Raw genomic sequence first — 123,864 nt, 5'->3', positions numbered from 1 at the left:
TTTCCATTTGTCCCCTTGTGACCCGCCCAGCAGCATTGAGCCATTTACAATGGGAGAACAGATCACACAGTTCTTTATGACCTGAGAACCCCTCGTTTGATGGGAGACAAAACAGAACTGTGTTGACCTGTCATAGTTTGCTCATTAATTGCTAAAAGAACATTTCTCTCCATGTGGTGCCTGTTCTCCTCGGCTGACATTTTACAGTGAGAGTACTGACGTACAGCACCACCGGTCAGTTTCCTTTGCTCTTGCCATGTCAAACAAGCAGTAGTTTCTTTTTGCCCCTGATTTGCTTTAAACAAACTGACCAGGTAGCTGGCTCTGCATGTTTCCACCTAGACTCCACATCTGCTGCATCCTGCTGATCTGTGCAACAGCAAAGTCTGCAGAGTCATTCCTCATGTCCCAGGGATTTCATATTTTTGTAACAGAAAAAAGTTGCGTCATCTTTTACCCCGGGCTTGTGGGAGTGGTTTCGAGTGTTTCATAAATTATCATGAGTTCAGTTCAAGCTTGAATGTAAAGGTTTTGTTTAGACTCACTGAGGATTAATGTTCCCTGCGTGTCTCTTTCTTTTGTCTCTCTTTCAGGTCACAGGTGCTCCACAGCTGCTGTGGAAGAAAGCATCTGGAGCCCAGGAGGATGCTGGAGGAGATACAGAGGGCAGGGCACATCCATCCTCTGCCCCGGCTGTGGTGGGGAGGGTTCCTGGCACGGTGATTTGATGCACAAAGAGAAACAAAAATCACATTGCCAGGGATTTCCACTCCTTCACAGCTCAGCAGATGACCCGGTCGCCTCATTATGTTTCCACTGTGGGATACTTCCTTGTAGTCTTCGTCACTCCTCTGTTTCTTCAGTTATCTGACACAGGATGTTGCTATGGAGTCAAAGGCACAAATATTGGGGAGCTTAGACGGATATTGTGCTCATCTCTCTCTGTGGACTTCAAGAAGTTAACTTGTGGAATCAGTTTGACACGCGTAAAACTGTCGTCCTTAAGAAGGGCCTAAATGTATTTCAGGCTGCAGTTAAATGTACAGCTGTTAACGTGTGCATGTGTACAGCTGTGTAGCTGTATGAGGACCAGCTTCACAATTTTTTTGCAGGCAGGGTACATTTCAGCTCTTGGATTCTAGATTTGCAAACAAGAGGACAGTTTTGATGTATAGAAGTAACGCTTATGTCCTCCATTGGCAGCACATTGAAACACAATATGATTTAGCCCTGTTAAAGGTGAAGCAAAGTGTGGCAGACTTTGAAACCAGCAAAACCACTGCATAGTCATGTAAAGGTCTGCGTGAGTCTCTGTTCCCTCTGAAGCCAGCCACCCACTTGCTTAAGGCACAGAGCTTAGCTAATTGGTGAGCATTGATCCCTGCTATGTGTTGTTCACAGTGGCTAAGTTCAGTGCCTGAGGTGAAATAGTTGATTCGACGGCGGGGATTTGTTTCAGTGAAAGGAAAGAACACGATGATCTCGGATATGAAGAGAAGAGAAGAGGAGGGAGGGACTTGGTAGAAAAAGAAGGAGGGAGGTGGGACGACAGAAACTGTCCTGACTAAAAGTGTCTCTGTGGACCAATTGCAGTTCTTAATTTTGCTATATGGTCCCGACATGAGACGAGCTGTGCGTCGCTTTACTGTGTTTGCCTTAAGGAATGACTGTCTTATCTTACCTTATACATCTGGCAAGAATGACTATGCGTGCCGAATGTATTTGAAAGTATTTCACTGAGACAGTCTGAGCAAGGTTCGATGTGGACCTGAAAATGCCCAGAGTTTTACTGAGATTTTAGGAATGTGGTCCTGAATGTCAAGCCCGTCTGGGCATGCCCTGATGCATCAGCTCAGGACCAGTGTGCCGGTGTTTCGGTGCCACATGTCTTCCTGGAATTACTGTATGTATTGAAGGTCTGGTTGCTAGGTTAACGTTAGCAGCTCCGTCTCGCTCATCACCTGCACAGCCACGTAAGCAGAGTATTGTTTCCACCTCTGCCTGTGTCTGTCTGTGTGATGGATTTTCACCAAATGAAGTGGAAATATTACTGTTGGATCAAAGGTCAAAGTCAACAAAAACATGGTCCAAACAACTCATTTCCAAGATATCTCAGTGAATATTTTTATATATATATATATATATATATATATATATATATATATATATATATATATATATATATATATATATATATATATATATATATTAAGGCTAGAGAGACAATCTGGCAGCGGTAACAAAAAGGGCATCATGAGTTAAGAGTCCATTTACCCCAAATGAGATTGTTTCTGTGTTGGTTACTGTTTTTACACTGCATGTTGCTACTCTTTTTTTGTTGGAGTAAAAGGTGCCCAGCAGCCTTCAGCCCACATTGTCAAATGATGTCTGGGCTGTGTCCTCCCGTGCCTACTGAACTGGTATCAGTGTTTAACCTGAAAACTGGCTCAGTTCAGCAGGAACAGGAGTGGAGCCCTTGTACTAGCAATCTCTGTCACGTGCCACCTCACCAGCTCACAGCGAGCGAGACAGCGAGACAGCGAGACAGCCGAGCCCAGATTTGACATTTCGGCTGCCGTGTTCAATTGACCACACCCAGAGCAGCGTGGGATGTTGGCTTCCAGCCACTGGCCGTGTTGAAAGTCAAACGCCGACCCCTTGCAACCTGTCAGACGACAGCAGTGAACCTCGAAGTGTATGCAAAGCGGAGCAGCTCGAGCCTGATCGCTGCCCCTGTCTTTGATCAAATATGAATGTTTCATAAGCAGATTTACCATTTTTTGGTGTTATAGCGAGGCCCTGACGTCCCGAGCCGCTGAATACTGTTACATACTGATGCGGTCGATCTTGTTGTTCTGCTCAGCCTTCATGTTTATTTTAGCATTCCTCCATGGACAAAGGCTGCAAACACGTCTCCTGCTCTCTCACGCTCGTGTCTCTCTCTCTCTGACTCCTTCTCTCTCTCTTTTTTTTTTGTCTGTCTGTGCTGTCAAAGGCCGGACCGAGACTGGAGTTCATTGTGAGGTAATCCCAGTGAAATGTGCCTGTGTAATTGATGTCACCCAGTAGTCTCCATTATCAGTGATTGGGAATATGTGCAATGCTGCTTCCTCCCCTCTCTCCAGATAATTTGCAGCCACCATGGGAAAAGTGCTTCATCCTGAAGATATTCATACCCACAGGACAATGGAGGCTCGTTAGCAAACGTGATGAATCTGCTCTTACTCAGCGACTCTGCTGATCCTGGTTGGCACCTTAAAAATTATTTTTCTGTCTCGAGATTACCCACACAATAGTTAGAAAGTTGTTTTTTCATCGTGTCAGTGGTGTGATATTGTCTTCGGGGCATTGTTCAGCCAGGTGCTACAAGTGAGCAATGAGTTGTGTAAGCATTTAATCTAACCGAATACAGGGGACAATGTTGCGTGAACTTCATTATTCTAAATGTCAGCAAGTTTCTAACTATTATCCATCATTAGGAGCATAATTTATTTTCATGTTACAGGTGCAAGCGATGTTTCATTTAATTACTAATCTAGCCAGGATTTAATTGAATAAAGTTTGAATGAGTCTGATAAAGAATTCTAGCTTTGTTTTTGTTCAGTATCATAAAATGACATGATTTAATCCCCTGGGAGGCAGACATGTTGCACCAGGAAAGACACAAGTGGGAGACATTACAGGTAATTAAAAATGTGACAAGACCCCTGTTGTTCTCAGAAATTATGAAAAGATGGGTTCAATAGCACAGGATTGAAATATTGTCATGTCTTTAATAGTCAACACTGTTGAGGAGACCTGTGTCACAATTAATTGTTCCTTTGATAATGAAATGCTGTTAAATGAGTTTACTGTTTAAAACAGTTGTATGTGGGGGTAAAAGCCCTTAAAACTAGACTTTTTGGAGTTTAACAAATGTTGACATTGGGTGATACATAGTTTTTCATTTTTCATTTCATTTCATAATAATTTATTTCGCCCATTTCAGTGTTACCCAAAACTATTTTACAAAACCAAACAATACATCTATATACAGTACATGTTCCATGAACGAAAAAGGAGCAGGAAGAAGAATCTGAATTTTCACGGTGGAAAATAAACTTTACAGACAATGCAACTGACTAGTTAACTGAATAGGATTAAGATTTATTTATTTTTAAATAGAAAAATATATAATTTTAAAATAACGTTTCCTGGGTAAGTTGGAACTTAGTGTAACTTATTGTCAGAATTGAACAAATGAATTTGAGTAAACTGCAAAAGGTCAAAAGTTTAAATTTGGGTTGTTATATCCAGCTGCAGGCTGCTGTTTCATACAATGAAGTCAATAAAATGACAATACACAGACTCTGGTTTTCATGAAAACACACCAACACATCCACCAAACAGAGGCGGGCACCCAGGCCAAAGCCTCCAGTTCTCCTCTTAGTCTCCATAGCGATGTCAATATCCCTTTCATCTTCAGGCCTCAAAGGCTGACCAGATTTCATGATGTGGCTGCTTTATTGAGCCTGATCTGCTTTTGTTGCCCCCTCTGCCATTCAATCAGCATCCGCGCAGTTCTGGCCCATGGCTGTGAGCTTGCCTGCGTAATTTGGTTTAGAGCTGAGCAGGAACATCTGTTCTACAAAGCTTCAGCTCCATCCGTTCCTCAGACCTCATGGAAAAATACCGAGGCCGGCGGTGAAGCCTCTGCGGCAAACACAGGCCCTCAATAACCTGCGAGTCACGACCTTGGACCCAAAACCTCTACAAAAATAATCTCAGCAGTGACAGAAGACGAGTGACAACTCTTTGAAATGCAGGGTTCGAATGTTTAAAAATGTGCCTTATTGACTTCATATGCACAGTAGGGGGTTTTAAACATGGAGACAGTACTATTTCATTCAGTCAGCCCACTCACATGGAACAGATTTATGATGGGAGATGGGAAGATAGTAAATATTCTTCATGTTCTAAAAGTTTTACATAAACTGAAACACACACACACACAGACACACACAGCATTTAGCATTTAGCTTAGAGCATCTCAGTCCAGCCTCACGGAGCTGCTAGCATCGTCCCCCGCAGAGCCCCTCTTCAAGAAACCCTGCTTCTTCACTTTGGAAACGTTTGAAAACGAAAAGGCGAATCATCACCCTTGGAAGATCTTTTGCGACACAATGATTTAAGTGGTCACGTTGCTCAGCCAAAGCACAGCAAGACAGAGAGAGGGGATTAAGAAAAGAGAGAAAACATACAGCACATTCCCAAGGTTGAGAGCTAAGTCACTGCAGATGGCCGACATCCATCCCTCAGGAGAAAGCTTGTGTTGTCTCTGATAATCGTCAGGAATTAATTCATTTATTCATGTTTTTCCGAATGGGCAATAACAGAATTTATGTTGACGGTGTGTCTGCCTCCATTATTTTTATATCTCATAAACCATGGCCTGTTCCTTTCTATCTGCTGTCCCATTATCTGGAATCTGATAAAGAGGAAACAGCTGGGCCCAGAGATGGTGTAGATTTTAGGGGGCCAGCCTCACAGCCCCACATGTACCCACATTGGCATTGGAGCAAATGTCTCCAGAACAGGCTCATTTTTGTTCCTCTCAGCTATTGTTCTGGTAAGATACAAAGAAAAAAAAGCACAAAATGCAGATGACGTGCAATGCTTTCTCCTTTAATAATGAATAATAACCCAGACAGAATTCAACTTGCCCTGTTCTTTTTTTTCATTTTTCCAGTGAGTATCAGGTTACAGTCATGTTTGACAAAATAAAACCATACAATTTAAACAGATACTACTACTACTACTACTACTACTAATAATAATAATAATAATAATAATAATAATAATAAACCTTATTTTCATAGAAATAGCAGCTCAAATTGCTTTATAATTGAGAATGCACAAGTGCTTCACCTGAGGATAGAATGTAATCGCTAAAAGCTAAAGTGAAGAGATACGTTTTTAATATTGAATGACTTCACTTCTCTGGTATTTGCAGGTAGGGTGCGCCATAGCTTTGGGAGGTAATTCACAAAGGCTACATCCCTGATTTTTCTTTCAACTGCGGCTGGGAACCTCCAATAAACCATGCAGCAGATGATTGCCATGTTCTGGAAGGCAAATATGTTATGATTAGTGAAAGGGCTAAACTCATAGTCCCATAGTGAATTTGCTGTACCATACAGGGCGGGTCCACATTGCAGGTGTGCAAAGGGATCCAGAAGGTTTTCAGCGAGCCCAGTGAGGATTGCGACTGAGGAGCTGGCTGAGCGGGAAAGATGATATCAGGCTCAAACTACACTTTTTTCAAAGTCGTCATCAGTGCTTCCTCTAGATATGTAGCCTGCTAGAAAACTTCAACTCACAGTCTGAGAGAACAACTAACTTTTGGTCAAATGTTTATGAGAACGAGAGCTGAGACCTTGTTTTCATCAGAGGTCAGTGCTGTGGTTTGTTCTAAAGCCTGACTGAAATTCCCCCAGGATATCTGATATGTGTTTATCCACAACTATAAAGACAAACAAAACTTTAAACAGAGAACATAAATACTAACTAACATCCAATGAAAGATTTCCTCAGCCAGGTGCAGGTGGGTCTTGTATGCAAATATTTGATTTGTTCTTGTGGACATGTAGTGAGTACACCCTTCCAGTTCTTTTTGTTCTCCATGTTGACAAGAGCATGGAAAATGTCCAACACACTGATTGATTGGGTATAACTGCAACCACTGCCAGTGATGGCTGTTTGCTCAGCCATCACTGATGTCTGAATGTAGAATGGGGACACCGTAAGGATAGCCATGTGAAAGTAGTATTCCATTGGGGAGGTCTTACCAGGGAGCAAGGCTGTTTTAAATAGAGAAGGAGTTGCCGGATGTGGCCATTGGATGGAATCGTCCTCTGTGTGAATGAGAAAGACCAGATAGCGACTGACTGCCCCAACTCACACCTGGTGGTTAGTGCCTATGATGTTGTAGCACTTTTACTCTACATCCATCGATGTGTTCAGCTGCATAAATACATGCACACTCAAAATACATACAGTATAACGACCAGTGGACATTCTGTTAGGTTGTCCACAGATTATCAGTAATTCCTCTAGATATTTTGACTTATGAGAAATTAGGTTTTGGCCTCTGCCCTGAAAGAGCAAGTTACTAACTTTTATAACCACCACTCAAGTCTACAGGGGGAGTGTTTGATACTCACAAGGTTTGGCATTTTCACCACAATGAAGCAAATCAAATGTTGTCATTATTTTTAACTGATTGGAATGATGGAGACAAATAAAATAAAAATGAGATTCCGTTTTTATTGTTTAATAAAAATAATCAGATTTTCCATTTAATAAGCAAAATTCAACAGTTTAGGATAAAAAATCTCCCACATCCATGAAGTTTTTAAGATTTCCTCCTGTTTCCAGGCTTTTATGTTGCATTGAATACTTGTAGCACACGTGTCATTGGGTTGCCGCAGTGCTGATGGCAACGTATTTCACTCTCTGCACCTCACCCGTTGCCTTCCCCTTCCCTCAGACAGTACATCATTAACTGTCTGCTGAACACCTGGAGGCAAAACCAGCGAGGTAATTATTGAGGGCACAGCCACGTCTGCACGCAACCATCATTAACCCAGCGTACCTCATTTAGAGCAGAGAAAAGACCTTGTTGTTGTAAGGGGAGAAGGAGAGAGAGAGCAACGTGGATCTGTGATCCGCCACTGACATGTCAAATATCATACAACACATGTCTCTGAGCCTTGAGCTAATAAAGCCTGGAATTTGCTGTTTTCATCAGGCACCGGACCTGGAGATGTGCCAGGGCCAAGGATGAGGGAGGCTTATCCCCTACTCTTAACCGTAAAGGTGCAGGAATTCATGCGAAGGGAAACTTGCGCGCACACACACACACACACACACACACAAACAACTACTTGTTTGTTCCCCAGCCACTAAAAAACAGGAAAAGATTTTGAGGTGAGCCAGCCCCAGAAAACCTTTAGAAAACTCATAAACGACTGCAGAGACCAGTTTTGTGTGTGTGTGTGTGTGTGTGTGTGTGTGGGGGCGGCTGCTGCTTCAGGTTAAAGTATGAAAGCAAAGTTCTTCGTTTCTCACCTCAACGCCCCATTTCCTTCTCCCAGTCACCACTGACGAGCCCGTGCAGCTCACGCGTGTCATGAACAGGAATGCCAATGTGACAAACTGCCAAGATAGAGGAACATCGCAAAAGTCATTATTGATAAGCAAGTGAATTGTTTTTTCGAGTCAAGATGATTTTGCAATTCCCAAATTTGTTTGGGGCATGATATCGGGTTTGTTACGAAGACTCATTTTGTGTTATATGATACGGGCTTTTTTAAAAATCTCTCCCTAAAATGAAGAGGTGATAAAAATTGCAATACACTAGCTGCGGTAAATACAGTAAATACCCATGAGACCTCCAGGGGAAGCTAATGGACATATAAGAGAGGATGAAGCTTCAGTATTCTGGTTCTCAGGGACCGTGTTCATGCTTTTAGAACAATATTCTTCCCACTGTGTCTAAAGCAAAGGATTAAGGATAGTCTTGCCATCGCTCGAACTTGCTTAATCTCTTTTACTGTGAGCATGGGATTTGAACATGACTCATTCACACACACTCTTATCTGGGCATCAAATCTGTCAACTGTAATTTTTAATAATCATTAATTTCACCCATATGCATCAATTATGATCATATCACAAGCATCACTCATTGTCAGAATGACTCGAGTACACGTTCGTTCCACAGATGTGAGAAATAAAACAAAGGAGGATTTTAATGGTTGCTCATGTAAAAGCAAACAGACTGGTGAGTTCTTCTTGGTCAAATTACTCAATCAGCTTCTTATCCTCAGTTAAATGGTGCTAAATTAACACAAATGTGAATTTTCAGAAAATATTTTACATATGCGATTTCCGTTTTTTTTTGCCTGTGATTTTATTGCTGGTCTGATGGGCGGGTTTAGGTGGAAAAAGGTGATGTCATGCACTTCTTCGCACCAATCAACATTTGAATCTGAACGTGGTGACGGTTGGTGGGTTGTTTGTTCACGCTATCAGGCTGTCAGTCAAATCTGATCACACCACCCTGCAGGATTCTTAAAAAGCTTCATAAATAACAAAACAGATCATTACTAAATAAAGCCTAATAGATTATAACTATGGATGCTTTTCTTCTTAGTTTGTTGGCTATTTAGTCACTAATATTTAATGTCATAGAGAAATACTTCAGGTTCTTTAAAGTGTAAGTGTGAATGGTGTGAGAACTGGGCCACTGCCTCAGAGTCAGCATAGATACTTAAGAAAGTAAAGCAAGAACTCAATTCTGAAAGCAGGAAATTTCAAATTCTCAATCTTTAAATAGCATATAGTATTGAGTTCTCGCAGCAGGCATCACTGCATCTTGTAGATGAGCTATCACAGTGACTGTTTCATGAAATGCATAGTGAAACTGCCAGAGATGAACACTTTGCATACTCTGCCTTTGCAGAATATTTTGTCTTAGCAGTGACTGAAATAAATAATTATAATGTGGTGGAATATGTGGAATATGTGGAATATGTATATATATATTCCATATATTATCTCAATATGGTAAATTATGAAGTATTTGTATTTGAGGTTACTGCTATATTTTTCAGTTTTGGGATATTTTAAAGGATCTGAATCATCTGATCTGATCCCGGTAAGGCTCCAGTGACATGTCTCCCTCCAGAGGGAAGCTAAGGTACTATACTTAATGAAAACTCCATTCACTCATAAATAAAGCACATTTATTCATATATTCATCACTTACATGTATACAGTGAAACATCAGGCTCAATATAAAATGTTGAAATACAATGCAATACACATATATACATATTTCCCCCTTTGCACATTATACATTTTCATGTTAACTATTGATATATATCATGTAAATAATCCTTTTAATCCTGCGATAAAATAGATGAAAATATCTACACATAAATCTTGGTATAAAATTGTTTAAAAATAGAAGAAAATCAGAAGAATACCATAAATGTGTCAAATGCATAGAGAAAATAAATGTCTTGAGATGCAAAAAAATCCTGCTTTTTGTCATACTATTGCAAACCTAAAGCTAAATTCATATTTTATTGAGTTTTCAGTTCATAACACCACAGCAAGTACCTGTTGGCCGAGCAGTGAACATTCAAACCAAAACCAAAAAGGAAACGATCTGTGTCAGCGCACACAGGCCTTGTTTGCTTGGGAGGGGAGCACATTGTGGTTTAACCACTTGAAACTGACAGGCAGCTGGTGGTGGAGCTCAGTCTGTATTTTTTGGGTGCCCTGCGAGGCTTGCTTGGTGTTGACGGCGGAGAGGCCACGCTCAGATTTCTGACCTTGTTAAAGCTGTTCCTCAGACTGTCCCGCCTGCTCCCAGAGGTGCTGCTCGTCTCCTTGGATGTGAATGTGTCCGGGTGACAGAGGCCAGCCTTCAGGCAGCAGCAGCACAGCAGCTCAGCAATCGCCTTCCTCATCTCGCTGCTGCCCAGGGCGTAGATGATAGGGTTCAGGCCAGAGTTCAGTACAGCCAGGGAGATGAAATAGTCAGCACTGGACAGCAGTGCACATTGACGGGAGGCACAGAAGAAATCCACCAGTAGCAGCAGGAAGAGAGGCCCCCAGCAGAGCATAAAGACCCCGACGATGCTGATCACTGTTTTAAGCAGAGCTAAGGAGCGATTGCGACTGCGATGGGGGCCCACCTGTGCACTCTTGTGCACATGGCAGTAGATGGCACCATAGAGCACACCGATTGCCAGGAGGATAAAGAAGAAGATGAAGAGAGAGAAAAAGATGTAGCTCTTGGAATAGAGTGGGAGGAGGGTGGAGCATTTGTCCAGGCTGCACACACAGTTCCAGCCAAGCAAGGGGAGGAAGCCAATCACTAGTGCCAAAACCCAGCAGAGTGCCACCAAGCCGTAGATCCTACAGTAGGTCCTCCTGGCTGACTTTTGGGGCAGTGGCTTAATCATCGTTGTGTAACGCTCCACAGCTATCAGGAGCAAACTAAATATGGATGCTGCCAGGGCCACAAACAGCATCCCTTCCCTGAAGAGCCACAGAGCAGGAGTGAGGCGGAATGTCTGGCTGCCGGACATACAGATGTTGACCAGGTAGGCAGCACCTGTGAGGAGATCACTGAGTGTGATGTTGGCAATGCAGACGTAAACCCAGCGCCGGCTGTGGCGGATGCGAGACACGACGGCCACCAGCACCAGGAGATTCTCCAGGATGATGAAAACACTGAAGAAGAGGAAGAGGGCCATGGGGACACTGATGTGGTTTGGGTTGTTCGAGATGGTCCTGTTCTGCAGGCGGCCCGTGTGGTTGTAATGCAGCAGAATCACATGGCTGAGCCCACTGGCTGCGGTGGTGGCGTCTGATATGGTGCTGTTGGTGGGGTAACTGGGTGAGTGGTACAGGTGGGGGCAGGAGGAGGGGGAGGTGAGGGAGGAGATGACACTCATGGCAATGGCTGGGATGGTCAAGATCAAGGCCGCTGGTGGTGAACCCGAGCTGGTGCGAGCTGCGAGGGAATTAGTGTGACACTCCTGCGATCAAGCAGGCTATCATCACACTCTAACCACTGGAGCTCTACCTGTGCCCAACACACACCTGAATGAGACAAGGGAAATGAGAATAAGGAACCGTTTTATAGAAATAAGAAAAAAATTACAATGGCATCTATATGAAAATCAAAAGGTATCTAATAACATATCCCTTTCTCTTATAGCTGCACTGTGTGCATCATCATTACGGCACTTCCATCAATTTAAAAGGCATAATTTAAACGCCTCCCTCATGTGCTAGTTGTGGTTAACACAGAATGAGTGCACTGCTGGGGGCATTTAAATCACCACATGGAGGAAATGCACACATGACAAGAACACGGGGGAAATGGTTTCTTAAAATTCCAAGGCAGTAATGTTGACTGAATTACTGCACTATGATAAATAATTGCAAAAATAGCAAATATGCATGTTGTTTGTGTGTCTTCTTTTTCTCCTCAAACCCTCTTCAGTGAAATCAGTCTAAATCAATTAATGAAAAAAAGGGTTAAGAAATATGATATAAAGCTTTTTCCCAAGGTATATTGATTTTTAAACAAAAACTGCTCTAAGGCTGAAGAAATACATTAATTTTCCCACATGATGCACTGCATTTAATATTACAGGTGTTAAGTGGAAATTCTGAAATCTGTTCAAAATTGAATATTATCATTCTATATATTTTTTAATCTAATTCTGTTATTCTATTGTCAATACAATTCCAGGTAATTACCAAAAGCTGTAAAGTGAAGTGAATGCTGTGATGTGAAGAGTACTCACTCTGGCTGCTGGTAGTGATGCTGAGTGTTAGAAGATGTCAGCAGACTTGGAGCTAAATGCAGAATTTTGCAGCACATTTTTGAAGGGGAAGTAAGCCAGAAAAGGTAGTGACACACCCAAAACACACACACACACACACACACACTCACATACACACACACACACACACACACACACACACACACACACACACACACACACACACAGACACACACACAGATTGCCATCGCTGTGTTCCATCACCTTGTAGAAAGAAAATGCCATTTTGAGAATATCACAGTTCTCATACAAATTTATAATTTCACAGTCAGAGGTCAAATGTTGTTTGATGATGATTTACTAGTTATTCCACTAATTCTTATCTTATTCTAATTGAAAAATAAAACAATTTTCAGTCTTACATTTTTTTAGTGCACCAAGATCATCATGTTTCCTCAGGAAATCATGCAGACTACAGCACATTAAATGATATTTCTCAAGCTGCCCTATGATAACTCATACGGGAAAAGCTCTTTCAAAACACATGCCACACTAAGCCAGTTGTAAATGTTTTGTAAAAATAACATGGCTCAATATTTTTAAGGATATGTTGCAAGGATCTCACTTGTACTAACGAGACCATGGCACTATAGGCAAGGCTGTATTGCAAAAGCCTCCAATCAGAATTTATTTTTTTTCTCAATATTTCTCAGTATGTACAAGAGAAAAACAGGAACTCCCAATCAGATTGAAGGTGCCCCTCCCTGCAATGAGGGTTTCACTTGTCACACAGCTGTGGTTGGGGGTTTGGGTATAGGCAGGACACAACACAGGACATTAGCACTTTGCTTTTAGCAATGAAAAGTTCTCTCTAAATGAAATTTATTAAATATTATTATTACATCATACTCCGTGCTCTTATTTTAACTATGCATGGCACACTTGACTTGAACCATGCGCTGGCAGACCCTAACCACACGCCATAGAACAGGCAGTATTTCTAAATTTCCCCGAAAGAATGGAAACCTACATTGTGTGATTGTAATGAGGCGCAACATTCATGGGCCTCCCCCATGAAACCAAAGTAACTAATTTCTAACACAACTTCTCCTTTTGATTCTTGAGATATGCATGCATCATAACCCATGGAGTAAACATTTTGATTCAGGTTGGATGCTGGCCTATCAAAATCTAATTAGATGATGGTGAGGCTGGTTTTGCAAATTAGAAGGGGGGAAATACACAATAAAAATTAAAGCCACAAGCATGACAAGTCAGTTGTTACCATGGAGCGACATAGTACAGAACTTTCATGATTTTTGGATTCTGCATGAAGGAGCAGAATGTTCTCTTGTGTGAATGGATCATGTACATGTAGGTGGTGGACAGTGATTCTACTTTCTAAAATGGTAATGCATTGTAAATGGAGAACAAGATGTTACATTTCCACTGGAGTGACAACTGACAGGGAAGAAAAAGACAAAGACACTACTGAGTAACAAGTAACATTTTTAAAGAAAATTCGCAGGAAGTCTAAATTTCAGACTTCCTGTTGGATTTATGTGAAGGACCCAAGAGGCTGTTTTAAGGCTTGGCCTGATGCTTACCAAATTTCATAAATCTAGGTGTAGTGTACAGTGAGATGGATTTAGTTAAAATGTGCAGGGGGCGCTACCGAGGCATGTTGTTACACATGGGCCAAATCCATTGCATTGCACATTTTAGACCTTCTGATGTGTCAGCTAAATTTGGTAAGTTTTCAAGCATGCCAGGCCCCTCAAAAACAGGACTCTCATCAAATGTGTGAAATTTGGTTAATATCTGAATGCGTGGAGTCTAGTTACTGTAGCTAGCCTGCTACAAGGAGTAAAGACATTGACTGGAAAAATTAACACAAGCACTGTTTGGTTCTCGGGCCCTGAAAATACACAGCAAGCTCCTGCAACATGAGGTGTCAACAACACCCATAACTGTTGCCAACGCCCTTACTCTGAAAAAATTACTTCAAACAGATCTATGAACACAAAGTGCGTACGTTAAACCACAAGTGTGGGTGTTTCTGAGTGACGAGGAGAACCTGTAGGCTTTTTTACAGTAGTGGCTTTTTAACAAGATCGTGCAAGGTGCCTCAAATTAGTCCAGTGAAATAACTGTTTGTACAGTGACCCAATTTCTCTCAACACTATATTTTTCATTTGCATGCAAACTCCACTGATTAAATCCCCAGCACACCAGGTGGGATTTGAACCTTACGCCCATGAAAATGCATGAGGGGGTATGGAGATTAGATGAAACAAAAAAGAGGAAATTACTTGAAACTGAGCTACAAAAAACAAAGGGTGGACAAACATGTGCCATCTGCATGTTTCCATTTCAACCAAAGCTTCCAACAACTGATTAGCTCTCCTTTAAAGAAAAAAAGAAAGTGACCTATGCCACCACCCCTCTAACATTGCCTTATAAAGTTGCTATGGCTTACATTATTTCCTAACAAATATGACAAATATCATTACTGTGTAATTAAGGGATAAATCGGGCAGTTTAAATGGACTGTGTGAAAGTGTGATTGTAATGGTGGACAATGAGGCTGAGAGGATACTTGTCACAATATAGAACTCTTTATTATGGTGACACCATCTGGCCAAATTGTGCAAAACATATAGTGTTTGGTATTTTGATGGCAGCGTTACAGCCATTTCCAAGTCAAGGAGAAATCATGTAGCATCACAGTGAAGCTGCTGGAAGATGTTAAAAAGTTCACTGACATCATGAAATTTCACAAAATTGTTTTTACCTTTAGAAAATCATTGTAAATTGTAATTATTTCAGCTATGGCTATCGGACATATTTTGATGCAACTTTAGTCTCTTTTTTAAATGTAGAATGAATGTATACCATTAGCAGAAATCACACTGATTTGAATATTTATTATTGAAAATCACAAGATAATTAAATATCACCAACCATGCTATAAACAAGACTAAAACCACAGGTATTTCCTGAATTGGGTTAGTGTAGAAAAACTGGATTTACGAAAGGCTGAACCACATTATACTTCTAATGATGCCCCTCGGGCCAGGAAGAAACAAAAGCACAAAAGCACAAATACAGAGTAAAGTAATAGTAAAAAATAAATAAAAAACCTACAACATGTAGGCCTTCCAGTTAATGGCCCTCGTGTCAGGAAGAAACAAAAAGCAGTGGTGAAAAATCAGCAGAAAATGTATTATTGAAAAATAAATTGCTGTATCATCCATTGAGTAAAAGTAAGAAACACATGACCAGAGATGTTAAATAAATGTTGTGAAGTAGAAAGTACAATATATATGTATTCAAAGATAAAGTAGCACCAAATACAAAAAAACTCAAGTCAAGCACAAGAGTACATTTACATTCCACCACTAGTCAAAATGGCGGATGTCACGATGTGTACATGTAACCGCCATGGAACTCTGCCAGTAGTTGTTGCTACTGGCAACAGAATGTTCAATCAAATCCGTGTGCATCACCTGAGCTGTCGTATTTCCTCTTCCGGTCCCAGGTGACAGATTTGTGTCAGGGTGTTTTTTTGGCGCCTCCCTTGTAGTACCGCCGCTGTGACCCTGCAGGGGGCGCTCATCTGTAACAATTGCCCCCTCGAAGCAACAGGGCGCCGTCGTTGTATAGAATCTGGCTTGTGCTTCTTCCCCCCCCCTCAACTTTTTTTCTTTTTTTCCGCCGCTCGCTCGCACTGCTGCTGATATTCAGACCCAGAGAAAGGAAGTACGGACATGCTAGCCGGTTAGCCGCTCTGAGAGCAACACAGTCCGACAGGAGAGACTGTCGGGTCGAGCCGTCTCTTCTTCTTCTTCTTCTTCTTTTAATAATTAGCAGACACTGCTCTTCTATTTGATACACGCGCGAACGTAGACTGCGGTTTTATGTCTCCTTTTGTTTTCAAACCGTCAAACTGACTCGACCCTGAGCTTTGTCTGTTTTTGTGCCTTCGGCGTCGTTCGCCTGCTTTGATACAAGGTTTCATCAAAGGAGGAAAACACACACACACACACACACACCGACCGAAGAAAAGGCTGTGACGCGATTACCACTGATTTCTTCCCCATTTCGGTCTGAATCGCGGGGAATGCGTCCGAGGATTACGACGAGACAATGAGACAACCCGCCGGGAAAGGTACGTGGACGTGCCCCGAGCACCTCGCTTGTTCTCCGTTAAGAGGGAAAGTTGGCGATGTGACGCGGCTCGTCGCCGCCGCCGACGGGTCCGTGTTTGTCTCTGTGAAGGCGCCGCGGTCGCCGAGTGTCTGCGCCTCGACGGCCTCCGATCGAAGCAGCGTTGTTTGGTTCCGTTCGAAGACAAACGCGGTCCGACGGGGGAACAAGTCCCACCGCTCCCGTCCGACTGCAGCGGCGCGTCGTCGACCTGTCCGGGCAGAAGCCGCTCGGCAGCAGGCCGTAGTGGCGATGAGAATGTGGACCGACTTGTTGCAGTGGCCTGGCGCAGCGGACTGTGGAGAAACACATAGAAAGTTGTCCATTGAAGTCCCCAGTGTATCATGATTACCTCTTATCATGGGCCCCGTTGTACAGATGTGTTGATTCAGTACTGTCAGTGTGCTATAGGAAAAGCTCATATTCTTTGACTGTAATTCTAAAATATAATTGTCCTTTTCCCCCAGACTTAACAGCTGCTTTGCAAACAACTGTCAACTTTCTGAACTTTTTGTGTGTGTCTGTCTGTCTGTCTGTGTGTCTGGCTGAGTAATATCAGACTTCCTCTACCTCCTTTTCCTGTAATTGCACAGCAATAATTATCGCCCACCAACCTGGTGTAGGGTTGTTTTGATGTAGAACTTTAAACTATACCTACTACTACTTCTAAATCTCGACCTTTTTCTAATTTGATCACGATTTAGTATGTATATTCCTGTGTCGATTGCTATTACGACACGGCAAACGTATTCAGAATCCCGTGTGAAATAATCACAGTGATGTCAAAATCCTTCCTCCACTGGCTGCACCTTAACAAAGTCATCGCCACACAAGCTGCAGGGCCAAGCTCCTGCTACATGACTAATGTCTGGGTGGTGGAAACAAGCAATCATACGTTAACATCACACACATGCACTTCACTTGGAAGTTCCTCCACCTCTCTGTTTCCCCCCTCTTTCAATTTCTGTGATTTACAGTGAATGCAGTTGTGTCCTTGCATTGGCCTGACTAGCGAATGATTTCATCGCGCCGCAATAATATATTGACACTGTCATCTGACACACTGGCAATTCTGTCCGTCTGCCACATGTTCCATGTGATCCAGGCCTTCAGGGGTAGACGCTGTCAGGCTATAGAGTGAGAGATTATGAATATCAGCCACTGAATGGTTTAGGGATGTATAGGAAATATGTTGGCTGTTGTTGTTACCGGGTGACTCTGCACTACAGGGGTGGGTGGGGCATCGACGTGTAGTGGGCTGGAATCATTTTCAATTAAGTTCCATTATTTTTTTGAGCTGCTTACTGTTTTTCATTGGGTTCAGATTTTCACCTCTGCCAAGGTTATGTGTTCTCTCGTATTTGTTTGTTGGGACAGTTAATCTGTGAATTATGAAGCTGCCGCGTTCATTGTCCATTGAGTCTATCATTCATTTGAATTCATTGTAGTTTTTACAATATATTTGACCTTGCATGTTTATTATGAATATCTTTAGTTAAATAGATGATGATAAGAGATGGCAATAGAGCATCATTAAGTATAACTGTTGAAGCACTGTATTTAATGTAATGTAATCAATGATTGTTGATAATTTATATGAAAAAGTCGTAATCTTCATCTTCAGTCGTAATGAGTAAAGAGAGTGACAAAGGAGGCGTGTGGAGCTGTTGTGGCTGCATTTGCGTGCAGCATCTGTAAGCTTGGCTGTGTGGGGCCTGCCAATGACACTGGGCTGTGGATCAAGCATCAGCATATTCAATACGATCAAGTTCCCCAGCTGTCATATTCAAAATCGAATTAACATCCCAATCCCTCAGAGAAAGCTTAAAAGTCGAAATCTCCATATATTAAATGGCTTCCTGTCGCACAGTTTCAATCATACTAACTACTAAGGAATTTAAAGGGGAGGAGCCAGCAGGTGACTCATAACAGATGATATTCAGATATGAATAAATAATACTAGAAACTTGTATGAATGGCATTCAAACTGGCTGTAATATTAAGCAAAATGTGTTGGTGGTTTCTTCTCCCCCTCGAAAAGACCTGTTCCGATAATACCTCCAAATGATTGCAAACAGAAAACAGCTCAGATTATGTTGCGACACAGTCCATTTTACCCCATAGTTCCCTGAAGTGCTTATAAACACTCATGCAGTGCACAGACAGGCTCATTGCCATGTTGAAAGAAAAGGGCCATATGGCCCCTTGCTAATGGTTTGTACTCTGCAGGGCCCACTGCAGAGCTGACGGGTTGAGGACGAGTAGGGGGATGGGGAAGGAAGCACAATTACATCTTCAGCTCAGCCTTGGGTGGTGATTGGTTGGTATACACATCTTGGTGGATGCATTTGTGTGAAACTACAGATGAAAAGATAATTGCCTCAATCAGAGCTGTGCCAGTATTTTCTCAGAGGAGAGATTCAAGGGTTTCCTCAGACCAGCTTCATTGTGTTTATTTTCAGCCACTAAACATTACCTCACGTTTCATTATAATCCTCGCAGATAGCACAATACATCGTTTAGTGTTAACAGAAGTATTAAATATATTGTTTATATCTTATATTAAGTCTTAATTAAGCTAAACTCTTTTTTCCTTTCATTTGCACAAAGGTGTTTTAATAAATTTATGTCCGTTGCCATTTTGGAACATCAACCTGAACCACATTAGAGGAACTGCTGTTGTTTCCCTAATATGGTGCTTGTAGGGCAAGCTGTCCCTCAGCAGTGACACCATGATCGTAGCCAGCAAGATGGTTTATGAAATTGTAAAAAAAATTGCTGTCAGCTCTTTTTAGTGTTTATGTCAACTTATGTATTTTCAGGGTTGAATTTTGTTGAGGTTTTCTAAATTTATGTGGAAAAAAAATTGGTTTCTCAAAACAGTTTGACAGATTTTGATGAGGTAATTTAGGTCAAATTGTTGTATGTAAAATCTCGCGTTTCAAATGATTACGAAATCACAAAAGCATTTGCAAAACTTCCCTATTGTATTTCATCTGTTCGTTTTCTTTAAAGCCTGGAGATGTTGAGGTTGTGACCCTGTTCATGTGAGTCCAGTGCTCTTGGGTTACCCAGTGTGACAAAACAAAGACAGAGAGGAAAACAGGTTGAGTTATGGTTGGCTCCGGCAGCACAGTCCCTTAGCTGCATGTGTTCCCTCTGTGCAGCTGGTGAACTGGGCTGAGATGATGTAGGTTACCTGTGGAATGATGCAGACACCTGCAGTCCCGCGGCCCTGAAGAACAGCTTCCCCAGAGCTTTTTCCCGACACGAACTGGGTCCGGGCATTTTCCCGAGTTTGCCTTTTGACATATGACGAAGGCAGCAGGAGATTGTCCGAGTCAGATGTCATCATGACAATAAATCTGCTGTGGAAAGCAGTGTTTTTGTTTACAGTCATGAACACGCCCACTCACTCTTGACATTTTCTGGAATTTTTACTTGGGAAAAAAAGTTCCGGAAAATGAGCAACATTTGTGAACATTTGCATTCTCACATGCAGCCTCTCTCGAAAATTTAAAGGAAAATGCCCAGTGCATGTCTGAAATCCGGTAATGTCAGATGAACCAGCTAGATCAACTATCTGAATGCAAACACAATGTATTTCTCATTAATTAACTAAATATGTTTTCTTCAAGTGGAGGACAAACTTAAATTAATTCAACAGCTCGTTGTTTCATGTCAAAGTAAAAGAGAAAGAATCCATTGCAGAAGACACATTTTTTTTCACTATGCTACATTACTATTTAAAAAATGCGGTCCTGTAAATGTTGACCAAGTGTTGAGGTTGTTTGCTGTTACATGAGTAAATGGCTCATTGCCAATGGCCAAGCCCAAAAAAAGTCAGGCATGTAGAGCCTTGTGCTTCTTTTTACCTGTGGGCTCATCAGGGAAATGTCTGCATCAGTCTGATATTTACACTGCGGCTCAAGAACACCAGGATGGGCTGGGCTAGCTGTCGGTCTGCCTTTTGTTATCCTGTGGGCTGGTTTGGGTGATAGTAATCTAATTTCAGCACAGCAGAATCTCTCAGCTATTGAAGAGCTTGTGGGTAAAAACTGCACATTTCTCATCCATGTAACCTATTGAGTGTGTAAAGCAAGCTGGATAGGTGTGTGAACACAGACGAAGGCATGAATGGAAAGGAGGTCAGAGAGGAGAAATGGGACACCAGTGAGTGTGCATATGAGTGCGCTTTTTGTTTACATGCAGTGGGTCACTTCGTAGTCCAATAATGTGACAGGAATGCTTCAGGGTTTGCCTTTCTGTGGTGAAAGATGGAGAGAGAAAAAAGTAACCTTGCATTCTGCAGAAAGCTGCTAAATGAGCTTTGCCGGGTGGATTTGCAATGACCTGTATTTTGTAGAGAATGGACCAGATGGAGAGAGTCTGTGTTACTATGAAGAGAGGCAATGAGAGGGAGAGTGGTGGGGTTTAGAAGTCATCGATTCCACAAACTCCTTGGTAACTCTGTGTGGTGAGCAGAATTTATGGGCTTTATAAATAGATCCAGCCGTAATGATGGGGTTTAAGTGAAGAAAAGGCCGTCCCACTGTTATAGGATGGCCTACTTACAGTGCATTTGTTTGTTGGACCTTAGTCTTTACTCAGCCATCATTGCAATGTCCAAACACGCCGAGTCAAGATGATTTGGATCAAAGCTTGATTGGGATAATTATGATTATACCAAACCTGCCTGTTTAGATTCTGATTGTAAGCACAGTTATAAGCCAAGCAAAGCTTTGACCAAAATATACAACCAAAGAATTTTCCACAGTGAAATGAAAAGTGGTCTGTTGACGTCATGAAAGACAAATGTTCACTCACTTTCAGGCAGCTAAAGCACACTGATTTCATGTTTTTCGGCCTTTAGGGTAAAATCTACATGTTACATCTGTATTTTTACTCCTTGTTTTGGGAAGTAACCCTCTGCAGTGTTTACGTCATCTGGCTGTCATCACATTCAAATGTGTGGGCCGAAGTGTAAAGTGAGAGATGCCAACAATTGCCCAGTTTTACCAGATGTACTACATGCATCTCAGCAGCCCTGATTTTCAAAAGGATCACAGCTTTTTGACTCTTAAACCGTTTGTGTTGAAAGAACAGTTGTTGTTTTTTTACATGAAATGGCTTGAGTTACTCTACATTAGTGATGTTGCTGCTTGGGTGTTAACTCCGGCAGTGACACCGGTGGTTGGAGATCTCCATGTGAGAACCAACCTCACAGCCAAAAATGTCCACAGACATCTTTTTTTTCATGTTTCATCTGTTTGATTCTACTGCTTGACTAGTTGATGGCCATGGTGAGTGCTATAACCTCCCCCTCCATCCTCTCTGTGGTCACTGATCCTGTCCCTGGGCTCTGGATTATGGGCAGAGAGAAGACACACCCTGAGGCTCTGTTTGCTGTTGCTCTGTGCCATGGCTCAGCTGTGAGGGTGACAAAACTGCATGATGAAGTAGAGCTCTTCAGGGCCAGACAGATGCACTATTGTTGACTTTATCTATCATTATTATTTAACCAAACGTCCGGCATAATGACTATCCCTGTCAGATTCTCTTACAGTGGTAGGAAACATGGTTTAGCCCTGACCACTGAGGAAATGGTCAGGAACTGGCCATAAGAACATTTTGCAGCCTGTCTGTTGGCTACGTTTGACTTGCTTGTACTCTTGCGATATTTAAAACTCTGCATCTAACAAGCAGATTTGAAAGAACCCTCATCCTGTGTGCTTTGATTTATACACTATAGTTTAAACCAGAGATGTTCCTCAATCCCCTTGTTTAATTGACTGTGAATTCCTAAAATGGCAAAAGGTGTTGATGTCATATTATCGAAGCTTTGCAGTAGTCCAGTGCTGTCTGAAGAAGCATCAACTCCTGCTTTTATGACAGAGATGAATTTGCTCATAGCATGATGATTATTTAATGATTAGTGAAATTACAGTTATAGCTATGCTCTGGGTGTACTTATTCAAACACCCTTCATTTACATATCACATACATACAGAGGAGATGCAAACACTGAAGCAAAAACGGGGAAGTCACTATAAAGAGAATTTAACATTATCCCATGCAATACTATTCTCCACATTTTAAAGGCATCAGAATATTGACACAAATGGGACAAGTCTACGGAAATGGACTTCGGTGCAGAGTCCTTACTCACTGCTTTTGAAAGGGTGTGAGGAAAAAATGAATAATGCCAGTCGGGCAAGGTGGTTGAGTTGGCAAACCATTCCCAATGCATCTGCCAGGGCAGATGCAAGCCAGTGTGTAACAGAGAACACTGGATGGCACAGTGTTGGACTATTGAAATCAATCTTCATCGCTCCATTTGAAGAACATGATGCTTGTTTTGTAATTAATTGTAGGTGTATATTGAGGGCAGTTTAGTTAGTCAGTTAGTTAGTTATTCCCAAAAAAATCTAAAATACATTTAAACTTGAGAGAAAAATTGAAGTTCATACACCTGCATACAAACACAAAACAAAGTATTGTGTTTACATGTAAACATAGTTATTAACGTCATCCAAACTTTTATGATTTGCCACAAATTACTGACAAATCTGGGTTGTCCTTGATATACGTTTCCAGTCCAAATTGATCGATAAAAAAACTAACATGTTCCACACTGTGTTCAGGGCTGAGCTCTGTGTGTGGACTGTAGCTCAGTCTCATCACTGGATGCCTGAAAGGCTGTGGAGGGTGACAAGAGAAGTGAAATATCAAAGCACAGCACAGCACAGACGCGGGAGGCACACATGGGGAGAGAGGTGGAAAGAAAGAGACGAGCTGAGGGTAAAAGGAAAGAGATGGAGCAAGAACAGTAGATCTTGGCTCTGTGCTCGCCGTCGGCTCAGCTCTCCGCTGCTCTCTGTTTGTTTTTACTCTATTTTTATCGAGCAGTCTGACTCCAGTCAGTCAGTGACTCCATATGCAAGTTACATTTCATCTGGCAGAAATCATTCAGGATCAGGGGGCATCATGTGATCTGTACAGGATAAAAGAAAGGTTTTTTTGTATGGTATTAATATGACATTGCCCATCGTTTGTTTTGTTCTTTTCTCCTCTTACTGTACAGCCCACTTTAAAACAACGTAGATGGGTAGATTGAGAAAAAGGTGGTCCGAGATCTAGATGAACAAATTATACTAAGATGCTTATCATCCACACATTTGTGTGTGAATTTACCAGCACTGTGCTAGCTGCCCTACATGCTGCATAATCTACTGTATGTTAGATTATCCTTTTTTTCTTCACACATCTGTCATTACAAGCTTTTTATAGTTAACCCCCCTGCTGCTGTTTGTCCTGTTTTTAAGTTCAATCTGAGGACACAGCATGTATGAAATATAAAAGAGTAATAACAGTTTCTCAGTTGGTAGAACATGGTAAGCCACCCACAAAAAAACTTGGTCATACTCATAGTAGAAAAACAGAGGTATTTAGTCTGTGTAAGATAGTTTAAATCTTAGTTTTGTCCTGCTACCTGTGTTGTATGTCCAGCAGCAGGATTTTTAAGCTCAAGATGTTTTGAATTGCAACCAGCTGCCTGGACTTTTAACATTTTTTTGTCGGGAACAAAGAAAAAGTATGTGGCTGGGGTAAGACATTTTAAGTAAGTATGAACTTGGTGCAGTGCACAGACTATTCTGGTGCTACAATGGAGTCATGTGTTTGGGGAAGTGTTTGTGGAGTAGGGTAGTCCACATGAGTGAGTGTGTACAATAATCCCCTCTGTCTGCCTCCTTCCCCTGGCTTCCTTTTTCTCCTTCCTGATTTCTGCCTGCAGCTGCCCCACATGTCCAGATGGTGTACTGTATGTTGGTTTGTGTGTGTTTGTTTGTTCATGTAGTTTATCTCACCGAACGGGAAGGAAGTGTTTCCTAAACTGGAGACCATCCTTTAACCATCTTGATTTAAAAAGTGTTGCATATACAGTGAATGGACGCAACGTGAATGTCTGCTCAATGCAACCCAGTACAGTAACCGATGCCCCACAGAGAATTCAACCATTGTATGATATGCCAGAACCTACTTTTGCAGCAGCTCTGAAGAAGTTAAACAATAGCTGCCAATTTAAATGCAAAATAATCAAACATAGCTTGTTTGCCATATTATAATCCAGTCGTAAGCTCTAATGACTAAAACTACTTTATTTAATGGGGCTGTTTCTTTAACAGGCACAGTTCAGGCAGGGCTGCAAATAATCATTTTTAACAACAATTCATCTTCATCATCGGAGTAGTAGATCAACCATTCAGTCTGTAAGATGGGAGAATATTGTGAATAGTCTCCCTTATCCTGCTTATTTGTCAGACCAAAACTCCAAAACCCAACAATACTTAGTCTATACTATCAAAATACACTAAAGGTAAATTGATGACTTGACAAATCCTTCCTGGCAATATTGTTCCCTGTTATTGCTGGCTATTGTAAAAAAAAAAAGAAGAAAAAAAAATGCTGCGGATTAAATTATTATACAAGTAACAGTTTCTCTGAAACAATCTGACCAAGGATTGAAGAGTTTTATTAATATATATGTTATTGGAGCATTATATTATATCATTTGGTCCACCCCATAAATATCTCATATACCAAGGCTGAACATACCAGCCTCCTGCATGTTGTTCATTACAATGTATTTGTTCAACACTGGTCTAAACTAGTCTATTAATCCAACATGGTCGAGATGACTGGTCCGGAAAACTCTCCGGAATCCACTGTCACCACCAACCAGTGAGGAATCCCAAAACAACCAATCAGACTGAGCAGAGACTTCTGGGTTGCATTAAGTCAGACACACTATGGGCTCACTGGCCTGGTGTATTTCATGCGGACGCTGCTGCTCTGAATCTAGAGTTTCAGCTCATCACACTGATTAAAAACATACATTTTTCTGCACCCCCTTGGTGGCCATGCACAGTCTTATTCCGGCGTTAACTTCTAGATGAAAGAAGCTTGGGATTTGAATCTGTGCAAGGCAGAAGTTCAGGGTTGGGATGCCATTTGGGGAGAATTTGCATGTCCCGTTTTTGCATGTTTGCATCACTTTGCTGTGTTGCAGCACTCTGCAACAGATAGAGATGTGATGATATACAAAGCATTCATAATCATTTATGGTTCATTCACATCTCTTTTGTTGGCGTTCCTGCTTTGCTGTGCCCTCTGGTCTGACTGTGTGACTGTGTGTTTTAGTAAAATGACATTGTGCAAATCAAAAACACCACTACATCGTTTTTTTTTTTCCAGTAAGCAGACTTCCCTCATGTCTTAGCTTCTCCTCTACTCAGTGTGTCTTGGCATCTGGACTGTGTTAAAGCAGCAGTGACAAATGTTGGGCAGGGCGGAGCAGGGGGTGGGGGGTGACCAGCAGGGGGTTGAGGAGAGACATTGGAGGGTAGCATTGGGGGAGAGTCTGTGAAAGACAGTGGTATGACAGGAGAAATGGAGGGAAAGGGCCACGGTTAAGGAAGCAGTTAAAAGCAGTGTTAAAAGCAGAGGCAGACGGGGGGTGGTGAGACACGGGGGAGTAGTGTAAGGCCGTACCCAGGCCTCAATGATTACTGACCTGCAGTCAAATGTACATGAAGTAGGAGTTCATAAAGCTGCGGCTGAGCCAATGTCGGTTTGCCTCAAGCAACGGCAGAGCAGCCTAGCACGCGGGCGCCTCACAGGAGGTATACAGCCACGATTTCATGTTGATTTTAAATGTCTGTTGTCCCATGTGTTTGTAGCCAGCCCCGGCTGTTGAGGTTTACCCGGCCCGCTTGACTTTGAATGATCTGCGTGTGATTTGGGGTCACACATACCTCCAGGGGATGTCAAACGAGCAGCTATTTGCATCTTGTTTGTCAATACGCGAGTCAGACACATGATATTGGGAGTGGTGGATCAATGCAGTGCAATCAGATGACTGTGGTGTAATTGATTCCCACTGTCCCTCACAGTTTTGGTAATTTGTTGTGACTGATAGCTGGCTAGCTTTAGTGTAGTTTTTGGTTAGACAAAACTTAGCAGTCACAGTTAGGGCTGTGCTATATGACCATAATCTCTATATATTACCTATAGCCAGATATAGGTAATATCATATCATATGCTGATACGGATTCATATCACAATTTAGCAAATGTTCTGTAAATTAAATTCATGAATAACGGTCACATAAGTCGCAACAGCAGAAATGATCTCCTTCCGCCTTTTTTTGCTCTTTTATTTTCCATTTCCAGCAGGTTATTTGTAGCAGAGAAGAGGATTTTGACCATGAGCTTGGGCTCCATATTAAATAGAGTAATATCAACAAGTCAAAGACTGGATCCCTGTGACTCCTCCTTTATTCTCTTTTTAGATGGAGGCAGCAGATGCTCCTCAGCTCTGGTTTTATTGTTTGTGGTTGGCCAGCCTGGGAGCTGACTTAAAGACGTGGGGGAGGAGATGAGCTTTTAGTGCCCTTTTTTTCTCCCTTTCTTCTTTTTTCCTTCACTTTCTCCTCCACAGTTCTCTATCTGCGTTTGTCTCATTGAGCCCAGTTGGTGTGTGCTGGATGAGTTAATTCCCCGATTGAGGTTTTGGTCCCTGTAAACAAAAGCCTGCATCTTTCAATAGGCCACATGGCTCTAGTGGGGGGGGCTCTGATCCTTTCACACCCGTTTTGGGTGCATCTGCACTTCCTTTAGGGACTCAGCCCTGAGGCTGATTTACCACCACTCTGCAGCAACAGGAACAATCTCCCTCTCACACAAGTCCTGAGTGCATTTATGAATACCTAAGACATACACACCCAACACATGCATGTGCTGGAAGCCACAGGGGGATACACACCAACAGACAAACACACACACATGCGCACAGACACACACACACACACACACACACACACACACACACACAAACACACACACACACACACACACACACACACACACACACACACACACACACACACACACACACACACACACACACACACACACACACACACACAGTGAATCTGTACTTCCCTCTCCTCTGCCTTATTGTGCCCAGAGGACAATGTAGCCTGCTTTGGCAAAGAGCCAGCCCCTCTCATCTCCATTAGGTCATGCAGAGAGAGTTGTAGTGGTGATGATACTTCAGTGGCTGCAGCTCCACTCTCCTCAGGGAGAGAAGTGGAGCTGCAGCTACAGATTTGCAGCCATGCCCACAGATGTACCCCAGAGAGGGCGACCTAGGTATTTTTGAAAAGTTTAAAATTTAGCTTAATAAACTAAATGATTACATCTAACTTGAAAACAGATGTTCAAATGGTTAAACTCCACAGCCGCACAAAGCCTGTGGCTGGTCCATCATCACAAGCACATGTTGGAACAACTGTAGTCTTAGATTTGAATGACTCGTTTAAAAAAAAAAAAAAAAAGAAACCGCTTCATCAAAGTTCTGTACTGGACTACATAGGACACAATGATTGTGAATATTTTTCCAGACATGTGGAAAACATTACATCTAACGTTGAGGCTACTTAAAGAAAACGATTGCTGGTTACATTTGCACTGAAGTCCTTTTTGTGTTGGTACTACATTTCCCAATTACCTGTGTGTATGCTTACACCTAACATGCTCACTAGTGAGTCAGATTGAGATAAGTCTCATTTACAACATTCATGATGGGGTGTGTAGCCTCGCATTTACTCATCTATCGTCAGATCCACCACGGAACAGTTCGTCAGTTCCTGGGTGGATCCCTCAGAACAAACAGTAAAGAGAATCCAGTTGTATTTTTCAGTCATGGTTATATTTTAAATTTCATTTAAAGTGTGGAAGATGTTGCAATAACTCCTACAAGGTTTCAACTGTCTTTTGAAACCTTATGCAGTCTATTTATTTTGTTAATTTCTCAGTATGTTGTTTGTTTTAGAGTATGACTTGGTAATACACATAATCCTTTTTATAATACAGGGAGCCTACTGACATTTGTCATTGTTATTTAAGGTTGGCTAGGTTTTCAATCAATTGTTAATTATGTTATAAATAAATGTGGGTGTAAATGTCACATATCCATGAAAGTGTTTAAACTTCTTGTTTAGCTTTAGAGCTTTTGAAAAAAACCCCATAATGACTGACTTCGTAAGGGACTATAACAATCTTTCGGAACTGCTGTCATTGTCAGTTCAGCGACTAGTCCAAGAGCTGCTTGTTGCTCCGACTCATGAGATTTAGTCCTGTGATGAAGAGGCATGCTGGGAGTCACCTTTTCTTGGGTCTACACACACATGTCTGACATCATAACTTGCTGTGTGTGTGTGTGTGTGTGTGTGTGTGTGTGTGTGTGTGTGTGTGTGTGTGTGTGTGTGTGTGTGTGTGTGTGTGTGTGTGTGTGTGTGTGTGTGTGTGTGTGTGTGTGTGTGTGTGTGTGTGTGTGTGTGTGTGTGTGTGTGTGTGTGTGTTTGTGTGTGTGTGTGTTGGAGTGTGAAGACACTCGGTTGGGGAGAGACGGGAGGAGTGAGAGAGAGAGAGAGAGAAAGTGTTGACATTTGTGAAAAAACGGAGTGGATATTCCAGTTGAACTTTATTGACCCTGTATGTGTCACTGGGTCATTCACTTCCTGCCAGATCATAGTCAGCCGGTGAAATTTCAGCACTGACTGGCTGCTCTGTTTACACACTGTGTATGATATATGAGTGTGAGTATGTGCCAGTCTTGGGAGGTCCATTAGGAAGAAAATTTACTGTCTGTAGCACCGACTTCAGAGCATAACACTCAAAGCTTAGACACATGTCTAAGTGAGATCATAAACACTACAACAACTGGCCATATAAAGGCAAAATATTTCTTTTCTCTATCCACTAATTGGCACCGTAGAGTTTCTATTGCTCCTCCTCTTCCTCCTTCTCTGGGTGGAACTCTTAGCTATTTCTTTGACGGTGGGTGAGGGAGACGGAGTGGGAGCTGGGAGGCAGGAGAGAGTGAGTAAGACCTGGAACTCCCTCTCGTACTGTCATTTCAGCTTCGGTTATAATGATGTTACAAAAGTACTTGTTTTATACAATTCCTTTTTTTTCATCTTCCGAATTTGACAGTAGAGTATTTACTTTGTGTGCGTGTGCATCAACACACATTTATTCAGAGATTACATACACCATTGCTCTTTTAAAATTGTGCCCGTCAGACTTATAGCATATAAAAGGGCCATAACTTTCAGCGTTAACACCAGAGGTCAGTGAAATATTGACCCCTCACACAACAACAACATCAGTTCCCCTGCGGCAGTGGATTGAAAATCAGAGCTGCCGTCCTGACATGAGCATGTGTGGTCTAAGAGAAAAGTATCAACCTTATTTATCAATGACTGGTACCCGATTCAATGTCTGTTGTATTGATAAATCAGCTGAGTATTATTTCTACGCACAGGCCAATCTTACATCCACATTCCTGATGAATGTATGCTGGAATTAACTTGCTGAAAGCCTCTTCTCCATGATGAGGGGGTTAGTTGGGATGAGGTTAACAGGGATGAGTAGTACTTCCTTTTAAAAAATGGTTTAAGGAGCTTGTAAGTTGTTAATGCTTCCTCCTGCCTACAGGAGCTAAAGTCTACCCTCAGCTGCAGCCCTGTGCTCTATAGAGTCTTCCCATCCGCCCCCAGTAAGCAGCTAAAGTGCCAGGCTAAGCCTACGCCGAGCAGAAAACCCTGGCTCTTATCTGTGGAATGCCGGGCATCCTCACAGAGGATCTCCTCAGCACGCAGGAAGCTGTATTATCTCAAAGACTCCGTCTCCTTTGATTGTCCCCGGGGACCACTCTGTTTTTCTGTCTCTCTTTTAGTTGTTTACGTTTCTCCCTCTCTGCCTCTCCCTCGGTCTTCCTCTCTTTTTCTTTGTTAAATTTTCTCTCTGTCATGGTCTTTTTCCCACTCTGCACAGCCACATAAATTGAGATGAAATGCTTTGTATCATACACACAGATGGAGTAGCGTAATGTTTGTTCTTTTGAAACAAATTGAGGGAGCAGCTGAGGAGTTAAATGGAACAGATTTAAACCAGACAGAGCTCATGATGGAGGATAATGATGATGCTGTCTTTTGTGGTCTCTGCAGTTTTGCATGCCTTGGCATTTTACAGGCTTGCATGTTTTTGGGACTGTGGTCAGCTAGCCTGGCAAAGACACAAGCTCATGTGTCCCAAGTTGCTCTATTTTTCCTCTTATTCTCTACTGTGTCCTAAATGATTCCAGAGTTGGCTTTGTCAAGATATCCTTGTCATGCAGTTTTGTATTTGATCCATTTGTGTCATTTTTCCTGCTAAATATCAATTTCCTCTTAATGCTTTTTTATAAATGATTACAAACAGAAGCTAAGTAAGAATGTTGATGCTCATGCATCGTGTAGGCAAAAAGAAAATGGTATCTGAAACAGGCTTGCACAATGCAGTGGGGTTGATTATAGCAAGTTCAGATATATTGGGTGGCATGACGCAACCAGTTTCTAACTGGTTTGGTTTGATGTCTCTTGTTGGTTTATTCCTTTTAAAGGGGCCATATTATGCTCCAGGAACCTTTTCAGCCTGCCTCCATGTATATTTGGTTATCTGGGGTGTCTGCCAGCCCACGGAGAATGAAAAGAAAACAATGTGTCGTTGATTCGTGGTTTGGGTTGATCGTGCAGACGGTCTGTAAACGAGCCATTCACAGCCCGGGCGTCAAGTGACGTAAGTTGACTCCTGCTACTGGGGCGACCACGCCCCCAACCTGAGCAGCTCCTCCCCCCTTGAAGTGCGGAAAAACAGATCGCGTCTACGCCATAATTTTCTCGCGGCTGCCGGCGGACCTCGCGGCTCACGGCACGGCGGAGCTCGCGGCTCACGGCTGGCTTGCGTCTGCCCGCTCGCGGCTGCCGGCGGACCTCGCGGCTCGCGGCTGCAGGCGGAGCTAGCGGCTTGCGGCTGCCGGCGGCCTCGGCCAGCTGGGATGTCGTTAACGTACTATCGCCCAGCCCCTTGTGCTCTGTGTGTAATTATGGAGAACGTGTTTGCTGTGCCTCCTGGGTCTCCACGTCGTGTATGTGCCTTGTTACGTGCGACTGTTGTCATGGCAGCGCAACGCCGTAGTTGCGCAGCAGACTCAGGGAGGAGCGAGGCGGAGCTTTGCGGAACAGGAAGGGAGGGGGGCGAGATGTGAGCAGGAAAGCGCTGGAATCGACCATAGTCTCACAGGGCTGTTTATACAGAAAGAAGAGGGTGCTGTGTGGCTTGATCCTTGAGGTGTTTTGACATGGAATGGCAAAGACATGTAGTGCACACACCTGAAAACCAATGTAACTTGTGTAAAAGGGGGGATAATATGGGCCCTTTAAAAAAACAACTCTTGGTTGTGATTGTTTTGGATTATTCTGTAGAAATTGTAATGAAATGTGTTCTTGCTATCTGGACTGAATTGGGCTAATAAAAAGGGTACTTCTGACTCCACTGGACACGAGTTATATCAGCCATTGGAAAGTTTCAGAGTAAATAAACCCTGTAATGGAGAAATGGAGAACTTGGTTTCATAATGCATGCAAATGTCTGAAACACCCCCCTTTTTCTCGGCCTGCTTATTTTGGGCATATCTCAGAGTATAACATTTCAGATTTTTCAGTTTGAGAAAATAAACTGTCTCTGCTTGAATGATAAAAGTGATATACTGTAAGCTTGCGGGACCCGACCTTGGATCAGGTTACCAAAGCAATGCAGTCCGCCTGCCACACAGTGATTTAAACCAGGTTCCCGTTTCCCCACGGAGGGCTTACAGTTTACACAGCATGCATTGCTGATGCACAGCCACGCTACACGATCCATCATTAGACCAAACTTAACCCAGCTGCTGTCTGTGTGACTTACACACAACCGTGGATCACCTTTCTGCACCATTTTTTATTACACACAGCATTGACCCAGATCACATTCCTTTGTGTTGTTGTCCTGTTGGATGTTTGACTGAATCAGTTCAGAAATACCTCCGCACTACTCCAAAGAGTTGACTTTGAATCAATGCGAGGTGTAAGCAAGTGTAAACACACGGTGACGTCACCCATTGGTTTGCAAACTGCCGTTTTGCAACCTCAAGTTTAGCACTATGACCAGCACCATCTTGTTTTTTTTGGACCAGAGGTAGGAGTGGGGGGTGGGTCTGACTGAGAGCGCGGCCACCTACAACTGCAACCATGCACCTATTGGACTGTACTAACTGTCAATCATGCTGTATCCACGCTCCAATGCATACTGGGCTTTAATGTCTGTATGACTCTAAATTAGACCATGATTTACAAAAGGAACATCATGCTGTATTGAAGGAAACTTGAAACTAGGGATTGAGACCATAAACTCCTCAGGAAAATGTTTACTGACATTATAAATCAAGTGAGTAGTAGAGTCATTTTCTTATAGACTTCAACAGACATTGACTTAATTTTGCAACCGGTGGAGTTGCCCTCTGTTGGTCATTCCAGAGAATACAGGTTCCGCATTGGCTTCTTTTTTTCTGGACCTGGTGACCATATTGATTTTTATATACAGTCTATGGGTGTAGGCCAGGCTTTCTGTTTAACAGTGATGATGTTAGGCTGTCATCAGTCTGGCAAAATAACCACAGCATCTGACAAAGTCAGTAATTCCGGGGATGAACTTGCAGTTATATGAAGAAGTAGGGTTGTACAATTATTTGAGTGTAAATTACAGAGTAGTATTTACCCTACGTGGTTTTGTACTGACACTAACTACTGCACAGTGGACTGTGGTGTAGAAAGCTGCTGCACTGTCTGGAACCAACTGTTCTCTTTGCTCCTTGTGCAGGTTGCACAAAGCTATTTAGTTATACCCTACATCTTAGTTTTTAAAGTTTTGTTTTCTTTGGGATAAGAACATGAGACAATTTACAGCACAAACATGACATCAGTAGAACTTCAATACGCTGTGAAACCTTTAACTTAAACTGAAGAGCATGTAAAAGTTCTGACTGAAACTATACTATTTGATTAAAGCTTGTATAATTACTCCTTGTTCATGCTGGCGATAACTGTTTATCCCTTACACCCATAACATAACAGCAACATGTGGAGGGCTGGAAGTTTTCACACAACTCAGCTGATTTTACAGATTAATACACTGTGAGCCGAAAATGGATGTAGAGAGATTGGTTTGACTGACAACCTGAGAACTGGCAGCAAATTCATAGCACATTATTTCCCATCTCTTCCTTTTAAACAATGTTGTAGTTACAAAAAAGGAATTCTCAAAGAATTGGTACCCAACCGTGTTGACTCCACTAAGGTTTATGGCACAGATTGCAGTCTTGTGATTTATCCTGAAGTTATCCTCATAAAAGAGGTTGATACATCCTACATGGCAGCGTCACCACAGTGAGGAAATCGGTGATATCCGTAGTGAGGACTGAACAAATCTCTCCTGTGTTCTCAGTTAATGGTCTGCTTTGATGTTGTAAGACCTTTTGTGTTGGGCCTTTGCCAGGAGGGGAAATTAAGTTACCCGGGATCGAGAGATGGGTTGTTGTTGTTGTGAAGAGTTCTACGTCAGACATCGCTGTAGGTGCCATTACACCATTGTGGTTTACCCTAAGAGCTCTCTGTTTTTGTGTAGGTTGCTATCATTGAGCGGAAGGGTTCAATTTCTGTGCATCTGCAAGTGCGCCGTTAGTTTCAGTGGTAAAGGTTGTTGTGTTCATGTGATGTGATAACAGTGTGCTGCAGTGTTATTAAATGCAAGTCATTGCCACCACTGATGCACGTCTGAGTCTCTACCGAGGCTCTTATTCCCTAAAGTAATTGGAATAAAACTGTTAGTTTTTTATTTTGAAAAGTGTGTTTTAATGTCTCTTACCTAGTCTGATGACTATTTTTAGGTGTGAGGAAAACCACAAACTAGAAATGAGCTGCATGGATTCTATTTAACCATTGGCTTTCTTTCAGTCAAATATCAGTCTTAAGCAAAGTTTGTTTTTATCGTCAAAAAATGTTTTATTCTATATGTCAGATGATGTGGTGCTACCTTTCTATAACTTCTCGGCTTTTGTCCCTCTGTTTCGGCATCAGCTGAGAAAAGAGCTGTTTTAGAATGTCGGCATTCCCTGTGTGTACAACGAAAGATTAAAATGTTGAGATATTTATGGGTGAGGCAAGACTGACTGCAGACAGACAATTTAGGCCCTGTCTCGTGTATGTTGAGTGATTATAACAAGAAGGAGAATAATCATATTGTTTTATTGTTCTGTTTGATTTGTCAGCCACATGCATGGACAGCTCCTTCATCATAACCATTAAAACAAAATCAGCAGTGTACCAGGGGGTTGCAAACTTTAAGTTTATATGATATTCACTGAAACTACGTGTCGCACTAGCACCAGCATCTCGGACCTAGACAAATACTCCTCAGCAATACCTTCCTCCTCCCTTTGTGTTTTCTGCTAGGTGTTGTCTATGTAGTCTATGGGTGTTGCCAGGCCTAGTGAAAGTGGCCCCTAAACACACAACCAGAAAGACAACTGAATAATGTAACCCTATGTAAAGCTAGCTTCCGAGCAGACTGGTTAAATGGATATGTCGGGTCTCATCTGTGGTTTGGTGCGCCTGTCAGTGTCAGAGCTTCTGTGTGAGATGCTTTGGTTGGTAATTTAGTGTTTTTAAAATGTATTTTGTCGCTGAGCTCACTCTGAGCACTGTCCAACTGCCCTGCATATTGGCCAGCAGCTAGTTCACGTGGCTAGCAATGTTACCATAGCTGTGCGGTGCTGTTTGTAGCCCATATACTGTATAAAAATTGTGATGTGTTTTACAGTGTGTGTGCTCTGAAAGAGCCGGACCGGTTACCAAAATGAACAAAAGTTAGGATCTCAACTCACAAAGAAGAAGTGTGACTTCATTCTGTGATTAGGATGCCATTTATCCCTTACATCTTTACATAGAAAATAGTGTTTGGCTGCTACATTCATTTATTAAATCTTGTATGTATTAACTTAAAGCTACAGTGTGTAATATGTAGAAGAACCAATTTCACAGAAATTAAATATATATTGTCCATAACTATGTGTTGATACATGTATAATCACCTGCAACAAAGAACCAATGTTTTTTCGTCAACTTTGAATCTGTTAAATAGAGTTACATGAGGTGGACCCGACCTCTGTATAAGTCGCCATTTTTGCTATGTCGGGTTGAATACAGTTGCACAAAACTGTCCAGAATACTCCGCATTCACGTTGAATTTCCAGGGTTAGGGTTAAAGTGCTGTTTGCAGAGTTACGACTTTTTGATCATAAACAAAATGCAGCCACACCAGCAACTTCATTGACTCTGTGTCAATGAGTTTGGAGCTAATGTAAATGTTGATCTCAACTAATCGATCGAACTAATCAACCAGTGGAACAGGAGATTAGATCCCCAAAGCTTACATTTTTTAATATTCACACTTGTCTTTGCACAACATCAGGTGCTGTTAATGTGATTTGTCACCTCAAGGTCTGTGGCTTCTCACTCGATTACTCCTCTGATAGTTCTGAAATATTTCATTAGTGTAAATGTCTGATATTCAGACTCGGTTTTTGTTGGATTACATTGCTCAGTTTTAACATCTCTTTATGATAAACCACTAGTTACAAGGAAGGAGGCTTAGTACATACCTCGATAGGAAATTGACCTCACAGATGACCTGTTGCTTATTTATCAGACCTGTGTCCTATAACACTGTTACATGTATTTGGAAAGGCCTCTTTTTCTAGTGTAATAAGAGGCACATCTGTATTATGTGCAGAACCTAAAATCAATGGGTCAGCTTCCAAGGATGAGCTTCCCATTTTGTTTGCAACTTTGTTTAAAAGTCAGCTATTTTGTTAGCATTTTAAAATGGCCCCTCAGAGCTGTTATGACACATTGTTTAGACTCTTAGAAAGCTGTAATGCATTTTACTGGAAACGCGTCACTATGTAAGCTCGCACTGGGTTTCTACTGGCAATAGACCAGCACTGGGTCTTTAGTAGAATAGATAAATAGGTGACGTGTCAGTAGGTCTCCTCTCTGGCATCTGTAATTTTTTAACTATATAAACTGAAGTGGTAACTGACTGATAATAGTTGTCAGTGTGTGGGTAATAAAACTGAAACTAACTGTCATGGCTCTTTCAACCTGTCATTTACAGGTGCTGCGTGGTGAGAGGGAAACAGTGGGTGCGGCATGCTGAGGCCACTCCCCCTGGCTCAGGATGAGTGTCAGAGATGGCGCTGCCACTATGGCAACGATCGCAGGTGGAGAAGGAGGGGGAAGTGCGCCAGTTAACCCCAACGATAATGATGGCCGCTTATACCTGCTCCAGATCTACCCACGGCTTGTTGCCCAGCCCTCCACCTGCTGCAACCTCCGGTGAGTGCTCCACGACGTTACTGAGATGGATTGTTCATTTAAAACATTTGTATGTATATTTCTTACATTTTTACTGAGCCATTGATAGTAAGCATTGATCAGACTTTGTAAATACTTTTATCTATTCATCAGAGTGCAGAAGGATGCGACAGCCGCCTCTGTGATCTCAGATGCCGCCACGGCACTGGGGCTGGACCCTGGTCGTCTATACGTGTTAGCAGAGGTGAAGGAATGTGGCGGGGAAGAGTGGGTGCTGGAGGCCGGAGACCTGCCAGTACAGAGGTTTCTGCTGTGGCCTCGGAAAGCCCAGGAGCAACACACTCAGAGCCTTGGCTTCTACTTCTTACTACAGGTAGAGTTGACAGAACAAACTTCACTTTGCTCTCAGACAGTGGATGTGTACCACAAAAAAAAATCCCACTGCCTGACTTTTACACTTGCTTTTCTTTGTCTTTGTAGCCCTTTTTAGTGAAAAAAACGACAAGCAATTTGAAACAAGGTGTCAACCTAGGCAGCTGTCAGCAATAAACGCTAAACTTGTATTTTCTTTCTCTGATCAAGGAGAGGAACCATGATGGTTCTATACATTATGTCCACCTCCCACCTGTGTCCAAGGAGCAGCAGGCACAGCGGCTTGCCGCCCGGGGCTTCCTTCCACCTCCACAGGATGACTTTGCAGACCTCTGCAACCTCCCCGTCCTCAATGAGGACAGAATATTAAATAACCTGCGCACACGCTTTAACAAGAAAAAGATCTACACCTATGCAGGCAGTATCCTGATCGCCATCAACCCCTTCAAGTTTCTGCCCATCTACAACCCCAAGTACGTCAAGACGTATGAGAACCACCAGCTGGGCAAACTGGAGCCTCATATTTTTGCTATCGCAGACGTGGCCTACTATGCCATGCTGAGGAAGAGGGTCAACCAGTGCATTGTCATCTCTGGAGAAAGTGGCTCAGGCAAGACCCAGAGTACCAACTTCCTGATCCACTGTCTGACTGCGCTCAGCCAGAAGGGTTACGCCAGCGGGGTGGAGAGGACCATTCTGGGGGCTGGGCCTGTCTTGGAGGTAAGATTGAGATGAGAGATGGGCTAAAGTATAAAAGCTGGTGTCTGTCTTGTATCAGGGTAAAACAAAACAAAGAATGAAGGATATCGTGATGAATCGAGTAGCTCCCGAGACCTCTGAGGTCATTGATCACATGGAAATCATCTCATATCATATATTATAGCTATTTATGTTACAGCTACTTATGCTTAATGTCTTTTCTTCAATTCCTTCAGTCGGGTGTGAAATGTATCACTTTTTGATTAAGGCTTATCTTACAATGACAGCTCTTCACCAAGTGACTCAGTCTGTTGCCATGGCATGCAGAACCACACGCAAAAGTATTTTCAGGCTGTGACTCAAGTGCTCTTTCATACATGGGCTGAGCTAATGGGGCATAAGGTATTCTGTGTACAGTTCAATAGACTTGAACATAGACTACACTTTAGCCAGAAACAGAAAGAAGAAATGAAATAGAAGATGGGAAGTTGCACCATTTACTGTGGCCTCTTTGAAAAAGCAGTGGGAATCTACAAAAGACAGGGCTACTTGTTTGTTCTCGGTCTCCATGTACTTTTGAGCAAACTGGTGTTTATGAATACATATTTCCAATCAAAGTGCAAATCTTTGCGTCTTTGGCTAAATGATTGTGCAACACCACATTCTGGGTTCTGTGTTAGACCATTAGAATATGAACAACTTGAATTTAATTTGGAGGCTGTTGTTTCGCTGGTGTTTCTTGTTTGCCGTTTTGGTCAGGTGACTGTGCTTCTCTTCCTGCTTTCTCCTCTCTGAGAAAATAGCGATGCTTGTACTGACTTGTTCTCTGCACAGTACAGAACAAACCAAAGCTACAGCCGAGCTGAAACAGTGAACTCTGTGTAAGTTGCAGAGACGGTAGCTTGTGGGGAAATATCTATCAGTAAATTATGAAAAGTCACCGAGTAATTTTTCCATGATATCATGCGTATAAATCCAGCTGGTTGATGTGGACAGGCAGAGACCTACAGTCTGTTGATCTGAGTCATACACACTGTCGACAGTGAGCAACTGTGTCAATGGTGAACAGGAAATGGCAGTGACACCACCAGAATAAACATATTTTCTCACTCTGGGATTAACATCAAAAATACATATTGTCAGATTGTTTATGAGACAAATCAATTATTGTCGGGCTGCAACTACAGATTATTTTCAATGCCAATCAATCTGCCTATTGTTTTCTCAAATAAAAAGGATTGTTTTCTCTATAAAATGTCAAAACAAAAATGGTGAAAATACCAGTTATAATTTCCCACCGCTGAAGGAGATGTGTTCAAATTACATATTTTACGTTACCAGCAGTCTAAAAGTCAAAATGTTTTTATCTCTTGGATATCAACTCTTCACATTTCACAAGCTAGAACCAGTGAACTTGACAAAAAAAGATAATTAAACCGTAATCATTTGTCTGACATTTTACTAGAATTGGACTTTTTTGAGTCACCTATAATATATGTAATAATGGGAAGAACCCATTGAAAGTTTTGGTGTGGATGGTGTCAAAGGGGACGAGATTGTTGTTTTTTTAAATCACTTATCCTTAACATTTCATAATTTTCTCAGGAAATAATGTATGAATCTTAATGTAATCAGACATATTGATGGTGCAGTGATCTATGCGTTTGTACAGTTTGGTGCAGACTATTAGTCTTCTACACTTTTCCTTTTATTTTTCTATCTTAAGAGCTAGACAGGCATGTAGGACTGTTTGGCTTGGCTGGGAAGAGCTCTACTGACAGGAATTCTAGTTTAACAAGAATTGATTGCATCATGAAAGGTAAGTTATTACTCAGCATCACTGAGCAGCGTAGGAAAGAACAGAGTTGAATATGTTTTGTTTATTTTTTTGGCCCTGTGATGAGAAACATGGTCTCCTCCACTTTCACATATGGAAGAATTTACCTCTGGTCAGACCTCAAGCAGGGTTATTATTGTGAAGTCATTTTCAGCATTCAACAACCCCCCACTCTCTTAAAGGAACTGTCCATTGTGAGTGTTATTTCACAATGTACTTTTGTAATGCATATCTTCAACTCTGGACTATTAGACTGTCCTACAATCGTGGCGCCGCCAAATTGAGCATAATGTTTTGAATGTCGGTGGTGTCGTGTGTGGCATGAAACCGGTGACCCCAGGCTGAATACAGACAAAAAGCTGAAATCCATGTACTTAGTTTCAGTTTAAAAGCCTTCCTTGGAGAGGAGAACTAATTACTCACAGGCTGATCTGGAAGTAAATCTCCTCCACATATTCGTCTGTTTTATTTCACAGTAATGCGGCTAAAAATAGACATTTTAGCTAGAAAAGCTGTATGTGGAATGTGGTTTGTTCAAAGTACAAAATGCTGCTGAAAAGTGAAAATCGCCTGTTCTGCAAAGGTTCACTGGAACACTTAATACTATCGAACAGAAAAGACATTAAACAGAAGTTTGATTGGAGATCAGCAGTTGGCGTTTGAGTATGAATGAAAAGAATACAGCCATGGTGTATCACGTCCTTACCAAGACGTCCATGGTGTCTGACTCCAGACTACTGGAGCTCTCAATCACTGAACTGCTGCCCCTGCATGTGAATAAGCACCATCTGAAAGCATTGGTCCCTTGATGGGTGTCAGTCTGTCAGAGTCTTTGGTTCCGGATGGCTGATGCAGGGAAGAAGGGGGAGGTGATAGAGAGATTTTCCTCTCCATCAGCAGAGTTCTGGTCCCTTTGGCAGCCACACTGCCACTCTGTCTTTCACTCCAGAATTCAGTGTGTGTCAGCCCAGTCCAGAGCTGTGATTGCAGGGGCAAACAGGGAGACTTTGGTGGCCTTGTCGCTGGAGGAAGTGGAAACACGATTCCATGTCTGGCCCATCTGTCAATCATCCTGGCTATTGAACAGCTGTGCAATTCTCCTTTGAGCATTATATCATCCATTTTACTCAGAAAAATTTGAACATGAGCAAAAGCTGTTGCTGTTTCCACACTACTATGTGCTAAGAAACCTTCCTTGTTAGTTTGTGTGAAAAAGACTTTTCACATTTGACAACAAGCCCCAGCTTTTGCAGCACGCTCATAAGATGGCTGACATGAAACAAAAGTTGCTTTACAGAGGAAGCAATAACTCTTCTCAAATTATGGTCCCTGCAGTTTCTCTCCACTCAAACAGTCTACCTCTGCTGGTTCCTTCCTGAAAACCTCCAGTACAGACATTATATATTGAGTCTAGAATTCTATTTTTACAGGTTAACTAAATTTCAGTAATTTTACTTTTGTAAAGGGGTTTTATTTTTCTCTTGTTTTAGAAGCTGATCAGGTTACAGTGGTGGAAAATGCAAAGTGTGTGTGCATGCTTGTATCCTCAAGCTATAGGGGAGGTCTCCAGGCCCGGATGACATTTTGAGGAGATGAGATCATCGTTTGTGGTGCCGGACTCTGAATGTGGGCTGGGTTGCTGGCAGATTTAACCTGAAACCATCTGGGAAAGCCTCTGCCCTCCTTGAGTGCATTGCTGTAATTTCAATAAATTGGGCCTCTACCTGCAAAACAGCTCACTGGCCCTAAATGAGTATTTCCCTTGTGAACTGGTCCAACTGGTTCATCCTCTTATTACGTGGTTCTTTTGGTGTCTCTTGTTTTCTTTTACTAGGCTGTGGAGCCTATTTATTCTGTACTTCAGCAAGGCCCTACTCTGCTTGAGAGAGAGAGTTGACACATGGAGGGAAACATATTGGAGTTATATGTCAATAGTAGGGAAATTGGGATCAAGTTTTTCCTGTTCCAATGTACTTATAAGAAAACTGTTAAACTTCCTTGATGTATTTTTCAACTGTTGGTTTGAAATATACTAGATGCATGCCTACTCTTAAAAATCTAATTTGGAAAAGGGACAACTTTGAAATTGGTGGACCAAAGAATAGAGAATAAACAACAGCCTCACATGCCTGAAAACCTCGGAAAAAGCTCCTGTAGTCTTTGGAACGAATAACAGCAATCTTCAGAAGACCCGAGTGGCTTGACTCCAAGGTGCATGTCTTGTTTGTGAATGGCTCGTAGTTTGACCCACTTCTAACAGAGAAGGAAGCTGTTTTGGCCATACATTTCTGACTACACCTTAGATTATTGCTCATAGACATTTGATGTCAGTTATGATGTAAGTCATTACCATTTTTTCTCTCTCTCTGATGTTATTTGATCTAATTTGTGAGGAGAGAGTCATGTGCTGTCACAGGCAAAAATAGCAGCAGGTCGTATGCTTGCTTAAATCTAGGACTGTACATTAAAAGGGTTCATTAGTATTATAGTTAAGATAAGCCATCAATCTATTACATTAATTAAAATGATCATTGGTCCCAGGATTTTAAAAAGTTAGCTAGTTGTTGCACACTCATGTAAAACCTTTTGCCAAGTTCCCTGTCTGCCCCATACCACTCTGTCTCACAGCTTTAGACAGGAAGTTCCTATCATCCGGAACCCTCTTTAACAGGAAGGAGCTACGACACGGGAAGTAGCAGCAGAAGTTCTCGCTGCCACTAGCTCAGAGCCTTGAGGGGTGTGGATAGACCCAAGTATTGTATTGCTGTTGTTCAGGAAGTGCAGTGGAGTAGCTGGTCATTCTGTGTGCCGATCCATTGTTTATCTCTTAGTTATGGGTTGCACTTCTTTATTCCACAGCTATATTTGGTCAGGCTGGGTGGTATGGTGTACACGTCTGGGAAATGGGCTAGCATTACTGGGTTTAAGTTGCTGCATCATGTGCACGTGTCATTCACATCACACACAAACACAAACACACACACACACACACACACACACACACACACACACACACACACACACACACACACACACACACACACACACACACACACACACACACACACACACACACACAGAGTCCTGACTGTAATCATATCTTCCAGAATCATATTAAAGAGTCGCACATGCTGTTCTTCACAGGCGGAATACAGCTTACGTGTAGCAGCATGCTGCAGGGGTCTAATAATGGTACCGTGACCACACCACAAGCTGCAGTTTGATGTGGTGCCCATCTAGACATGGGTGGAGCAGCTTGAAATGGCTCCAATCTGGTAAAACACCAGACCACAAGAGGAGCAAAACTGGTGCCTGAAAACTTTAATCCAAACTATTTTGAGTTTTTTTTCTAACATGTCTTGTTCTACTTCTTGTAACTGCGATGAAGCTAATGTACTAATGTTAGCACATGGAAGTGTCTGATCTGATTTTCTGCCTTTGCTGATCATGCTGGTCATCTGTTTCAATCAACTGTTGCACACTGAATCAATTACAGTTTATTTTCTCCCCGCCAACGCTACCACCACTTTATTTCCACTATGCTGTCATCCAACACAAGTTAGTTTGTTTCCACAGGAAGATAGCTTTGCCCTCTTTTAATGTCCTCTATATGTAAGTGTGTAAAGTGTTTAGGTCTGCAGCAAACATTTGCTGTCATTGCCAGTGTCCCAATCTGAAACCCAAGTATGTTCAGTGTAATATGCTGTATAAAAATATATCTAAATCTAAATAATCTGCTGTTTGAAAGTGTCATTCAACACATCAACAGTCTTGCAGTGAACTCCAAGTCATTCCCCCTTGAAAATGATACTGCAGTGTCATTCTGTTGAAGGCAAAAATAGTTTAGAAATATTTCCTTCTGACCTTCATGCTTTAAAATCATGAAATTGTTCAGTGTAACGGCATTCATTGGAACATTCAACATTTTTTAATCTCAGCACCAGCCCGTCATAGCACTGTTGACGCCATTATTGTATCTCAAAGAATCAATTCTTTGTTAACAGTTCGGTTGAGTTAAGCTCAAGGGGTTTAAGTGTAGTTGGTGGGATATAGTGGTGGCTTGAGGCATGGCCGAGCATAGAAGCGGAACTGTGTAGAGACGTGGTTGCATTCAATCGCTGCCAACATCATGTGATCCCACCAAAGCATTTTTTGTTTCACATTCAGGACAACAACAAACAGTGATTATTTTGTCACCAAGTACCATTGGTGTTTTTGCTTCAACATCACAGCTACTGGTGATTATATAGCTCATTACACTGCTGCGTGGTTCACCAGTTTATCCTGTCATTAAAGAACATATCAATTTAAGTCAGGCTTACGGAACATGAATGATTTAGTTTTGGGTGTTTTTAAGTGTCTGCCACTGAACGAATGAGCATGTCCACCCAGAGGTTTGATGAATCTTGTGCTCCCGCCTCCTCTGTGAATGTGGGAACCTTTTTTTTGGCAGTTGGACCATTTCGAGTCCTTTTGTGAGCTGCAGTGAGGTGTCGGTGTCAGGGCCTTGGCAGAGCCTGTGGAAAAGTTGAACTGAAGCTCTTTTGAGCAGATCGACTTTAATGGATGCAGCAATGCCTCCATGTTATCGCCGTAAGACTGAGTACCCAAACACAAGCTGTAGGTTTTATCCGAAAAAAAAATGTGTCATTGTGTGCCGAGATCACACTACTTGACTTTTAGCCAGATTTTCAACTCGCTTTCTAATTTTGGAACTCTCCGACAAAAGCCCCAGATTGGAATCAAATCGGTTTGACCGGCAGGCATCAATCGCTATGTGTGAACTCTTCAAAGATGCAATTCGTGAGTCACGTCAGTGACATCTACAGCCAATCAGAGCACAGGACAACAGCTTAGTCTGGGGTTTCTCCTGGTGAAAGATCGTGTAGTGTGGGACCCCCTGTCGCCAGCCAGTCGCTTAGTGTATGTATGAACTCGCAACGATTCTCGATCACAAGACAGCGAGTCGTGTTGTGTGAACTGCACAGCATTCAAGTGTGACAATTCACAGGACAGAATTTATTTTTTCTGAGGAATCAATAGTAAATTTAAATTGTTATTCCTATGAACATGTCATCCTATGCACACCAGTTGCCATATACATATTTCTTTGTACATTTGTGCTTGTGCAAGTTTATTCTAGACCTTACATTTATGCTTTTTTTAAAGTATATAATTCATACTTTCTCAACTCTGCTTGTTGAGACAAATAACTCATAAACAGGGACACTCCCCTTGTTTGGTTTGCAAAAAAATTTTGTGTGTGTGTGGAGGATGGATGGGAATGTGAGGCTTCATTCTTGTAGGTCTGTTGAACCTGAAATGTAAAAAGGAGCAGGCTGCCAGAGGAGACAGCTCACCACTGAGAAGAATCGGTTAAAACAGCATTTGACGTCATGAGCTGGTCACTGGATATCCACCGCATGCTCACACTGCAAAATGCTTAACCATCCTGCCTTCTTTCTTGCTATTTGTCTCTCTCTCTCCTTCTGTACTTCTCACTGTCCCTTCCTTCTTTTTCTTTCATAAATTCCTTCAGTGCTGCCGCATTTCGTAACAGATTAGGCCACGTTTCTCCCTGGACATGGTTTGGCAAGCTGTCGCTCCACTTCCTCATACCTGCTGAGCCTTCCAGCCAATTAGATCACTCGCCAATGGGCATGTTTGAATATGAATGATGCTGTGACATGTTTAGCATTCCCTCCATGCTATAGCGGCCTGGGCTTTGCAGAGATTTCCCAGGGTGTTGTGCTCTTGGCTGCACCATTTGTCGAGTGGGGTTGATCACACTGGTAGTGGGCACAATGGACACTGTGGGCAGCATTGAGCAGTGAGACACTTTGGAGTATCAGCACCAAAACTCCCTTAACTGACCCTCAAACATGGAACAGTGATGGCTCTGAACACTTTAAGCACATATTAAATACATATATAAAGTTTACAATTTATACATTGTCATGCTTAACATACAATTAAACATACACATAGAATAATATGTGGAATATCCACACACACATGCAGAAACAAACTATAGGGGAGGCCCAGCCCAGAAAATGAGAGGGTGGGTTGGTGCCTTGTCTGAGCAAGTCCAAGTTGACAGAAAATTTGTATCTCTTTCATCAACAAGCAACAAGTCTTGCCTCAAACTTCCCCAAAGTCTCTAAACTATCTCAAATATCACTTTTTGGTTTGAAGGTTTTAGTGCACTCGAAAGATACAGGTTAGTGCAAATGGGTAAAAAAAAAACAAGAAAAAGTTTTAGTAGTATAAGAAAATAGCTAAAGACCTAATGAAAATAGGTCAACAGACCATCCAATGGTATATATCAGTCAGACCCTGTGCGTGCGTGCGTGCGTGTGTCCCCCTAACTCTAATCATCCCCAACACCACTGTATCAAATTCACCCTGCAACTGCTTTGGAAGACACAATGCGGCTCCTATTTAACATGCACTGAATCAACTTCCCCTGTGGTGGCCTTTTGTTCAGTGTTTCTGTGTGTATCTGTCCTTCTGTAACCATGGGAGCTTGTGCATCATGAAGGAGGTAAAAAAGAGCCGTTCTGTTACCGTATCAGTATAACTGGGCCCCTCAGCGAGGCCTGGTGCGTGGCTGGGCTCTGTGTGCCCCTGGCTGGGTGACCATGACCCTGGGGCCTGGAAAGAAACTCTGATGCTCTCGGTTTCTGTTTCTGGACTCACACTGCTATACAGACTGGTCCCAACCTCATTTATCATCGCTGACCTATGCTGTCGCTCTCTTTTTTTTTTTACCCGCTCGCTCACTCACTCACACAGACAGACACGTACACCGAACAACAATGTGAAGGGGAGAAGGTCTTAAAGGGGGGAAAAGGAGAGAATGAAAATAAAGATGGATGTGAAGAGAGTGAGAGGAGGGCAAGAGGGGACAACGAGTTGCAGATGCGTGCCGCCTCCTGAAACCCCCAACACACACACACACACACACACACACACACACACACACACACACACACACACTGTCCCACCCCCTCCTGTGGTCTCAGCTGCTGTTTAAAAACAAGATTTAACCCCTGGACTATCCAGTTTCTTTGTTTCCATGGTGATTTGTTGCTGTTGTTGACTCCAGTGACCGTGCTGATAGAGCTGCTGACTTGAAGGTGCAGCTCCATATAAGGTTTGAAACTCGGCACATTTCACAGTTTGGTTTCAAAACGTCAACAGTGTACAAGGCTCAAAAAACAGGCCTGATAGGATGCTCTGCATTCGTAAACAGCTTTCATTCTGTGTTCCTCAATGTGTCGTGTCTCCATCTAAATCAGTCTCCTCACTGACCTGGCAAAAAACCCCCCCAAAAAAAACATTAAGAAGAAGCACAGCTGTGGTGACAATCTGGAGAAGTTATGATTTGATAATGCACTGTATGTTTTTGACTTTATCCCTTTAAACTTACCAGGTGTTTCTCTCTCTGTTGTCTCATCCAGGCCTTTGGGAATGCCAAGACGGCACACAACAACAATTCCAGCCGCTTTGGTAAATTCATCCAGGTGAATTATCTGGAGAGTGGAGTGGTCAGAGGGTGAGTAATTAACTGTGTGTGTGTGCATGCAACAACAACATACAGAAACATATAATGTTACTTTTAATTTAATGAACTGAATTTCTGTGTTGTTTTCTGTTCCTGTTGCTTGTCATCCGGGTCTTCACCCTCTATAATTTCTTCCTCTTTGCTCTTTTTATGGCCGGTCATGTGGTTCCTGAAACTCTCCGCCACTAGCATATCCTTCCTTTTTCTCAGCAGTCGACCTTTGGTTAGGAGCTGCATCAAAGTCTGGTCAGCTGTGTCACTTCCCCTTTTCCTCATCAGAAGAGGGGAACAGTTGCTCAAGTATGCTTAAATTTGAGACGAGTCGAAAGATGACAGGCTACAGAAAACATTCAGTATGCTATGTGGACTTAAGGCTGACAGGAGGGAATTTTTTACATGTGCATATGCACAAGTGTCACGCTATAAATACAATTTGATTTGAAACCTGTAAGTGCCTGTGGCGACAGCTGCTAAGCTACACAGTAAGTGGGTATCCCCAACCTGATTATCCCCTGATGGCACAAGGTCTCATCATGTTCTATTGAATTTCCTACCCTGAGAACGGTTAGTAAACCAATCATGATAGTTGATTTTAGCTGGTTGGGGCTTTTCTGTGCTGCAGAATATGGCTGTCCTGACTAAAAGATGCTTGATTTTTTTATTTTTCCACATCTTGCTAGTGTAATTTGTAACTTTAGCCTGTCAAGCTGTCATGTGTCATTGTCCCAGTGTCATGTGACCCACAAAACTAATTTAAGGATCTTGTCTAAGAATAACTAATAATAATTATTGTTGACACATAATCCCTAATGTTGAATTTTTGTGGTGATACATATATGATAATAATGATAACAATAAAAATGATTATTGTTATTTGGACTGATTTGGACGTTGATAACCACGGCAATGGCCAAAGCTTTCAAGTTTTCAGGTCAAACCCTAATAATGAACTCACTTAGACCAGTGGTTCCCAAACTCAGTACCTTCGGGGGATTTTCAGATAGCAGAAACAATTTAAAAACAATTAAAAATAGCATGTTTAAGGCATAGTTGTTACTTAAGACAAAAAGAGTTGTTTCTTTTGAAATAAAAACGATGTAATTTGTCTTACAAATCGTTTTTGTCTCCACATGCGCCCTCAGTTTATGACTGATTAGTGACAGCAGCCAGTCAATTTACAGCACCACTGTTTTTTGCTAAATTAGCTTAAATCAACCCTTCGTATGCATCAACCACTTTTTGGGCTTGGGGGTTAAAAAAAAGAAAAGAATTATTAACTAAAAAATAAAACACCTCACTGAGTTACAAACAGCTTACATACCAGTAAAACCTTCTGCTTTACATCAGTAAAGTATTCAGAGGACCATGACAGCCCCGCTCTGTAGACTTTACAAAGGCTGCCTGTCTATCTCTCCATCTCCAGTGGCAGCCATTCAGACAGTCAATAGAAGAGATCAACAAAGGGAAGGCTGCTGTTCCACTCTGCTCTGCTCTCTGAGCGAACCCACTCACTGACAGACGGGATGTTTTTACGCTCCCTCTCTCTCTCACACTGCGCCTTAGTCTCTGTGCGACTTATCCTTCCTCACTGGGATCTGAAAATGCAGCAGGATCATGAAAAGCAACTCCCACCTTAGTGGAGATGTGAAAAGTACATCATGTGTGACCGACTGATGTCTGACAGCTAACATGTACTGTATGCATGTGTTACTGTTCTCAGATCAGCGTTTAGGTTACTATCACAGTCACATATTGTTCCCTGTGGTGACCCTTTGAACTCATTCATCAATCATCAGTCTTTTTGCTTGGAAAAATATCCACAGACACGTGTATACTGTTTATCATCATATAAATATAAAATCTTTTCATTGAGCAAAATGACCGCCACATATACAAAGATTTTCACAGCAGACACTAGTTAAAATGCCTTGTTTGGTTAACCTCTACCCCAGTTTTTCAAGAAGAGGCAACATCAAGCAATAAAAGTTCACATGGCTGATATTTCTGTGGCTTTTCATTGATCTTTCAAGAGCCTTTGACACAGCTTATGTCTACAACAGGGTCAGGAAGTTACTCAGGGTTTACCACAAGACTGTCTCCTGTCACACACCTCAAAAACATCTTTAAACGAATATATTGGACTTGCTAAGTAAATACTTCATATTTATTTTATGATCTTCATAACTGATTTTTTTTTGCGTAGAAGTTGCATTGCAGACTATTCTGAGAAAAAGAGAAACAACCAGTGTGCAGTCGAATTGCAGTATGTCTGCAGTTGAGGCATTCGTTTTAGCAGACGGACACCACAATGTTTCTCACAGCGCAGGTCTATTCTTAGTGTATCATGAAGACTGGCGTCAGGGTTGTATTTGCCTTGCTATAAAACCACAACAACTCTGACTTATAAAATCGGATTTAGACAACTTTATGACCTTGGCCTGGTGTAGTACGTAAACACCACCGCTGCAACATCAGATCTCATGACAGCAGTGGTCTGAAAGCATACCTCAGAGAGTGTGTGTGTGTGTGTGTGTGTGTGTGTGTGTGTGTGTGTGTGTGTGTGTGTGTGTGTGTGTGTGTGTGTGTGTGTGTGTGTGTGTGTGTGTGTGTGTGTGTGTGTGTGTGTGTGTGTGTGTGTGTGTGTGTGTGTGTGTGTGTGTGTGTGTGTGTGTGTGTGTGTGTTGCTACCCTATCTAAATACTTGTTCATGTTAACTCTCTGATTGTTCTGATCATCTTCCCTCATTTCCCCTCCTGCTCCTCCTCCTTTTTTATTATAAACCCACTTTCGTATATCACCCGGAAACACACACACACACACAAACACACAGGCATGCACAAAATACACATACACACTAAGACAGAGCTGCGTGACCATAGTGTTAAGTGATTCTTACTTATTTTTTTCTTCTTCATCTTTTTTCGTGTCCTTAGAGCCGTGGTGGAGAAGTATCTCCTGGAGAAGTCTCGTCTGGTCTCCAGAGAGAAGAACGAGAGGTGAGGAAGACAGGCAGGGTCTTGACCCCTTACCCCCTCTGACCTTCATGGGGCCCTCTGTACATACATGGGGAGTTTCCCCCCAGGAGCCTCTGATGGTTGGATATGAAGTTCAACTGAAGTTTTCAGTCTTTAGTCTTTGACTTTACATGTTCATCGAGCTAAACACTTGTACACCCAAATATAAGTACTTGCATATTGTGGCTGTTGTAAGGAAAAAGATCTTCTCTATCTCTATCTGTTTTTCATTAATCAGTTCTATCGGTCCCCCTTTACCTTTATGCGTTTTACAAATATTTAACCAATAACAAGTATTAACTGGAACTTGTTACTAAATCTTTGAAAATCCTGGTAGTTTTGTTTCGAATTCCTAAAAAAGGTTTTGGTATTGTATTGGGCTTCACCCCCTCAACAATATTTATACTCTTTACACTCGAGTACTCTCTACTCGAGTGTAAAGACATCTTGAGACATCTGTAAAATGTAATTCTTCTTGCATTACCTGTGCATCCATAGTGAACTAAATAACCAAACGTAAAGTAAAGTTTGTACCCTTAGTTTGTAATACAGTGTGGTTTGGCTTCATTTTAATGAGACGTCCAGTGATTCCAGTTTGTCTGAGTAAATAATTAACTGTTGCAACACAAACAGATGATAAAGCGGGGGGGGGGGGATCTCCCTTCATGACTCTTTTCTGAGAGAGTCTGCCTCTTTCATCATGTCGACACTCAGTCTTCAGTCACATCGCCCAAGCCATTGTTTCTCCCAGTGACATGCACTCGAATCACAGATAGACAATCTGTTGGGAGAGTGAGGAAACTCTGCACTGTCTGTTTTCATTTGCTGTGTGATATTATCACTGATGAATGAGTCAAAAGAAGAGACGGCTTTTCATTACCAGTAGTTTAAACCGTGACATCGGTGAAAACAACAAAAACACCCCCGTTCAACGTGGATACAGCCAACCCACAACCACAAGGTGTTAGTGATTTAACTGAAACAGAAATGCTTTTCCTAACCACAGAAGTAATGTTTTATCTTTTCCTGTTAAAATTCACTCAGATACAGATACACACAATTACTCATGGTGGTTGGCAAGTAAACCTGTCCAGATTTCCAGAGATAGTTTAGAACAATATAGTCATCCTTTCATTGACAAAACCTGCCTCCATAACATCCAGGCTACTACCAGTGTACTGTTGATAACAAGTTGCTGTTGATAGGTTCTCGCCTGTTGAGTCAGGGAATGAATCTACTCTGTGATGTCATAAATTCTTAGTAATAGGAGTGGAAAGTCATTGCAGTCATGGGCTGTCGCCTGTCTTCCTGCCCATCGATCACATCAGTGGAAAACTGATATGAATATCACTGAGCTCCAATCATTGTCTTCCTTCTATTTGCTTTTGTACAATGTGTAAACTCTGGGTTTATCACCAAAATTACCCCTTATTTGTGGCCCCAAAACATTAAGCTCATATCCACTGACACCAGATAATGAAACAAACAAGATGAGGGATGAATCGTTTAATCCACTGAAGCGTTTGACTTGTTGATTTATCCAGGAACTACCACGTGTTTTACTACCTGTTGTTGGGAGCCTCAGAGGAGGAGAGGAAGGAGTTTAAGTTGCTGCCGCCTGAAGAATACTTCTACCTCAAGCAGGTACTGTGCTGTGCTGCCCCATCACATCACATCCATTACATTACTTTCATCCAACAGTTTACATTCATTTCACAGTTTGGTTATACATTTGATGATTACTGTAAAAAAATATATTTAAAAAAATCACTGCTAGTAGACCTGGTATTCATAAAGAGTGTCGGGCTTCTGAATAAGCTTCTGTCTACATTCCCTGCTCACTGCGCACATGTGAACTGCATGTTAATCGAGCCGTCTTTGTTCTCTCACTTGTTTATATTCCTCTCTATCCTCACCCTTTTCTTTCATTCACCCCCGGTGTTCACCTGTTTATTTGTCATGCTTTCATTTTCTCATTTACACGGACTCCTACTAACTATTCCATCTTTCCTTGTAGCAAAACTTTAAGATTGAGGATGAGGAAGATCTGCGTCACGACTTTGAAAGGCTGCAGCAGGCGATGGAGATGGTTGGCTTCCTTCCCGCCACCAAGAAACAGTAAGTGAATCACTAAACATTTCCAGTTTTAATGTGTGTAATGTAGGAAAGAGCCTTACATTCTTTCAGACGTGGTGAGGGAATTTTTCCACTCTGCCCTTATTGAGTTATTTTGATTGGAGCATTGAATCATATTACCAAGAATATAGAAAACTACAAAGAGACTTTTTAGAGCCTCGGCAACACAATAGCTGCATCTAACGGACTAATGTAGAAGCTTATTTGAGACCGTGTGTAGAGATAAGGCCTCTATTCAGTTTGAACAGCATTGCATAGAATAGTCGCCACTTGTGTCATATGACTGTTGCTTTCAGTTTAAAATAATGTTTTTTATGACTGTGTTGCAGGATCTTTTCTGTCCTGTCGGCCATCTTGTATCTGGGCAACGTGACCTACAGGAGGAAGTCAACGGGCCGAGAAGAGGGGTTGGATGTGGGACCACCAGAGGTCCTGACTACCCTCTCTGACCTTCTAAAGGTAACATATTTGTGTGTGTGTGTGTGTCTTTATGACTTTATACTTCACTCTGTCTGTCAGTTGTCCATGACTGTCAGCATTAATTTGTCTCTCTCAGGTTAAAGAGGAGCTGCTGGTCGAGGCACTGACGAAGAGGAAAACGGTGACAGTCAACGACAAGTTGATCCTCCCTTACAGCCACTCCGAGGTGGGCACCAGTCTCTGCAATTTGTCATTACTATAATATCGTGTTAATGAATGTGTTCAACTGCACATTAAATGTGTACCACTCCTACTGTAGATGTCTTCCTGCAGTCAGGGTGTAATGTTCAACATTTTATTAACCTCTTTAATTTCATAACTTCATACACATTGGCCTACTTTTTTGTCTTGTAATATACTATTTTTCCAAAGCACACTGTCAAACTGCACCTGTGCTTCTCTTGTGTTATGTTCATTGAAGTTTTCACGACAGTGTTTATCATCCCCTCCTCTTCTCATCAGGCGATCACAGCCAGAGACTCCATGGCCAAATCTCTGTACAGCGCCTTGTTTGACTGGATCGTCCTACGCATCAACCACGCACTGCTCAACAAGAAAGACATGGAGGAGTCTGTCCCAGTGAGTGTCCCACAGACTTACAAAATACATCTATATGCATATTGCAAAAGCGCTACAGATATTATTTTCTTTGAGTTTATGACACATATGTTCGGTTAATGTTCATGGTTCTGTTTTCCAGTGCTTGTCCATCGGTGTCCTGGACATTTTTGGCTTTGAGGACTTTGAGACAAACAGCTTTGAGCAGTTCTGCATCAACTATGCAAACGAGCAGCTGCAGTATTATTTCAACCATCACATCTTCAATCTGGAACAGGTGAGCAGTGTTGTTTATGTCCCCCATCCCGAAATAATTCAATATTACTCTCTGAACGACATACTACCAGAAGACATGATTCCCTGTAATTACACAACAAACCACTATGTTTCCATTAGTGACTGCTGGAATGATGACTCATCTAAACAGAGAAAGTTAGATGTCAGCTCACACTAGTTGTCTTATCCCTCAGAGTTCAGCGTTACAATAGGAATATGAATGAAAGTTGAATTAAATATCATAATATTTAGTCAAACCGCACTTGAAAAACGGTATACTGCTCCATCTTTTTGGCTCACAGTAATGCTCTGTCCTGTCTCACGCAGGAGGAGTACCAAGCAGAGGGAATCACCTGGCACAACATTGACTACACAGACAACGTGGGCTGTATCCATCTCATCAGCAAGAAACCCACTGGTCTGCTTTACCTGCTGGACGAGGAGAGCAAGTAAGACACAGACACACATGATTCACCCTTCATTCATTCATATGAATTTGGGTAGGACATGAGTTTGTTTTGTTTCAGATGAAGCTCTCCATTTATCTGGATTTTGTTTTCCTTCTTTCCTTCTCTCTGTGCTCGTGCTCCAGCTTTCCTCATGCCACAGATGAAACATTACTAGCCAAATTCAAGCAGCAGCATCAGGGCAACAAATACTTTGTCTCCACACCAGTCATGGAACCTGCCTTCGTCATTCGCCACTTTGCTGGAAAAGTGAAATATCAAATCAAGGTAAGCAGGGAGAGAGACAGAGAATCCAAGAAAGACAAGATTTGGGATGTCACTTTTTTATGTTGTTTTTGACTTTTGTAATGCTCTTGATATGTTTGACCTCACCAGGATTTCCGGGAGAAGAACACGGACCACATGCGTCCTGACATTGTGGCGTTGTTGCGGAGCAGTGACCGCGCTTATGTGCGGCAGCTCATCGGCATGGACCCGGTTGCCATGTTTCGTTGGGGCATCCTGCGCGCCACCATCAGAGGCCTTGCTGCTTTCAATGAGGCTGGCCGTTCCTGGGCTGCCAAAACTTCAGGTATATCCTCAGTCATATCCGCCGCTCTCAGACCGTTATGGGTAAAATAATCATATAAACAAATTTTTACCAGTTTGTGTGCATGTTTAACCTATTGACAACATTCCGTCTGGAATACTCCCCCTTAATCAGTGAATAATTAATTTAGCTATGCAGCATTAAGTCTGTACATCAGTTTTGGTAATTTACTGTCAAGTAATGAAAACGTGTTGTGTCATAGCTGCCTCCTCAGGTCACTCGTGCAGTTTACACCACAATGTCTGACTACTGCAGTTTCTCTGCTTTGTGATAAGCCTTTCTGGTCAGCACCTAGAGGAATATGCAGTTCAGAAACGTGAGGCTTTAGGAGATTTTGAAATTTTCTCAACAATTCTCAATCCTCCAGACTATTTTTGTGCTCTCAGACATAGCCCATTGACGCAGGAGCCTTTTATGTGGATTAACAAGATTAAATTAAGACAAAAAATGAAAACAACAAAAACGGCTGTGGTCATGTGCCTCTGATCAACCTTTATGGTGCCAGAGAGCCTGATTGTGATAAATACACTGTTTCACTTGTTAATGATGTGTGTTGTGTGCTCATGTTTTAGGTGTTGTCCGTCCAATCTCCAGAACTCCTTTAGGAGAGCTTCAACGGTCCAATGCTCCAGTAGAAAGAATGTACAAGTAAGTGATGGACATAACTGATTATGAAACTTGTACCACTCTCCTGATCTTCTAGGTCTTGGATTTTTAACGCTCCTTTCTACTTCCTTTGGAGGAATCTGTCAGCTCTGATACGTGTGGAGGTGGAGCAGACTGTCGGTCCTTTTCATTTTGTGAAAATGTTCATCAATGTTCTTTAATACAATTCAATTTCATGAAACAGACTGATTTGCGGTTTGTTGGTCCTTTTTTGATGGTGTAGGAAATGTTTAAAATGGTTGGTGAACTGTGGACGTCCTCGTATCATGTAGCACTGGAGGAGATGAGGAAGAACAATGTCAGACGCCTACTACTGTTCACTACTGTGAACTGTTCCTCTGAATCTCTCTTTTGAACTGACGCCACACAAAAAACACAGCTTGTGACACCACCCTGACAGACAAAATCCTCCTTCACCTCATCTCAGTCACCAATATCCTCTCCACCCGTTGGTGACCCCAGTGTGTGCGGTTCTCTCCTCTCCCCTCCACAGACGAGCATCTATGCTCGATTTCTACTTTGATCACTCAGAGGAGCGCCCTCTAGAGGCCTTTGAAGACATCTTTGCTAGCTATGAGAGTAAGAAGTAAGTGAATTTGGTGAACAGCAGAAAGGAATGAAGACATGAGGCCAAGCAGGAAGGAAATGTGCTTTGTTTTGAGTAAACAAATTCCTGGTTCTTTCATTCTGAGTTTGCTCCCATAAAAAAAAAAAATTCTTTAGCTTTTGATTATAATTGAAATTTAGTACACTAGTATAATACAGAACAACAGACCTGCAGTTTACCTTGAATTCCCTCTCCTTCCTCACTGTAACCCTCATCTTTTTCTGTAGACGTCTCTCCTTCCTCACATTTATTATTCTTGTTATGGAGCACAGGAAGGTGTTTGCACTGGCCCACTCTGATTAGCCACTTACATCAACAGCGATTCGCTGGTAACACACGTGTATTCAGATGCGCACAGGGACCTTCAGTCAAATAGACAAAGAGAATTAAAAGAGCTTTCTCAGAAGGGAACAAAACCATGAAGAATAACTTTGGTTTGTTGGGACGGCTGAACCTCGACTTTCTACCTCCTGCTTTCAGATCTGAAATAGCTGGGTTGTGTTTTTTAAGACTGGATACCAAACAGGATTGTTTAACCTTAAAGCACATTGTTAACATCACTGAACCACCCAGTCCCTTCCAGATCTGCAAAAAAATGAGATGTGGAGGTCAGATTCACTGTGCCTCAGTTCCTGTATATGCTGCCCATTCCTTCACTGCCTTGCCTCCTCTGTTTTCATGGGTCATTTATGGTAAGTATGGAAAAGCATGGAAAAGTCCCCACATTAACCTCATTAGACTCAGTGACCAGTGTAACACCAGCTCCAATTAAAGGAAAGGGAATCCCAAAACCTTACCAGTAACAACACAACCAGTAACAGCCCCAGCATGGACACAGAAAGCCAACCACACTGAACGTCAACTAAGCTCTGCATGTTAACTACCACAGTGGCAGTGCTATGGGTGTGAATACAGCCCAACATGCCTCAGTGACTCTTTGAGTGTGTGTCTTTTTTTGTTTTTAAAAGGGATATGGCAGCATGGTTGGGTGGTCTTGTGGTTTCCATGAACAGTGGGATATTACATTTTGTGGGTTATTCTTCACGGATGAACAGAAAAAAAAATCCTCAAGTTTCTCTTGATATCAGACCCCCAACTATCCTGCAGTGTGTGTCTCTGCGGTGGTGTGTTTTCATCTCAGGTGTCCTAACAGTGATGTTCTATCACTCCCCCACTTTATGGTTTTTCTCTCCTTTCCTTCCTCCTTTTGTCCATTTTTCCAAACGTTCTCCTGTTTTTGCCCTCCCTCTCCCCCCCGCTCCCTCCCTCTCCTCACTGGGTGTGTGCTTGTGGTGTGGTCAGAGACATGCATGCAGAGATCATCAGCTCCATTAAGAACTTGCAGCTGGATGGTGAGGACCCTCGCAAGCTGCTGCAGTCCTGGGGTCGCCTCCGCTTCCCGCGACACGTCCTCCAGTGAGTCTGCAGACAGACCATCAGACAGGCATCCGCTCTTCTTCAGTCCAGTCCAGTCTAGACTAGTCGGCTGAGGCAGAACATCCTCCTGTGTCAACTATCCATGATGCATTTTGTTGTTAAGGATACGTTGAATCAGCTTAACGCACATGGATAGTTATAGCTGTCATATTTGTAACCACTTCTGAGTGGATCACCGACACCTCATGTGATCTTCACATCAAACACATTCCTGCTTCAGTAGCAAACATTACATGAGTAGCATCTAGTTTCCTTGAAGGCTACTGCTGAAACGCCTTGAATACTTGACTTCGCTAACTGCTGCATGCACATCATCAGAAGACTGTGCTGGCATGTGAGGACATTTGGAGCATCTTGTGAAACTATGCCCCAGTGGCCTTGCAGCATGTTAGAATTTACAGCAAGTTCTTGCCGTGTTGCACACAGCAACATAGGGAACATGAGCATAAATTCCCTAGCCCTGTATGTGTTAATGAAGGCAAGAGTGCATGACTGTCTGTATGGTGAGTATGGTGATTGTTTAGAGTTTACTTCCCATCTCCTTCAGCATACTCCCTCAGTCCCTTCTCCATCATCATTCTCCTTTCACTCATTCATGCCTTGCCTCTGTCCGTCATTCATTCCGTCTTCCAGGTGCCTCCCTGGATTCATCACTGACTGACAGAGCATGAAGAAGTCACGCCGTCCGTACTAACCCATAGCACTACATCCGCTATTCCATCCTCCTGCCTCAGCTTTTATCACGTCACTTCATCTAACTCACCCTGCAACTTTTTTTCTCCACTTTTCCACAGGAAAAGCAAGAGCAGCAAACAGAGGCAGGTCATCCCCAAGGTAACCCTCCGAGTTAGGGACAGGAAAAAAAATGAAATTCTGTTCTAGTCATATGAAGCAATCCGGTTAATTTTATTTCATTTTGTTAGAAGCATAATAATTGAATGCTCATGAGAGATTGATTCACTCATTTACTGCTGTGCAGAGTTTGCTGGATTCTCGGTCTCTGAAGTTCATTGTGAGTCTGACGCTGCACGATCGCACCACCAAGTCTCTGCTGCACCTGCACAAGAAGAAGAAGCCACCCAGCATCAGTGCCCAGTTCCAGGTACAATAGCCTAACCGGGTAGCAGTGTGGCATTATGTCAAACACACATTCCAAGCAGCTGTCCTGACCGTTCATGTTAACCCCTCTCTCTTTTGTTTCCTTTAGACTTCTCTGACCAAACTCCTCGAGACTCTGAACAGAGCAGAGCCTTTCTTCATTCGCTGTATCCGCTCCAATGCTGAGAAGGTGAGACTCACGTCAACTGTTCTTTAATGTCTTGTATGTCATGTATGTAGTGTAATTTCATACCTAAACAAATGTCTTTGAACTGTTGTCAAATTAAGCAAGGTTTTATTTTGAGTCATGGAATAACACAATAACACAATTCTCGAGCTTGCTGAAAATGAAATTTTTTTTAATGGGTCAATATGGGAATGAAAATGGTGAATTTATATAATGCAATGTGCTTCTTGTGTCCTCAAACATGAGCAGAAGGAGATGTATCTGGATGAGGCCTTGGTGGTTCAGCAGCTGCGATACACAGGAATGCTGGAAACCGTTCGTATTAGGAGGTCGGGCTATGGAGCCAAGTACACATTCCAGGTACCGCAGAGTTACTCCTCTTTTAGGAAAATCCATGTGATTAATCACAAAACATGTACAGTGTCACACCAGGCACCAAAGATACAGAGTTTTAATGGCAAATAGAAGTAGATACAATAGCCTGCTACAATGCTACACACTCCTACGAAAATAATTAAAATCTGCAAATCTGGAGATAAACATCTTGATGAAATGTGAGCTGTGGAATTTCTTTCTGTGTTGTAACGATTTGCTTGTCCTTGCAGGAGTTTATTGAGCAGTTCAGAGTTTTGCTGCCAAAGAACACGACTGCCTGTAAAGAGGACATCTCAGCGCTGCTTGAGAAGAAGATGGGCCTGGACCCCACCATGTATCAGATAGGAAAAACTAAGGTACACCACTAAACACCCTGGCACTGTTTATACTTTCCGTTCATCTTATTAACCCATGTCTACATTTGTTTCTCTACACTTCTGAATGTCATCATCTACATTCTGTGTGTTTTTCTCTCTATCCAGGTGTTCCTGAAGGAGATGGAGCGACAGCAGCTGCAGGACACGCTGCACAAAGACGTAATGCGCAAGATCATCTTCCTTCAGCGTTGGTTCAGAGCTCGTCTGCAGAGAAAAGAGTTTTTGGACATGAGACAGGCAGCCATATTGATCCAGGTAATCGCAGATGCAACATTTAATTTTACTAGGTATTTTCCTATTGTTTAGAGAGAATGAAAGTATAATCCTGATATTCCCTCTGCTCTCTCTTAGCATTCATGGCGTAGGTACTGCAAAGAGGAGCAAAGGCGACATGCAGCCACTTTGATCCAGGCTCTGTGGAGAGGACACAGGCTGAGATTAGATTTCCACCGCCAACGACAGGGCGCCACCAAGATACAAGCACTGGTCAGAGGCCATTCAGCTCGCAGGAGGTAACAAGACAAACACTCAGTGACCTGATGGGCATGATGTGGTGGCTGTCGTATTTATATTTTGTGTTTTTACAGGTGTCAGTCCATACGTCAGGAGAAACAAAGAAAGGAGGAGGAGGAAAAAGAAGCCCAGAAGAGGGCAGAAGAAGAGGAAAGGAGGAGGAGGGAGGAGGAGGAAGAGGCAAGGAGAAAAGCTGAGGAGGAGGAAGCAAGGAAGAGGATGGCAGAAGAAGAAGCGAGGAGAAAAGAAGAAGCGGAGGAAGTAAGGAGGAGAGCTGGGGAAGTAGAGGCAGCCCGGAAAGCACAGGAAGCACAGAAAAAGAGAGAGGAAGAGGAGAAAAGACGGGCACGCGAACCTCAAACAAGAGAGGATCCTGATATAGAGCTGGTCACAGAGGAGATGCTGGATGACAACCTCTCTTCCCAGGAGGACGAGAGAGGAGAGGAGGACCTGGAGGTCAAATCAAGCTCACATACAGAGGAGGAGGAACAGGACAAGGATGACGAAGAGCTGGAGGATGAGGATGAGGAATTACATATGGAGACCAATGGTACCCTGGCTGAGGCTGGACCCCAGCTGGATGAGGAAGAGGAGCAGGATTTGGAGAATCAAACACTAGGACAGACAGACTCAAAACCTGCTCTTCGCTCTGATGGGGCCGCCCCAAATGCACTTACACCCTCCTCTCCAGGTCAGGCGTCAGATACACAGGCTCACAGCACTACCTCCACACCTCCCAACGCTGAACAAGACAGAGTACGACCTCCACCTATCAACAGGGGCCAGTCATCCCGGAGCCAGGAGAAGAGAGAGCAGAGGAGACGGAGAGGGCTGGAACACAACCAGAGAGAGACTGATCGAGCCGCCTCTTCCACCTCCTCAACAATCAGCAAGGACCAAACGTCCCCGCCGAAGAGCAAAAGCCAGGAGACGTCGAAGCTAAAAGAGCGTTCAGATAGCAAGGAGCTGGACCAGTACACCTTTGTGGCCTGGAAAATGAAGGATGACAAGGGAGGGAAGAAGGAGGCAAAAACTTCTCCTGCACCTCCTGTTTCTGGTCCTGTTCGTCCGTCTTCCCTGTCCCTGCGGCCTGCTGAACCTGCGGCTGACAGAAACGGCCTTGTGGAGGGTGTTGGTGCAACAAACCTGCACCGCCGTCCTGGGGCCATCAAGGAGAAACCAGAGAAGTGGAGGCGGAGTGACGGAGAATACCCCGAGAGCGCCAGCCCTCCTCCACTTCACAGCGAAAGGAGGAAAAAACAACCACTGTAAGTCTTCTGTTATCTCGATGCTTTCAAATCTACCCTGGTGCTAGAGGACAACTCTGGAGATAAAATATGTTGACAATCCCAAAAATATAGAATATCTCCAGATGAATCCTTTCAACTACAGGAAGTTTTTGTCTTCAACAATCCCTCAGTTGTCAGAGTATCTTTCCACACATTGATCTGTGTTTCATCCATATCTCTCTGTCATGTCCGTCTGCAGGGGTGAAATGGCCTCTTCATCAGTTGACAGCTTGTCTCCAGGCTCTGAAGGAGCTGGTGCTCCGTCAGCCAGAGAGGTATTTTATATGTTGATCCATTTCAATTCAAATGTCTTCTTTCAAAAGCTCAGATACACATTTTTGAGTATGAAACAGCAACAAATATCACATCATCTTTGAAATATGTACAGTACATTACACATGCCTTATACTTTATTCACTGTGTTTTCATTTTCTACTGTTTTTGTATTCTGTCCTGCAGATAATTTCCCCATCAGAGAGTCATGGTGACGGCTCAAGGGGCAGCTCCCTCAGAAGGAAGCAGCAAGACGGTTCCAGTCACCAAGATTTAGCCCACTCCATCCCATCCACACCAGACAAGTAATGCACTGGACTGGCTTATACTGTAGACGCAGACTTGTGATGAACAGGGCTGCTATTAAATGTGACTGGACTGAGATGGGTGAAGCACAGCATGTGTCTCATAGGCAACAATGTATATAGTGTCAGTAAAGATTATGCTATGAAATAAATTATAAGAAAAACACTTTGTTTAAACCACATTGATGTACGGAGCTCCTTGTGTGGAGTTGCACGGTCACGAGAACTGCATTTGCTCTGAATCCATTTTGTCTATGTGCCAGATATGTACACTAATGGCCCAGTCATGGGTGCAAGGATTTGTTTTTAATTTGTATTGTCGCTATGGTGACACAGCTGGAGCAGGGCTTGAATATGTGGCACTTTAAAAGCAAACTCTTTCAAGAAATTTGAGTTGAATTTTTTAAACACCAGGGTCACACAAAATCAGAAAGGAGATAAGAATTGAAAGATATGAAATTGTGAGTCCAGGCTGAAGACTTTTAGAGTTTACCTAAGTTTTGCTCAATGATGTTTATGAATATTCATCTAGTCTGGTGTTTCTTTGTCCTGCAGGTCCGGTGGTTTCTTCAGCAAGATTTTGAAAAAACGTCCCCACAAAGAGGCCCAGACGCCAGACAACGGAGATCTGACACTGGCTCAGATCCTCAATGAAAAGCCAACAGGGGAAGGTAATTCATACAAACTGTGCTCAGGGGTTAAGTTGGTCCCTGTGCCACTTGTCCAAAGCTGATGGAAAGAAAAGTGATTCTAATGTATACTTTACTAAAATCATCTTGAATAATGACATTGTGATAATTAAAATATTGACATCTTTAACGTTTCTGTTAGTGATCAGCAATAACCGCACTAAAAGTGCTTGACTTGCAGTTCACTGCCACCACACCTCTTGAACATGGAAAGAAAACACAGGTGTATTATCATTTATTATTCCCAGGCCTTAACTAATCCGCCTGTTTGCTTTCTGAGAAAACACTGACCCGTGCAGGATCATGCTCAGTAAAAACAAAATAACTTTACTTTGGGTTTAGTTTCATCAATGGCACTCATGCGTAGTGCACATTCTGCATCAAACGTCTGAGCTCAGTTTGAGAGAAGAGGTAGAGGAGTAGTCCATATATCATTCAGACCAACTCTTCCTCATCTACTCGATTTCAAAATATTCTCCTTTTCAGCCCCAGCATCTGGACAGCCATCTCGGTCTCTCTCCCAGACACATGGCGACCGTGCTGCTAAAGGTTTTGGCCGTAACCCCTCAATAAAGATCAGTCGTGCCACGCGGGTCTCGGAGCAGTGGAACGCCTCACTGGACCGGGAGATCACCAATGCAAACGAGCTGCGGCACCTCGATGAGTTTCTGGGCAACCAGGTAAATAACAGATGACAAGACGTTTGCCCGTTGTGGGAAATATATTTATTATTTACCTACAAAAATTCTGTTTTGTCTGTGTCTCTTTAGGTCAATGATTTCCGCTCCAGGGGGAAGTCGCTGTCAGCCACGGAGGCCATCTTTGTAACAGCCACCATGCAGTTCAGAGAGAATATCAAAGCCATGTATTCGCTCACAGTAAGTCTGTCTGCAGGCACATAACACACACATGAGATATACTGATCAAAGCTCATTACTATCCTCTCCTCTTCCTCATTTTTCTCTCCTGTCCCATAAACTTTATCAGAAACCCACCATTGGCTACAAAGGTCTGATGACTGGCTACCAGAACAAAGTGATCCACCTGGCGGGCGACAAGCAGAAAGGAGAAGTCCAACTGGTGGTCAACTTGTTCCAGTCGGTGCTGGACGGCTTCATCAGAGGAGAGATGAAGAAAGAGGAAGCTGAACCTGCGAAGGTGAAACACTGAGGTTCATCGTCGTTCAGTCTAATTCGTCCACAAGTAACGTATTGACACCTCTTGTCTTTTGGTTTTTCAGCCTGCTAAAACTCGGAAGAAGAGAAGGAAAAAGGATAAAAGTGTAAGTCTGCAAAGTTTGTAATTCTCTTTAATGCACAGGTAAATGTTTTAATTCGATATACATTAGAATTTCTAATTGAGCGGCTGCCTGTGTTATAGATGGAGAGCCCCCTGGATCACGTCTTCGTCAACTATCAGGTCAACATCATGCAGTCGTGTGACCAGTGTAGTTCTTACATCTGGGGCATGGAGAAAGCCTACATGTGCAGCTGTGAGTTAAAATATATTTTTACTTTTTAATTCTTACTAAATCATAATAATTTACGTTCCTGCTTTAATTTCTGCCTTTTTTTATCCTTGTTAAAATCTTGTCTTAAAAGATTGCAAAATGGTGTGCCACAAGAAGTGCATCTTCAAAATAGTCACCGACTGCTCCACCTTCTGTGCCAAAAAGGTAAGTTTCTATTCCTACCTGTTCCACAAGACTCACCCAGTTTTTCATAATGTCTGAAACATGGCACTAGTAGTTCTCTGCTGGTATTCTTGGATAAATAACTCATTATTTCAGTTCTGACTAGTCCTTGTTACAGATAAGCTGTTAAAGCCTCATTGGAGCTGAACAACATTATCAGACTAATATCTTTGTTAAGAATGTACGGTGTTGAAATTGTACTTGCTGATACAGAAACAGACACATACAGTATTTATTTTGAAATAAACATATTCAGTATCTTGTCTCAACTTTTTTAAAAGACTGAACAATTTGACTGTGATAAATTATATTGAGCAAAGACACCCAGAGGAACAGAAGCTAACTCAAAAGTGGTTGCAGGACCTTGGTTCTCTATTTTGTGCCACATTAATAATTTAAATACAACATGAAATAAATAAACCACCCTTCTGAACAATACTTTCGTAAATAAATCCTCTAACTTATTTAAGAAGTATCATATTTCAGTGAATGCAATGGATGAGTGGACTTCTTACTGACTTGCTGCGTGTCTCTCTGAATTCACAGAGTGACGAAGAGTCCAGCGGTCTGCACTTCGGCGTGCGCGTGTGTCGCCTGGTCAGCGATAAGAACCCGGTGCCCATGGTGCTGGAGATGATGCTGGAGCATGTGGAGATGCACGGCCTCTACACCGAGGGCATCTACCGCAAGTCCGGCTCTGCCAACAGGATGAAAGAGCTGCACCAGCGGCTGGAGACTGGTCAGACCCCTCAGTGTTTAAAGTTCGCTATTGATTAACTGACTGGTTGATTGACAATGATTAACATGCAGGTAGAAACTCTGTCGCTGGTCTTTTCTGTTGATGTGACTTTGTCGATGTGTGTAGACCCCCACCTGGTCTGCCTTGAAGACTACCCCATTCACACTGTGACGGGCCTGGTCAAACAGTGGCTGAGGGAGCTGCCGGATCCACTCATGACCTTCACGCATTACAGTGAATTCCTACATGCAGTGGGTGAGGAGGCCATACCCCCCACCGGGGGAAAGCATTTTACATTCCACAATCTGCCTCCTGGGATTTTGTTTTAAGTTATTTATAATGTAAAATGGCTAAAATGAAGGTGGAGAATATCACACATGAGTGAAAACTAAATTACGATATTTTGAATTACAAAGGACTTGTAGTGTTAATAATTAGTGTGATTAATTATGTATTTTCTCCTTCCTCTAGAACTGCCAGAGAAGCAGGAGCAGCTTCACACCATCTACAAAGTGCTGGAGGAGCTTCCTACAGCGAACTTCAACACGCTGGAGAGACTCGTCTTCCACCTCGTCAGGTTGGGGTTCTCCTGTACATGGTTTAGCATGACTGTTACATAATTTCCTCGTGTTGCAATTGAAATATTGTTTTCTTTCTTGACTCATCACCCATTGTAACATAACATATTTAATTGCAGCTAAGTCAAAGTCTGGATTAAATGTACAAGCGGCGAAACAAATGCTATTATGTGATGAATTCTCTCGCAGGGTTTGTAAAGAGGAGCCTCACAACCGCATGTCTCCGAACTCGTTGGCCATCGTTTTCGCCCCGTGTATCCTGCGCTGTCCGGACAGCGCCGACCCGCTCCTTAGCATGAAGGACGTTGCCAAAACCACCACGTAAGACTGCCACGACAGCAGAAAATGGCGAAAATCTGCTTTCATATTTTGTAATTCAATGCCTTTCCTGTACACGCCCCTTACATAACCAGTGAACAGCTGTAAGTTAGCACACACGCTCATGTGCTCTCCTCCCTCTGTAGGTGTTTAGAGATGCTCATCAACGAGCAGATCCGACGCTACAACGAGAAGATGGAGGAGATCGAGCAGCTGGAGTACGCTGAGGCTCTGGCTGTCAACCAGCTCAAACTCAAAAGACAAAACACGGTGAGGAAAAGAACTCCTGCCTTCGTTCTGGATCACCTGGATTCAGTGTTTTTCTTTAAAACCCATAGCAATAGTTAGAGCGCTGCTTAGCCTCAAGCAGCCAGTGACTTTTTTTTACTTCTTTTATTTAAATCGTACGACAACCCCAGTATCAGAAGCTGTTGTTCTTCAGTGACGTGGGTAACGTGGTCAATGTTCCTTGTCTCTCCTTAGCACTTCTGCCATTTACCTCTCAGATTCTCAGCTCCTTACAAAGGAGTGGTGGTATGTATCACTGAGTTCACAGTAGATCTCGTAGTCGTAGTGTGTCGTAGTGCGCCATGTAGAAGCACCTGTGCATGGCATGTTAGATGTGGGTGACTTTTGATGCTCTTGGCTGTAATTTATTTAATTTTTATTTATTTATTTATTTTCATCCGACTTTCCTTAATACTTTTTTTTTAATCTTCCTTACTAACTGGTCGTAGATTGCATGTTAGTCTAGTTTAGATCCTGCTTGTGATGGGAAGGACTTGCTGTTTGCCATCATTCTTGTTGTTTCTGCGAGGGGAGCAGATGGTTCTGGGTTGGTTTTGTAATCACTGTCTTTTTTTTAAGAAGGTGACCTAACTTGATATTTATTGATATTTGTGTTATGTGATGCTCCAGTGTCTCCATATCTTTTTTTTATTGATAGAAGATCTCAAAGCTCTGAACGTCGTGTTATTTTTTTTGGCTGTTAAGTGGTTTGATCTGTCTGGATTGTGGTGATTTGTCTCTAACCTCTGTAGAAACTCCTCAAATCAATTCTGATTTGAAAGGGTGGATGCGTTTTTTAATTAGCTTATTTTTTGTCACTGCATTTATTTATCTCCCTTTTGAAGTTATTACTTTTCACAGTAGTGCTTTATGACTAGAGCATAGATGCATGAAAACCACAGGCACCATCCACCCTGCTCCTCTTGCTTTTCTCACTAACAACGTTTGGAATGGGTTTTAGATTTGGGTTGAAACCCTTTCTATTTCATATGTTTGTTATATAAATATAATTATTGTGTTTGTATAATAGTTACGTATGGACATGTTCAGGTTGAGTTTAGGTATCAGTGTGTGATGTTCTGTCTTCGGCAGGTGCACGAGAAGGTCACTTCGGATCTCAGCGTGGTGCCTGAGAACGAGCCTCTGGACTCAGACACTGAGGCTGAGAAGAACCTGGTGGAACGTATCAAGTCCATCAAACAGGAGAAGTAAAGATGCCCTCTTGATTAACGCTTCTGTTTTCATTGAAGAGCGGCGTGTCTCACTGCTCTGATTTCCTTCTTTCATCTGTTCCTCTGTAGAGAGGATCTGGCCTGTCGCCTGCCAGAGATGGAGCAGCCTGGTTCAGACCAGGAGAACTTGGACTCCGAAGCCTCGCTGAGCTCTGAGAGTCTTCTTGATGAGCAGCAGCGCTGCTCTGCCCACAGCTCAGATCCTGAAGGTCAGTGTTAAGGTTAAGCGTGGACTTTCCTTTCCTTCCACCCTTTTCTCTCACTCACCTGTGGGTTTCTGACGAGACCACATGGGGCCGCTGGGTTGGGCCCTTCCTGTGTTTTATGGTGCAGGTCTGGACCAGTGATGGTGATTGGGGCGTTGACGTCTGCTCTGTAACAGCAGGTTGGACGAACAGCAACCGTGTTTGTTTGTGTTTATGTGTGTGTGTGTTAGAGTACGTTTGCATACCCATGTGTGCACGTGAATGCATGTGTGGCATGCTCAAACTCTATTCAAATGAATGAATTGAATATTTGGCACACCATATCAAACCAAATGCGTGATTGAACATAATTCTTCATAGATAACATGGTTGCATGATCTTCCATGGTCCTCACTCTCTCAGGATTTGTGTGTGAATCTTTAAGGAAAACATTTCTCCTACTGTTCCCTCTTCTTCTCTCCTCCAGGACGAGGTGGCCCCCAGCTGAGGAGATACAAGCCAGTTTGTCCACCTAAACCGTTTGACCTGGCCCAGCAACCTAAAGTCCTCGGTGGACGCATCTCTCTGCCAAACCTCACCCCCGCTAGCTCCACCTCCTCTATATCCAGCTGCGCTTCTTTAACCTCCCAATCTTCCAACAGGCACCTGCTACGACGCCGCAACCCTGTCATCCCAGACACGGTGAAACTCCCCCCAGGCATCCTATCCCAGTCTGCAGCCTCGCATCCGGCTCAGACCGGCACTCCTCCTGGAAATCGAGCATTCAAACACTTGGTCAGGAGAAGAGAGCAGCCGGGCCGCCGCAAAGACAGCACCCAGTCCCTGTACATCAACAGCCCAGAGTGCGACCTGCTGTTGCATTTCTCCTCCTGCCCCCCCTCCACTTCCTCCTCCTCCATCTCCTTGGTAAAACACTCTCCTCAGCACCAGAACCAAGAGACACAAGCCTCGAAGGGCCAGAGACGTTTTTCTGACCCAGACGTACCTTACATGGAAGCGGATGTCTGACAAGGACAAAACACAAAGGATGGAGGAGTGAGGAGAACTTGGGTAAACACCTCTGAGGGTTGTCAGGGCAACAACCTTAGAGTAGACAAAAGGTTAATACTATAATTGGCATGGAGAGTTGCCACAGGTAACAACGTTGGGATTGTAGAAAGCCAAGAGGATAAGAATCAAGAATCACACAGAGGAAGAGAAACTGATGATGAACAGCAGAGAGCCACAGTGGAGACGTTGTTCCAGTTGCTGTGATCAGATGGAAACTAATCAAGGAACTGCTAATGTGTTCAAAGTCTTGTTGTCCGCTATGACAGTAAAAAAAAAAAATAACTGGACAAGATGTTGCCAAGCACCTTTTCTATCTTTTTGATATTTTGTGGTCGCTATCGATGAATTCAGCTAAGTCAGAGGCTGGATTTTTTTGTGTAGCCTCTATTCATTACTGTTCTTTTTTTTTTTTTCAAACCCATTTGTGCTAATTCAAGGAAATACTAGATGTTCCAGTCGCACTTTTCATTTCTTAGTTCCCCTGATGAGCGAAAACAAGCTCACTGAAATGTTAGCTAGTGCCTTGAAAATGTACAGTGATTCAAACAAGAAACTCATTTCTCATGTTGTTATGGAACAGTGCTCATAGAGGGAGGGAGGGATATGGGGATAAAGAGAGGCTACCTTTGTCTCAGATTTTTGTGTTTATTGTACTGAACCAACACAAGACCGACGTGTTCGACACAAGGACCTCAACGTGCACAGTGTGACCATTGTACAAGAGACAACGCTCTGTCCGCTTCCTCCTTTTTTACCTGCCGCACAGCAAACACCCCACAGGAAGTCATCGCCTTCACATAGCAAAGGGAAACGGGAGCAGCACACGCCACTTTTCTCTCTTTTGTTTTTTTGTTTTTTTTAGACGACAAAAACACAAACACAACACCGGCCACGTATGCAACAGCCGTGCCACGATGTCTTTAAAGCTCCAAGAACTCCTCGAAACTGCCTTTCCCCTTTTCTAAAATGAACTTGGCTTCACTCAGCTGTGGACAGTCGCGTAATGAGCAGGTTCTGCTGAAGCACATTTCAACTTGGTGTGAAGTGTAATACTAATGTTCCTCTCTGACTGCTGTTGAATGATGTCTGCTAGTTTGTATGGACTATGAGGAAGATGTGTAATGTGTAACAGAGTGTATGGTTGGGACTGAATGTTATTAGTATTAACGTGACAATACAGAACGTGATGCTTGTAACATCTGCTGCCGTGTGATTTGATCCAGCACATTCGATAAAGTTTCTCAGTGTGGATTTTGGATGCATAACGTCTTTTTAAATGTAAATTTTTTTTTAAAGAATAGGTAAACTCATTAGTTATCAAGGGAAGAATATTCTGGCTATGCAAATTTTTACGCAAACTATGAAATATGAGAGGCCAATGACAAACTCTCCATAAAGCTGTCTCCTCCAGTAAAGGTTAACAGATGTACACCAATACACCAACTAGTGAGATGAAGTGAGTGAGGATACACACACATTAATTTAAAATTAAATATGTCTCGATGTGTTATAAGTTTTTACCTTTAGGCAGATGACACACATTTCAGAAGTCCCTCACCGCATCTTCAGTCAACTCCTTCCTTCTTATATTGAGAGTATTTGATACTTTGCTCCGTCACACAGATAATTCCCTGGATATGTAGTAAAACGGCGTGAAAGCACATTATCTGAAATAAGATGATCCTTTAATTTGGGTATTATAGCAGCAGGAGGATGGAATAAGTACAGGTTTGAATAAGAATAGAATGAAATGAAATTTCAGCGGTTTCCAGTGAAGTTGCAGCAATGATTGTTGATGAACCTGAGTTCGTCTCTGAGATGAGTACAGAACAGTGTTTCAACCAGACAGTAGAGTATGTCAAAGATTTTTTTTCTTCATTACATTCATTTTTTTGTTTTTAAATTTATTGCTCCATGTCATCTTTGGCAGGTGAGCACGTACAGTACGGTAAGATCATCCTTTATTAGTCCCACTATGGGGAAATGTACCATGTTACAGCAGCAAAGAAGATTAATAATATAATAAATAGAAGTAATATGTACATTGTATACAGAATATATAACATGTCACCCGATCTAGGACTTTATGAAAATGTGAACAATCAGTAATATTGTTCATTGTAAAGTGAACTTGGATTTCACAAAGGAAATGCCTTAGTTTTATTTGTATTGCACAAGTTAGACAAGACAATTCAAAGTGCTTTACAAAAGCAGGAAAATACATGAAAAACAAGTTACAAATAATTACATTTACAATTCAATATAACGAGCGGGTTGAACCTCACTTGGGTATATACATTATATATAATATTATAATAGATAACGCGTGTTAAAGTTTCGGCTAAGAGACTTATCGACCGTTCCACTCTATTTACGTGTTGTTTGAAAGGAGGCTGCGTGACGTCATACTGCTGCGACGGCGAGTCGGCTTCAAACATGGCGTCCAGGCTGGAGATCAACTTCATCCGACTCCTGTCCCGCTGCGAGTCCATCGCCTCGGAGAAGCGGGGCGAGGCCGAGTGGAGGTTGGAGAAGGTAAGACGACGTGAGGTCGGGGGGAAGTGCCCCCCGCTCGGCGCCGCTCTCCTGCGGCCCTCAGCACCGCGGCGTCGGCGCATCTGTCGGGCGCAGCTGCTGGCGAGCCACGTCGCCACCGAGCACAGAGAAACGCGAACCCGACTCGTGTGTGACAGCGATGATTCAGATGAGATCGCGTCAAAGTCCGAACTGTGCAGGCAACGACGTCCCAGACCCCCGCCACGTTGTGTCGTGTCGTCCTGCGACTTGACTGATCTGAATATTGATGCAACAGCACCATGATCTACTGAACACACTGCAAACTCACCACGAAGACGAAGGACCGTTCAGCTGCAGCTGTCCGCTGTCCGCTAACGTCATCGGCGATTGATCTGCCCATCATTTTTCTCAATTTGATCAATTTGTCTCACGAAACGCCACAAATAAACTTAATTTATTCATAATTGATGTCCCTCAGCCACAGTTCATTTCGTCTACATGTCTTCTCTCCGACCAAATGACTTAAGAAACGCTGCGACTCCCGATGTTTTAAAGGAGCTGAAACTGACGTTTGTCAAGTTGAAACAATTATTAAATAGTTTCCCTGTTCATTTCCTGTCCGTTTATTAATCAACAAAGTATTCGTTGCCCCTGTAGACACAGCCCCTTTCTGAGCTGTCGTGATCCTGTAGTGAGTGGTCATCACACAAATCAGTTTTCTGGCTGAATCACTGTGAGCGGTGACGGAATAACTATTGAAAATATGTTTTAATAATACGTTTGTTTGCCCTCCTCTAGTATGTGGGAGCCCTGGAGGAGATGCTGGTGGCTCTGAAGAAAAGCCAGAGGTAAAAACCCACCGTCTCACTTGTCCTAATGTATTAATTATTGATCAGTTGTTACACACACACATTTCTTTTCTTTGGTCGGATGTTGACCGTGACCTTGGGTCTCCTCTGTGAAGGCAACTAATGTTTTTGCAAACCCCAAAGCTTCTGATGCAATGCAGATCATGTTATGTTATCAATTGCCCAATGTTTTTTAGTAGTTCTGTCTCTGCTCACACTACTTTATTTTTTATTTTTCATGACCACGTAATGAAAATGAAAGTGTCGTAACAATAATGTGGGGGGGGGGGGGTGTTTTTCAAGCAGCAAACCCACACCAGAAGTCCTGACTGACTACACAAGGAAAGTAGATTTTCTGAAAGGACTCCTAGAGGCAGAGAAACTGGTCAGTGGCAATATTTTAAAGGTCTATTGTCTTTGTGATCGTTTCCTTTTTCAAAATGATGTATGAGATGGATTAGAAGTGTTGATTCAAATATTTATAGGACGACTTCAATCATTAGTTCATTGTAATTTCTTTTTATTCGTCTCTTGAGTTGTCTGTACTCTTTTGGCCGACACAATTTTTTCCCGTTCTCGTCCACAGTCCTCGCCGACAGAAAAAGCTTTAGCCAATCAGTTCCTCGCCCCCGGGCGAACGCCCACGATAGCCAATGAGAGGATGCCTGCCACGAAAACTGTCCACATGCAGACGAAGGCCCGGTGCACAGGAGAGATGAGGGACGAGCTGCTCGGCAAGGTGGGTTGACCTGAAAGCCACTGGAAAATACATATTTTGGGGATTGAGAGAACAAATGTATTCAGAAATGGATTTATATGTTCAATGAACTCATCAATGTTGCTCTTTGGTGTTATTACAGGCAACATCAGGCAAAGGTAAGAATTGTTTTTTAAGTGAAACGGATCTCGTATTCAGAGTTTTGGAAATGTGTTTTAAAAAAGGTAAATCTCTGTAACTCTTGTCTCTCTTATAGGGACATCGGAGACAGACTTGCGAAACAGAAGGTAAAGCTTTGAATATATCTCTTCAATAAAAAGTGATGGCTATAGTCTGTCAAATCCACTGACTCAAAAAAAAGTCACTGTGACTTTTACTGTGTTAATATTTCCCTCTTAAATCCTTTACAATGGTAAACTCCACGTTATTATTCCACTGGATGTTGTGACCATGAATAAGAGCCTCTGTATAATAAAAACTTGTTAATGAGAGCGTCACGCCTCGGTGCAGGGGTCTTCCTCTGGATGAGCGTCAGTCTGCCGCGGAGCTGGACGCCGTCCTGCAGCATCACCACAACCTGCAGGAGAAGCTGGCGGAGGACATGCTGAACCTGGCCCGGAATCTGAAGAACAACACGATGGCTGCACAGAACATCATCAAACAGGACAACCAGGTAACTGGATCAACACAAGTATCACGGCACAATCATACTGTGTTTACTGGGGTTTCCATCTCACATTCAGCCTCTCTGGGAAATGTCAAGACTTCTGTGCATGTCTGAAAGTTGGATTCATGTAAAAAAAAACATATATATATTTTTTTCATATTTAAATCTTCTCTGGGGTTTATTCGTGGGTATTTATTTGATATTGGAGTGTTAGTACGTTTCGTGGCTCATGTCTCCGCTGATTCTGTCCACAAGTTGGCAATAAAGGACATATAATATTCACATCCAGCCTGTGCCGAAGAATTGTTAATCTATGAATTATTATTCCTTTCACTGAACCGGCTTGTAGGTCTGACCTGCTAAACATTCGCTTTGACATTCTCCCCAGACTCTGAGCCAGTCCATGCGCCAGGCAGACCTCAACTTTGAGAAGCTGAAGACGGAGTCAGAGCGACTGGAGCAGCACACCAAGAAGTCTGTGAACTGGCTGCTGTGGCTGATGCTCATCCTGGTCTCCTTCACCTTCATCAGCATGATCCTCTTCATCAGAATCTTCCCCCGACTCAGATGATGGACACCGATGAGTCTTGAACTCTTCCCGTGCTCACAGGAGCAGTAGCTACATGAGTGTCCATAGATCTCCGCGGCATGTCTGCATGTGTGACGCAGATCAGTAGTGTTCAGAGACAAAAACAGCTCAAGTCAGATGGACTGGAAATGTTTGCACTTTTGAAACTGAAGTTCTTCCTCTACACTTCCTCTAGGTGAAAGAAAGGTATAAACGCAGAAACTGTTTTGGATGATCAGTATTCATAGAAGGTGAATGGAGGTGAAGAGATTCTCTGTGGGTGCAGCAACATTGTCTTAATACCCAGACGGCAGCGACTGAGCCGTAATTGTTTTAATCCATCAGGTAGGCTACTCACCGTGATGCAACGTATGTGTGCACTTTCTCACTTAGTGGGACTAAAGACATGTTTTGTGGAACATTATCCTTTCCCCAGCATAATGTATATCGAAGAGTTTATGAACCGTCCTCCATCCAACGCACGTCGCCCTGGAAATCCCCGTTTGTCAATCGGTTGAAAAGTTGAGTCCAAAACTACCTGGTTTTTAACAGCTGTGGATGTTCGGTAACACTTCCCTGTTCAGTATTTATCAACACTTCATGTACATGTTTGATGAATGTTTTATAACGCACTATAAGCCTCTGCAAGCAGATATAAAGACGGTTTTAAGATATATTTTCCTTTCCATCTGTGTTTTATGATATTGTCATTATTTGATTATGGCAAATTTCAGTTGTGGAATAATACATTAATACAATCTATCTGTTTGCAACTACATTTATAGTGTGTTACAAACCATTTATGAGATGTTTCTTTAATGTATATGAATGAAATGGTTTGTTTTTTCAAGTGAAGTGTTACCAGTTGTTTCCCCCAAAACATTATATTACAAACTACAGAACAAATTTCATGTATCAGTAAGATTTGGGAATATTAGTCGTCGAGAGGTTTCGGTCTTCATGTTGTTGGATTTCTTTCATCACTCCACATATTCACTCATTGCTGAAGAGTCTGTATGTGTTGGTGGCTGGTTCAATAAATGTACGTCGGGTGATGTCATGGTTGGTGATGGCGGATGAAGCTGCTAATTAATTGCAGGATTATTGCTGGAGTCGGTGAAGAAGGAGAAATGTTTTCCCCATTAAACGACTAATCGCACTGGGAGAAGCTTCTTAACTTCCACTTGTCATTTAGAGCTGCGTGCGTGCGTGCGTGCGTGCGTGTGTGTGTGTGTGTGTGTGCGTGTGCGTGCGAGCTGCTCATGACCTTTCTCAATAGGTCTCTGCCTGAGGATGCAGTGACTTTGTGTGGCCACTGGGTGTCAGTCATGGTCTTGCAGTGTGAGCACTCAATGACCTCCATGACCCCTGATGGCCTGATCAAGCCCCAAATCCTAAATTTGTGTGGATCTGAGGATTGAAGTGTGGATAACTGAAAGCAGTTGCCGACGGCACAAGGCGAGCACACGTGACCGGTTAATCTGCATTTGTATTATTTTACTCCTCCTTATTTTGGCCTGGTAACAGTCGGGTGGGTATCGGCGGAGTCAAAACTGTATTTTTCATGTAAACAATCCCACTGAAGGAGCTTCTCGCAGGTTCACATTCCTCCCGCGTTGTTGGAGTCTGAGGCCTGTGGAGCTGGCTGGCTTGCCCGGGCTTGCCGCTCTGCCCCTGGCCCTTCCTCTCTCCCCTCCGCCTGCCCCGCCTCACGGCTGGCTGGCTGAGCCAGGGCCTGGCCCACCGTGTATTTTCGGATCCCTGGGGGGCATTTTGCCTGCTGGAAGCCGAGGTATGCAGGCCACCGGGAGACCAAATGAGGCTGTGTCACTGCGGAGGATCATCATCGCCCAGTTTAATCACAGCTGTTTGCACCTCCGCTCTCAGGCCATCGCTAATGTGAGCCGCTTTGTGAGTCTGCAGCTTCTGCTTTCCTGCTCAGACGGCAAAGCATGACTTCATCAGTGGGGCAGTTTCCCATGTACATTATAGTTGTATTATCCCATTAAACCAAAGCGACTTGTTGCCCATTTGTGTTTTAGTTTCCCACATATTCTGAAGAGTCTGTGGTGTGTTAAGTACGAGTCCCTGTGTTCACCATAAACGTCTCTGTTTGGCTCAATAGCGGCACTTTTTCTTTCTGTCCCAGCAAACCTGAACGGATTCCTTATGGAGCCTTTTTCCCACGGGACAATCCGAAAATAGTTTGGGGACTGTCTGTGCAGAGTTGTGTTTTGTAAATTTAACAATTTGGGGCCATTTTGTAACAAGGAGGAACTGCGAGTTGTAACATGTGGTGGATACTTAATTCTCCGGCTCCTCTACATTTATTTGACAGATGTAGTTACTATAGTTTCTTTGACAGTCATTTAAAACAGGACGAGCTTCCAAAATGAGACGCGTCGTTAAAGTGTCCAACATTGTTGAAATTAGCTCCACCACCAGCTCCGGATTTAAAATGCGTCTGACATGGCAATGGATCGGAAATAATAATCTGATGATACAAACCATTATAAAATACAAACCATTCTGTAAGGTTTTATCTTCTTTTTGTACTTCAGGTATATTTTTTCACAAATCAGTTTTCGTTATTGCTGTTTCTCCTCAACTAAAGATCTCGGTATTTCCTCTACCACTGGATGTAATTAGTGGCTTTAATAAATCCATTCATGCTTTATCGATATACATATACAAGTCTAATTTATGAATAAGAATAACGTTTGGGTTGCCAGGTTGTAAAAATGTCTTTGGCTGCCAGGGCCTGTTGAAACACTCACCATCTGGAGATTGGCTGCAGATGATCTGGACCAAAATCAATTTTATTAACAACTCATTGTCATTCAGAAGCGCAGAGCTGACAACGCCTTGTTAGACGGAGAATATGATTGTTGGGGCGTTTTATGCCTTTGTGCAGACGACAGGATATATAAGTGAGGGAGAGATGGGGAATAGCCCATTTAAATGTGATTTGCATTTATAACTCTGATTATCAAATAGAAATGATTAACATAAGTGGAATTTGATGATAATAATAATAATAATAATACAACTTATTTTTTAAACACAGTAAAAAGGTGCTTTACAAGATAGAAATAAAGAATCGAAGTCAAACAATAGGAAATAATGAAAAGCCGTTTAAAGAGCACACAACATTAAATGACATTGGGACAGAAAAATAAGCATAACAATTTTACAGATGAGGAATCAGAACAGTAGGGAAACAAAATGATCTGTTGTGTCATGTAATTACAAACATCATTAGTGTATGAGAAGGCGATCAGTAAACCAAACCAATTAAGTGCAACTATCCTTTATTCAGATTAGAACAGTAAACCTTAATTTGCATCTTCAGTATTCAATGTTTCCTGTGTCTTCTGATCAGGGCCGCCGTTGATCTCAATCTCCCAATCTCGCTCGTCTACACAGGTGTTGAGGTCGTTTCTCTCACTGTTTTCAATTTGCCGCTACTGTTTCCCTCCACAGGCCTCCCTGTGTTTGTGTGTGTGTGTGTGTGTGTATGTGTGTGTGCGTGTGTGTGTGTGTGTGTGTGTGTGTGTGTGTAGAGAGCGCTTGTGTTTCTGTATCTGTCTGTCTATGTGGTTGTGTTGTGTCTGTGCCTCTTCCACCCTAATAGGGGTTGCTCTCTCTCTCTCACACACACACACACACACACACACACAGGGGGACCACTTTCTCACAACAGCTGTGGATCCAGGTTTATTTGAGTCTCACGATATTTGCAAAAGGTACATCACAGATAAACCAAGCAGACATAACACTACATATTTTGTGAGTGTGTGTGTGTGTGTTTTCACCTGGGCATGCATGTATGTTTATTGCACCGCCACATGTCAGGAGCCACATGTGATTTCCCTGCGGCCCCGTTTTGCGCCTCTATCACCCTGCGTTCCCAGCCAAGTGTCAACATGTGGGTTAATGCACTGAACCTTCCAGCCTATTTGTCAGGCAGTGTGGCCCTGAACGCATCCCCGGTGGAAGAATGAACCTCCCGCTGGTCCCTGCCCAGTCTTCGATGTATGGAGACCAGGTAGTGCTGCTGCTGCTGCTGCTGACGAGAGGCTTCATTTCTTCATTCTTTCACATTTTGGTGCCGGCGGACTGACGAACGCGCCTGTTGCTGGTTCTACATGAGGCCTTGTGGCTCGATGCTGGAAGGACAAATGTATCTGCCTCTAATTTGCTGATAGAACAGCAGACCTGTTTCATTTAACTGTACAGAGCCTATTATGTGCGTAACAATTTCTTGGCCAAGACCAGTTGAAAGACGATCGGTTCCAAGGAATAATGGGTCCTGCTTAAAGAAGCATGAAATATGAAGAGGCAGATTTGAGCATCAGTAATGTGTTAATTAGTGAGCTTGAGATATGTTGGTGGGCAGATTTTATTGCCTTCAGATGGAGCCAGGCTGTTTTTTTTTGTTTTCAAGCATTATTTTTATTTGGTTTCATGTTTTCATCCACAGAGTTTTTGCTGACAATTTTTTTACAACAAAATTAAATATTCCCTTGATACATATCACATCTACTTCTACATATACATCAACAAAATCAACTGAACTCATGTTCACTGCACCCGTTTGAGACAACTTTTCTCTGAGGGACACGGCGCTGGAAGAAGCCATGAGATTAGAAGAAGGACAGTCATGGCCATAAAGGGATGGACACGGTCAGAAACAACACATTCAAACGGTGACTGATTGGTTGTGAAGCGACTCAAAGTGTGACAAGAAAACATTCCCCTCAACTTGACACCAACCAACCCCCTGCCCTGCATCTGCAATATTTTATTTTGTTCAGTTTCATGTTTTGTAAGCTTGTCATATGGTTTTTTTTAATATGGAATCTTTCAAAGTGATCTTGAACCACAGTTGTCGGACGAATGTCGGGAATAAGGACATCGTGGCACGCACTTGATCATTGTACTCGAGTTCAGCACATTAGAAAAGAAACTTAGTTGCTTTCCACCCCTGGCTGGATTGAGACTCTTAATGAGAAGATATATAAATGAATAGCAGTGTCTTCTCATCTAACTCTGAGAAGACACTTATTTCAAATTGTTGCCGCTCATTTAAATGGCGTTTAAATCTAGATTGGGGACCGAGGTGAGGAGTCGCAGGTGTCTTGGACACAACACTTGTTTTTCTCTGAGAATCGACCTCGGGCCCGAGGCCTTGAGTGTGAGGAGGTGAAGGTGCTGCAGACAGTAGGAAGCAGGTGCAGCGGCTCCGGGCCCTGCCTGAGGGCCGGAGCCAAGACTGGGATGTGCGACAGGGGACGAGGGGTGGGGAGGTGGAGGTGGAGGTGGGCGGGTGGTGCGGCCCAGAAATAATATGCAGTTTAACTAAAGTGATATGTTGGAACCAGGCACACCTCTCCCGGGCCCCTTAACATTTTCCTCCAAGGAGGCCCCCAAGCTGCCGCAGCATGTGGAGGGTCCTTCCTGGAACAAGGGAGGCTCCTCGGGGTAGCAGATTTGGAATGTGTATGCATGTGTGTGTTGGGACTGTGTGTGTGATATCGTTCTGTTTTTGCTTTCATCTACCAGGTTTTCTTTTTCCCTCAGGTCCCTCCTCCTCAATCTGGATATCCATGTTGATTTCTTTAATCCAAAATGCAAATGAACAAAATACTGAAGTGATGTCGGACACAAAAGCTAGCGAAAACAAGTAAAATAGCTTTTGGATTTGAAGTGGAAAACACCAAATTCTTGACATTGTTTGTGTGTGTGAAGCGCCGTGTTGATAAAAAGGTCTGGATCCTCGGCTGAGCTGTTATTTGCGAGGATGTTTGAGACCAAGGTTTTGTTTTTTTCAAGGGTAGCGAACGCGTCATTTGTGACATGTTGTGTCCACTGAGTTGGTATTTCAAGGCCGACCAGATGGTCCAGAATGAATTACAGACACAAAGGTGCAACATTTTGGCAAAAGTCATCTTCAAGGTAATGTATTGTCAGTGCAGCCTCTGGGAAGAAAGTGCAGCTCAAACACTGAATGTTATGATTTCACCTTACCCTGTCTGTCTGTCTGTCTGTCTGTCTGTCTGTCTGTCCGTCTGTCTGTCTGTCTATACTGTCTGCCCTTCTGTCTGTCTGTCTGTCTGTCTGTCTGTCTGTCTGTCTGTCTGTCTGTCTGTCTGTCTGTCCGTCTGTCTGTCTGTCTATACTGTCTGTCTGTCTGTCTGTCTGTCTGTCTGTCTGTCTGTCCGTCCGTCTGTCTGTCTGTCTATACTGTCTGTCCGTCTGTCTGCCCTTCTGTCTGTCTGTCTGTCTGCCCGTCTGTCTGTCTGTCTGTCTGTCTGTCTGTCTGCCCGTCTGTCTGTCTGTCTGTCTGTCCGTCTGTCTGTCTGCCCGTCTGTCTGTCTGTCTGTCTGTCTGTCTGTCTGTCCGTCTGTCATAAATTATATCAGCTCCTCCATCATCTACGTGAGATTCGTCCTCTCAGCCTCGATCTATCTCACACTGCAGCACAACAAGCAGAGAAATGTTGCTGCTGAATAAAACATCACAGGAGCAGGGAGAAGGCTGTGAGACACCTTGACCTGCAGTTGTAATGTGTTTCTTTATTTAGTAGCTCAGAGATCTTCTGGCCAAGAACTTTGCACATGAGAATTTTTTTAAAGAAATACACAATAACTGCTGTTGTAAAGAAAATGGAAAAAAAAAAATCATTTTTCTTTTATTGAGTTTTTTTTCTTCATTCTATTCTAGATTCCCCTTTGTTGTCCTTCAACTGTGCAGGTCCCATGTTACACGTTCTTGTAAGGAACATGGGTTTTATGTCAGTATTGAGTTTTTCCCTCCCAAAAAAGTAAAAATATCGAATGGGGCAGAAATACAAATATGTTTCTTTTAGAATTCAACAGTGGGATGTTGGTTGTTTGGCACAGACTCATCGTTTCAGTGTAGTGCACATATTAATCATGTTGACGTCAAGACCTGGGGAAGGATGAGTTTCAATTTGATTTATTCATCTCAGACCCACTTTATGGTCTTTGTCCAAGGTTTTACTTTCTAGTTGATGGTTTGATGAAGAACCGGAGGTCGTCTCTCTTCTTCTTTCCACTTTCTGCAATAAACCAGCTCCGCTGGCAGCTGCACAGACCCAGATGATACCACCACCACCGCCAGGCCTGCAGGTACAGTGTTCTTGAGGTTTAATGTCTCCACCTTTATTCTTCAAACATATTTCCTGTCATTGTGGCAAAACAACTCAATCCACAAAACTCTCCTCCAGCAGGATTTTGTTTGTCCATGTGATCAGAAGCAAAACCCGGTTTGAGCTTCAAGGCGCCATGAGGCTTCTGTGTTGCAGGACAGAGGACGGTGACGACTCTGGTCCAGCAGCTTCTAAATCATGGCAGACCCGGGGATTACGATCTGATCATCCTGATTTATCGTCTGACAGCAAAGTGTGAGCTAAGACCGACTGGTAGAGAGACTTCTGTTCCCTCTGCTCCCAGTGCTTTAGACTTACAAACGCTGATTTGCACTGATCTTGTTTGGAGATGTCCCAAGGTATCATACTGTATGTGTGTGCAGTCCTACGGAGGAGATTTAACTGTCATGTGGTTATGCTCTCTAATGCTCTCTGATAGGAAGATAAGAGGCAAACTCACTAAATAATCTTTGAACTTTTCAGTGGCCCCAATATTCATTATAAGGATATTTGTAAGAATCTCCAAAACGTTTTTGTTGTTTGAAAGAAAAAAGATTTCCGAATCGTTCTGTCACAAAAATGTCACTGAAATCTGAAAACGTCCATGATAAACGCGGGCCTGACAAGTGTACGGAAACTTTTGAGCACAGCCAATAGATAAACAAACTAAGCAAACACATCACCGCATTCGATAAGTAATAATAATTAATAATTTTTGCACACACTGAATATTTATGCTCTTTTTGTGTGTTTTCAATATGGGGTTATTTACAGCGACTAGACACACTGTACTCTCTCACTTGCACTCTGTCAAGTCAATAACATTATGTTTCAATAATCCTGGCTCACATTAATCTGAACCCGCAGTTTGTTTGTTGACTCCCAGACCTCTTGCTGAACTTTTACACGCATCCTACTTCCCCGATCCCCGACGTCCTCGTCCCTGCTCCTTGTGAGAACGTAAACAAAACACTGTTTTTATTGCTGTCATTCTAGGAAGTTGCGAGACAAAACACAGCCGCCCTGTTCCTCCCATTCTCAGTGAGCGGGCGCGCCGACCCCGGGGTCACAAGGCAGCGCTGTGGTCAGTCAGGCCCGAGTCGCAGGATGTTGGAAGTAACATGCCTCAGGGCTGTGGCTGGAAATAGGATTTGGAAAGAGTGAATAGTTAAAGCCTTGATGTCTGGCTTCCCTGCTCCTGGTCCTCCGGGATGGAAAAGAGGAGGCCACACACATGCGAACACACACTCTGTCAAACAACTGACAAGAGCTCGGGGGCCAGTGCTTAGACTTCATTCCAACGAGTCACTAACAATAGTAGAAAGGAAGACGGAAGAGGAAACCAATCAAGCATCGTGGCAGTTTATTTGACATCCACGTTGGATCTAATTTTTCCTGTTTTGTTCACTGGGGGGGGGGGGCACCGTTCCACACGTCGGGCTGGGATTCTGTCAAAAGTGTCACTAAGTCTCTTGCTCCCCTTTAATTGGCGTTGTCGCGAATTTTCTACGATTCCCTGTTCAATCCAAACAATTTCCTGCTCAGCTCAGAGGTCAGGAAAACACTGGTGCACGGTGAATGCACAGTATGTGTCCAATAAATGTTAACAACTTTGTCAGTGCAGTGTGGTCCGTGTACACTGTGATCCTCGCGTTTGTTCCGTTAACCGTTTCCACATTACACTTACTGCTTGAAAGGCAGACAGAGCTCGTGCTTGATTTTAATTGGAAACAGTTGATAAACTGGAAAAAAAGATCGGGAGCGTCGGTGGTAAATAAACATTTTTAATGTGCGTATCCGCCGACATACAACGTGCATTCGACAACATCAACATGGTATCTACGCATATATCTAGCAACAGATTTTCTGTTGTGAGAAATTAGACCCGTTTGAAGTGTAATTGATTTCTGCAAAGAGGGACATGCAAGAAAACACCTGACACCTGAAGCTCAAGATTTTTATATTCAAATGTCTGAAGCGGACATCCGTTCAGGGAGGACACAGGGGGTCACTCTCAGGTCCGGGGAATCCTGGTAACTTTTTACTTTGAGGGTTCACCAATTTACAGAGAAACAAGACTGGGGGGGTCCACAAAAAACAAGACATTTTGTTAAATCTTGTTTTTGTGGACATTTTGTGACTACAGTGGTCCTCATACTGTGATCCTCCTCAGTCTGTCTTTCAGCAATTTGACATTTGTTTCTGGAACATTTCTGAGATCTATTACCTTACTCTACTGGCAGCAGGGTTTAATCTAATGTTCATAGGAGAATATGAATATGTGCACAGAGTCCCAAAACCTTCAATCTTGAGGAAAAATGTCTTTGCACATTTAGGTCTGATGCAAGTTTTTAATCAAAGATCAAAACTGATGGAGATGATCTTAATTGCATTTTCTATGTTTCTGACCACAATTCCAATTTCAAAAATTTCCCAAACTCAAATACAGATCCTTTCAGTCCTGCCATTCGTTCGTTCTCGCGTGACATTTTGTGTTAATGATATTTTTCCTCCGGTGGGAGCCCCGCTCACGGCATGTGTGCACGCATGTGTGCACGCACGTGTGCGATTTATACGTGTGAAAGGAAGCAACAAAACGACCGTGTCCCCATATTCCCAGTGTGTGGGGAAGCACAGCAGCCACACTTTGATGTTGTGCAGCGCACGCTATCTTCCCGAAGGCACACCTTTCTCCCCCGGAGCCTGCGCTCGCTCGGGGAGCGGTGACATTGACCTGACCTTGACTGTGCCGTGTATTTACTGGGCCCCTCTCTCCCTCTGATGTGTTGCTCTCGCTGTCACTCCTGACAATATGTGGATAAAGCTGTCACTGACACATCCTCTCAGAGAGGGCATTCAGGTTCAGGCTCGCCATGCAACACTCCTCCCCGGTCCCTTATCAATGATGAAACTAATCCTTGAAAACCGCACATGGCCTCGTAGCCCCCTCAGCCGCCCATCAGTGTGAGAATGGGGGCGGAGGGCAGACGGAGCAAGTAGAAAAGAGATGGGAGTGAGAACAGGGATAGGAAAGGGAGAAATAGAGGAAGATGAAAATTCCCTCAAAAGTGGGTTCGGTCTGGAACGTGTGAAGGAAACGAGCGGATGTGAGTCCATACACGGAAGGAGTGGAGAGAGCAGAAGAAGTGACCTTGACAGTCTTATCTGTTTGTAGATAAGTACGTTGTGGTCCATTTTGTGGGAAAACAAGGCTCCCTGGGACGTGTGCGTGACCCGGGGTGAAGTGTCTTACACACAGGCCAGGCGGGAGCACACTGAGCCACACAGCACACATAACTGGGGCGGAGGTTGGGTTTACTGAAGGGTCCTATACAGTTCAGCACAATGTGACAGTGATGGAGCCGTCCCAGAGAGGAAACATGTCCTTTAGAACGACGTCTTTATCTTCAGAGGGGTTCGAGGATTGACTGTCAGCGACACATAGAACCCGGAAGGATGTTGTCGTCAGGAGCAAGGAGTCCTGTTTGCTGTTACTGCTTCACTTCAGAACATGCTGTTGATGACCATGACAGCCTCTTTAGCAGCAGCTTAATATTTGACACTACAAACAGCTAAATTGCAATATCCTAAGAAAAAAGAAGTACTTCAATATTAGTGTAAAATCCTGCACGTACAGTTTTAGCTCTGAATAAGTAAAACAAGTATGTACTCAAAAGTATCAAAAGGTCAGTTAGAGGTATACTATTTTCCAGGATTATCATTTTGATATCATATTTTTGTTGTTGCCAGTTTCAATAAACCAAATCTTAGAAGTTTTAGTACTCAAAGTAACCAAAGTACTTTGCCATTTAATAAATGTAGTGAGGTTCAAAGTTTAATATTTGCCTCTGAAATGTGAAGTTAAAAAATAAAGACAAATTCTGGTTTTAAAAAGAAGTGATTACTTATTATGAATAAGTTAGTTAGATTTTTTTCTGTTTCTACTGTAATCTTTTTTTTTAAACAAACAAAACTACTAATGTATAAATATTTACACAGTAGTATTAGTTGATTTCTAATGCTATCAAATGATGAGCGCAGTTAATGAAGTCTTTTCTTTCCTCGAGCATTGTGTAACTCCTGGATTACATATATCAAAATGTACTTTTTTTACACTACAGTTTTGAAAACAGCTCTTCTCGTGTCAGTGAAGTGAAGTGAAGTGCAGACACCTCAAATATGGTGAAACATTTGGCTGCGTGACTTGGATAAGTGTTGTCTGAATCTGACACCGACATCCAGGGAGCACGAAGCTGTGTTCAATAAGAGACTGGTGCATTGATATACAGTGTGTGATTCACAGGTCCTCTGCAGTGCACATCCAGCCCGGGGGGAACAAAGTGGAAAAGGTGATGAGACACAGGAGTTTAGCATGAGTTCATATGCATGAGTTCATATGCATGAGTTCATATGCATGAGTTGATATGTGACCAACAGGTGTGAAACGCTGCTGTTTCTAATCTTTGTACTCATTTTCTTATCTGCAGACGCCAAATTACACTTACGGAAAGACCAGTATTGACCTTACTGCATTTTACTACATACAATACAAATTACAATGAAAGTATCTGGCGATAGCAAGACATTGCTGTTCATGTTTGTAGATTTTATGACGATGATAAAGCCTTTGAATCAAAAGCCACAAAATGACGACGCCCTGTGACCCCCCCCCCCCCGCCCATATATTGCACCTGTACAGGAAGAAGAGAGAGCGGATGATGTTCCACATCACAGATCACACTGTGGCAATATGACTGTAATAATGCAATAAAATCTTTTGTACGTAGGATACAGCTGAACCTCGGCTACCTAAAAGATTGAGAGAACGTTAACCGACCTCACCCAGGTGTTTTCCGTAGGCGTTCCAAAGTACAGCCCTTCGCACTGTCACAGATAGTCTGGATCCTGTCTTACGTATTTTGGTAAACTCCCTGTTCCTGTGACACATGCCTGCAGAGGTGTTGTCCTACAAGATGAGTGATGTGCAGAGAGAGACAAGAGATTGAACCTGTTGTGTGTCTGTTTGTCTGAGCTGCGGGGGCCGGAAGTGCAGGAACAGCAAGTGCTAAACGTGTCAATCACAAACACAGGGAGGATAATCCAGGGACGCTTTGTCTGTGACCCTCTCCTTGGTGGACGTAGTCCATCTCTCACACACACACACACACACACAGATGCCCTCGTGCATACACTGCATACACAGTCACACTGAGGCTGAACCGGGGCTCCTGCTTCCTGACTCTCTGGGCAGCTAATTATTGAGCCTTCCACACCGACAAAGGAAAGACACTCTCCATTCAAACATATTAATCCCTCCATTTACTGGGCGCAGCAGAGACGACTGCGGAGAGAGTGAACAGGAATTTGTTTTGCCTTCTGCATCTGTGTGCGTGCGTGCGTGCGTGCGTGCGTGTGTGTGTGTGTGTGTGTGTGTGTGTGAGAGAGAGAGAAACAGATGTAGTATGCAGTAGGAGTTAATGTTGCAAAGGTTTATGTTCAGGCAGCAGGAGGAGATGCAATTATGTGCATTTGTAATTCATTTACTCGTACGTGCCTATTGAATGCCAAATGTACTGATGACTCCTGCTGATCTCCATGGAGCTGTTATTTTCTCGCCTGTACGCTCCTCAGCTGAGAAGGCGAATGCCTGTTCAAGATGTTATTTGGGCCTGAATGAGATTTGACGTTTAGACAGGTTGAACTGAAAAACAACACATTTACTGTCTTAGGTTAGGTGCTACGGCACCACGGGTGTGTTCAATGCTGCTGGTCTCTCCATGTTTTTGGACTACAATGGACTGACAAGTACTATTCTTACAAAAATATATTCCCTCTTTGGTATTTTGATGATGGCAGAGGATGGCACCCTGCAAACTGGCGCATCCCAAGATTGTTGTTTTTGTTGGAGCAGATGCTGGTCTTATGAAGTTGATTCGGTATTGGGTACCTGATTGTTCCATGCCTTTGAAGTATTCAGGAAATCACAATGAGTTACAATTCATTCAGTCAAGCTTGGCTGCTGACTACGGCGATTCCTGGCATCAGGTTACTTTACTTGAAAATGTTCCAAATGAGTGAAGTGTACACGGGTCTAAAAGGGTAAATCTGGGAGAAAGTGCACGCTGGTTATGGGTTCGGTACTCGGCATCAGCAGATACCTTCAGGTGAGGTTTGACCAGTATCGGTATCAGGAGAAAATGGCACATCTTTCAGTCTGAATAAACAACCAACAGCCAGGTGGAAACATTGCAGTTATGCCCCAGAGCTCTTCATAAGAAGAGAGGTGTCAACACGTTCCAGATGGTGATATCCAGTGGAGAACACCGGGGAGATGGATAAGTGGAAATCACTTAGGAGCTCATTGCCTTTGTGAGTGACCGAGGTGAACGCGAGAGAAGATATGATGCTTGGGATAAAAAAAGAAGTCCATATTTGATATGCAATTCTTCATTTGCAGTAATGGATTAAAGCAGCCTTTACCAAAGAAATCCTACAACCTCACAGCACAGAGCACAGGCCGACCGCATCACTTTGTGTTCATTTGACGTAGCCCAAAGCTCGGTGTATCCCTCTGTCCCCGGTTGACATGTGGCGAGTTATTTTTAGTGCCACCTACTGAAAATTAGTCGTAGTACAACGGTGCATGAGCAGGGCTGTAGTGATGCACAAGTGCTGCACATGTGGACTTGTAAAACAGCACTCTAGGAAGGTTAGTGGGATACAAAGCCATCGACTGAACTTCCGCTATACTCCCACTGAAAAAGGAAAGAAATAGGCGTTACGCACAGTATCTGAGAGAAGAGACGAGAAGAGAAGAGAAAAGGTGTGTGTTGGTGTCTGTGCCTCATCTTGGCGTCAGACAGGGTCACTACAACAGAGATCTCTTTTGACTAGATTCCACAACCCCTTAGTCCTTCAGACCTGTGACATTTAATCTCACTAATACCTCATTTACTCTGTTCACTGGGTAACAACATTCCTCAGATTAACAACAAGCCTGCTGCACAAGATCTTAGCAGAGCACTGCAGTATGTACCCATCCGAGCAAACAAGCTGCACCCACATGTGATTGAAAAGGAGGAAATTGTTCCGCTGTATTTGCATCTATACAATTCTAATGTCAATTGGTCTCCAGGCTAAAAAATGCGGCAGCGCTGTAAGAATTGTGTGCAGTAAAGTTCCATCAATGAGACACTTTTCACAATGACAATATTTGCGATGTTAATCTGAGGGACTGACGTGTTCCTTCCTGGCTGCAGGCAGGCATTTCACTTCTTGGCTCCAGGGCCCGGACAGTGTGTAATGTTTACACTGCTCAGTGACACACAGCAACGCTGTTTTGCCCACAGTCTCCCTGGTCCATGTCAACGTGACAGAGAATCTGGAAGAAATAAAAAGGTTAAATGATCACATGATAGTAACGGCAGCTCACCAGGTGAGTTCACAAGAAACTGCAGCACAGAGACGTTACGTGTCCTTTTCTCAACCTCTCTGTACAGCTCTTGGTCACAAATCTTTAGAAGACAAATGAATAGGTCCTTATTAAACGTGGTTATATTGACAAAAATATAATATTGACTAGTCAATTGTTATTGGTATTAGATTCCTCTCACCTTTAACAATAGTAATAATGTGTGACACATTCTGTCTATGGAGGACAGTCCTGAGTGTTTAGTTTTTTCCAAAGGATGTATCTCCTTTTGGAAGAAAACAAAAAATAATTCATATGTAAGCTGCGCCATCTATACAAATCAAGGCCAAATAATAATAATAAAATATATGGCGCAGATCACAAATACCTGATCATGCATTCAACAATGAGTGTACAGTCACTCAAACCAAGGTGAGACTCCGAATTTCAATGAAAAGTACGTGAGGGTGACGCATGGACCGGTGAACGCTGCAGAGCCACCGTGTTTCTTAATGAGTTGGTTCACAACCTGCATTCATAAAATGCAGGTTCATAAAAAACGAATGCAGGTGTGTGCATTCAACAAAGCAAATGGGGGATTTTAACTGGTCAATATCAGAATAATATCTATATATATATATATATAGATGTATATATTCTAAATGACATATCTATTCTAAATCGATTTTGTAATAAAGCTGTTGTTGTTGAATATTCACCTCCCTCCTCCCCCTCCCCCCTGACGGAGAGGCGGCGCCGCCTGGGACGCTCCGGGTCCGGACTCCGGTCCAGGTCCGGACTCCGCTCCGGGTTCCCCCTCGCGCCGCGCGTGGCCCAGCTGAGGCGACCGGCAGCACTTGTTTACTGGCGGAGCGACTCGCGGAGCCAGAGACGGAGCGAGGGGGAACGTGAGGGAGAGCCGCCGCAACACGGAACGGGAATACAAGTTCCTGGGGTTTTGGTTTTTTTTAAACACTTGACCCCTCTTTTTTATTTGAGCCCATTTCGTGTCGGTTCTCCTCCTCGCTGTCGTCGCGGTGGGAGACTCTGTGTGCGCGCGCGCGCCTTGTTTTTCTCGTCTTCTCCCTTTTGAATTCCCACTCCGTCGCTCGACGCTGAGACCTCGTTTGTTTTGGATTAGCCTGCTAGCGTTAGCGTTAGCTCCCCCCCCCCCCCCCGTCGGACTGACGTTAATCTGAGAGAAACAGACGACGGAGCGGCGTGGTGGTGGAGGAGGAGGACACTTCCCTCACTTCTCCGGCGGCGTGCAGGTCTCACGGAGCCCCCCCCCCCCCTTATGTTCGTCCCTTCCCCCCCTCGGTGAACGGAGGGAAGAAGTCACGTTTCACTCCTCAAGTTTTCCTGTTTTCTTCTTCTTCTTTTTTTTTTATGGGTGTCCATTCGTCCGCGGCGTGGTGGTCAGCGGGGGTGACCGAGTTCAGAGGAGGGTCGTGGTAGTGGGGGGGAGAGGGAGGCTGGGTCGCTGGCACGCTGTTTTCTTTTTTTCTTCCTGCACGTAGCAGCTCGGAGGAGTTTCCTGGGATGAGCTCCCATCTGTCTTAAAAAGAGAAGAAGAAGAAGAAGAAGAAGAAGAAGAAGAAGAAGAAGAAGAAGAAGAAGAAGAAGAAGAAGAAGAAGAAGAGACGCGCGAGCAGGGGGATATAAAGACCTGCGCAGACCCGTCCACTCCACTGGACGACACCTCCACGACGTCCAGCCCCAGGCTGCGGGAGGAACCGAAGAGGAGCCTCTGTTTTCTTTCTGTAATACTCAAGTACAAACTGCAGTTTGTTGTCGAAGTGTCTCTCCCCTCAGCGGAGCAGCGCAGGGAGATGAGCCCGGGGCCAGTGGCGCTCCTGTAGGGACCTCCAGACGAGCCCTAACTATAATAATAACAATAACAACAACAATAATACTTTTATTTCTGTCGTTCGCGTTGCACCGACGGTGAGCAGATGAACGTGGACTGGCGCCTCCACGTGTGGAAAATGAAGATTTTTACCCACACAAGTGTCACCAGGAGCCAAGATCACGTTATTTAGTGGTCTGCGTTTTCTTTTTCCAGGGCTCACACACACACACACACACACACACACACACACACACACACACACACACACACACACACACACTGGCTGGACTTGGCTGGGAAGAAACTCATACATTTATTGCCCCCCCCCCCCCACCCCTGATCACGGGGGGCAACCTTGATTCGGTTGTCCTCATTGGACCTCCAGTTTTTTTATTTAATTTTTTTTTAACTTTTGATATTCCAGAAATAACATTTCCCACCACAAGATTGGAGTTTTTTTTATAAACCCCGAAGCTTCAAGAGGACGACACAACTTCTCCAGTCAAAATGAGGCGGTGGACGTTAAAGCTGCGAGCACAAATCGTGTTTTTTATCATCTGCACCTGCATCGTGTGCCAGTGTGGACTAATAAACGGAGAAAGTAAGTATTACTATTTTTATTTAATTATTTATTCACATGCAGTGTCGTGTGTCTGTCATGGGCAAATTACATCTAGTTCTTTTTATTTCCAGGTGTGTGTGACACCTGGCACACACACACACACACACACACACACATATATATATATATATATATATATATATATATATATATATATATATATATATATATATATATATATATATACATATACATATACATAGAACAATTTAATGTTTAAAACACCCAAGTGTAAAAAAAGAGGATAGCCTACCATAGAGTGTGATAAAGACACGCATACATATACATAAAAGATCAATATAGACACTGGTAATAGAAATATGAACAGTATAATCACTCCAAAGTATATCTTTTTTTGTAACTAGCGGTTGAATGTTATGAGGATATCGGAGCTCGAATGGTTATTGTATTTCCCCCCTCATTTTATTGTATTGTTTTCATGTTCCTGGACCTTCGTGTTGGCGCATGCGCGCAGCTCCGCACAGGCTCTAATTATAAGGGGGGTCTTGTATTTTCAGTTCGCTGCGCGCTAATAATTGATATTCCTCAGCGGAGCACTAACCCCGCCCCCCCGCCCCGGTGCCGTCTCTTAAAGGTGCATGTTTGAGCGGCCTGCGTCGGATGCGCCGGTCCCAGGGCCAGATTAGTGTCTGTGCCCGGACGAGGGGGGGTCTCCTGCAGCGAGGCTAAACTGGGAGGAGCAGGATCGACCCTGTGAGCGCCGCTAGGCCTCCGATGGCGACAGGCACTCACCACCAACAACAACCACACACACACACACACACACACACACACACAGCTCCTGCTGCTGCAGCCTGAACGTAAACAAATTAGCCGCCGACGCTAAGAGGTCTCGTTATAGGCGCTGGATTAGCCTACATGGGTCTTTAGCTGCAGACCGGACTCCAGTGTGGTCAACCTCTCTCCCACTGCGCCACGTCTGTTCTCTTCCCCGGTTCTTTTTTTAAATCAACGAATGAGGAGGAGAGTAGAACAGCGTGTTGTCCAAACAGTACCGCGATGAGAGAGACAGAGAGAGGACCCCCCCCTAAACTGCCCAACGACCTCATATTGAGAATATTGGAGCGATGATATCCAACAATGGATTTTGTTTTCGATCTCTGCGTTTTTTTTAAATTATGATTGTTATGATTATAATTATAGACTGGTGTTGCATGTAGGCATAAATAAAGTGGAGCAAACTAAGATCACAGTTAAAGCACTTTTTTCCCTTTCCAGAATGAATTTCACCAACAGTGAGTAAGAAGTATCGGATGGATCCAGTTTCTTGCTTTAGGGGTGCTTTGCAGATGAACTATGCAGTGATATAATTCAGTTTAAGATAGAGCTTTACCTTAATATTATGTTTGTCATTATTAGTATTGCCATTTAATATTGACAGCATGGCAAGTGACGGTAGAATAGAATGAGAGCAGGAACTGGATGGTATGATTTGTTGTAATACTCAGGGCCACATGGTTATTTACTTGTGTAGTGTGGTCTCAGTGTGAATGAATGTGTCTCAGTGTTAAACATATCCACATTGTTCATTCAGACTGGCTGGAATACAAGTGTTTAAGAAATGAATTAATGTACATTTTACTCGTTTATCTGTTTTTAATCGTCGACTCACATTAACCCTTTTTGAGGGTTTGTGTTCAGTGTTGTAGGTGATGTGGTTGCAGTCCACACAGTGTTTCGGTCTATGAACTTAGTCCAGAGAAAGTGAAGCAGGTAGAGCAGCTAAAAAAATGTAGAGAACAAGTAACCCTAATCACACTTTTAATGAAATAGTGTTTGCACTTTTTTGCCTCATTTAGTGACATTGTGGGTCTTCAAGGAGTTTGAGTTTGAGTTTCATTACTTTAAAGTTGCTCCCGCAGGCCAGGTTCAAAGAACATGTTATGGCTACTTTACACAGTTTATGTATGCAGACCGAACAGAGGCCCCTGAAAGGGGGTTTTGTGAGAAAACGGTGTATGTACCCCTCCTTCCTCTTCTTTCTTTTCTTTCCTTCCTTCTTTCCTTCCTTCCTTCAGGGAGTGCAGTACATGTCCTTGGCTGTTTCTGGTTCCTGGTTTACTCAATTCTCTGGGAAGTGACCATATTTGGCACTGTTGAGATGTTTATGCCGGGAGCGGGGGGGGGGGGGGGGGGGGGGGGGGAACAACCAAAATACTTAGAATGCTTCACTCTGAATCCACACGCTGCCTGACATCTGACATCTCCACCTCAGTCGTGGGAAAGGGGGAAGCGGCATTGATACATAAACCAACGCTTCGGCTGTGATGTTCTTAAGAATGTTATAAGGAGGCTTTTACAGGCTGTCGTTAGTGAGGTCTTGATTGAGCTGTTTGTCATACTTCTCAGCAGACAGTTTTTCTGAAGTAACCGCTGAGCTGTCTCCTGGTATAACTCGCGAAAAACAAGTTGTGCAACTGGGAGCCTTGCCCCCTTCTTGTTCCTCTGAGGCTTGTAAGCACAGATCTGTTGGAAAGTGGTAGTGCATGTGTGTGCATGTGTGTGCATGTGTGTGTGTGTGTGTGTTGTTATACATGTTTTTCACTGTACATATGCTTCTTAAAATGGCTCTGTCAGACTGCATCAAAGCAGAAGACCTTCCCTCTGTGATAATCTGAATGAACTGCCCACAGCCGTCTTTCTTATTCACGAAGAAGAGTTGAATAGATATGTTGTTTCAACTCTACTGATTTAAGAGAGCAGAGCTGCCCTCCCTCCATTTGTATGTTTGTGTGAATTTGTTCTTTGCCCATTTGTTGACTCAGGCTCAGTGGAAAGTGTGTACATGTACATCAGTATGTACCGTAGACACCCTTTGCTGTCGACAGGATCTCATGTCTGAGCTCTTGACCTAGCCACTTCCGGGTAATGTATGTTTTCCATGTATCTCTCTGTCTGTCTGTCTGTCTGTCTGTGTGTGTGTGTGTGTGTGTGTGTGTGTGTGTGTGTGTGTGTGTGTGTGTGTGTGTGTGTGTGTGTGTGTGTGTGTGTGTGTGTGTGTGTGTGTGTGTGTGTGTGTGTGTGTGTGTGTGTGTGTGTGTGTGTGTGTGTGTGTGTGTGTGTGTGTGTGTGTGTGTGGGTGTGTGTGTGTGGGTGGGTGGTGGCCATGCGTGAGCACAGTGTGTACTAGAGCGACAGGCTCAAGAATGGGCTGCCTGTTAGCACTAGCCCCTGTGTCCTGAGGGGCCCCATGGCGCACCACACATCCATTTCTTTGAATGGACCAAATTGCATGATGTGTTTTGCAATGGAATTAGCAAGAGTTGCGTCCCGAAACATGACAACAATGAACAAGGTTGAAGGCGAATAATGTCACGAAGCAGAGTGACGATTCCATTGCTGATTCAGGTCTTCAGAAAGAGTAATGTCAGTACCTCCTAATACCAAAAGTTCAGTGCAGAGGTGTCCTGAGAAATCCAGAGTCTGAATACAGTCTTTAGATTGTTCCAATCAGTTTAAAGTTGTAGTTTGTGTCTTGTACTGTCCACTTAAACTTTACATAATACAATGAAGAAGTGAGATCTCAAAGTCATATCCGAGCAAGGTGAACACATTTTCACGTCTCTCTACCTTGTTTCGTTTTTGTACATTTCCAAAACATACGTGTATATGTTCCAGCTTCTTAATTACATTCAATCCATTCAAGAGAGCCTATACCAGTCCTACATACAGTGGAGCCTGTGTATTGTTTTTAATTGTGTCTCTCTATAAGTGTTACAGCTTTAAAACAGTGTCACTGTTTAAAAAAAAGAAGCATTACATACTGTATTAGAAAAGCCTGCGCTGCATGTTTAATGGATTTGTGGCTTTCACAGTGCAGTCGTACCACTGATTGCAGATTGCCATTGTATGTTTGGGTAGTCCATGTTTACAGAGCCAGCAGACAATGGGGGTCATGAACTGAGGCTCTAACAGCTGTGTGTTCCGTTGTCGAGTATCGGCCAGGAAGGCAATATGTACTGTGAAAGGAAATTAACTTTTTGAGTGTCTTTCCTATGTGTTTCCTCCTCTGCTCTTTATCTCTCCAAGTGTCCCTTTCAACTCCTTCTAACTTGCCAAAGCATTTTTTTCATCTTGTGTGCATATGCAGTGCGAGCAGAGGATGTAGAATTCACAGTTTGACCAGCTGACAAGCAAATACATTCCTGTATCGTTTGCTTGTGCGTTCATTTTTGTCTGCTTTCGACAGACACTTCAGTTCTATCTACACACACTATTTTCGTTTGATGATAATTGGAAAGGCTCAGAAGATTCCTGAAATTCGGCATCTTGAAAGGAGAGACATTGATTATTAATCACACTGATCTCGGCTTTGAATAGCCAACTAATATACTAATATAGGCTACAGGGGTACAACATCACAAAAACATCAATACCCAGTGAGTATGTTGGCCCGACAAGTAAGCTGAGTTTAAGGTGAACAGACAAGAAACACAAGTGAGTGTTTTTGAGAGTTGCAATGCTAAGGGACACCTAATTTCACTTTCATTGTGCTTTTGGAGTCAATGAAGTCATATTGTGTTGGGACTGTGAGAGACCAGCGTGAGATTTTGGACACTTAATGCACAATGTCCTAAATAAAAAGGCTCCTAACAGCTGGAGCTGCATTTTAAATTTCAGCCAAAAAAATTGTTGCATTAAACAACAACATTTCCCGTCCTTAATTTAGAGTTAAGACGGCTGTGGGCAGTTCATTTAATTCCGAGCTGAGCAGATATCATTCCTAGACAGAGAACTGAAACTGTTTATGTAAACCTCTGCTCACTGCACAGAAATGTGGTCAATCTGGGAGGGGATGGATGGTGTGTGGGGATCACACACACACACGCTCTCACACACACAGACAATCACAGGGAGCGCCGTTACGCCATGCTGCAACAATCTGATTTGATAGCCCTTGTTGCTGTTTGGATCTCCTCTATTTTAACCATTGGTGACTTCACAGTAAAATCTGACTTGAGCTGGCCCTGTAATGCAGGGATCAACAAGGGCTTTTCTGGAGACCTTTTCCAGGCAGGACCAGACACCGGCTGAGGCCGTGTTCATGTTCTAATGTAAATACATTTAATCTTCGTTTTGGAGCCTGGGGTCGTTGACCATCCCAAAAAATATGTTTTTGTTTAAGATGTTGTCCAAAACTCAAATGGTTGAAAATGGCTGTTTTGGTTTGATTGTGATGAGGAAATCTGTTTGGTAGAAATGACGTACAGCTTCTGGCTCAAGTCGCTGGCGCCTGCCCAGTGTATGAGATAGAAGTATTTTTGTATTGTTTTGGCCTCTCAGTGGACAGCGGACTTTTTATGTAAGCAACTGTGTATGAAACTTAAAACATTTTTATCAGTGTGTCCAGATTGATCTACGTCAGTGTGAGCTAAATAGAGGAAGGCTGAATTTTTTCTTTGTGGAAACAAGGATCAGAGTCTGTATATCTGCTCAGAGGGTGTTACAGTTTGTAAAATCATCTGACAATGCGAAGGTCACTCTTTCAGCAATCAGTTCAGTTCAAATAAAAAGTGTACTTGCTGTGCGTTGACGCTCTGTCAGAGGTTTATAATTGATTTTCTTTTTCATTTCATATTTTATAATCCTATGCTCTTTGAACAATGATTATATGCCTGCTATGCGCCCTTAGGAGCCAAGCACCTAAAGGCATGTATTATAATCCTTTGGTCTTATTTGTATAAGTATTATTATTGTTGTTCTTCATTTTCAATAAAAATATCATTGATATAATAATAATTAGTGGTTATCTAAAATTTTATTTATTCTGCCTTTCAAACAGAAATAGCCGCCAGTCTATCTTCGTGAACGGGCTATCTCGGAGAAGCCTTGAGGGAAAATCTTCAAATGCGGCACAAACATTCACTTGGACTCAGGAATGAACTGATTAGATTTTGGTGGTCAAAGGTCACAGTGACCTCACGCCTGGCCCATTCTTGGGAACGCCGTATATCAGGAACGCCTGGGAGGAATTTCATTACATCTGGCACAAACGCCCTCTTGGTTTCGAGGATGAAGCTCGAGTGATTAGATTTGGTGGTTAAAGGTCAAGGTCACTGTAATTTAACAAAACACTTTTTGGGCCATAAATCAAAAGCTCACATGCTAATTATGATGAGATACACTTAAAGCCTTAATATTAAATTCCCTCAAAGTCTTCACTACATTCATGAGACTGAACTGCAGATCGACCGGTCGGTGGGGGCATACGTCTGAGGGCTGAGGCTATTTGAGCAGTGACTGAAGCAGTAAAAGCTCTATATGCACCACATCAACTTTTCCACTGTTCCCTCCTGTGTCCATGCCTCTTTGGTCTTGGCTTCCTCTCGCTCTCCTGCTTTATGCTGGAGCTCCCTCTGCTCCCATATCCATATCTCTTTTTCTCCCTCCCTTCGCTTGCTTTTACGTTCAGGGGTAAGAGGGTTCACTTTCATCCACTGATTAGTTTTTCTTTCTCACTGCAGATGAGCACAGCCTGTGGACCACACGCACACACACACACACACACACACACACACACACACACGCACACCTGCTAATCCTGCTCTGTATAGGGTGGGAAGCCTCCTCTTAAATGTGTGAACACAATTCATTTGACACCTCTCCTGTTCTTTGTATTTTGTGTCTCCTCTCTTATTAGACCTGCTTGCTACAGCTGGGCCGAAGTGACACTCAACATTTACATTTATTCAATTGGCAGCACTCTTTTCTTTCCAAAGCAACTTACAAACTACACATTAGTGTACTTAAACATGTACACCTGCACATTGCAACCAACAACACAGTCACACAGACATCTCTGATTATGTTTTGTTTGTAGCACTGTGTGTGTGTGTGTGTGTGTGTGTGTGTGTGTGTGTGTGTGTGTGTGTGTGTGTGTGTGTGTGTGTGTGTGTGTGTGTGTGTGTGTGTGTGTGTGTGTGTGTGTGTGTGTGTGTGTGTGTGTGTGTGTGTGTGTGTGTGTGTGTGTGTGTGTGTGAGAGATCTGTTGAGGGGGGGGCTCTGTTTTTGTCCTGATGAACTAGCCTGAGATGAGTTGCTATGGTTACAACACTAGCTGTGCTGGCAGTAGGATGCGGTGCCCCCCCCCCCCCCCCCCCCCACACACACACACACACACACACACTTCAGGCCTCACTGCTTTTGACTCACATTTAACTGGATGGTTACTGTGTGATGACGGAAAATAGGATAATCCTTTTTTGGCACAATTGTCTCGTCTTGATATAATCATATATGTTATTGAGTTGCTGTTGCAAGTGTTTTTTTATTGCCTGCAGTGTCCCCTTTTAATAAACCATAGTTTATCCAAATTTCTTTTCTTGTGTCATAAAAAATCAATCAGTAATCAAGTCAGGACCTCTGACTGTCCATCAGCATGTGTCCTGTACTGTGTGGAAGTCACCTAATGTATCTCAATAAGTGATCAGAGACATGGATGTAGTTCTAATACTGATTTCTGTTCCAGACTCACCATAGTGGTATATGTACTATAGTAGTAAATATCTGGAACCTCACGACGTGTAATGATGTCAAGTCATATAAAGAAGTGGCATGAAGAAATGGAGAAGGTAGAGAGAGGGATCAGAAGTGATCAGAGACTTGAATGTAGTTGTAATACTGATTCTGTTCCAGACTCACCATAGTAGTACAATTATTTATTCTTTTTATTGATCCTTATTTTTCTTGTTATATATAATGTGACTCACTTTTCTTTAATGATTGGTGCTCACCTATGACGAACACCAACAGAAGTCTTGGATGAAACTGGCAAACTTGAGTATTTCTCAGCTCAAGCTCTCTGTACTCGACCTCTCCTTTCGCAACATGTAACGCACACACACTGTTCACCAACATTACAACAGATGGAGAGGGTGATGGAAACAACCCTCTTTACAGAGAGAAGGTTCACAAAGCTCCTTTCTTCTCAATTTTTTTTTACTTTTGCGCCTGCAGTACACCTCTGCACCATTTTACCCTGTAGTCATGAAAACTGATGGGTGAAAATCTGGCCATGCCTCACAAAACCACTGACCAAGCAGTAAATGTAATCTTTTAATTATAGAATATATGCTCATATGATCTTTATTAGTGGTTTTTATTAACTGCTAACTGTCTTTTATTGACTGGTTTGTTTCAGGAGTAATGAGAATTTTATCTATTGAATAGTACCATTTATTTAATCCGTGGCTGTGGTTCGTGTAATAACAAACCCACTAATACCCAGCCTTTCACATTCCAGGATACATCTGTTAGCCCAATTTTTGTAAAGTCTGGAAGACATTTACTCCAAATCATTTGGGCCCTCATATTTGTACCAACTAACATTTCGGCCAACCACGCAACAATGGGTTTATTATAGACAAACACACAACAAATCAAGCATGTAGATATAAAATGTCACTTGATTCTGCAACTGTAATGGTGCGGGTCACACCGGCGCCGCATCACTCGCGAGCCCAATTGAGTTCGGTCTCAGGAACACTGGTGCTTATTCGCATCATTTTCCGTGAATAACGCAAATATTTGCTTGCTATGAACACGTAAAAATGAACTGTTAAATGAAAAAAAGGCGGACAGATTTTATTTAACAAAGGTTGTGCTAATTTGGGCTAAAGCTAGTGTCCAATCTCAACACTAACTGCGCGTCAAAGAGTCACACAAATATTTCGATGGATAAAGTCAGTAAACATTTTCCTCAGGAGTTCATGGTTTCAAGTCTTCTTCAATACAGTATGATGTAAAAACATTTTCCATTTAGAGTAAAACAGACGATAAAACACATCAAGTGCACATCAGGGCATGTGACTGACAGCAAGTACCGTCCAATGAGTGCAGGTCACAAGTGTAGGTGGACGTGTAGTTTCCTAGAGCTCTGTCAGGCTCCTCCAAATATGGTTACTTCTTGCTTCAAAAAACCAAGATGGCGCTGGCCAAATTTCCAAAGTCAAGTCTTCGAAACAGCAGTGCACAAACAAATGGGTCACGTCATGGTGGGTTGCCACTTGGTAAAAACCAAAGTCCTACAGCATGTCTTCTAATTAGAAACTTTTTCCAAACTACATGGCAGATTGAATTTCATGTCTAGATAGTGTCTGATCATTAAATCCTTCACTATAGGAATACTCTCTAGGTTAATGTCTCTTTGCATTCAATAGTATTTATTGGTGCTGCTTGCAGAACAAACAAAGACCATAGTTATGCTGCTGGGTACCAATATTGTTTTTGAAACAGTTTGAAAAAAGTAGGGTTGTTAAGTCACAAAAATAAGGATCCCAGTAAATCCAACGCTTCAAAAGTTTGTTGTTGAATGAAAGCAGTGGTTTGACATTTACCCTTTTGCGCTCGTGCGTGTGTGATTATTCTGGGACTTAAAACAACAGTGGAGACATAAGCATCAGTTATGGCAAAACATTAAGCTCTGAGGCATTCGGCTCAGACCTGGTGTTTCCCTAATGTCATTGGATAGTTGTTGATGGGTGTACTGTGCCATCACGTGCCCCTTGCTGCTGTATCAATGTTTAACTGGTCATTAGGTGGCACATAAGGACAAGAGTGGAGTGAAAGGGAGGAGCTGATACTGGAGACGTAGTGAAAAGGGACAAAGATGAAGAGCTTGCCCCTAGTTTATGAGCTTGCATCAAGCATTTCTAATTCAGTAACAGTTAAAGGGGGCCCATATTGAATCATGCCTTGCTGCTAAATGACAGCTTAATGAATGGAAGTCATTTTACAATACCGCCGTGGCCACAGACCCTGTACTCCAGGGATCAGTCTGTCAGTGGCCGGTCAGCTGATTTGTTGGCCAACGGGCCCTCTGGAGAGTTAACATGACGTCAGTATTTCATCCATGCCATACCTCGCATGCTCGTGGATATCCTGTACGGAAAAACCAACAGAAGGTTTTCTGTGGAAAAGCAAACAGCAGCGAAGGGGATATCAATGCATGTGTGTTTATTGATAGCGTGTTCAAAATATCTGGAACCTCGTGACGGGTAATGATATCAAGTCCTATAAAGAAGTGGCATGAAGAAATGGAGAAGGTAGAGGGAGGGAGAGATATGGAAAGAGGGAAGCGGAGGTGTGTGTGTGTGTTTGTGTGTGTGTGTGTGAGTTATTTTTTTCTGCAGCAGCCAGTAAGAGCTGGTGGTCTAACAGCGCAGACAAACGGCCATTAAACTGACCTGGCCCCTTTGCTTCTCCCTCTTTTCCGTCTTGGTTTGTCGACTCCACTAACGTCAAATCTCTGTTTGCTCCTGTACCACTTGACTCGCTCCATCTCTCAAATTCTGCCTTGTTTTTTTCTTTCTAGCTTGCTTGTTTTCCCATCTCCCCTGCTTGTTAACTTGTCTCCTGATTCATGTGTGTGTGTGTGTGTGTGTGTGTGTGTGTGTTTATATATATATACACATATATGTGTGTATATATATATATATATAATTATTTCCTCCTCTCTGGGTGTTTTTCTTCATTCGCATCAAATTTTGTATTCCGCCGTAGTTCGAGTTGGCAGCCTTGCAGCGGTCCGGTCAAATCAATAGGATTTTCCATGCTTGGGATGAGCTCACTTGTCCATTCACCACACAGGGAGCTGTGTTTCTACTAAACCCCTAAACCGAATAGCTGAAGGTTAAAACTACTCCGCATCAAAGAAAGTGTTGATATGTTGATGCCGCCTGGGCAGCCGTCCCGTCACACTTACTATACTGTGCCCTTCTTATCTGAGGCAATCTTGTCTTACCTGATTAAGTGTTTACACCGGGCGGTTGTAGCTTTACTGCCAATGTAGAGGCCAAAGCAGATAGACAGGCAGATTTGGAGGAAGAAAAAGAAAGCCATACAAGATGGAAGGAGTCGACTTGGCAGAGCCGCCAGGCAGGCGTAGCTCTTCCAGCCTCATGTGTAGCTCTGGTTTGTGGGTCGGAGCGTTGGTGGGGCCGGGCCCTGCAGCTGCTGCCGTGTGGCTGCAAGTCAAGCAGGGATACTGAGCCCCGGCTGCTTCCCTCTTAGGCTGAGGCTCACCACACCAAGACACTGCACTGCGCTCCACTCGCTAACGTGGGAAGATGAAAAAGAACATCAGATGTTTTTTGTATTACTCACTCTGTGTGTGTGTGTGTGTGTGTGTGTGTGTGTGTGTGTGTGTGTGTGTGTGTGTGTGTGTGTGTGTGTGTGTGTGTGTGTGTGTGTGTGTGTGTGTGTGTGTGTGTGTGTGTGTGTGTGTGTGTGTTGCACTATATGTCTTCAACACACTCTCCAGCCTGCAGTTGATTACCTGCTCCTGTTTCATAGTCCTCTGTCTGTTCCAAAATGCCATGTCAGGAATGCTGCCCCCCCCACAACATGCTTTTTATTTGTTTGGAGCACCACCTGGTTTAGCTGTTTCTTAAGGTGTGGCCAGAGTTTTTCTGATCTTTTTTCTTTTCATTTGTGTATTACCAGCTGTTCCAGTATTTTCTACACAGGGGACATGTTGGTTGTAATTGCTCATAAAAATAAGTGTAAAAAAAGAATGAATATCTTCAATTCTGTGTATTTTTTTGGAATTGGATGTTGCTAAAGTAGCAGCAAGTCATTGTGAACTCGTCAGGTTTGGATGCATGTGCAGATCTAGTTTGCATGATATTCTCTTGAAGTCTTTTGTGTAAGCACATGAGGCAGAAAGAAGGAGAACGAAAAGGCTGGAATTTTAATGAGGAAATGGTAAGTAAAAAAAAAAAAAAAAATACAAAGACTGTATGTATGCATACAGTATGTATGCAATATATATACTGTTTGGACTGAAGATTTTGAATTCTTTGCATTTGTTTGCAGTACCGCTCTGAACAGAGTTTATGTGAATAAAACTATTTTAAGTTAAAAATGATTTAACTTAAATTAATGTTTAAGAAAATAACATATAGTAGCCAAACATTCTAATGTATAAATGGATTAACAACATAAAAACACAATAAATATTTGCCTTAACAAAAACCTGCAAAGACAGTTAATAGGATAAATGGGTCCTGTTCAGACCTGGTGTTAACATCTGTCTCGGTTGAATCTGATCTCAGGTGGACAGCTGGAAATACAGGTGTGAACGCCACCACTCAGACCACAGTCAGAGGTGGTCTGTGGCCCCATTCTTTTAGCAGCAACTGCCTCCTGGGCCTCATTGAAGGACCGTCTACTCAGCTGATTTCCACGGACCTGCTACACATTCATAATGAGTGTTTTAATATCTTCTCAGTGTTTCCCACACATTGATTTATTTGCGGCCACAATATTAAGATTCACCGCCACATATTGATTCCTATATCTATACATATGTTTTGGAAAAAACATCTAATTGATATTATTAAATGTTCGAAACTCTTATTGTCGGATAACAAGCCTGGTTCGACCTTGGGGCTCATGGCTGTCAGAAGGGAGGAGAGGAAAAGAGGGGTGTAGAGGCAAATTGGATGTAAAGAATTAAAAAGCAGAAAGCATTCGGACTGCCCTGTTTGACATCTGCGTAGTGTAACTTGGTGCATGATGGCAACTGATCCCCCATGTCCATGACTCTACCCACCACCAAGTATCCAGAGAGATATAGATGTGTGTATTCTCCTCCTCCTGGCAGCCGTAAGCCCCGAGGTCGAACCAGGCTCGTTGGAACTCGAAAATAGTGAGTCATTGTTTTTAAAAACAAGTGACAGTGACCAAAGCACTCCCCCCTCCACCCTCTTTTTCCCTTCCTCATTCTTTCTCTCTATTTACATTCTCATCTCTTTGTCTCCTTCTGTCTGTATCTGTCTTCCCTTCTCGTGCCGTCCCGACCCCGACGTTCTCCTTTTAGTCAGTGCCGGAAGGTAGAGAGAAGTCACACTGGCGAGCCAAAGTCACCAGTGTGATCTGATTTAGGCCTCTCTCTCTCTCTCTCTCTCTCTCTCTCTCTCTCTCTCTCTCTCTCTCTCTCTCTCTCTCTCTCTCTCTCTCTCTCTCTCTCTCTCTCTCTCTCTCTCTCTCTCTCTCTCTCTCTCTCTCTCTCCTCTTGGCGAGCCATCTGACGGAACAGGGCCTGCATGTTGCTCTTTTCTACCTGCTTCAATCTGCCACAGTCTGGCCCTCTGCCACAGCTGTAACGAGACCCAGAGTTGTATATAAATAGGTTGGACCAGCTCCCCTTGCCATGCTCCTCAATGGGAGGCCGAGGCAATGGAGGAACAGGTGCTCCAACCCACACACTCTATCTCCCCCCCCCCCCACCCCCCCCCCCCCCCCCACACACACACACACACACACACACACACACACACACACACACACACACACCTTTATCTGATGTCCTCAAATATGTAATCACAAGTCAGTCCCATTACACGTGAGCTACACTCGCTTGTCATATCACTTGCTCATTGTTCCCTCTTTCTGCTAATAGAATAGTTTTAAAAATAGTTTTAAAATATTGAATTATTGCCATTTTATGCTGCACAGAGCCTGTTTCCAGTCAGACTGCCCCCTCTCTTTTTCCCTGGCTCACAAAGTGTTATTTCGGTCCTCAGCTCTCTTTGTTTTGGAGGCACAAGTTGGTACATGTTAATCAAAATGCCTCTCATGCAATTTCTCAACATAATTTTCTTTTTAGAAGCCACAGCTTTGCAGTGGGCGCACAGGGAGCTGGCTTCACTTCTACAGGACTTTCCAAAGCTATATTAACAAACAAATGCATTTTTCCACTGGCAGTCCACTTGGCACCACGGCCACATATTCTCTCTCCTGGGGTTTGTTCAGCAACTGAGCTGTTGACAAATCTATAATCAGCAGATCACCTCATCAGGGGCAACGTGCCCCTGAGCTGAGAGAGAGGGGGAACTTCTCACAGTCCAGAGTTAGCTGCCACCTGGTTTCATGCTAGACAGGTCTGGTTTCATGCTAAGCTAACGTGTGGCTGCCCTCTGCAGAGGCAGGATGGTCCGTGGGCCACAGTAGGCTCTTCTCTCAGCTTCTAAAACTGCCACTGTGATCCACTTTCTCACTGCCAGCCAGCTACTGTTGGTGGATGCATATTAAATTCTCCGCAGGGAGCACAACTCTAAAAATAAGAGAAGAATCTTTCTGAAATCGTAGCTACACTATAACGGAGGCTGCAGCTGTGGGTGCTCACCGAATAGTGGAGATGGCACTTGCTATCAGAGAGAGACGTTACATTGGTGTGACCTCAGTTGCACTGGTCATGCTCACTTCTAAGCCGAAATTATGGTGAGCGTAGTCGGTGAGCTAATTCTGCTTCATATTCGATGCAGAGAGGCCGTAAAGATGGTTGAGTGACATTTGATGGCTGGGAGCTCAGGACAAATGTGTTAATACTTCTGCCATGTGATAAATAGAACTGGTGTAGCTTAGTGGGTTACACCGCTGACTTTGACTTTGGCACAGAAGGTCAGGGTTCAATTCCAGGTCATCCCAGTGTTGGCCCGCAGGCAAGGCCCTTAATGCTATCTGCCTCGATGACTGTAAGTCACTTTGGACATGAGCGTCAGCAAAATGAACGTAAAGTAAAAATGTAGAATTTGTGTGATGGAGGTTGGTTACAGCAACTTGACTACACTAGTGTTTATCAACAGTACAGCTTAAGTTTAATAAAAGGGATGAACAATATATTGTTTGGGCATCAACATGCAATGTATATATGCACATAACACACATTTGCAGAGGATGCAGTGTTATACGGCAAATGTGAGCCGCCAAAAGGAACCATTTTACTACTTGACAGAAAATGAGAACCATCAGAATTCCCTCCCTTATGACTAATCCTACAGGCAAACAGTCAGCCCCTCTAACAAATAACATAATTTAGCCTCATTTAATTACATTCTTCTTATTGATTTGTCATGCGTGCTCTGCCTGCACAGCAAATGAGCAACCAGAATCTTTCTCAAAGTGGATTGAGCGTCATACTGACTGACTTTTGAACAATTAACAAAATTGAACTCTTGTGAACGCTGTGTCTACATTCCACCTTGAAGGGGTTTCTTAAAATCTGGTACAAAGGTTCGCTTGGTGGTCAATGTTCATCGTCAGTGTGCCCATAACTCAAGCATTTATACACTATTTATGATAACATATACTTAGTGCCTTTTATTAGATTTCTTCAAAGTCTTCTCTACATTTGGGGGGCAGACATAGATCTAAACAGCTTGACTGGTTGGTGTAAATATCACAGTCTGTATCATCAGTGCTGTTTTGTCTTTGTATGGAGAGTGGACCATCAGAGGAAAATCAAACACTATCAAGTTTGTAGCACGTAGCATTAGCAAGTCTGGATGTGTGAATGCTCACATCATATAAAAATAACATTAAAACACATCATGTGTGTAATGATATTAAAATATGGCTTGTGTGAACATCTGAAGCGGTTGCCCTCACTGTAACAGTTTGGGCAATTTATTCAGTAAATGTTCCTGCTTGATTGTGTGAAAATTATCTCATAACTGTCTCTTTTTAACTGTCTCTTTTTGGGTTTGTTTGTTTTGCTGTCAAGTGATCTGACATTTCTGAGGGTTAAAGACGCATATGTAGTTGTAACTTCATTTTAACTTACTGTTAATAATTCTCCTGTTGAAAACTTAAACTCGTGCACCTCGCTCCATCTCCATGCTTTCTTTTTAGTCTGAACACCCCCCCCCTCCTCCATACCTCCCTCCTCCTGCTCCTCTCCTCATTCTTGCTGCCAAATTAAGTGTCAAACAGACAGGGAAGGAGGGTGAGATGGCCCACATTTCTCCTATAGAGGTCCACAGTATGGTACAGTACGTTAAGGTCTGTGCTCTGTTATTCCATTCTCTGCTCTGCTCAGACAAAACCCCCTCCCCACCCCGGCTCATTAGTGACTGATTGGGTTGTTATTGTAATTAAGATCTCCTGTACGGCCAGTGAGAGCACCAGGCTGTCTGCGTATGGGTGGTCCTCAGTGGGAGGGTGAGCTATAGAGGGGTCACGGTCATTGTCCACCAAAAGCCCCCCAACCAAACGATCTCTCAGTTTTTTCTTTCTTTCTTCTGTGTCTCACATGAAGCTCTAACCTGGAGTTAGTCTGTTTATATGAGTTATGTGATTTAGATCCCCAGAGCCTTTTGTTTGACAGCTTCCTTTCTTTGGATGAAACAGAAATGAAAAACTGTGCAGCAGGTGTCCCTCCCTCTGGCTCGATGTCCCCTGTTTCTGTCCGTCTCTTTTTCACCGTGTTCATCCGTCACACATCGCATAGGCTCCGTTTGTTGAGTGTTTCTTAGTTGTAAACACCACTTATTGCCGCATCCCTGACCCACACCCTGGGTGTGTTTTTGTGTGTGGTCCAGGTATTACTATGCTTTGAGCACCTAAGTTTGTTTACACAGTCACATAGGTGACTTGTCTCACTTATGGGGACAAAAAAAGCAAGTCCCCATAATCTAAATCATTAAACGTGTGTTAAGTGGAGACATGTTTTAATGTTAGATTAAGTCTCAAGGAAATGAATGTGAGTTAATGTAATGTCCTCTGAAGTCATGGAGACTGGAGAGTGTGTGTGTGTGTGTGTGTGTGTGTGTGTGTGTGTGTGTGTGTGTGTGTGTGTGTGTGTGTGTGTGTGTGTGTGTGTGTGTGTGTGTGTGTGTGTGTGTGTGTGTGTGTGTGTGTGTGTGTGTGTGTGTGTGTGTGTGTGTGTGTGTGTGTGTGTGTCATGTAAGTCATGTAACAGCGGTCCATAGCGGCCCTCCATTCATGCATGTGATCACCAACCGTCCTGTAGGTCCCTTACGTCACTCTGTATTCCTGCTCGGGCTCAGATTACACTTTCACCCCACCCCTTCTTCTTTCCCGCTTTTGCCCACAACCCTCGACTCAATCTCCCTCTCTGTCTCCCCACTCGCTCTCTTTGCCTCTCGTGTCTCCCTGCTCCTGAACCTGGGACGAGATGGCTCATTATTTTAAAGACACAGCGGCCCTCGTAGCTAACTGCTTACTACATAACAACCCTTCCTCCCCTCTTCTCCACTCCTTTACTTCCCCTTCCTCTGCTCCCCTCTTCCCAGACTGCCCCCAGATACCCCCCACCCCACCCCCACCCCCCTCCTTCCTCCTCTCTCGTTCCTGTCAGTTGAAAACAAGACTCCATTTTGCAGAGGGAACTCCCAGCAGCACTGTCTACTGCTTCCCCTCATAGCCCACTAACATTTCTCTGTGTCAATAAAGCAACAAGATGTGTGACATATGTGCTCACCTGTTTAGCCTGCTGTGCAAGTAAAAAAGACCTAATCCCCACTAACGCGTTTCTTAGCTGCAGTTGGAAAAATACATCAATGTGGAAAGGTCAGGTCTGTGCCCTCTTGGTATGTCTTGAAGAGCGCCATGGGCAAGGGTGAGGTGCACCCTGGCCCCATTGGTGTTGCGTGACGTTGCTTGTTATGTTGTCATGTTGCACAGTAGGTATCCGGTTAGCGCCGCAGACCAGCAGTGAGTGGGTGGCCTGTAGGCCCGTTTGATGTGTCCGGGAGATAAGGAAACTGGGGTAGACAGGTGTAAGGTTGCTGTTATCGCTGGGAATAACACCAACTGCCATATAGTAGAGGGAGAAGTATGTTTTTGTGTTTTGGTTTCTGTTACTTTAAGTGTCTAATAAAGAGGGTGTGGCCAAGACAAGCTGTCTAGATTGTATGAATGAGCTGCTGTTGTTGTTTCAGGCTTGGTATTTTATCTGGTGAGATGGTTCACAGCTCAAATGGATTTGTTGTTTTTCTGGTTGCTGGGAAAAGACGTGTGCAAAGGTCACATCCCGACCAACACGAATGAATTTGAATAATCTGTTTAAATAACATCGCGTGTTTTCATATTTTAATTTAAGTTTTGAAGGATGCACACAGGTTGTTTCAATCTTCTGACATTTAGTTTAGTAGATTTGTAATTTATCTATCATTTATTTTGTCATGTTAATACAGAACTCCTGCTGCTTGGAGAGATATTTGTGGATGACCCTTGTAGTTCAAACTTTCAGATAATTGACGACTCCATCGTCACCACATGTTGTCGTCCATCTGGAGGCACAGCTCCCCAGACCTGTGAAGCAAATTCTTGCATCACTTCTTATAGATTGTTTCACCATCATTATAAATAATCTTTATATTGCTATGGAAAGTGGTTTACTTTTCTGTTTGTGCAGTTGTAGGGATGTACCTTCCACTACTTTAGATCTCAGTCAATAGTGGGCCACACAAACATTAACACATTTGTATATTATATTAGCCACTTAAACAAACATTGGCTTGATTTATTGACAGCTGATTTCTACTGTTTAATATTTCTTTGTATCTTTGAAGTCATCATGTCAAATAAGATAATCAATCAATATACTCGCCTGAATTCCATCCTACTGAGGCAAATAACAAGAGTTATTCAAGTAGATGTTATTTTTATGTATATTTCCCTCAATTAAAATGTTTTTTCGTCAATCACACTGACTAAGTGCAAAATAGCTACTTTGACATGAGCAATGCTGTTACCTTTCATGGATATTTAAATTTCACTTTTAAATTTGACAATTGATTTGAAATGTATTTCCCCTTACTTCTAAAGCAATAAAAATAGGCTAACTCATAGGCACCAAACTAATATTTTGTGACCACTTGGTAGTCACTAGGTAGTTTGACATTTTTTCTTAATCCTGCTGCCAAGATGTCATTGTTGTACAGATGTGGGTGTTTTTTATTTGTCAGTGTAGTGATTGTAGGCTTCATTGCTTGCTCTCCAGTACAATAAGTCACTTAAACGGTTCCGTTGTTGTGCTGCTGCTCGTAGTTTGTACCTGGACTGATGACATGTTTGTCTTGCTTACCATTAACAGAGTGGGAAGTTAAAAGGCAGTTTACACATGGGAAATGACCAGGGCCAATAACAACTCAATGAAACTATGTAGTCCACTGCAATGACTTTTGACCTTTTTCCCCATTTTACAATGCATGTTTTAGTGTGATTGATTATTTTCTTAGTGCGTGCGAAGTGGTGGTGGGGAATCGAGTGTAATAAATCGGGAAAATAAGAAGAGGTGGCAAGCAGATGAGGTTCACATCATTAAGATGAATGAAAGAAAATGTTTTCATCAGTGTCACCGATTGAAAACAGCAGACTAGATGGAGACCATTAGATGGCCTCAGAAGTGAGGAGCTAATTTTTCCCAGCATTCATGAGGTCAGGCCCCTTTTCAGTTTCCTTTTCCCAAAGACTAAGAAAGTTAACAAAATATAAAAAATACATGTTTTTCCTTTTATACATGGAACTGTTATTTATATTAGCTTAAAAGGGATTGATATTAAAAAAGACCAGTTCCTTAGCCTTACAATTTATTCTTCTATCATTCTTGATGTTGCAGTTTCATTGCATTAAATCTGACTGAGAACCAAATGTTTGTTTCTTGTATTGTAATTAGGTTTGTACCGACCCCTTAGAAAGTTGCATTGAAACAGTGCTGTTGAACGTTGTTGGTTATTGTCCATCATTAACCATCTGTTTTAGTCTATAATGGCTGCCAGTATGGTTGACAGGCTACACGAGCAGTTAAGTCATGTGAACAAATTAGAATTTTATGTCTCACCACTAACCGTGTGTTTAATGGCCATGTTCACCTAATGTAAATGGTAGTCGACACTCCAGAATATGTGGAAATATTTATGCAAATTATTCTTTCATTTTTATCACCATGTTCAAACATCATCTGTCGCGTCACTCTGCCGAGCAGTAAATCATCTCCTCTTTAAGCAGCTCGTCCGTTCTCATCAGCCGCCACTCGCTTTGACTCTTGATGGATGAGCACTTACAAATATTTTAGTTATTCGATTGAGACACATCCAACTTTTATGATCATTCCTGATGTTGTCAACACAAGAGCGGAAGCTTTTAGGAAAGAAGTTACGATGAAACTCAACTGTGTGTGGGAGGTCTTACCGGTTTCTGTGTTGTCTTATTGTTTGCTTTTGAAAAAATTAGTACAGAATATGTCAGGCCTTGTAGGAACCATTTCGGTGTTGATTACTCACCTGTCTGTTGTGGCTCTGACAGCTGCTGGTTTTGATGCACTTTGAAAACACATCTTGTGGGAGTCATTATTGTCGCCCTGTTTTCTTTTGTTATCTCTGTAAGCCTAGTTTAAAAAATATATATATATATTGATAGAATCTGTAAAGTTATCTTATTTAGTTACGGCAATAAAATGTGTTGTTTTGTTTCTTACACCTGCCATATATAATTAAACTACAAGGCTGCATCCCCCTGGCCACGTTGTAAGTTGAACTGCTGTAGAAAATGTTAGAAATGTGCACCTTATTACTTGTAGCAAGCATCAGCAGCATGCGGCTTCCCTCTGTACATCTCCTGAAGTAGCTGTCATCCTAATTGAAGTGTGTGCTTGTGTGTTTGTGTGTGTGCAACAGTTAAAGTATGAATGAGCAGGGATAAGCAATTGGTTCGAGGCTTTATTTAATTTTAACCCTATCACGTCTGCTTCATTCAGAACAGGTAGTGCCATACTTTAATTTCCTCTCCAGTGAAATACTGCCCGAGCCAATGAGGAGAGACTCTGTGTCTCTCTCTCTCTCTCTCTGTGTGTGTGTGTGTGTGTGTGTGTGTGTGTGTGTGTGTGTGTGTGTGTGTGTGTGTGTGTGTGTGTGTGTGTGTGTGTGTGTGTGTGTGTGTGTGTGTGTGTGTGTGTGTGTGTGTGTGTGTGTGTGTGTGTGTGTGTGTGTGTGTGTGTGTGTGTGTGTGTGTGTGTGTGTGTGTGTGAGAGTGAGCGGGAGAGATTGAAGAGGGGACATAAGAAACGCTGTTTGTAAATGGCTCTGTCTACTTCATGTAAACCACCAGGGGTTTTGTTACTTCAATGTGAAAAAGGGGGATCTGTTCACATGTAGCTGTTTTCATACTGTTCCAAATCAATAACCGGTCTTTTTCCCATTTTTGCTGTTACCTTAAGCAGTTAAGCTAATTGCATGGAAAGTCATGTAACTTCAAGTGATTGAAAGACAGTTTTGCTTATAACGGTGATGAAAGACTAAATATGCTGAAACCACAAGCTAATCAGTCAATTGTTTGACTGACAGTATAATAATCGGAAAGTCTTTCAAAAAATGTATTATTATTATTTGTTGTGTTATTATTATTAAATCATTTTGAAGCAAAAATATCCGGACATACCCTAATTCCAATTCCTCAGTTCTGTATATTCGCTACTTTTCTTGTCGTATGTGATAATAAACTGAATATCTTTTCGTTTTCGTCACCTTGGGCTTTTTCACCTGTTCCTGTTATTTTGTATTCCCTGATTTATCATCATTAATGGAAAAGAACTGCAACGATTAATTGATGAAAAAAGTAAACGTTAGTTACAACTCTGTCAAAAACACGTCAGTGTAAAACAAATCAAGGGAATCACACACTAAAGCCTCCAAAATGGTTGAAGCAGTACATCTCTGAACAACTTTGAACAAAAACTTAAAGGATTTATCTCAGGACTGATTCAGACTACATTAGTTTTAGCTATTTGTAATAAATTGGCACCGAGCGTGTACTTGAAATACACACTTGCTGATGTGCTATGGAGCTAGGTGCTTAATAATGACGTTTTCTAAAGGAATTGGTAGGAATCAATCATGAATAAGAGGCAGGGGAAGGTGTAGAAATGTGTCTCAATAAAACTTAAGTAAACATGAATGAAATTCTTGATTGAACTCTTTTAAAAGCTCATGACTGGGATGTACTTGCTTCTCACATCTCTCCCCATCTTCTACTCTCTATTTTTCCAGTCTGCCCGAGCAAGGACATCCGAAACAATGTGACCAACCTCCAGTCGTTGGAGAACTGCACCATCATCGAGGGCCACCTGAAGATTCTGCTCATGTTTAAGACCAAGATCGAGGACTTCCGTGGCCTCAGCTACCCAAAGCTGCGAGTGGTGACCGACTACGTGCTGCTGTTTAGGGTCTACGGCCTCGAGACCCTCAGCGATCTCTTCCCCAACCTGACAGTGGTCCGCGGCAACAACCTCTTCTTCAACTACGCTCTTGTGCTTTATGAGATGCTGCAGCTGAAGGAGTTGGGCCTTCACAGTCTGATGAACATCACCCGCGGCGCCGTGAGAATTGAGAAGAATCCGGACCTTTGCTACCTTGCCACCCTGGACTGGTCCAAGATCCTGGACACTGTGGAGGACAACTTCATTGTGGCCAATAAGAATGACAGGGAGTGTGGAGACGTGTGTCCCGGCACGGCCCAAGGTCAGACCATCTGCTCACAGAACACCATCAATGGACACTTCCGGGGACGATGCTGGTCGCAGAACCACTGTCAGAGAAGTAAGTGTTAACCTGTCTGTCTCCTCATACACTCCCCGTTTTACCGATTACACAATCGATCCTTGTCAGGTCTTTAAACCAGCCTGATACTCACTGAATAAAAAAAAGAAGTGGAAAAGTCTTCACATTGACTGGCTGTTGATGATCATATCGCACCTTTCCAGAATCCATCTCCATGCTCGTTTTAACGCGGCCCATCGAAACGCATAATGAGAATATGCACTGGAGATTTCTCCCCAAAAATCAATTGAGGCAATGGATGCTTTCTTTCCAAATGGTTTATATAATGATTTCTACGTTGCAGAGAGTCTGCTCCTAATATCAGCAGCGAGTGGTGGTGGAAACGCCACGCCCTCTGATTAACATCATTGACTGGAGCATTGTGGGCAAGTGATCTGTAATTACAGGCCGCGGATCTGCTTGATGTGTGAAATGACTCAACTGCATTGTTGAGTCAGGGAAATGCACGTCCAGAGGTCGACATCATGGGAAGAAAATGCACTGAAAAAAATGAGGTTAGAGTGAGAGAGTTGAGCGACAGGGATATGGCAATAGTAAATATGTTTGTTAGAAATTGTACAGATTTTCTCTCCTTAAAGTATAAAAAATGTGTGGGTTTGCTTGGTGCTGCAGCCAGCTGCCAGTGTGTTGGCCAGTCACTCAGTCTTCTCTCCTACCATAAAAACAGAGAATGGCTTCTATTGTAAGACACACAGAGAGAATGCTTATTATTTTTTGAGGGCAATTATAGCGTGTGTTGTTTTTTTCTCCTCTGTCTCAGTGTCTGACAGAAAGGCTAGCGTTCAAAGCATTACGACCTTGACCATGTTTATACTTGAACATTGACTATTGCAGCCCGCCTTCATAATGTTGGCTCCTCAATTTTCTGACTTGTCAGGAATGTAATACAGGAAAAAAATTTTTTTTTTCAATTGTTGGGTAAAAAATGACTTTTTCAAGCTTTGCACAAGAAGAATAAAGACAAAGTTTGTGATGTCCAGGAATACAGGTATTTGAAAAGTTGGAAAACAAAAAAGAAAAGCTGAAAAACTCGACCTGTATTTATCAAACACTTACATAAGAATAAAAGCCATTTATCATAATTCTTATGACCTAAAAGTAAATTTAAGACCGTTCCTAATGTCTCTTAATTTGGTTAATTCAGAAGTGGATAATTTTAGCCTGTTATTTGCATTTTATTTGAACATTTGACTGGATTTTAGACCACCCCACTTTCGTTGTGCTTTCATAGCCTGCACTTGTCGATGTAGTTTCACTCCTAAGTTGAACCCTCTTAAATTTACTTCTTTTGAAGTTGGACAAATACGGGCCCTGGACTTGGTTTCAGAGAAGAACAGCTCTGACCGCTAGGAAAAAGAATGTCGACTGATAAACGGGAATGTGTACAGTGCGTCAAACACCGTGTTTGCATGTGCGCTCATGTCTCCTCGGCTTCGGATAGGCCAGGGGAGCAGGTATGACGCTGAGCTCTGTGCGTCATGTGACAGACACCAGTTTAGTCAAGAGCTGTGTCAAAAGCAGGAGCCATTTCGAGAACATGATGCAATGGTTGTCTGCCCCTGCCACAGAGGGAGTGCAAGTGTGTGTGTGTGGGCTACTCATAGGGATGATATGTGCACACTTACTGTAAATGTTTGTGTGATATGTGTACTTAAATACTTGGCCCCACTGGAGGTAAGAGCCGCAGTTCGACATTGCCAAATAGTCTTACTTTTAGCCTACAGCAGCCAAACTCTCTCAGACTTTGAGTGTTTTTTTATTTATCAAATCAGTACTTTGCAACATTAGATTAGTATACACATAATGAATACTACTAATTATAACAACAAAACACAGTTAGAACTGTATCCACAGCATGTTACAGCCTTACCTGTCAACCAAGTTGAAACAGAAGGATTTGAGATATGATCATCAAGAAAGAGATGTAGTTTCCCTTGGTTGCTTGTGTTGTGCTGCCCACAGGAACATGTGCTGGGTGGTGGCGTGAGGAAACTATAGGATATTTAATTGTGAATAAAACTCAGTTAACCAAGTTAGATGCACACATGCACTCACAGACGCGGCCGCTTGGTGAAGGAACATTAGATGGGGCATTAAAGTTTATGTGTTAGTGGAAACTGGCGTTGTTTTTGTTGTGTTTTTTTCTTTTTCTACTGGGTTCCAGTTGCCTTAGGTAAGAGCCAGGGGGGAGCCTGCATTCCTCTGATCTCACACATACTCTTTACAAGCAGGAAAACCACTGTGTGTGTGTGTGTGTGTGTGTGTGTGTGTGTGTGTGTGTGTGTGTGTGTGTGTGTGTGTGTGTGTGTGTGTGTGTGTGTGTGTGTGTGTGTGAGTGTGAGTGTGATGTATAAATGTGCAGTAGCCAGATGAGGGAATGGGAATAAAAAGTTGATACGACTCTTAGTCGAAGCTAATATAAGGCTTCAGCAGCCTTCGTCAGGCAAATCAAGTCAGTTTCTTAGATCCAGAAGTTTAGGCTTGTAGGTCTATTGTTTGAGTCATTTCCAGCAACAGATCTACATTAAAGTACAAAGTATAAACTTGTTGTCTCAGTTGTTATTTACGGTCGCCTTGGAAATGGAAATTGTTTTCATTGTCATTTTCAATTAGTGCTTTATTTCTCATGCTATCAACCTGGACAGTCAGTGTGGATAAAACGAGGGCCAGATGAGGAGGCCAGGAGGGAAGAGAAGGGGTTGGGCAAAGCAAAATAAACAGAGCAAAACAAATATGGCGGGGTGTTTTCAAGTGTAGCTTCCAGGTACACACACACACACACACACACACACACACACACACACACACACACACACACACACACACACACACACACACACACACACACACACACACACACACACAGGTTTTTGCGAGTGGCCAAGATAGTGGAGGCTACAGGGAGGAAGAAAATGACAGTATTAAGGATGGAGGCGCTCAATGAAGCGTGCTGTTGGCCTGCACCCACAACCAAACAAAAACACTTCACTAAACCAGCCTCTTAATTGGAGTGTAAAGTGTCTCCGCTCCAGCTACTTACACACACACACACACACACACACTTCTCTCAACTTCTTCTCTCTTGCGTTAAGTTTGTGCATTTGTTTCTAATGAGAGTTAAATTAAATTTTCTCTGTTCTGCTGTTCTTGAATTGCCATTTAGTGCTCAATGACACAGGCAACATAAGAACATAAACACAGACATATGAATGCCCAACTGTCATGAAAGTTAATGACCAAATGTCAGTTTTTAGCAGGACTGGGTATCACTTAATGTTATATGACACAGCTTATACTATATCTGAATTTTAATATTTCTTTTACATCACACCTCTTTCAATACCTTACTTTAAGAAAAAAACATTGTTTTCATTTACCAAAAGACACCAAAGGTCTCAAAGCTTATACAACACAATAAAAGTATGTTGACTAGTAAAATATGATCAAAGAAGTAGTGAAGAAGATTCTAATACTTTATATCAGTTTTTGCTTCAGACACATTTCACTTAGTGCAAAAAGTATAGAACAGGGTTCCATCCTGTTCTATACTTTTAAAATGTTGCCATTAATAAACATTAAACATTTCTAATTGATAACATCCAGCCCATATTATTCACAGCAAGACTGAGCAGGTTAAGTTCTGGTTCTATTGCAGTGGTTCACGATTGTTATTGTAGTCTATGTACTGTAAACTGTAAATGTCTACATGTGAATTCTGTCTGTCGAGTAAGAATTGTTATAGTACACATTCTAATGCGTCATTAAACTTGAAGTGTTGCCGATCTATGAAGCAACAACCTCCGGACATTTATTGATCCCCTGCTCCAAACACATGAGCCTCCGACTGGAGAAGACTTGTTTTTTTTTTCCCTGTATCCTTTTCACATGCCGCTCACCTGTGTAGATGATACAAGCACAAACACACACTCACTCTGTCTTCTCTCTCACTGGAATTAACTTGGCTGCCTGGAAATGGGAGCTTGTTTTACAGTTACCTTAACAACTGGTACACAATAGGGGGGAAAGTTTTGACAGTATAGTGTGTGTAACATGTCATGTCACAAACTTAAAGGAAGATGTCTGGCTTGTGCAACTGTATGTTTGCAAGACCAAGACGAAATGAGGACCAATCGGTATGAGTAAGGGCTGCGTCATAGCAGATCATATGAATGCCCAACTGTCATTATAGATTTTTATAATCATAACTATATACATAGATTCATGAATGCAAGTGAATGTACATTTCAGGAAATTGTTTTTTTTCCCAGATTGAAAAAACATGAATCTTTTGTCCTTTTGCTGTGCATTCAAATGAGAAATTCTACAGAGCAAACACTTTTTTGATTATCGTATTTGAATTGTGTCCAGTTTACTGCCAGTTCCTGAGTTAAGTTAGTTGTAATTAATGTGATCCTGATAGTGTTACACTCTCACACAGAAACAGAGAGCTGCGTACCTTTGTTCTCACTGCTCTCTCACTTATTACTGTAGACACAGGTACGTGCCTCTTTGATGCACACACACGCGCACACACACACACACACACACACACACACACACACACACACACACACACACACACACACACACACACACACACACACACACACACACACACACACACACACACACACACACACACACACACACACACACACTCACTCCCTCACTCCCTCACTGGTGTTTGAATTACCATGAATATCTTATAAGTAGACAAAAACTGAAAGAGCAGAGTGAAGGAAGGATAGCAACAGACAGAAGGAGAGGGAGAGGAGAGTAATCACACATGATTTCCCCTTCCTGGCAGTTTGCATCTTTGTTAACAAATCCAAATTAACTTTGATAAGCTGGCATCAGTTACGTACGTGTGTGTGCTTAAGAATGCTTCCCTCTACTTTCCATTCATACAGTGAGTACAGTAGCAGGCAGACAGTGCTAGCAGAGGGCCTCAGGGCATCTGGAAAAGTCTCTCTCCTCAAGCTCATCAATGGATTGACACTCCTACATCCTTGTCTGCACACACACACACACACACACACACACACACACACACACACACACACACACACACGCAAGTGTAATAGTGCGTATTCAGATAGACACATGCAAAACCAATACTCATTTGCACACAGAGCCAAATGGAGCACAAACGTACACATGAGGCTAAGTGGAGCATGCTGACACTGCTGCCCACCATCCTAGCAGGGGATTCGCTGTTGATGAAAATGTAAGTAGCCCTTTAGTGCAAAGAGGATGGGTTCTTCCGAAGATACCGACATGCTGTAACAAGATGTATGGCTACTGTTGGGGAAAACTTATATTCCTCCGTAATGAGGGAAATAGTTTGGTTCTCATTGTGTATGTGTGGTTTGATGTGTGTTTCTCTCTGTGAGAGTTTGTATGTGAGCCGTGGAGCAAAGCATGTTGGCAGGCGAGTGGTTGTTATAGGCTGAGCTGTGTGAAAGGACATCCTCATTACTTCCTGCTTTTGTCTAAAGCACTTCCTACTGCCGAGCTGTACAACTGGCCCCTAGGGGAAAGCTGGTGGGGGAAGAGAGTGGGGCGGTGCAATATTATTTACTTGTGAGAGAAACTGATGGGAAAGAAAAGTTAAATCAACAGCTCAAAACTGTCCAGATCTGCAGCCCTTTGACATAAATCCAGAGCTCAGACAGTGCTGCAAATGATTATTTCATTAATTACTTTGTAAGCTTTCCGCATATGAAAACCCCTGGGTCGTGTACCAGTATTTCACATATTGGATTGCAGGCAAGCACTGAAGAGAGGTGAGCTGTGAGGATTGCATTAAGTGTTCCTGTGAGAGGGAGGAAAATAACACGACCCTCCCTCTGGTTGAGGGAAGGGATTGTTTTCATGTGTTTGGCCAGATCAGATGACTGCCTGCTTCTAGTTCTGACATCAAGCCTACACATACAAACACACACACACACACACACACACACAGACACACACACACACACAAAAGTAGCACCATGTCTTAGATGGTCTGACTTGTCAATTGTTGGAATACAACCAGTTCTAACATAACATCATAGCAGTAATTTCAGGTGTACCTGAATGTTAGCTCTAAGTAAAAACTCCTTACTGTGAAAATGTAACCCTAAATGTGTTCATAGTACCTAAAAGTATCATAATGATCACTATAGTGAAGTTAAAAAACATTGCAATATTACAAAAACGTGTGTCGTTGAAAGGTATATGTGACTAATGATGGTAGTTGAGAATAACCTAGTTTGGTTTCCAGCTGTCTAAATAAATGAGAAAAGTTTAATTGAAGTGGAACAAACCAACTGGACTTGGTTGTAGATACTTCTAAGACGTTTCCTCTGCCGTCCAAGAGGCTTCTGGTGGGGAGACCCGGGTATTTAACCTTTGTGAGGTCGTAATCAAGTCCATTTATGTCCTTTGGTTCATTAGCGCTCCTGGGTGTTAAGAGTTGCTGGAGTCACCTGAGGCCAAGTTTAAACAACTGTCATTTTTGGAGTCACATGAGACGAAGTGTAAACGGTTGTTAGATCCCCTGGGAAGGGATGAAATGACAGCATTGTAGGTGGGGCATAAGGGGCGCAGAAGACCTTTTGAACTGGCTTCAGTTTCTCCAAGTGCTAAAAGTACTATAGCAGAGTAATTGAACCTTAAATTGCAATTTGCAATTGCAAGTCCTTTTGAATTTCTTGTCAAATAACCATAGGTTGTTAGTCATAATACGGCAGTATTTTCCATTAATTACCTAGACTTTGGTGGACTGCCATAGTCTTGTCCCGCCACAATGTTATAATGATCTGAATTTTCTTTTTTACACTCGTCATAATCCTTTTAAAGATCTCTGTGTCTCTCTCTCTGTCTTTTTCTTGCTGTCTCTCTCTCACAAACATATTGTCCTGTCTGTTTGGGTCAGCTGTGAGACAGCTGCGTTGGTGGACTGCCAACATTCCTAGATCCTCCGTATTTACCTGTTACTCGAATGCATATTTACTGGGCATCCCCACAAATCAACCCTTATCCCCTACCCCTGGCAGCGACCGCCAAAGATTCATAGATCTGTGGGAAACACTGTACTGGAAACAGACGGCCTATTCTAATCTTCCAACCATTAAGTCTGCTACTGTTTGTGAAAAACATTTATAAAGTCAATATTGTAAAACGGTCATATATTGTTTTCTGACTCATGTTTTCATGTCATTAACTCAATGTATATGGAACAACACTGCTACTTCAGTGGAGCAGGGAACTGTTGCGATACTCAAGCATACATGATCTCAGAACCGCGTGTTCGAGGCTTAACATAGGTTGTAACCGCAGCTACTAGTATGTACAGTATTTTGAATATGTGACGCTTATGCTCCATCAAATACTTGGAATTTCTTGGGTAACTTTGAGTAGGCAAAACGGCTCAGCTGAAGGGTTTGGGAGGGACGTTCAGAGGTTTAAAATTCCCCTTCTTGGGAAAGCAGTGTTTCCCACAGGTAAGAGGTATTCTTGGGGATTTGTGTGTTGTGGAGTTCTTGGTTATCTGACACAGCAGACTCAACAAATTACAAACAAGCTGTATTGATCTTTCACACTCTGATTTGGTCGAGTAACAACAGTCCAAACTGTTTGTTCTTAAAATGTGTGAACTAAAGGAAGCCCTTAAAAGCCTGTCCTGAAAATCTTTGTGTTTCTAAACTCACTTTTCCTGAACTGAACTTGTTTATCCTCACATGGCCTCTCCGTCCTTGAAGTTGCTTCCAAACCCAATTCTTTCCATGTATTTGTGTCCAGACCCTTTTCACTCACTTCGCTGAATGTCATGTCCTTGGCTTTCAGGAAATGGCTCTTTTCCTTGAACCATTTAACAAGTTTCTATCGGTGCAAAAAACACAGCATCCTTCATGGAGTGCAGCCCTACACAGAATGTGATAAGTGTATGGGAAAGAAGCATAATTCGTTGGAGCTTTGGAGATGGCCACCACCCCTGTGCAGACTGGAATGGTGCAGTCCAGAGAACCTTTGTCTATTTAAGGCGATACTTGTGACACTAGGCTCAGAGGATGGGGTGGACAGATGCAAGGGTGCATTATTGGGAGAATGTGACCCTGGGTTGACCCACCCTGGGTGAGCAAGCAGAGGAGGGGTCATAAACCAGTGGGTCATTTCCTGGCCATAACTATAGGGTAGAACTTGAACGAACACATACACATGCAGACACACACTAACACCCTAACCATAACCATAACCTTTTTGTTACCTGAACCCTAAAACAAAGTCTTAACCCCCATAAAGCAATCTATACTCAACTGGATCTCAATTGATTTCCCCACAGTGACACAAATCTCCATGGGTCATTGTGGCCTCTGGTTTGAGTCTTCACTGATACATAAAAACAAACGTACATGCAGACAAAAATTCCAGGATTGCCCACAAAGACAGTATGTGGAACATGGACAGGTGTGTTTTTGTTTGGCATTAGGACACGGAGAAATTGCTTTTCGTCCTCTTCGTCATGACCCGATGTATTTATCTCAGACAATGTAAACTAAACAGTGTTAATTTTCCTGTCTGAATTCACTATCTGCCAGCTAGCTCCTCAGTATGATGAAGATTTGATGAATGTCAATTTGTATTCCTCTTCTGATGTTGCCCCAGCTGAAGCACCCGGCGCAAGCTTTGGCGTTAAATGTTGTTGTTAGATATCTGATAAGGAAATCAAATACCTCATCTAATATGAAAATGGTGTCGTGAAGCATTTTGCAAATAACAAATACAAAAAACAGTTCTGTCTGAATGTCGCTGCTCCGCTGTGTGGCTCACCACTACACTGTTGGCATCAGAACACAGATTGGCTTAGCTCCAGTTTGCAAAGCAGGTACTTTCCTCTGACCTACACCTTGTACAATTTGTGTTGGGACTTGTAGCATTACTCAGGTACTAGTTGAAGAAATCTGTGGAATCCCTTGTGGAATAAATGTGACGAGAAAGACACACACAAACACACACACACACACACACACACACACACACACACACACACATATATATATATATATATATGCAATGAACTCTAAAATTAGGTTTTTGCAGAATCTGCATTTCGGTCTGGCCTCACTCCTGCTCATTCCTCTTGTCTGTCTTCATCATGCAATAAATATCCTGTAGTATAAAAGTAAAAGTGTAAAAATAATAGACTTATAAACTCCCTTGGCTGCTTATACTGTCTCAGCTCTCTGCCCGATAGCTGGAGTGGTAATATATATTTGCAAGACAGATATAAAGATGCTATGATAATCCTTCTGTGTTTGCCTAAATGCATCACTTGATGATACCAGAGCGGTGACAGTTACAAGACTGCAGTAAAAATGTCTGCTGCTGATCCGCGGTCATCTCTGTCTCTCCCGCAGGACAGCGACCGTATTGAACAGAAGTAGAGAAATTTGCGGCACAGGACAAGAGTGCAGTCATGCTTGTAGTGTGTATTCACGTCTGATGGCATCGCTGCCCTCATGAGGACTGAATGCAGTTGATAATTTTACCAACATGGACGGGATGCCTCATCTCGCCATGTGTGGAAAAGCCTGGAGAAAGCATCAGACGCTGCTAAAACAGAATGATGAAAAAGTGAAGAAATCGTTCTCTCTCCATTTCTCCCCCCTGCTTGCTCCACCTTATGTGAAAGATCCTCCCTCTGCACCCCCCCCTCCTTTTTTCTTCTCTCTGTCCCTCTGTTCCCTTGCTTTGTGTGCTTTCTCTCCCCCTCTTCCTTCCCCTTCCATGCTGTGGTATGCAGACATGCAGGAATTTCTGGGCCTCAAAATGATAGACCAAACTTGTCAGCCCTGGCTCCGGTTACTAAAGATGGCCGCCTCAGCAGTGTGTGTGCCTGCGATTGGTGCGCGTCTGAGTTACTCCCCATGTGATTGGTCATAACATGTTTGTCCACAGCTCATGTGTTGTTGGCAAAAGGTGTGAATTTTATTTTTTTGTTTGTATAAGAATCACTTTCCGTCTGTAATTTGTGACTAACTCTTCCTCTCTCCTGAACAGTTCTGTGTGGCTTCAGACACGTGTTTTAGTGCAGGCTGCTCTTGTTTCTGTGAATGATCAGCAACACAACCCCTTAAAAAAAGAAAAAGACAAAGAGCGTTGCTCCAAGAAAGGCTGCAGAGGATAGGGACTCGCACCACCTTCTGAGCTTAATACCATCTGATTGGGCAGATAAAGAAGTGCATGTTTGCGCCATTAAATTTTTTTCTCAATCACAATTTTTCACAT

The 123,864-nt window shown here is 42.8% G+C and overlaps 4 protein-coding genes and 1 long non-coding RNA gene across 10 annotated transcripts in view; 4 read left to right on the top strand and 1 right to left on the bottom strand.

The window, feature by feature from the left end:
* The first annotated feature begins 2,226 nt into the window (after positions 1-2,226).
* LOC118318726 lies at positions 2,227-4,345 on the top strand. Its single transcript, XR_004795794.2, has 2 exons — positions 2,227-3,024; positions 3,126-4,345. It is a non-coding gene; the product is annotated as an uncharacterized LOC118318726 (long non-coding RNA).
* A 5,426-nt stretch (positions 4,346-9,771) lies between these two features.
* On the bottom strand, positions 9,772-12,525 carry s1pr4 (sphingosine-1-phosphate receptor 4). Of its 2 annotated transcripts, none has more exons than XM_035646680.1 (2): positions 12,375-12,525; positions 9,772-11,661 (listed from the first exon to the last, which is right to left on the bottom strand). In XM_035646680.1, the coding sequence occupies exon 2, from the start codon at positions 11,511-11,513 to the stop codon at positions 10,269-10,271; it is 1,245 nt and encodes a 414-aa protein (XP_035502573.1). In that variant the 5' UTR covers positions 11,514-11,661; positions 12,375-12,525; the 3' UTR covers positions 9,772-10,268. The 2 variants fall into 2 exon arrangements, with proteins under 2 accessions (XP_035502573.1, XP_035502574.1); XM_035646681.2 differs by having other exon boundaries at positions 12,328-12,403.
* Positions 12,526-16,033: 3,508 nt separating this feature from the next.
* On the top strand, positions 16,034-70,084 carry LOC118317738 (unconventional myosin-IXa). 4 transcript variants are annotated; one of them, XM_035646679.2, is made up of 45 exons: positions 16,034-16,524; positions 36,719-36,939; positions 37,072-37,291; positions 37,501-38,010; positions 47,290-47,384; positions 50,327-50,389; positions 51,952-52,051; positions 52,425-52,525; positions 52,873-53,002; positions 53,100-53,189; positions 53,486-53,602; positions 53,724-53,858; positions 54,185-54,306; positions 54,450-54,591; positions 54,700-54,895; positions 55,486-55,561; positions 56,073-56,165; positions 57,489-57,602; positions 58,418-58,457; positions 58,603-58,725; positions 58,831-58,911; positions 59,158-59,268; positions 59,514-59,639; positions 59,766-59,915; positions 60,012-60,172; positions 60,248-61,441; positions 61,662-61,737; positions 61,922-62,040; positions 62,596-62,711; positions 63,216-63,409; positions 63,500-63,607; positions 63,717-63,887; positions 63,970-64,011; positions 64,110-64,221; positions 64,331-64,404; positions 64,969-65,161; positions 65,288-65,416; positions 65,633-65,738; positions 65,929-66,060; positions 66,204-66,327; positions 66,541-66,591; positions 67,438-67,553; positions 67,647-67,786; positions 67,911-67,962; positions 68,250-68,391. In XM_035646679.2, the coding sequence occupies exons 2-44, from the start codon at positions 36,782-36,784 to the stop codon at positions 67,922-67,924; spliced, it is 6,465 nt and encodes a 2,154-aa protein (XP_035502572.2). In that variant the 5' UTR covers positions 16,034-16,524; positions 36,719-36,781; the 3' UTR covers positions 67,925-67,962; positions 68,250-68,391. The 4 variants fall into 4 exon arrangements, with proteins under 4 accessions (XP_035502572.2, XP_035502571.2, XP_035502565.2 ...); XM_035646678.2 differs by lacking the exons at positions 67,911-67,962; positions 68,250-68,391 and adding an exon at positions 68,425-68,616; XM_035646672.2 differs by lacking the exon at positions 67,911-67,962 and having other exon boundaries at positions 16,035-16,524; positions 68,250-70,084.
* Positions 70,085-71,237: 1,153 nt separating this feature from the next.
* use1 (unconventional SNARE in the ER 1 homolog (S. cerevisiae)) lies at positions 71,238-75,313 on the top strand. 2 transcript variants are annotated; one of them, XM_035648381.2, is made up of 8 exons: positions 71,238-71,368; positions 72,149-72,198; positions 72,505-72,583; positions 72,785-72,937; positions 73,059-73,074; positions 73,173-73,203; positions 73,427-73,589; positions 73,972-75,313. In XM_035648381.2, exons 1-8 carry the CDS (start codon positions 71,270-71,272, stop codon positions 74,152-74,154), a joined length of 774 nt encoding a protein of 257 aa, XP_035504274.1. In that variant the 5' UTR covers positions 71,238-71,269; the 3' UTR covers positions 74,155-75,313. The 2 variants fall into 2 exon arrangements, with proteins under 2 accessions (XP_035504274.1, XP_035504273.1); XM_035648380.2 differs by having other exon boundaries at positions 72,502-72,583.
* Positions 75,314-89,960: 14,647 nt separating this feature from the next.
* The window catches only part of insrb (insulin receptor b), a 95,050-nt gene continuing 61,146 nt past the window's right edge, over positions 89,961-123,864 (top strand). The window contains exons 1-2 of the mRNA XM_035647756.2: positions 89,961-91,189; positions 113,023-113,571. Of these exons, the coding sequence (XP_035503649.2) occupies positions 91,096-91,189; positions 113,023-113,571 (643 nt within the window). The 5' untranslated portion in view covers positions 89,961-91,095. The remainder of the gene's footprint in view (positions 91,190-113,022; positions 113,572-123,864) is intronic.

Source organism: Scophthalmus maximus, chromosome 13 (assembly GCF_022379125.1).
Source record: "Scophthalmus maximus strain ysfricsl-2021 chromosome 13, ASM2237912v1, whole genome shotgun sequence".
NCBI classification, from domain to species: Eukaryota; Metazoa; Chordata; class Actinopteri; order Pleuronectiformes; family Scophthalmidae; genus Scophthalmus; species Scophthalmus maximus.
The sequence above is the reverse complement of the archived record's forward strand: the minus strand, read 5'-3'. Positions and strand labels throughout refer to the sequence as shown.

Bases quoted from the DNA above. Each gene is read 5' to 3' on its own strand.
- s1pr4 (XM_035646680.1), bottom strand. From the start codon at position 11,513: ATGAGTGTCATCTCCTCCCTCACCTCCCCCTCCTCCTGCCCCCACCTG.
- LOC118317738 (XM_035646672.2), top strand. From the start codon at position 36,782: ATGAGTGTCAGAGATGGCGCTGCCACTATGGCAACGATCGCAGGTGGA. The intron at 53,859-54,184 runs GTGAGCAGTGTT...TGTCTCACGCAG, and splicing joins ACATCTTCAATCTGGAACAG to GAGGAGTACCAAGCAGAGGG. The intron at 62,712-63,215 runs GTAATTCATACA...TCTCCTTTTCAG, and splicing joins TGAAAAGCCAACAGGGGAAG to CCCCAGCATCTGGACAGCCA.
- use1 (XM_035648380.2), top strand. From the start codon at position 71,270: ATGGCGTCCAGGCTGGAGATCAACTTCATCCGACTCCTGTCCCGCTGC. The intron at 73,204-73,426 runs GTAAAGCTTTGA...GCCTCGGTGCAG, and splicing joins ACAGACTTGCGAAACAGAAG to GGGTCTTCCTCTGGATGAGC. The intron at 73,590-73,971 runs GTAACTGGATCA...CATTCTCCCCAG, and splicing joins TCATCAAACAGGACAACCAG to ACTCTGAGCCAGTCCATGCG.